The 121,896-nt window shown below is 44.5% G+C and overlaps 1 protein-coding gene across 1 annotated transcript; it reads left to right on the top strand.

The window, feature by feature from the left end:
• Nucleotides 1-1,029: 1,029 nt before the first annotated feature.
• Nucleotides 1,030-66,054, top strand: LOC126425185 (luciferin sulfotransferase-like). The gene is made up of 7 exons (XM_050088139.1): nucleotides 1,030-1,093; nucleotides 8,789-9,002; nucleotides 17,467-17,566; nucleotides 17,653-17,797; nucleotides 26,516-26,636; nucleotides 46,417-46,511; nucleotides 65,680-66,054. The coding sequence occupies exons 2-7, from the start codon at nucleotides 8,801-8,803 to the stop codon at nucleotides 65,986-65,988; spliced, it is 972 nt and encodes a 323-aa protein (XP_049944096.1). The 5' UTR covers nucleotides 1,030-1,093; nucleotides 8,789-8,800; the 3' UTR covers nucleotides 65,989-66,054.
• The last annotated feature ends 55,842 nt before the right edge of the window (nucleotides 66,055-121,896 follow it).

The raw sequence follows: 121,896 nt of genomic DNA, 5'->3' as shown, positions 1-121,896 counted from the left end.
ACGTGCAGATTAGTATATAATATACCCGAGCTATAAGTTGTAAAATTGTAATATCTCTAAACTGAAACAATTGCTGCAATCGCTGTAAAGTCGAGTGATAATGTTTAAAATAAATAATCAACTGTCACCTTAAAAAGGAATTCATTTAAAATAAAAGCTATAGAATGCAGGGACCCACACATCAGTGTGTGAGCCCTCCAGCCCCTTGCCTAGTATCGTACAGAAAGGGCACGCTCTCGTGGTAGCGCTCTCAAGCTCCCCTCCCCAGTTATCCGTTGCGCAATTTTCATTCAGGGCTTGACGACATCAACTTTCATCTGGCGTCCCTAGGCAAGGAGGTCTGACGGTAATCTTTCAACATAAATACAGATATTGCGATATTTGATCATATTCACATCAAGAGTTACCGGATACAAAACAAACATTAATAACGCAATTCAGAAATATATTTCTCTATTTTACGAAGCTACCGATGTTCCCTGTAAGAAGAAGTATTTATTAGACTCTACTTCATTTACTTCTACAAGCATGAAAGAGATTTCGCTGTTAGTGCAGATGTAGAGTAACTGCTTGAAGTAGGTGATTGCACAAAAAACGTATCTGTACGATCGGGAGGCCGTGACGCTACAAGATCGGCTGGGATTGCCCCTGCAGCCAGCGCCGCTCTCGCATGTAATTATGGCGCAGCAGCGGGTGCTATCTGCCGCTGTGTTTGATGTGCTGGTAATTATCGCGCAGCCGTTCACACAGCTGCACCGCCTGCCCGCCTGGGAACAATTGGCGCGCAACGAGACTCCGCGCCTGGCAGTCCGTCCGTCCCGCACTGCAGCGGCGGATGCGTTAATCTGGCGTGCCGCGGCAGCCGTGGCAGCCGCTTACGAAACGAGGGTAAAGTCCCTCCCCTCGACAGGCTTTGCTCTCTCCTCGTGTGGGGCGGGACTGGTTCCCGGCGGAGTGTGGGCGGTTCCCTCTCCCACGTACGTACGTATATAAGCGGCCGTACACTGCTCGTCGCGTAAACCGAGCGACGCCGACGCCCTGCGCTCTGTCTGCCCCGCATTTCAGCGCAAGACGTACGCACTAGCAGTAAGGCGTAAGTATTGCCTCGTTCCAGTCGCACGGAACCGGTTTCCTGCAAATGGGACTGTCACTGGACGTAGATGCTACGCAGGACATTCGATTCTGCCGCAGCACATTCAGAGTGAGCAATATCGTTACAGGTGGGTGTATCACAAGGAATGATGTCCGGCCTACTCTTATTGCTGGTCTTATACAGGGTGGTCCATTGATCGTGACCGGGCCAAATATCTCACGAAATAAGCGTCAAACGAATAAACTACAAAGAACGAAACTTGTCTAGCTTGAAGGGGGAAACCATATGGCGCTATGGTTGGCCCGCTAGATGGCGCTGCCATAGGTCAAACGGATATCAACTGCGTTTTTTTAAATAGGAACCCCCATTTTTTATTCCATATTCGTGCCCTACGTAAATAAATATGAATGTTTTAGTTGGACCACTTTTTTCGCTTTTGTGATAGATGGCGCTGTAATAGTCACAAACATATGGCTCACAATTTTAGACGTACAGTTGGTAACAGGTAGGTTTTTTAAATTAAAATACGGAACGTAGGTACGTTTGAACATTTTATTTCGGTTGTTCCAATGTGATACATGTACCTTTGTGAACTTATCATTTCTGAGAACGCATGCTGTTACAGCGTGATTACCTGTAAATACCACATTAATGCAAAAATGCTCAAAATGGTGTCCGTCAACCTCAATGCGTTTGGCAATACGTGTAACGACATTCCTCTCAACAGCGAGTAGTTCGCCTTCCGTAATGTTCGCACATGCATTGACAGTGCGCTGACACATGTTGTCAGGCGTTGTCGGTGGATCACGATAGCAAATATCCTTCAAATTTCCCCACAGAAAGAAATCCGGGGACGTCAGATCCGGTGAATGTGCGGGCCATGGTATGGTGCTTCGCCGACCAATCAACCTGTCATGAAATATGCTATTCAATACCGCTCCAACCGCACGCGAGCTATGTGCCGGACATCCATCATGCTGGAAGTACATCACCGTTCTGTCATGCAGTGAAACATCTTGTAGTAACATCGGTAGAACATTACTTAGGAAATCACCATACATTGCACCATTTATGTTGCCATCGATAAAATGGGAGACAATTATCCTTCCTGCCATAATGCCGCACCATACATTAACCCGCCAAGGTCACTGATGTTCCACTTGTCGCAGCCATCGTGGATTTCCGTTGCCCAATAGTGCATATTATGCCGTTTTACGTTACCGTTGTTGGTGAATGACGCTTCGTCGCTAAATAAAACTCGTGCAAAAAATTGTCATCGTCCCGTAATTTCTATTGCGCCCAGTGGCATAACTGTACACGACGTTCAAAGTCGTCGCCATGCAATTCCTGGTGCATAGACATATTGTACGGGTGCAATCGTTGTTGATGTAGCATTCTCAACACTGACGTTTTTGAGATTCCCGATTCGCGCAATTTGTCTGCTACTGATGCGCGGATTAGTCGCGACAGCAGCTAAAACAGCTACTTGGGCATCATCATTTGTTGCAGGTCGTGGCTGACGTTTCACATGTGGCTGAACACTTCCTGTTTCCTTAAATAACGTAACTATCCGGCGAACGGTCCGGACACTTGGATGATGTCGTCCAGAATACCGAGCAGCATACATAGCACACGCCGGTTGGGCATTTTGATCACAATAGCCATACATCAACGCGATATCGACCTTTTCTGCAGTTGGTAAACGGTCCATTTTAACATGGGTAATGCATCACGAAGCAAATACCGTCCGATCTGGCGGAGTGTTACGTGATACCACGTACTTATACGTTTGTGACTATTACAGCGCCATCTATCACAAAGCGAAAAAAGTGGTCCAACTAAAGCATTCATATTTCTTTACGTACTACACGAATAAGTAATTAAAAATGGGGGTTGGTATATAAAAAAACGCAGTTGCCATCCGTTTAAGCTATGGCAGCGCCGTCCAGCGGGCCAACCCTCGCGCCATCTGGTTTCCCCCTTCAAGCTAGACGAGTTTCGTTCTTTGTAGTTTTTTCGTTTGATGGTTATTTCGTGAGATATTTGGCCCCGTCACTATCAATGGACCACCCTGTATACAGGGGAGTTAACAGACGCATTATCTGTGTTGTATCGGCGTATATTTTCAGTTGTGTTTTTACAACGTGTATCTGCTGTCACATCAAACAAATTCTGCTCATCGAGTCCTCCATGCGGCGCTGAGGGTCTACGGAAAGCGTCAGTTTGTTTCCCGTTACAAACTAAAAGATTTTAAAAGTGGAATTTTACGTGCCCATTCGACAGAGCGGTCCCAGATTACTCTAGCGCGATATTCCTTTTAACAGGGACGGTAAGACACGAAGGATCGCTAACAGTACTGCAGCAGCGACTAAGCAGCGCCGGGGCCCCGTGCTGGCCGCTACCGCGCTGCCCACTCACTGCTGCAGTACTGTTAGCGATCCTTCGTGTTCACTATCTCTGTCAGTACACATCGGTAAAACGAATCGCACTAGACCAATGTGTGTCGAATGGGCACGTAAAATTCCGATTTAAAATTTTTTTGTTTTGGGATGGGAAACGAACTGACGCGTTCCGCCGACGCTGGGAACCGAATGAAAGACGTGAGTGATGAGCAGAATTTGTTCGAGCTGACACCACCAACACCCTATAAAATCTAAGTTGCAAATATTTGCTGAAACACCAGTCAAAATGCACTTGACGACCCGTGCGAGAGACATCCTGTATATAAAGCACTATTCCCTGCTGCCCTCCCCCCCCCCCCCCCCCTCCCTCCTTCACCCCATAAAAGCTTAGAAAATGTTTGAAATTTTGTTTTAAATTTCGGTCTCTATTGTCGACCTTCAGATCTCTTTTATAGAAACATGTCCTAATATACTGGAGCCATAGTGGCATCGTCGAATGCTCAACACAAAATCGGTGTCAGTTTTTAGCATTTGACGATGCCACAACGGCTGCAGTATATTAGGACATGTTTTTATAAAACAGATCTGAAGATGGTCATTATACGCCGAAACCGGTAGTCTGATGATATTAAAATTTGTGACCGTAGACGTGAAGTAAAGGAAATTTATTGTTTTCGGGTCGCTGTTCAATTCGCGGCCATGTCGCCGCTTGTAGACATTCACAAGTCCAGTGGCTGTTTGCGCAAAAGGAGACAGTCTAGTTATCTGTCGTCACAATGCCTTAAAATGTCGGAAGAGAGAGATGATTATATTCAGTTCGCATAAGGGACAGGTAGTGCTTATTTGTTATGAAGCGACATTACAGTAACACGCAGAGATAATTTAAACACTTAGATGACAATGCAAGGGCAGAAAATTACGACAATCGATAGGCGGGATTCATTGTCCTGTACATCAAGAAGCGCTCGTGCTAAATTAGCAGACGTCGAGCACTTGGAGAAATTGGCAGTACGAACAGTAAAATTCCTGAAGTCGCACCCATTATTCCATAGTCAGTTCCAACAGTTTTCAATAGAAATCAACGAAGAGTGGGAGACTTCGTATATTACTGCAAAGTAAGTTGGTTAAGTCGAGGCGCATGCCCGAAATGATTTTTCGTTTTAAAACTCGCTATTGTTCCATCTATGAAGGAAAAAAGAGTGCAGGAACGAAAATTGGAACATCGGGAATGCATTGCAGACTTTGCATTTTAAGTGGACTCCACCGCACACTGACCACAGTGAAACACTCCAAGGTAACCTCTTTCTGATCTGATGAGGATGCATTTAAAAAGAAAATCGCATTGTAGAAGGGACATATCCTGACAAAGACAGTCCAGCTCCATAAGCTCACTGGCGTTAAGGGAAGCGCGCCGTGTGAAGAGTTCATTGTGGTCTTGCGAGAATTTGCCGGTCTGAGTGGCCGTGCGGTTCTAGGCGCTACAGTCTGGAGCCGAGCGACCGCTAGGGTCGCAGGTTCGTATCCTGCCTCGGGGATGGATGTGTGTGATGTCCTTAGGTTAGTTAAGTTTAATTAGTTCTAAGTTCTAGGCGACTGATGATCTCAGAAGTTAAGTCGCATAGTGCTCAGAGCCAATCTTGCGAGAATTAGAAAGATAGTTTTATAATGGTTTTGAGGACACTGTCAGTCTAACACCTTTTTTCGATCTGTTTTCGGGACCGTTTGCCATTTTAGCTGAAAGCGGCCCTGTGCAAATACAGGCGTAATTGATGGACCTGGAAGCTAATTCCAGTTTCAGTTACAAATCTCTTTATGTTAAAAGTCCAGGATGTATATACATTGCTTTCTTCAGGTAGATTTTCCGAGTCTCTATAATGAGGCTGCGAAACTGCTACAATACCAATTTCGATCGAAGTATTCGTATGAAAGACGTACAAAATGCAAGACGATGGCGGACATCGCGTACACACGATCTCTATCTACATTTCTTGGAAATGAGCTTCTAGCAGTATTATAAGAGGTTCCTTTGACTACAAGAATGGCTGGCTTATCTTAGCAATGAAGGCCCCTGACATTCCGCGGAAAAAGGGTCGGCACGAATGGTCACGTTCCTCGCCCACCGGACCTCTGCCCCTTCAGTCCTTTTGCCTGTGGGGATGGTTGAAGTGGGAAGTCTATGAAGAGAAAGTAAACTCAGGAGACCAGTCGATTGATCACATTATGAACAGCGCTGCCTCCCCCCCCCCCTCCCAAAAAAAAGAATGGCAAGACGGTCTCAGAAGATCTTCTCGTGGTGTTGTCAAGAGATTTCTAAAGTGCACTGAAGTCGTAGGTGGAATTTATGGCAGTCGACTTTGAGCTTCATCATATGCCTTTGCTTAACACCCTGTGTGTTTATTTCTTTGGGTTACATTGCAGTAGCGGTATCTCTGTAAGCAATAAAAATTGAACGCATCTTATATGGAATGTTTTATTCCAATTAGACATGTTAGTTAGTTCGTCAGAGGTTCCATAGACATTAAAACGAATATTTTATCGAAGTGATGTGGAACGAGTCAGTTTGCAGGATATGTTACACGTGATTAGCGTCGGCAACAATGAACAGAGTATTACTTTTAGGGTTCTGAGGCTCAGTAGGCAAAACGGAAACCTCATACGATTGCTTTGTTGTCCATCCTTCTGTCTGTCTGTACGAGTGTTTAAATTTACCTCACACACTGAGGTCTGTGGTCCATTGGTGGTACAAAATTGAAGCTTATAAGGCAATGCAATCAAAAGATATGCCATTTATGTTCTTTCTTTAAAACTCGCAAACTCAGTGATCAATACCTATAAGGTACCTCCCGTTGGCCTAGAATCATGTAATAGGCAAAAAGGAAGGTTTCACGGTACAACCAAAGTAAAAATCTAAAAAATGTAAATCGTCCCCCAGAAAACTATTCCATAACTTATTACTGTGTAGAAAGATGCAAAAATACGAAGAGTGATAGTAGCTGAGCTTAACTGTTTGAGCAAGTCATTAATATGCTTCTTCCAGAGTTCCAGTTTTCATTTGCATTCTGTTTAAGTACGAGTCAAACCAATTGTGTGCTATATATTTCATAAACTTAAGTTTTTGTAAGAGATTAACATGATCGTAATCAGATGCCTCGGAAAGATCACAAAAAGTATCGACTGACGATATTTTATTATTTAAGGCGTATAATATTTGTTTAGTGAATGTATAAATAGCATTCTCAGTCGAGGAAAGGTACTAGAATTGAAACTGTGATGTGCTAAGCGAATTGTTTCTACTTAAATGTGAGACTACTGTTCAGAACATTACTTAAAAATATTTGGGAAAAAGACATCAGTAAGGAAACTAGATGAGAATTATTTAAATATTACCATAGTTACCCTATCTAGAGAGTTTTGATATACTGCAAGACAAAAAAGAGCGTACTGCGAAGGAATTATCCCATGTAAATACAGGCAAATTATTACATTTTCAGAAATATTGTGCGATTAATTCAAGAGAAAAAATTTCACAAATTGAGCAAGTCAGTAATGTGTTGGTCCACCTCTGTACCTTATGAAAGCAGTTTTTCGGTTTGGCATTGACTGTGAGAGCTCCCGCATATCCTCCTGAGGATACCGTGCCAAAAATACTGTCCAATTGGCAAATTAAATCGCCAAAATCCCTATCTGGTTGGAGGGCACTGTCCATAATGCTCCAAACGTTCTCAATTGGGGAGAGGTCCGGCGACATTGTTAGCCAAGATAGGATTTGGGAAGTACGACGATAAGAAGTAGATACTTTCGCCGTGTGCGGCTGGGTATTATCTTGCTGAAATGTAAGCCCAGAGTGGCTTGGCGTGGAGAGCGACAAAACGGGACGTGGGATATCGTCGACGTACCGCTTTGCAGTCAGTGTGACGCAGATAACAACCGAGAGGGTCCTACTACGAACAGACCATCACTGGTGGTTGTTGGACCGTATGGCGGGCGACACCCAAGCTGGTACCCCGCCGCTGTCTGGGTCGTCTTCAGACACGTCTTCACTGGTCATCGGAGCTCGGTTCGAAGCGGGACTCATCACTAAAGACAATAGTACTCTGACCAATGAGAGCGCAGGCCAAAGACAAGTCTGGAGACGCCGCAGACGCTGGTGAGGTATCAACTCGGCTCCCGCTCGCCCTACGGCCCGACACCCAGCGGTGGTGGGCCAGTCCTATTGATGGCACGACCACTTTCATTGTTATCTGGGGCACCGTTACAGCACAGCTGTACGTCGACCATTTACGACTGCCCGTTTTGTAGCCATTTATGACAAGCCATCATTTGAAACTTCCTGGCAGATTAAAACTGTGTGCCCGACCGAGACTCGAACTCGGGACCTTTGCCTTTCGCGGGCAAGTGCTCTACCAACTGAGCTACCGAAGCACGACTCACGCCCGGTACTCACAGCTGTACTTCTGCCAGTATTTCGTCTCCTACCTGCGGAGTGAAAATCTCATTCTGGAAACATCCCCCAGGCTGTGGCTAAGCCATGTCTCCGCAGTATCCTTTCTTTCAGGAGTGCTAGTTCTGCAAGGTTCACAGAAGAACTTCTGTAAAGTTTGGAGGGTAGGAGACGAGATACTGACAGAAGTAAAGCTGTGAGTACCGGGCGTGAGTCGTGCTTCAGTACCTCAGTTGGTAGAGCACTTGCCCGCGAAAGGCAAAGGTCCCTAGTTCGAGTCTCGGTCGGGCACACAGTTTTAATCCGCCAGGAAGTTTCATATCAGCGCACACTCCGCTGCAGAGTAAAATATCATTCTGGAAGCCATCATTTGTTTACATTTCAGCAAGACAATGCCCGCTCGCACACGGCGAGAGTTTCTACTGTTGCTTGCCGAACCCTGCCCTGGCCAGCAAGTCGGCCGGATCTCTCTGCAATTGAGAACCTTTGGAGCATTATGGGCAGGGCCCTCCAGCCAGCTCGGGGATTTGACGATGTAACGCGCCGATTGGACAGAATTTGGGTACGATTTCCCTCAGATGGGCATCCAACAACTCTGTCAACCGCTGTCAAGCCGAAGAAGTGCTTCAGCAAGGGCCAGAGGTGGGCCAACGCGCTGTTGGCTTTATTAGTTTGTGGTGCTCTTTCTCTCGAATAAATCGCCCAGTTTTTCTGTATCTACCGATTTCGGCCCCATTCGTATGATTCCTTCGCGGTGCATCGTTTCTTTTTCGGTCTTATTACGGTGTATGTAGGAAGTGTTGGCGCCATTGTCTGACGCAACGTCAGAGGCGCTCTGCTGTTTGTGTGCAGTGAGAAGGCACGATGTCGGTGAGTGGGGAGCGGCTGCGGCATCCGCTGGCGGAGCGCCTGAGTGCCGGGTTCGAGCACCGCTACGGGGACGGCTTCGTGGTGACGCGGCCCGGCGGCCTCGTCATGCCCGCAGAGTTCCTGCTGGACGCTCAGCGCATCCACGACTTCCCCGTCAGGCAGGACGACGTCTGGCTCGTCACCTTCCCCAAGTCAGGTCAGTCTCGAAAGGAAAAGGTCCTTGTTGAGCTGACGCTTTAGACTCGCGGGGAACGGGCAGTTCCCCATCGCACGACTTTTGTGACGTCACTTCCTGCTGTTTCGCGTCGAGGAGACATTTCGAGGCTGAGAATCCTTCATCGTACAAGTCCCAGCTTTCTACATAATCCTGTTCTTGAAGGTTCGGCTTTCTGCAGCATACAAGGCTTCAGGGCAGATCGCCGATAATGTTTTAATTTTGTATTCATCCGTAAGTTGTTATTGTCGCACACCTTCATAATGAGTTTGAGTGCAACATTCACCTTCTTTCTTCTTGGTCCCATAACACTTTTTTTCTGTTACACCAGTTTGTGTCCATTGTCCTAGGTTTTTAAATCTCTCCACGTTCTACATTTTCCCTCCTTCTAATGTCACCAATGTAGGACATTCTTGATGTTCGTCATATACTGTGCTTCCTCGATAGAGAGTTGTAAACCTGTTTATTTCTGTGTCGGATGGTTGAATTCCCCGTGTCTTCTAATGATTGCGACAAAATCGCAACATTGTCTGCAAATAACTATTTCTGAATTTTATCCATAGTGGATGCTGTCGAACTCCGTGACTGTTCCTTTATGGGGTTGTAGAAAAATACCCGCTACCAGTCACAATAAAAGGTTGTTTATTCGTCACACGACCGGTTTCTTTGACCACAGCCCACATGTTTGTATGTAAACATAGCGTATTTCACGAGTGCACATCATAATAGTGTAATATGGTACTTGGTAAAACTGATATATGGACGTGAAAACGACTGTAAGTGTGTAACCAAGTGGCAAAACTATCACCACAGCACAAGCGTAATAATGGTGCTTCATCTTTTTTGATCTCCAACTGTACAAACATGTACATGAATTTATAAACACCTGAAGATGGGCGCAAGCCCGAAACCGGTCGTGTGACGAATAAACAACCTTTTATTGTGACTGGTAGCGGATATTTTTCTACAACCCCAACAGTATTTCTGTATTCCTCTTCTTGCACCCCAATCGTATTCCATCCACTTGTTTCATTTCCCGTCACCTTTACCTGATCACCTTTATGAGGACACAACGAAAGAGGCGACTCTGGTTGTCTTAAATGACTCTGAAATTGACTTTCGATGTCGTATTACATCAGGGCTGCTCAGTCAGTTCACTCGATTTTCTAACCAAAATCACTCGTGTATATAAGAAGTGTAGGAGCACGGACCTGCCAAATTATAGACCAATATCCTTAACATGAGCTCGCACCCAAATTCTTTAACATATTGTCGGATCGAATGTAACAAATTTCCTTTAGATGGGAAAGCTTCTGTCCAGAAATCTTCACGGTTTTAGAAGGCATCGATCGAGTGAAACACAGCTTCGTCTTTTCTCACACGATAATGTGCTAACCACGGATGAACGGCAATGGAAGATTCTATATGCCTAGATCTACGGAAAGCGCTTGACACCGTGCTCCACTGCAGACTGTTAAAGGAGGTACGAACGGTACGTATGGGAAAGGTTCACAGATATGCCAGTGGCTCGAAGACTTTTGACGTAACAGAATCCGGTAGATTGTCCTCGACAGCCAGTGTTCATCAGAGACAAGGGTATCGTCAGGAGTGCCGCGGGGAAGTGTGACAGGAGCGGTGTTGTTGTCTGCATACGTAAATGATGTGATAGCGTGAGCAGGAATCTGCGGCTGTTTGCTGATGACGCCGTGGTGTACGGGAGGTCGTCGTCCTTGAGTGACTGTAGAACGACACAAGGTGAGTTGGGCGAAATTTCTGGCTGCTGTCATGAATGACAGCTGTCTCTAAATGTAGAAAAATGTAAGTTAATGCGGATGAGTAGGAGAAACAAACGCGTAATTTCCGGATGCAGCATTACTAATGTCCTGCTTGACACAGTCATGTCGTTTAAATATCTGGATACAACGTTGCAAAACGAAATGGAACGAGCACATAAGAATGGTTGTAGGAAAAGTGGATGGCCGACTTCGGTTTGTTGGCAGAATTTTGGGATGGTGTGGTTGCGATTCGCTTTTGAGTGCTGCTCGAGTGTCTGGGATGCCCTTCCGGTCGGACTGAAGGGAGACATCGAAGCAATTCAGAGGCGGGCTACTTGAACTGTTACCGGCAGGATCGATGAACAAGCAGGTGTTACGGAGACGCTTCAGGAACTCAGATGGGAATCCCGAAAGAGGGAAGGCGAACACTACTGAGAACATTTAGAGAACCGGCATTTGAAGCTACCTTCAGGACGACTCTACTGCAACCAAAGTACATTTCGCGTAAGGACCACGAAGGTAGGGTAAGTCTGGGAAAGTCGGGCCACTTTTCTTCTTCAGCATAAACTTTGTGTGTTTCTCAACTTTTCAACTTCAGGCAGCATGTTCGTATATAGTGTCATATAAACTTAAGCACAACGCCTTATTGAGGCACTGCCGCTTAGAATACAAGAGGTATGGTAAAAGGAAAACATACGTGAGAGCTCCGTCTCACCCATAGGTGCAGCAGTGAGATGGACCAGCGTACTCTGAGAGATGGACCGTAAGAAAAGGCTGTACATGAAGAAAAGAGTCAACAATATTCATGTGGCCTCCGTAAACAGGAAATGCACTGAATTCAATCGTCAATTTTATTAGTTTCGTAATAGATTTCGCCACACCCAACAGATTCATCTTCACCCCATTCATCAACGTTATTTTCGTAATCTCCTACAATATCTACATCTGATGAATACGATGAGCTATTTACACTATTTTTCTGTTTTAGCTTCTTCACTTTATTTTTCTCTTCACTAGTATTTCTCCTTGGTTAGCTTTTTGTGCCTTTTTTATGTTTCCTTTCTGCTGTTATCCGCCTATTTCTTTACCGTTTCAATATTTTCAGCATAGTTTAGCCCTTTGGGCGCAGTGACTGCCTTCTTCTTAAAATTCATGGTTTTATTAATGCATGGAACAGATGATATTTCTTCCAAAAGTTTTCTCTGTGTTGGTTTAGGAGTAGCCAGTTTTGAGATGGTAAACTTAGATGTTTTACGTTTAGCAGGAGTGGAGTCCGCAGTTGTGTAAGTGGAAGAAATTGCCTTGTATAGATAACACTTCTGACGAGCTTTGGATCAGCAGGTCTTTTGATGACCTTTGAAGTGGTTCGTTGGCCTGTGTGTGAGATTCTGTTCTTCCATTTGTTGGCACAGACATATCTTGCGGCAAATAAGCATAGTCCGGGACTTCGGCCCTCTTCAGTGGGGTTGTTCCACATCCCTTGTAACTAAATGTAGCTGTATTCCACCTCTCACACATTAAGGCAAGTGGTCCATCTCTCTCAAATAAGTACTGGTCCATCTCTCCCGACTGTCTGGGGGAGACGAACCACCCTCACTCATACCTGCAGATAGCGGAATCGTGTTAATTGTATTTGTAAAGCTCGCATGTAGGAAAAAAAAACTGCATCAATATTGCGCAAACTAAGCGTTAATACTATACTTGTATGGCTACACAATAAAACTTTTCGTCTCACCAGAACTAAGATGAAAATGTCAGCAACACTTTTGCACCACGTTTGTTCTTGAAAGAGGGCCTCGCAGGTAGCTTGAGCTGCTCTCCAGCGGCGCATTTGTGAACTACACCACTACTACGTCTCATCCTGGACTTACCCTAAGATAAGAGAGATTGGGGCTCGTACGGTGCCATAAGTACAGTTGTTTTTCCCTCGCTCTGTTGGTGAGTGGACCGTGCAAGGAAATCGCTAGTGATGGCTTGTTGAGTATGTACGTACACGTAGGTGTAGCTCAGTGATCAGAGTGTCTGGCTGCCTTCCGGAGGACCCGCATTCGTTTTCCGATACTGGCCGGGTTTTGTCCTCGGCGGGAGGACTGGAACAGGGTACCCTCTGTCTCGTGAGTTCAGCTGGGGAAACTACTTGACTGAGAAGCAGAAAGTCTAACGTCACGAAAACCGACAACGGCCGAGAGGGTGGTGGGCTGACCACACGGCCCTCCACAGTGCATCCGGTGGACTCCGTTGTCAGAGGATGACACGGTGGTCGGTCGGTTCCCCCTGGTCCTCAATACGTTGCAGATATCAGTCGTGGTGAAAACACTATTAGTGCCTTATGTCGGAGCAAAGTAAATTCCAGCGTGGCCAAATTGTTGGTGCTAGTATGCTGGATGCTTTCGTAACCGAGGCAGCCAAAGTGTTTGCTGTTTTCTCTGCGGCGCGCTGCGGTCATCTAGAACATGTTTTATCGCCTTTTAATACAAGTATGATTATTGTGTTCAACTGGTGTTATTGGCCATTTACCGGATCGGATGGTCAGCAACTGTAATGGCGAACGGACTCTACATCTACGTGATTACTCTGCAATTCACAATAAAGTGCCTGGCAGAATTCGTGCTTCTGACACAGCACAACCTGTATTTATTATTTCCGACAGCACTCGAAGTTTGTTTGAATACCAACGGGTTCCCTAAACGGAATTAGGAATGGTAATACGTTTTTCGTGTTTCCATATTTTTGTAGTTTTTTATTCTAAGAGTGTGTTACTGCTACGCACTTATTATGTGATCACCTCGAAACAGTTGCTGGAAAAAGTTTTAGTTTTTAATTCAGTCGTTTCATTCAGCAACTCTCTTTCGTTATTGATGTTATTAGCGGCTACTTCTAGCTCCTGTATGCTGGGCATGGGCGAACTTTTGGGTAATGTATGAAGCAAATGATTTTTGAATCTGCGGCCTGTTTCTGGGACACGGGCAACTAGAGGATATTTATAAGTCTCACCTGCTCTGAAAGAGTCGAGATGTTCTTGGAATCGGAATTTTTAGTTTATTGTATGTTTTGTCCAATGCAGCATGTGTAAGTTCTCTTCGGTACGCCACATCTAACTCAAAACGTCTGTTGTCTTATCTATTCATAAGTTGAAAATGAGGTGGTGAAAATCCGAATGAGTAACGACTCCGTTTTACTGATTAAGATTCAAAATGTTAAACTTTGAACGTTAACATATATCGTCCCATCATGAGGCTAAACTCTGACAAAATGGGATTAATTGTTTTTTTTTTCCTTTAGTGAACAGTTTCTTGTCATTCTCAACAAATTAAAAAAATCATTACAACTGTAACTATAAGTTTAAACTTGCGCATTCCTCTTTGAACGAATTGTTATGACAGGTGCCAGCTAGAGATAGATTTCTTTTCTCGTCTTTCTACACTATATAAACACATAGCCGTTTAACTCGCTTAAGAAGTGAATTAGACATTATTACTTCGATGTTAATCGCATTCCTACAACAAACAACTAATGTCGAGTTTTGACCATTGGCAATTGGCGTGTAATGTGTACCCGCTAATTACCGTTGGGCCGGAGCTGCATCTAGTATTGGCTGTATTAATTACAGCATCGTTCATTTGTTGTTATAACTTTTCAGACTTCAAAGTATTAGCAACAGACAGATTAAATTAGGCAAACTCTAACTTAAATGCATTGTCTAGTAACAGAAAAGTATTGTGATTCCAATAGACGTGTTGAAAGACAAATTCACACTTTTGTGTTTTGATTAGCGACGTACAGTAATTTATCTTCGACAAATGAGTTACACGTATAAGATAAATATGAGATTTTAGCACCGTTTAGGAGGCCCATAAGGGATAACTATTGTAACCTCCAAGTACGAGAAATCCCTTACTGTATGGGACGGTTGGCAACCCTGCCTTCTTTACACCTTAAGACGCCACCTGTCTGCTTTCATCTTGGTCTCATGGTACAAGCTACTGAAAATGCGGTCCAGCTTCCAATTAATTTGTTGTGGTTATTATGAACGGACGTGAACGACGGTTCTAATTAAAAGTTACTCACAGGATTATCGAACTCTAGCATTTATGAATACTTGGGTTAGCAGCAAAACACAGCACAACATATTTACACATCTATACATATAATAAAACTGTAACTGGCCAATGTTTCTACATAGGAGACATTTAACTTATAACTGCAATACAAGCCTAAAGAACTAGTTTTAAAATTTTTGTTTATTTGTTTGTTTGTCTGTTTGACCGTTAGTTTGTAGGAGCATCACGCAGAAACTACTTATCGTTGATAAGTTTCATCGAGTTGGCACTACTATTATCATTGACAAGTTTGTCGAGTTGACACTAAAAAATCTATTATCGGTCTTAAGTTTGTCGATTTAACACTAAAAATCAATTTAATACGTTTCTTCAGAGGTCTCCATCGTGTCTTATCGATATAAGTGAGTAATACACTTTTTGTGATTTCGTATTAGTGTCTTCGTTCGTTTAACTTCTTTCATTCGTCAACTCTTTCATCAACTGGTGTAACAATTATAGTTGATAAGATTGTCGAGTAGTAATAATGCCTTGCCAGAGATTTCGTCCATGTGGATCTCGACCCCTCAAGAATTTTGAAAAACCTTGGAGCTTATTATCGGTGAGAAAAACAGATATAAAAAAATTAAGGTTAAACTGTCAAAATGGCCAATGGTAAAGAATTGCAGTGTGTGTAAGCACAGATCCTATAATTTTCGTAATTTCTTTAAGTACAACACTAGGCTGTTCTGCTATCGAGGTCTACTGGTATTTCATACTTCAAATATCGGTATCTTTGCTTACAAACACAGCAATTCTTCACTGTTTTGGACTCGAGATCCACGCGGACGAAGTCGTGGGCCAAAGTTACTTTTTAGTAACACTCGTCCACTACCTCACTAACCACCGTTGCTCCGGTACACACTGACGCCATTACTCCATTCCATACTGCACAACACGACTTCAGCTGACTGGACACCACTGTACTGATTCGACTCGACCCGATCTATCAGCCCCGTGCAAACAGTACGTAACACTAGTCTAAACACCACCAGAAGCCACAACGGGACCGACCGGCCGCCGTGTCATCCTCCGCCCACAGGCAGATACGGAGGAGCGCGCGGTCAGCACACCGCTCTCCCGGCCCTTTTGTCAGTTTACGAGACCGGAGCCGCTACTTCTGAATCAAGTCGATCCTCAGTTTGCCTCACAAGGGCTCAGAGTACCTAACACTGCCGACGCACAATTCAGCTACATCATTCGAAGATTACTTTTACTCTAAGCTTCAGCCAGCAGATGTGCCGTAGGCTCAGAAACGATTGCATCGATTGTTGGTGATAATTCTTCCGGGTTATATGGCCGTGGTCCACGGAATTATTCTATTCCTAACGTTTCGTCGAATACTACGTCGGACATCTTCAGAGGTATGGCTGGTCCTGCTGAGTCCCGCCTAGCGATGGCAGTCTAAAACATAAAGTGTTTCGGAAGAGCACACATACTGATAGATACTTACATAAGAACTCCAATCATCACCCACAGCAAAAAAGAGGTGTAATCAAAAGTTTAGTGGACAGGGCAAAACGGATTTGTACGCCGGAAGATCAGGATACGGAACTGAATCATCTGAAACAGGCCTTCGAAAAGAATGGTTACTCAAACAAAGAAATTAATAGAGTTTTAAGACCTAATTACAGCAGGCTAAAGGAAAAGGATGGTACACAGCAATGGAAGAACACGGTGTCTTTACCTTTCATTAGTAAGGTTACAGATCGAATCGGCAAAATTTTGTTGAAACTTAGAGTGAAACCGGTAATCAAACTTACCAGAAAAATAGGACAAGTACTCCGTTCTGTTAAAGATAGAAGGCCACCATTATCATCTAGCGGTGTGTATAAAATTCCGTGTACTTGTGGCAAGATGGTACTACGAAAAGAAGTGTGAATACGAGGCTAAAAGAGCATAAAAGTCTTTGCCGACTGGGAAAAATAGATAAATCGGCCGTTGCGGAACATGCACTTCAGTCAGGTGACCATGTAGTTAAGTTTTCTGAACCTACAGTTTTAAGTGCTACCACGAACTATTATCCACGACTGTACAGAGAGGCTATTGAAATTTATAAACATGAAGATAATTTTAATAGAAAAGAAGAGGCCTTGAAATTAAGCGAGATATGGACAGTGCCGTTACAAAATCGATAAGTGATTTTTATCTATGACGGACTATTATCGATAGTTACATTTTATCCTTGACTAGTTTTCTCTCTGCTACTATGTGCGAGCTAGGCCACGCCCACTTTGCTCGGTATTTAGGCCGCTCTCCGACGCCCGACTCGTCAGTCGGCAGGACTCAGCAGGACCAGTCATACCTCTGAAGATGTCCAACGTAGTATTGGACGAAACGTTAGGAATAAAAGAATTCCATGGACCACGGCCATATAACCCGGAAGAATTATCAACAACAGTACCGTCCGGTCGTGAAAGCCTTCATTGTATGATTGCATCGATTACACCGCTCTCTAGATACGAAAATAATATTAAAATTTCCGTGAAAACTTGGCACGTGAGGAATCTTAAACCTCACCGTTTCCTCACCGATGTGGCAAATGGTGACTATTTGAGCACGCTCATTCGACAGGTACGACCTGGACGCAGGAGCTGGTGTGGCTTCTGATGAACGACCTGGACTTCGAGGCCGCTAAGGAGATGTGCATCACCAAACGGTTCCCGTACCTCGAGTGAGTACCCGCAGAGTGAAGTGTCGGAACGGCGGCTCCTTTGTAAGACTGCTGACCGCAGGCCCCGTGTTTACTGTTGCCGGCAGACACGTGAGCCTGGTGCCCGCGGCGGCCAGGCAGGGGGCGCCGGACACCATCAGGCAGGCAGCGGACCAGCCGCCGCCCAGACTCGTCAAGAGCCACCTGCCGCCGGCGCTCCTCCCCAGCCAGCTGTGGACCGTCAAGCCCAAGGTAAAGGGGGCTCTGCTGCAGTAGTGTCGTGGATTCCATCAGCATGTTTCAGGTGCCGAGTCCCACCGCCAATTACACTGTTGTTGTTATTGTGGTCTTCAGTCCTGAGACTGGTTTGATGCAGCTCTCCATGCTACTCTATCCTGTGCAAGCTTCTTCATCTCCCAGTACCTACTGCAGCCTACATCCTTCTAAATATGCTTAGTGTATTCATCTCTTGGTCTCCCTCTAAAACTTTTACCCTTCACGCTGCCCTCCAGTACGAAATTGGTGATACCTTGATGCCTCAGAACATGTCCTGCCAACCGATCCCCTCTTCTAGTCAAGTTGTGCCACAAACTCCTCTTCTCCCCAATTCTATTCAATACCTCCTCATTAGTTATGTGATCTACCCATCTAATCTTCAGCATTCTTCTGTAGCACCACATTTCGAAAGCTTCTATTCTCTTCTTGTCCAAACTAGTTATCGTCCATGTTTCACTTCCATACATGGCTACACTCCATAGAAACACTTTCAGAAACGACTTCCTGACACTTAAATCAATACTCGATGTTAACAAATTTCTCTTCTTCAGAAACGCTTTCCTTGCCATTGCCAGTCTACATTTTATATTCTCTCTACTTCGACTATCATCAGTTATTTTGCTCTCCAAAAAGCAAAACTCTTTTAGTTCTTTAAGTGTCTCATTTTCTAATCTAATTCCCTCAGCATCACCCGACTTAATTCGACTACATTCCATTGTCCTAGTTTTGCTTTTGTTGATGTTCATCTTATATCCTCCTTTCAAGACACTGTCCATTCCGTTCAATTGCTCTTCCAAGTCCTTTGCTGTCTCTGACATAATTACAAATTCATCGGCGAATCTCAAAGTTTTTATTTCTTCTCCATGGATTTTAATACCTACTCCGAACTTTTCTTTTGTTTCCTTTACTGCTTGCTCAATATACAGATTGAATAACATCGGGGAGAGGCTACAACCTTGTCTCACTCCCTTCCCAACCGCTGCTTCCCTTTCATGTCCCTCGACTCTTATAACTGCTATCTGGTTTCTGTACAAATTGTGAATAGCCTTTCGTTCCCTATATTTTACCCCTACCACCATTAGAATTTGAAAGAGAGTACTCCAGTCAACACTGTCAAAAGCTTCATCTAAGTCTACAAATGCTAGAAACGTAGGTTTGCCTTTCCTTAATCTTTCTTCTAAGATAAGTCGTAGGGTCAGTGTTGCCACACGTGTTCCAACATTTCTACTGAATCCAAACTGATCTTCCCCGAGGTCGGCTTCTATCAGCTTTTCCATTCATCTGTAAAGAATTCGCGTTAGTATTTTGCAGCTGTGACGTATTAAACTGATAGTTCGGTAATTTTCACATCTGTCAACACCTGCTTTCTTTGGGATTGGAATTATTATATTCATCTTGAAGTCTGAGGGAATTTCGCCTGTCTCATACATGTTGCTCACCAGATGGTAGAGTTTTGTCAGGACTGGCTCTCCCAAGGCCGTCAGTAGTTCCAATGGAATGTTGTCTACTTCCGCGGCCTTGTTTCGACTTAAGTCTTTCAGTGCTCTGTCAAACTCTTCACGCAGTATCATATCTCCCATTTCATCTTCATCTGCCTCCTCTTCCATTTCCATAATACTGTCCTCAAGAACATCGCCCCTGTATAGATTCTCTATATACTTCTTCCACCTTTCTGCTTTCCCTTCTTCGCTTACAACTGGGTTTCCATCAAAGCTCTTGATATTCATGCAAGTGGTTCCCCTGTCTCCAAAGGTCTCTTTAATTTCCCTGTAGGCAGTATCTATCTTACCCTTAGTGAGATAAGCCTCTACATCCTTACATTTGTCCTCTAGCCATCCCTGCTTAGCCATTTTGCACTTCCTGTCGATCTCACTTTTGAGACGTTTGTATTGCTTTTTGCCTGCTTCATTTACTGCATTTTTGTATTTTCTCCTTTCATCAGTTAAATTCAGTATCTCTTCTGTTACCCAAGGATTTCTACTAGTCCTCGTCTTTTTACCTACTTGATCTTCTGCTGTCTTTGCTATTTCATTCCTCAAAGCTACCCATTCTTCTTCTACTGTTATTCTTTCCCCCATTCCTGTCAATTGTTCCCTTATGATCACCCGGAAACTCTGTACAACCTGTGGTTCAGTCAGTTTATTCAGGTCCCATCTCCTTAAATTCTCACCTTTTTGCAGTTTCTTCAGTTTTAATCTACAGTTCATATTCAATAGATTGTTGTCGGAGGCCACATATGGCCCTGGAAATGTCTTACAATTTAAAACCTGGTTCCTAAATCTCTGTCTTACCATTATATAATCTATCTGAAACCTTCTAGTATCTCCAGGGTTCTTCCATGTATACAACCTTCTTTCATGATTCTTGAACCAAGTGTTAGCTATTAGATGCGATATTCCGCTCGCAGTGAACAGTACCTAACATGGTATCGTCACCTTTGTAGCTGTAGTCATCGTAAACAGGGTTCCTGTACCGGCCAATTTCACTGACATCGATTTGCTGTAGAATCGTGGAACATACTTTGTGTGCAGACATAAAGACCTTTCTAGACTCTGAGAAGCTCATCTGCAGAAACCAGCATGGTTTTAGGAAACAGCGCCCATGCGAGACACAGCTGGCCCTCTTTGTGCATGATATACAACAGGCTGTAGCTACCGGCTCCCATGTTGATGCCATATTTCTCGACTTTCCAAAGGCGTTCGACTCACTGCCGCACTGTCGCTCGCTACAAAAAGTGCGCGCTTACGGTCTATGCGATGACGTATGCGGTTGGATAGAAAGTTTTCTAACAGACAGGGAGCAGTATGTCGTCCTGAACGGGGTAACTTCAACAGGAACAAGAGTAACTTCAGGTGTGCCCCAGGGCAGCCTAATAGGTCCGCTACTTTTTAAGATTTACATAAACGATCTGGTTGATGGTATTGACAGCGGCCTTAGACTGTTTGCCGATGATGCTGTAGTCTACAGGGAAGTAGTATCACACGAAAGTTGTGTACAAATCAATCAGGATTTGCAGAAAATAAATGCGTCGTGTAATGACTGGCAGTTATCTCTCAATATTAGTAAGTGTAGCCTACTGCGTATAACAAGGCGAAAATCCCCATTAATGTATGAGTACAAAATAAATGCCCAGTCTTTCGAAGCGGTAACATCAGTCAAGTATCTGGGTGTGACTATTCGAAATGATCTCAAACGGAATGATCAGATTACACAAGCAACGGGTAAGGCGAACTCTAGATTGCGGTTTGAATTCTTGTGATAGCTCATTGAAAATGGATGCAGCTTAAAACTGAGCGCCTTCCGCAGAAAGGTGAAAGACGTGCGGTAAAAATGCACATTGGATTTCTGCTTAATATTAACTGAGTGAAAGCTCTTAATTCTTGGGAATAAGTTGATACTGTTAACAAGATACGATATACAGGGTGACTCACTAACTATTGCCATCTAGAATAACTCCGAAAGTATGATAGTAGCTGAAAAGTTTGTAGGATAAATGCAGCATGTGACAACTGGGGCCTAATATGGTGTAGGGCCCCCGCGTACAGGCAGAAGTGCCGCAACACGACGTGGCGTGCACTCGACTAATGTCTGAAGTAGTTCTGGAGGGAAATGACACCATGAATCCTGCAGGCCTGCCCATAAATCCGTAAGAATACGAGGGGGTGTAGATCTCTTTTTGCAAGGCATCCTAAATACGCTCAATAATATTCACGTCTGGGAAATTTGGTGGCCAGTGGAAGTGTTTAAACTCAGAAGAGTGTTCCTCGAGCCACTGTGTAGCAATTCTGTACGTGTGGGGTGTCCTGCTGGAATTGCCCGTCGGAATGCACAATGGACATGAATGGATGCAGGTGATCAGACAGTATGCTTACGTACGTGTCACCTGTCAGAGTCTAGACGTATCAGGGGTCCCATATCCCTCCAACTGGATACGCTCAACACCATTACAGGCCTTTCACCGGCTTGAACAGTCCTCTCCCGACATGCAGGGTCCATGGATTCATAAAGTTGTCACCATACCCGTACACGTCCATCCGTCCGATGCAAACTGAAACGAGACTCGTCCGACCACGCAACATGTTTCCAGGCATCAACAGTCCAATGTCGGGCCCAGGCAAGGCGTAAGGCTTTGTGTCGTGTAGTCATGAAGGGTACTCGAGTGGGCCTTCGGCTCCGAAAGCCCATATCGATGGTGTTTCGTTAAATGGTTCGGACGCTGACACTTGCTGATGGCCCAGCACTGAAATCTGCAGTAATTTGTGGAAGCGTTGTACTTCTGTCACGTTGAACGATTCTCTTGCAGGATCTTTTTCCGACCGCAGCGATGTCGGAGATTTGATGTTTTACGGGATTTCTGATATTCAGGGTACAATTGTGAAATTGCCGTACGGGAAAATTCCCACTTCATGGCTACCTCGGAGATGCTGTGTCCCATCCCTCGTGCGCAGACTATAGCAGCACGTTTAAACCCAGTCAAATCTTGATAAATTGCCATTGTAGCATCAATAACCGATCTAACAACTGCGCCACACACTCGTCTTATATAGGCGTTGCCGACCGCAGCGCCGTATTCTGCCTGTTTACATGTCTCTGTATTTGAATACGCATGTCTATACCAGTTTCTTTCGCGCTTCAGTGTAGTTAGTGTACTCGATACTGCCGCCCTCTATATACGTGCATGTTGCTAACCCATGAGTTTTGTCACATACTTGTATGTATGTAGATGCAGGTAATGTACGTGTATAAGGGGCAGTCCAATGAAAACGAAACAGACGGAAAGAACCATTTATCATTTCAAAAGTAATCGCCGTATGTGTTAATAGTTGTAACCCACTGTGAAGTATGGTCAATACCTTCATGGAGATATGTTTGCCATTGCCTGTTGAACCGTGACTGTACCCAGGCATGCACGTTTTCGTCCGAAGCAAATTGAGGGCCACGAATGTCTTCTTTCAGGACTCCAGAAATATGGAAATCGCATGGGGAGTGATCCGGATCGTATGGAGGATGTGTACTGACTTCCCAGCGATTCTTCTGCGGCGTACACGAACCAACCTTGTCAACTTAGTGTCACGATTTCTCCCCATACGATTTCCGTACTTCTGGAGCGCTGAGAAGAGACATTCGTGGCCGTGTATTTGCTTCGGGCGAAGAGGTGTACGCCTCGGTACAATCATGCTTCCGTAGACAACCGCAAACATTTCTCTAAAAAGGCACTGACCGTCTTGTCTGAGAGTGGGATAGATGTACTAACAGTTATTACGATTGCTTTTGAAAGAGTAAACAGCCTACTTACTTTTTTCCATGTGTCTCGTTTTCGTTTGACTGCCACTTTAGAGAGTCCCAGCACGAGTGCTATATACGCCACTCCCAGGCGCCAGAGTGAAGTGTGTGACGACTTCAACCCACAGGAAAAATAATTATCAAAATCTGAACTGTGAAGTAATCCAAAATTCTAGTTGGAAAATCACACTCTTTGTTACACTTCTCAATTGGTTACGATCCAACTTTGTTTATGAACTGAAAATTCTAATATTCACGAGAAACTGCTCTGAAATTAACCTGAACCGACAAAATTGTATATATATTCTCTGAAACTTCAAAGACATCTAAGACAATATCTGAAAGGATTTAGAAAAAGTGACAAAATTTCGTGAATCACACACAATACTGTTAATAATCGCATGAACACTGGGGGGGGGGGGGGGGGGGAGGGGGGGTTCACCATACATCTACCCACTTTTGAGTATAACCAGTGTCTCTTAATACTACGACTCGTAGCGATACAATATCAAAAACTTTTATTACTGGGTAAACAGTCCCTACGTGATTTGACAATTGACATTCATAATTCACGCTCGTGTCAGGAAATGCACCAATACCGGAATAGCAGCTTTTACGTTATTGGTCAGAACGCAAGCAATTATGGCGGTCGCCGTAATTTTCGCGCGAAGCCATATTTCGCGACAAAATACTCTTATTAGTCACTGTCATATATCTAGTTTCATAACAATACATAAAACGGCATAAAATAACTACAATAATTTTGACATGCAAGGAGAATTAGTTCTAATGAGAGGAAGAAGTTTATACAGGGCTATTACAAATGATTGAAGCGATTTCATAAATTCACTGTAGCTCCATTCATTGACATATGGTCACGACACACTACAGATACGTAGAAAAACTCATAAAGTTTTGTTCGGCTGAAGCCGCACTTCATGTTTCTGCTGCCAGAGCGCTCGAGAGCGCAGTGAGACAAAATGGCGACAGGAGCCGAGAAAGCGTATGTCGTGCTTGAAATGCACTCGCATTAGTCAGTCATAACAGTGCAACGACACTTCAGGACGAAGTTCAACAAAGATCCACCAACTGCTAACTCCATTCGACGACGGTATGCGCAGTTTAAAGCTTCTGGATGCCTCTGTAAGGGGAAATCAACGGGTCGGCCTGCAGTGAGCGAAGAAACGGTTGAACGCGTGCGGGCAAGTTTCACGCGTAGCCCTCGGAAGTCGACGAATAAAGCAAACAGGGAGCTAAACGTACCACAGCCGACGGTTTGGAAAATCTTACGGAAAAGGTTAAAGCAGAAGCCTTACCGTTTACAATTGCTAAAAGCCCTGACACCCGATGACAAAGTCAAACGCTTTGAATTTTCGGCGCGGTTGCAACAGCTCATGGAAGAGGATGCGTTCAGTGCGAAACTTGTTTTCAGTGATGAAGCAACATTTTTTCTTAATGGTGAAGTGAACAGACACAATGTGCGAATCTGGGCGGTAGAGAATCCTCACGCATTCGTGCAGCAAATTCGCAATTCACCAAAAGTTAACGTGTTTTGTGCGATCTCACGGTTTAAAGTTTACGGCCCCTTTTTCTTCTGCGAAAAAAACGTTACAGGACACGTGTATCTGGACATGCTGGAAAATTGACTCATGCCACAACTGGAGACCGACAGCGCCGACTTCATCTTTCAACAGGATGGTGCTCCACCGCACTTCCATCATGATGTTCGGCATTTCTTAAACAGGAGATTGGAAAACCGATGGATCGGTCGTGGTTAAGATCATGATCAGCAATTCATGTCATGGCCTCCACGCTTTCCCGACTTAACCCCATGCGATTTCTTTCTGTAGGGTTATGTGAAAGATTCAGTGTTTAAACCTCCTCTACCAAGAAACGTGCCAGAACTGCGAGCTCGCATCAACGATGCTTTCGAACTCATTGATGGGGAGATGCTGCGCCGAGTGTGGGAGGAACTTGATTATCGGCTTGATGTCTGCCGAATCACTACAGGGGCAAATGTCGAACATTTGTGAATGCCTGTATGTGTGTGCAAAGCATTGTGAAAATATCTCAAATAATAATGTTATTGTAGAGCTGCGAAATCGCTTCAATCATTTGTAATAACCCTGTATTTACTGGTGTTTCAACAATGACTACCACGCAAATTTTAATTCACTGATTGTAATTTTAGTTTCGTTAGCAGAAAGCAATCATAAACCAAACAAAGAATTTATTTGAATACAGTCTGTAATTCTTATACTTTTAATAGAGAAAGAAAGTTTCTAGGTCAGGGGATAGCGTTCGGCGAAATCCATTAACTTTTTGTTGCATACGAAGCTTTGCGTTGGGCAGCACGATGTCGGCGGGTTACGATGATGAGAGCAGGATACAGGCAGTTCCGCTGGTTAATCTTCTCCGGCGAAACGCAAATAAAGTTCCGGCACAGCTGTATCATTAACCCCGTGGTGATTAACAAACCACAAGACGCCAGTATACGACCGTTGTTGACATGTCCTCTCTTTCAAAGTACATTACGTAGACATCGCTCATTTTTACACTTTATGCACTGTCCGTGACGCTATCGTCCATAATTACACAGTTCGTCACATTCATATAGTCTTAGCCACAAATACACAGTTCATTGAATTGTTCTTGTGTGTGAAGCACACCGTAAACAATGTCCACTCTGTTCTTGCATTTCAGACTTCGACGACGTGACTGAATGTCATTTGTGTTGCACAGTTAAAGTCTTCACTTTCACGGCTTGATAGAATGTGATAGACAACAGTTTCACCACCCAAAACCAATACCAGCAAAGTTCATTCGCATAAAAGCACTGTTCGTGTCGGCCACAACAAAGTGACCGGTTTATCTGCTCTTAAAGTTCGGTGGCGATGGCATTACATATCGCAGTGGTAAAGAGAATAAACAATCTGATAGTTCGGTATCACTGTCCATACAATTACGTATGCTTTTCATAAAACACAGTACCATTTTTCCGCGCACGCTTAGCAGACACACGATCCACCATCCCATCTACTACACAACAACCTTTCGACTATCGATATCACTATCGCTGTCCCCTGTCTATAGATGTTATATCGTTATCGTAAATTACATAAATCTTTATAAATGTTATTGACTGCATTTTTCATATTTAATAATATTCCAAAAGAGAACTTTACAAACTTTACGACAGATACAAAACAAGAAATATATTTATCCGTTGGCAAACGAAATAATCACAATTACATCTTTACATTTAAAAACCACAGGAGAATGTTACATAATCACAAGTAGAAATGCCCATATGAACAAAAGAAAAAGAATAGAAATCTAAAGAAATTCACAAAAAAATTATATGCGTAATTAGCAATGCCTTCACAAGTGGCGGTCTCGTCTGTTTTGCAGATCATATACGTCGCCAGAAGTCCGAAAGACGCCGCCACCTCGTTCTACTACCACAACTGCCTCATCCACGGGCTCAAACTCTCACTGGATGAGTTCCTCGAGTGTTTCCTCGCTGACTGTGGTGAGTGAAGTAGAATCCCGGATATGTCCTGTTAAACAGCAGCGATGAAATTAAGTACTGTGGAGGGTGATTCAAATAGTATGGGACAAAAAGAGAGTGTTCCTGTGACTGCAGTAATGGCTTTATATCGGGAATACCCAGATACACTGGAAGGTTAGCTCTTACAGCTTAGGTTGGCAACAATGAGGCAATGGAAAGTCGCCGTTGTTGTTTATCGCTGGCGTTAGTATTCGAAATGGTGGCATCCGCCATAGAAGAGGAGTACGATGTCATAGAATACGTAAAAAATATCATCAGTAATCCTTGTTGAAATATATTTTCGGGCCTTTTTCTATAAAGTGGCACCACACCGTCAAGATGCGTAAGCAAGAAGAATAACCGTAGGATGGCCACCAGTCGAGAATGAAGTGGTGGAAAACATTCGCACGATCTGAGAAAGAAACCCCAGAAAGTTCACGAGTCGTGCCAGCAGGGAAGTGGACGTGTCGCAGTCGACATTGTGGCGTGTGTTGCGCAAGCGTCTGCAGTTCGAGGCTTACAGAACTTAAATGGTGCAGCCGCTAAAAGCAGCCGATAAACTGAAACGGAGAAAACTATGCACAGACTTTCAAGCACGTTTGGAGGCGGACGGTTTCGCAGACAGTCTTGTGTTTCCTGCCGAAGCCACATTTCACTGAAGTGACAAAGTGAAAGAGCATAATTTGTAATGCCGCATCCCTCTCTGGAAGCTGAACGTGAGTCTCTGAAGCTTAACGTTTTCTACGCGCTAATAAACCACAGAGTCTTTGGTTCTTCCTCCTTCGCGGAACCTACCGTTACAAGCATAGCCTTTCTCGGTATGCTTTCTGTCTCGTCGATGCTTCAGCTGACAGAAAAGGTACTTAGTTTTGCAGCAGGACGGACCCTCGTCACGTTGGCCTAACCTCGTACACTACACCAGTGGTTCTTTTGTTTTGAGAATGTGTAGCATATGGTTTCCGTACCCCCATTTCCGCAGGACTGAACAACAGTTAAAGCACCGTACAGTCGGCGGGGTTAAGGCCGTTGATCGGACTACGTTCAAACGGACCTGGTAGGAAATGCAGCGCCAGAGAGACGTCTGCCGTGCCACAAATGGAGCACATACCGAACATCTGTGAATGTCCATAGCAGCAGTGGCAGTTAACCTTTCAGTCTATATATATATTTCTGAAATAAACTCATTACTTCTGTCACAGGAATACTTTCTTTCTGTCACGTTCATTTTCCATTACTCTGTATCATATTTCAAATCGTTGTTAGTTAGTTACGTGTTCTAGTGATCAACAGCACGGAAAACCGTTATGATGTGGAACGTGTCAAATGCACAAGAAATGCGCACAGGAAACAAGATATTTTTTTTCCCCTCCAGATTTATTTACTCATATTCAAATGGTTCAAATGGCTCTGAGCACTATGAGACTCAACTGCTGGGGTCATTAGTCCCCTAGAACTTAGAACTAGTTAAACCTAACTAACCTAAGGACATCACAAACATCCATGCCCGAGGCAGGATTCGAACCTGCGACCGTAGCGGTCTTGCGGTTCCAGACTGCAGCGCCTTTAACCGCACGGCCACTTCGGCCGGCTACTCATATTCAAGAATTCATCTATGGTATAGAAAGAGTTGTCGAGAAGGTATGATTTCAATTTGTTTTTGAAACTATTACTGCTGTCTGTCCGACATTTTATTTCATCTGGTAATTTATCAAAAAGTTTTATAGCAGCATATTTTACCCCTTTCTGTGGCAAAGATAGGTTAAGTAAAGGATAGTGTAGGTCTTTCTTTTTTCTAGCATTGTAATCATGAATATTGCTGTTGATTTTAAACTGGTCCATGTTGTTGAGAAAAAATTTCATTACTGAGTAAATGTACTGTGCAGCAGTTGTAAGAATTCCTAACCTTTTAAACAGATGCATTCAAGATGAGCGGGGTGGCCAAGCGGTTAAAGGCGCTACAGTCTGGAAACACGTGACCGCTACGGTCGCACGTTCGAATCCTGCTTCGGGCATGGATGTGTGTGATTTCCTTAGGTTGGTTAGGTTTAAGTAGTTCTAAGGGACTGATGACCTTAGAAGTTAAGTCCCATAGTGCTCAGAGCCATTTGAGCCATACAAGATGAGCGGCTACGAACCTCACACATTATTCTAACTACTTTCTTTTTAGCAGTGAACACCTTTTGCCTAAGTGTTGAGTTGCCTCAGAATATTATTCCGTATGACATCAAAGAGTGGAAGTATGCAAAGTATGTTAGCTTACTAATTTCTACATCCTCAAAATTGGCAATTATCCTGATTGCAAAAGTTGCTGAACCTAGTCGCTTTAGGAGATCCAAAATATGAATTTTCCAATTAAGATTCTCATCTATGTGTACACCCAAAACCTTAGTATGCTCTACCCTAGCTACTGACTTCTTTTGATGTGTTATGTTTATTGAAGGAATTACACTTTTTGCAGCACTTGTTGTGATCTTCAGTCCGAAGACCGGTTTGGTGCTGCTGTCCACACCACTCTATCCTGTGCAAGCCTCTTCACCTCTGAGTAGCTACGCATCCCACATTCACTTGACCCTGCCTATACAGGCTGTTTCCGTGACAGCGTGCAATGTCAGGCAGGGAACATGCCAGCTTCGAGGGTTAATAGGAATAAAATCGCATTACTGTGTGCTTTCTTATTTACATTAGTTACAGTTAACTTCAAATACCATCATTGGCACAATGAATGTACCATTTGTACTGTACCTTACAAAATGTGCCGAAACTGACGACCATCAACCTCAATGCAAGCACGACATCTGCGAATGAGGTTCTGACGCACCCTGACAAATATCCCTGGTCTGTTTCCAATTACATCAGACGCAGCTACAATTCTGGCAACTAATTCCATCTCCGTATCCACAGGGGTCCCATACACGAGTGACTTTAGATATCCCCATAGGAAGTAATGGAAGGGATTCAGGTCAGGAGTCCTCGCAAGCCGTGGAATAGCACCTCCTTTCCAATCCAGCGACCAGGAAATACAGCAATGAGATGGTTGCGGACATCCACACTGAAGTGAGGCGGTGCTCCGTCATGTTATATCCACATCGTCTCACGAACGGCCAAGGGTTCGCTCTCCAACAATTGAGGTAGACCTCTTTGCACGAACGTCAAGTACAAGCGGCCATTAGCACGGCCAGGCAGAAGATATGGCGCAGTGAGTCTGTCGCGTACAGTGCCAGCCCAGATATTAACTGCAGCACATGTTCAGATGTGTGTGAAATCTTATGGGACTTAACTGCTAAGGTTATCAGTCCCTAAGCTTACACACTACTTAGCCTAAATTATCCTGAGGACAAACACACACACCCACGGCCGAGGGAGGACTCGAACCTCCGCCGGGACCAGCCGAACAGTCCATGGCTGCAGCGCCGAGACCGCTCGGCTAATCCCGCGCGGCGCAAAACGTACCTGATGGTGTGACTCTGCTAGAGCGTGAGGGTTTTCCTCATCCCACGCATTGCTATTCGTGCTGTTCGAAATACCATTACGATCAAATGAGGCCTTGTCAGTAAACAGCACGGTTTGGAGGAAATCTCTTCGGTGAGCCCGTTGTTGCAGCAACCTGACACAACGCCGTCCTTGGTGAAAAGTCAGTCACAGTCACTGCATGGACTCGTTGTGGGTGATACGGGTGTAACTGTTGTTCGTGGAGTACTCGGCATGCCCTAGTACGTGCAGCGCCCATTTTACCCGCAATACGACGAGACCTTGTAGTGGGGTCCGCTACAACATGTTCCGGCACCTCCTCTTCAAGATCGGGTGAGCGAGTGGTGCTCATGTTGCCAGCTACCTCGTTTCTTCTATCGAATCACCAACTTTCTCCTCCAAATGCGAAAATATTTTGTTGACACCGACTTACATAGGGAAGAACGATCATCACGATAAAATAAGGGAAATTAGTGTGTAACGTCCCCTTAGAAAAATTAATGAATTACTGTGCTGATAAACCTCTCCCATTATTTGATTTTCAAACAGCTGAGCAGAACTGAACGTACTCAGACATTTCGCTCTTTACCTATTCTGATCGACACTAAACTGACACACAATATTTTTAGCGCAACGCAATCTCACTTTCAATAATCCTTACAAAAGAATGGCCCTGACTAACATTAACCTATACGTTTCACAAATCACTTACCTCACAAAAATCTTCGTTACTCGAACTACTGCAATACAGCGAGCGCCACTACAGCCAGCTAAATAAAAGATTCAAACTACTGAAGGCACTAACTACTGATAGGCATAGTTAGCAAATGAAAGGTTTTCATAGAGAACAAGCAATGTATTTACCTTAATAGTGTTCAAAAGTCATAATATATATATATCAATCCATGATATCCAATATCAATCGTCCGCTCATCTTAATATCTCAAAATTCTGCCATCTCTCTCCCCACATCCACCACTGCTGGCGGCTCACCTCCAACTGCGCAACGCTACGAGCTGTTAACATCTAACTGTCAAACACTACAATAGCCAACAACAATGCAAACCAGCCACAGACTGCACACAGCACAGTCAGTGATTTTCACACAGAGTGCTACGTGGCGTTACCAATAAAAAACCTATACAGCCTACTTACAAGACCTCGTACGGAAAGATATAGGTGATCATTGTTTCCGCGCGCTACACGACATTGGAATAACAGAGAATTGTGAAGGTGGTTCGATGAACCCTCTGTCAGGCACTTAAATGTGATTTGCAGAGTATCGATGTAGATGTAGATGTAGAATCAGTCTGCCGCATTTGTGAATCGAGAGAAATAAACACTCGTCGTGACGGATGATGCCTGCTAGGAAATCGTTCCCTGTACAGCCTTTCAGCAGCGAGGGCATTGCAACGTACCTCCCCACACACAAGGAGCATGTCAGTGAGTGCTGCGAGACAGTACCGGTACTGCTCCATCGTATTGGGCTGTACGTATCTGAATCCCACAGAGTAATGAAAGGGTCTGTCGTTGATTTGTAGCGCGTTCTGCCATGATCGTTGTTGTTGTTGTGGTCTTCAGTCCAGAGACTGGTTTGATGCAGCTCTCCATGCTACTCTATCCTGTGCAAGCTTCTTTATATCCAAATACCTACTGCAACCTACATCCTTCTGCTTAGTGTACTCATCTCTTTGTCTCCCTCTACGATTTTTACCCTCCACACTGCCCTCCAATACTAAATTAGTGATCCTTTGATGTGTCAGAACATGCCCTACCAACCGATCCCTTTTTCTAGTCAAATTGTGCCACAAATTTCTTTTCTTCCCAATTCTATCCAATACCTCCTCATTAGCTATGTGATCTACCCATCTAATCTTCAGCATTCCTCTGTAGCACGACATTTCTGACATGGAACAATGTAAATACGATTCAACAGAGCCATCCTATGGGGAAGTAAAGTAAACAACACCTGCATCATGACTTCCTAGTAATAGGGCACGTCTCCTTGTTTCCTGGCAGGAGATAAAAAAATACATGTAAATAAACAGCGCAGTACATGTAAACCTGTGCGCATGTTAGTTGTAAGTAAGGTGGACAGTAGCAACGTTAGACAAAGCGGTAGACAAGTTTACATACGTATCTCCTCAAGCTGGTCTCTCCGACTCCAGGTTGGCTACCTCAAACTGTCCAGTGGAGAATTCTGTACGTCCTCTTACAGTTTTGCACGCTCTGACGAAAACACCCCGCACACCCAACCTTGGACTCTGCCTACACTTCCTAACCGCCTCATTTCCTTCCATTAGCAAAATGAAAATTTCTTGCTCTATCTGTTCATTTGGTCGAGTTTTGCCACAAATTTCGTTTCTTCCCGATTCGATCCAATACCTGTTGGTTCGTAATCCGATCCACGCACTGAACCCTCTGCGTTCGTGTGTAGCAGCAGATATCAAAAGGTTCTGTCCTGTTCTTGTCCAGTCTGTTTATCGTCCACGTGTCACTTCTGTAGAAGGCTACACCTCAGAAAAGAGTTCCTAACACTAAAATTTGTAGTAAATCGTGATATATTTCCTTTTTTCAGAAAAGCTTCTTTCATTGTTGTCAGTCTTCCCAAAACAGAAGTTAGTGCGTTGTTGTAAGGTCACCCCATATTTGTCACGGACGCCGAAATGCGGACTTTCGACGAAGTGGTTATCGCCGCTGGACGGAGCTGCGCGTGCACACTGCACGAGAGCGACGTGTGGAGCGACGTGTGGAGACGCTGCACCGTGTCCAGTGCACCCGCAGTCCAGTGGTCCGCTACCAACAGACACAGCAGTGACCGCACTGTGCGCGTCTCTGCAAGCAGATTCACCATTCCGCAACTTCTGTTTTGGGGACTCTGACCCTGTAGGTACAGCATGTGTGGACATACACCGTCCGAAAAATACGAGTGTAAAGCCAAAAGTAAGGTCTCCTATTTTTTTATAAGCACATAGACCTGTTTATTTCTACAATGGTTTGCATCAATTTACAGCTTGAACATTAGCTATTTTTCGACATAATTACCATTTCCGTCGATGAATTTTTGTAGACGCTGTGGCAGTTTTTGTATGCCCATGTCATACCAGCTCGCCGCCGTGCTGTTCAGAAAGTTATGAAGCTCTTCTTTCTCCTCGTCGTCGGAGCTGAATCGCTTTCCGGCGAAATGTTCTTCTAACCAGTCCAGAAAGTTGTCCTGTTCGGCTGCAAGGCGGCGAAGAAATGCGCGGGAAGCATCAGCTCGTTGCCGCGTGTGGTCCTCAGTCAGCATGCGTGGCTCCCACCTTGTGCACACATCCCGGTAGTTCAATGTTTCCGTTAAAATTCTGTGAGCGGTGCTTCGGGAAACCTCAGGAACCAACGTGCAGAGATAATTCAGGGTGATCCGCCGATCTTCACGCATGCTTTGCTCAACCTTGAGCACTGTCTCCTCAGAAATTGACGGTCTCCCGCACCTTTGTTCGTCGTGAATTTCGGTCCGACCAGCTGCAAACTCTTTACACCACTTACGGACATTTTTGACATCCGTGCACGACTCAGCACGCACTTCCGTCAATTGGCGATGGATCTGAATCGGCGCAGTGCCCTTTGCGTTCAAAAACCGGATAACTGCGCGCAATTCGCACTTGGCGGTAACATCCAACGGGAGCTCCATTCTCAACGGCTGCCGAGTCAAGACTGAGCGCCTCAGCGCGGCGTGCGCATGTTTACACACAGCGCGTGAAGCACTCTTCATGTGTGACCAACTGCCGCACAAATAGGTTTCTGTACTTATAAAAAAATAGGAGACCTTACTTTTGGGATTACCTTCGTAAAAATGAAGCACCCGGAAGCGGAGGAGGGAAGTGAAGCTTCGCGCGTTGGGAAGGTACGCTATGTTATTTCCGCGATTAGAAAATCGAGTCAAATTTAGAAAGAACTTGAGAGTGTGAGTTCACTTCTTCGGTGTGACGTCGCACCCTCTCAGGACCGGATTCAAGGACTGATTCTGTTGGGTAGAGTGTGACGAAGCCGTCGTATCCTGTCCAGAGGTGAGCTCGCCCACAACAGCATCCTGGATACTCACACTAGGGCGGAGTCTGAGCCGGCCCCGTACAGGTTCTACTGCGGACGGAATTAGGGGCTTTGCTGGCTCAACATCGCGCACTAAGTTCGTAGAGGCACGTGCCACGGGGCTGGACGACCGTTGTCCTGTTGAAAAATGGCACCACAACACTGTCGCACGAGGGGTAGCACACGAGGACGCATGGTGTCCTCGACGTACTGCCCTCAGTCAGTACCAGGCGTGAGATGAGGACGTACCTCGAGGTTTCCGCACCATCACATCAGGAGTAACACCGCCGCTCTTCTTGAAAACATTGCTAGAGTGGAGCCTCTCCCGAGGCTTCCTCCATTCTCGCTGAACCACTGTTGACTGCTGAACACACTGCGACACCGTTCTTCGGCAGTCCACGGCACCACGCCAGACGCAGCCGTCTGTGCTGTGGCGTCAGCGGCAGTCCACGCTCCTGCCAGTCTCCGACCAACGCTAAAGCCGTCGGCACACGGACCGTGCATCCGAACGCTGAGCTTTAAACGTGCCGAGTTTCTTGTGGAACAGCACGTTCGGGAGTCGCTACGAACGTGCAGAGCAATATCCAGCATGTCAGTCATTCTGAGCGTTGACCAATGAGATGGCACAACGCCACCTACGTCACATGCACGTCATCTCCCTTCGCCATTGAGCTGTGAGGCACCATATTGGCATTCAGTTCAAGCCTATACGTATGTATGTCGTTTCTGAGCACCAGCAAATTGAGAATCACTCGAAAACCCGTTGTTAACTGTGTGATTTTTTGCAGTTAGATAATGAGAAACATCATATTAGTGGGAAAAGAATTATTGTAACTTGCGTATTATGAGAGTATGTCATTTGAATGTAGCGACACACTGAAAATCCACCAAAAGCACATTGTTTTTGGTACAATTGGTTATAATTAAATTTCAGTTAGTAACATAGCTACGGTTAAAGCATTTATCAAGTGGGGACATGTTAGAATATGCCATAAATAAATTCTTGTCACGTAGCGAAGTTAGCCGGCACGGTAGCTCAGCGTGTTCGGTCAGAGGGTTGGCAGCCCTCTGTAACAAAAATAACTGGGTGAATGGATCAATAACGAACTTCAGTGGACGTCAGGGGAAGTCCGCCACGAACAATTGCAACGAACTATAACGAACAAAATAAATTAGGAGCCGGCACGGTAGCTCAGCGTGTTCGGTCAGAGAGCCGGTTGGCCTCTGTAATAAAAAAGCTGAGTGGAAGGACCAACCACCGAACTTGAACAGGATGTCTTGCGACGTCCGCAACGACCAAGCACAACGATTAATAACGAACAAAATGAAAAAAAAAGTGAGTAGCGTTGATGATTCGTGGTCAGTTACGTGATCTGATGATGGTTCGCGTCTCGCGTACTCTAAATATTTTTTTCCTAACATTCGTGTTTATAATAGGTTCTGATGCTTTATTATTAGTGTAATGTAAGTATATACTACAATATTTGATGCTATGTAAGTATAAGTTCACCTCTTTTTGAGGAGTGAGTTTGTTCGATTGGGTTAATCTACAGGACAACTTGCGCTACTTGTATAAATATATTTTGATCCTCTTTCTTTTGAGTCCGTGATTTATATGTTCTAAAGATTCTGCTACTGGGTAGGAACAGTGATCAAGTAAGAATGACCTTAGGGCTTTACTAAAACATGAGAAAGATAAAATAGTGTTTATCTTAAGTGGAGAAGTATCGCAAAATTCTGTCGCACTGTTTGTAATGGAACTTCTATAAGGCTGTGTCCTTATTGATTGGATATGGTACTCTCCTTTTCGTCTTAAAACATGTATATCGATACTGAAGTTTCTATATTACATATAGAACAACGTGACTACGATATGAACAATGGAGGAAATGGGCGTTTTAATAGAGATAACGGAATTTTAGGCGCGCCTTTTGAGTAAACAGTGTGATTTACGAACTAGAAACATCCCACAACTGCCGCTGGAGTGCGTTGCCATCGCGTATACCGCATTGGAGCCCACCTACCGTATGCACAAGTCGCATCGTTCCTGAGCATTCAAAAGCACATTAAACTTGGCACGCTCAACGTTAACGTTCGACAGCACGACCCGTGTGCCGACGGCTTAAGGGACGGCACAGAACGTTGCGGAAAATCCATTACTTTTTCTCGAATCACAGGTGTATATGTGGAGGGGTCACCTGCTTTGTGCTCGGTGCATAACACGGCGCGGCAGGCCTTCCCAGTCGCGGTCAGACTCGGTCGGCCGGGATGCCGACAGTGAGCCAGCCTGCCCCCAGGTTCTCACGCGCTGCAACACGGGGCGCCCCACAGATCTGGATGTTTGCTCATTTCGACCGGTCGGCCCAGTGGAGACCTACAACGAGGACCCTTCCAGAGCCTGTCACCGCTGGTAACGCCGCCTCGCACGAGTACGCGGCATCTGCGTGTCATTCACAACGACCACTCGACGCCGATGCTGTCCGTATGCCTCACACGCCCCACCAGGTCTGAGGAGAGCGCTAGGCACGAACGACACTCGGGCAGTCTGTTGTCCGCCCTACCTGTCACAGAGATTTGCAACTCTGGTCACTCACTTCACTCATTTTGAGCCGCAACGGGCGATCAGTGATAATACATTAGAGGAGAAAAACTTCTTTCCCAAGATCGCTAAAATAATCTTAGTCCTCGATGGCCGGTTTCGGTAATCAGAGTTACCATCATCAGATTTCGACAGACGCGTTACCGCATACGTCTTAAAATAGCAGTAAAAGTACTAGTCTAGCGGTGCCGTCGATGCCACGGTATACTCTGTTGTGACTGATGTAAGATAGATGTATGTCGTCAATAAATGTGTATTAGTTCTTTTAAGTTTGTCATCGACAGGAAGTCCAAAATGGCTAAGCATGGATGGCTAGAGGACAAATGTAAGGATGTAGAGGCCTATCTCACTGGGGGTAAGATAGAAACTGCCTACAGGAAAATTAGACCTTTGGAGAAAAGAGAACCACTTGTATGAATATCAGGAGCTCAGATGGAAACCCAGTTCTAAGCAAAGAAGGGAAAGTAGAAAGGTGGAAGGAGTATATAGAGGGTCTATACAGGGGCGATGTTCTTGAGGACAATATTATGGGAATGGAAGAGGATGTAGACGAAGATGATATGGGAGATATGATACTTCGTAAAGAGTTTGACAGAGCACTGAAAGACCTGAGTCGAAACAAGGCCCCGGGAGTAGACAACATTCCATTGGAACTACTGACGGCCTTGGGAGAGCCAGTCCTGACAAAACTCTACCATCTGGTGAGCAAAATGTATTAGACAGGCGAAATACCCTCAGACTTCAAGAAGAATATAATAATTCCAATCCCAAAGAAAGCATGTGTTGACAGATGTGAAAATTACCGAGGTATTAGTTTAATAAGTCACAGCTGCAAAATACTAACGCGAATTCTTTACAGACGAATGGAAAAACTGGTAGAAGCCGACCTCGGGGAAGATCAGTTTGGATTCCGTAGAAATGTTGGAACACGTGAGGCAATACTGACCCTACGACTAGGAAATGAGACACTTAATGTAGTAAAGGAGTTTTGCTATTTGGAGAGCAAAATAACTGATGATAGTCGAAGTAGAGAGAATACAAAATGTAAACTGGCAATGGCAAGGAAAACATTTCTGAAGAAAAGAAATTTGTTAACATCGAGTATTGATTTAAGTGTCAGGAAGTCGTTTCTGAAAGTATTTGTATGGAGAGTAGCCATGTATGGAGGTGAAACATGGACGATAATTAGTTTAGACAAGAAGAGAATAGAAGCTTTCGAAATGTGGTGCTACAGAAGAATGCTGGAGATTAAATGGGTAGATCACATAACTAATGAGGAGGTATTGAATAGAATTGGGGAGACGAGGAGTTTGTGGCTCAACCTGACAAGAAGGGATCGGTTGGTAGGACATATTCTGAGGCATCAAGGGATCAACAATTTAGTACTGGAGGGCAGCGCGGAGGGTAAAAATCGTAGAGGGAGACCAAGAGATGAATACACTAAGCAGATTCAGAAGGATGTTTGCTGCAGTAGGTACTGGGAGATGAAGAAGCTTGCACAGCATGGAGTAGCATGCATCAAACCAGTCTCAGGACTGAAGATCACAACAACAACAACAACAACAAGTTTGTCATGCCTATTCCTGAGAAAGAGTACGTTCACTTTTATTTCAAAACACATGCAATAACCTGTCTGTCGAGATCTGAGGATGATAACATTGATTACCGAAACCGGTCATCGACTATAGATATTATTGTTAGCGACCTTATCTTCCGCAATGTCCAGTCATTTACATACGTCCCTATAGTGTTTACGCTTATGAAGCTGCATCGACAACCGACCGTGTCTTCCAGGTGCTTCGCTCTTTTTACCGTGCTGTGCGCCCTGTTACAAGCAAAAGTTTAACTTTTTGCCGAGTAATACGTCCTTTAGTAGCCTTGTGAATCTCCTGCTCATAACTGACTGTTACACGGTCCAGCTTACGCAGTATCTTGCGCTTCTGCGGTCGTTAGGTTTGTTAACCTTCAGACACCGACTGTACACAAATGCAGTGTTTTACAGATACACGGCTTTGATGGGTGGTAGAACACGCACATTTCTGTATTTTAACGTTATTTTGCTTCAATTGTAACCCTACGAGCTGGGGTGCTTCCCGTGTGAGGACTGCGACAGTGTAGTAGGACTGCATGGCTTCTTGGACGTAGGGCACAAATGTAGGGCTGTATGATGTCTAAGAAGCAGCACAGTGAAACTGGACGTATTTTGTGGATGACGAACGATACATGTGATTTAAAATGGTGATTTTCTGCGTGAGTAAATTTATGAGATGATTGATGACGTTTATTATACAATAAAACGTATCAAAAATTTAAAAAAAGGCTGGTTGCATATTTATACATAAATAAATGAGACTACTTGGTATCTAACAAGTAGCCCACTACGGTATTTCAACATGGTGTCTAGCTGCAGAGCCCCGTAGTGGGACTGGGTCGTCCCTGAGAAATGGAGCACTGATGTGGTAGTGTGTGCCGTGGGACAGCAACGCTGCGATACTACTGTGCAGCACAAGGCAAGTAGCTGGTGACGTTTGCTAACAGCGGAGTTTTGCATGTTAAAAGGAGTGACGCCGGATGAGGTATAGAGTGAAAGAGATGGTAATGTAAAATTCAGTTTATTCCATAGTAAATTCGTGTCAGTATTTGAGAGTTCCTTTCCTAAAAAATTATCCAGAAGTAAATCGTGAATAACTAAGGGAACCGAAATCTCATGTAAGAGGAAGAGTGTAATTATATGGATGCCAGAATAAATTTAGGTCTGACGTTACTTTCATAGTGCAAAAAATAGTGTAGTATTTTAAGGTAAGTCTTTAAGGCGTCTAGAAGTGTGCACATCGTGACAGAAATAAATTATGCGGATAGTAAGATTACAGCTATGTGGGATATTGTCAAACAGGAGATAGGACAGCCAGCCAGTGTACAAGATTCCATAACAATTAAACTAAATGACAATGTTCCGACTGATAATCAGCAGCTTGCGAATACCTTTAACAATCACTTTCTAAATGTAGCACCAAAAATACTATTCATTGGTTCAGTTGAAGAAGCAAGAGTATTAAAAATGTCATTCCATCCACAAAACTTTAAGCCACTAGAAGTAGCACGAATGCCGTTCAGTGAATTTAATGGAGTGATAAAAGTTAAAAAAAAAACAAAAGGTCATTTGATGTTGATGGAACATCAAACAGAATTCTGAAATGTTATTCCAAATTAATAAGTAATGTCCTTAGAATCACGCATCACCGGGACAGGGAGTTTTTCCAGACAGGTTAAAATATGCAACTGTTAAACCTGTTCATGATAAAGGTCATAAGACAAACTTAAACAGTTGTCATCAAGTTTCCTTACTGACATCGTTCTCCACAATATTCGGAAAAGTAATGTACTCAAGAGTCGTTTAACACTTAAGTAGAAATAGTTTATTTAGCACTTCACAGTTTGAATTCCAGAAGGTTATCTTGATTGAGAATGCTATTTATATATTCACTCATAAAATATTACAATCCTTAAATAATAAAATACCGTCAGTTGGTATTTTTTTATCTTTCGAAGGCGTTTGATTGTATAAATCATGTTACTCTCTCAGAAAACTTCAAGTTTTTATGGAACTTAACAGAGAGAATGCAAAAAGTTGCGATGAATAATTCAAACAACGTGGGATAGGTAGAAATTTTAGTGACTGGGGAGAAATCACAAATGGAGTCCCACAGTGTTGAATTTTGGTTCCACACCTATTTCATATACATTTCAATGACACTGCACTTAACATTCAACAAGCATAACTGATACTGTTCGGAGAAGATACTAGTGTTATAATAAATATCATTAGAGAGGAAAGAACAGAAGATATGGTAAATAATATTTATCAGAAAAAATGTAAAGTGGTTCTTAGAAAATGGAATCTTTCTAAATTTAGAGAAAAGACGCTATATTCAGTTCCTTACAACAGTTATACTCAGAACTGCTGTAGCACATGAGCAGGAGTCAGTAAATAGGTAGAATATCCGGAATTTTTGGGTGTTTATGTTGATGAAAACTTGAATTGTAAGAGGCACGTTACTTAGCTTCTCAAAAAGTTAAGATCAGATACTTCTTATAATTCTGATATATATATATATATATATATATATATATATATATATATATATATAATATATATATATATCTCAAAGAATCAACCTCCTGACATATTTAGCATATTTCCACTGTATAATGTTTTACGTAATAATTTTCTGGAGTAAGTCATCATTTATGAAGATGGCACTGATTGCATAAAACCGAGCAGTAAGAATAATGTATGGTGTTCACTGATGGGTGTCATGTAGGTACCTGTACAAGGAGCTAGGCATTTTAACTGCCCCATCACAGTACACATTTTCTCTAATGAAATCCATGATAAACGACCCATCATAGTTTGACAGCATCAGTTATGTACATACCTACAACACTAGAGGGGGAAAACGACTCGTTATCAAAGCTGTCAGTAGCTCAGGGAGGAGTTCGATATGCAGCAACAAAAATGTTTGGCCATTTGCCCGATAATATCTGACAGGTAGCAAAGCAAGTTTTTAAGTTAAAATAATTTCTCCAGGGTAAAAGAAATGTTCAAATGGTTTATGGAACATGTAACAAGCTAATTACGTCCTCTGCTCCGGTGTAGGGATGTTGGTTATCCCTGAAGAAACTGCTTTTCGGTTATATTGGCTTTTTTTTCCACGCCAATTCAACCTGACTTTCAAAATCGCTCGAAATAAGCTGTTTCTGAAATAAACGATTTTTTTTTATTCCTAATATTTCCTGTAAAAATGTTAGAAATCGAAATAAGACGGAAATAATGTTGACTCCCACAGTTTCAAGAGACATAAAATGAACATATCAAATTAAATAGGCAAATCAAAGAAACATTACTCCATCTACCGTTCACTGCTGTCCTCGAAAGGTGATAAGTGGTTGAAAACTACAACAAAATCATCAGTACTCTCCTATTGATTATAATTTTTTGAAACTCTGCTCGAAAATCATGTTCTAATCGGGTATCATAGCACTGTTTGAGCAATACGAATAGTCAGTGCCAAGGGCGAGAACTCAGATTAAAGAACTCTGTGTTTCGTGTTAATTTGTGCGCTTTCAAGGGCTTCAAGGAGATAGAGGCTGTTATGCAGACAGAGCCAGCAAATGAGCTACTGTTTCTATTAAATACTATAAATGAATTTTTGTTAAATTTTTGATTTATCACTGTTACCATAGTTTCCTTCCTCTTTCATTATTTCATAGAAATGGCTGACAAACCTTTAATTTTTTAAAGCAAATGAGACTTCGTAGCTCACTGCTTCGTCACTTCGGGAAAATATTTCCAGACTAAGATTGGTGCCACTCAGCAATACAATGGGTATAAGAACGAAGGCTTCCACGGCCGGTGTCATAGTGATCAAAATTCTTGTGGGTATTGTGCCACGTCATTGCTAAAAACTAACAACAATAATAAACTGAAACCGACGTTTCGGCCGAATTGCAGCGGTCTTCCTCAGGGCACGAGGAAGGTCGTTGCAATTCGGCCGATACGTCGGTTTTAGTTTATTATTGTTGTTAGTTTTTAGCAATGACGCGGCACAATACGCAGAAGAATTTTGATCACCAATACAACGGGTGTCCGACGAACTGCCGTATAGACGAGGTGGGTGGGGGGGGGAGGGGGGGGGGAAAGTCTCCAACAGTGGACGCACGCGCGTACCTTAAGCCGCGACGCACGGCAACGGCTACATTATTGTCTGAGCTATGCAATACCGATCATCTTATGTATCTATTGCCAGTTTCTGTCGCCATTGCTGTTGAAATAACACTGGTTGCTTTTCCCATTTTCCATCAGAACGCAATATATCAAACCAATTCAAATTTCACGAATAAAAATTACTCCTTTTGTCAAAAAGTTTATTAAAACGAAAACTTTTAAAACTGCTCCTGTGGCTAATCCATATTGATATTGTTACAAACATGTAGGAAAGGGTGTCGGTTATTGAGAACTAAAACACCGCTGTCGGTTTTAAGCGGTCGGTTTTTCCCACTTCTACTGCGGCGCCCAGTTACGTGGGAACACGGGAAGTCGCCAAGTCGCTTTGTTGACTGTGGAGCACGTGCCTTGCGATACGGGGAAGCGAGTGGTCATGGTCCACCTTCCCACGAACGGCGCTGGCCAGGGCACAAACAAACAGTGTGTGACCACCGTGGCAGGGGAGGGGGGGGGGGGGGACAGGGGGCACCCATTACATCTACATCTAGATCTACATTTATACTCCGCAAGCCACGCGACGGTGTGTGGCGGAGGGCACTTTACGTGCCACTGTCATTACCTCCCTTTCCTGTCCCAGTTACGTATGGTTCGCGGGAGGAACGACTGCCGGAAAGCCTCCGTGCGCGCTCGAATCTCTCTAATTTTACATTCGTGATCTCCTCGGGACGTATAAGTAGGGGGAAGCAATATATTCGATATCTCAACCAGAAACGCACCCTCTCGAAACCTGGCGAGCAAGCTACACCGCGATGCAGAGCGCCTCTCTTGCAGAGTCTGCCACTTGAGTTTGCTGAACATCTTCGTAACGCTATCACGCTTACCAAATAACCCTATGACGAAACGCGCCGCTCTTCTTTGGATCTCCTCTACCTCCTCCGTCAACCCGACCTGGTACGGATCCCACACTGATGAGCAATACTCAAGTATAGGTCGAACGAGTGTTTTGTAAGCCATCTCCTTTGTTGATGGACTACATTTTCTAAGGACTCTCCCCGAGTGGTTCTGCAGCGGGTCCGCCAGCTGCTCGGATAACGGTCTGCGTGGGACCTGTGTTGGGCTCACTACAGGGCAGGACTCAGAGTGTTTAGTGAGCTGCAGTCTACATCTACACCTGTACCCCGCAAGCCACGTTACGATGTGTGGCGGAGGGTACTTGTGGTAGCATCGTCGTGTCCCCCGTTTCCTTGTTGCATTTGCGAGTGGTGTGTGGGAACAATGACTGTCGGTGAGGGTCCGAATGTGGTCCGATTTCTCTGATTTTCATGTGGTGCTCGTTTTGTGGAACAAATCAGGGAGGAAGAAGTATGTGGCCCGATTCTTTGCACAACACAGTCTTTCGGAATTTCCCTCCGTGATGCACAGCGCTCTCTTGTAGCGTAGCCAGACTGATAACTCCAGAAAGGTTCAGCCGTCCTCTCGCTGGCCTGTGTGCGGCGCCGGCTCCACTGTGGCAGGGCCTCGGCAGCAGTAGCTTGTCTCTCACCCGAAGATGACGGCCAGCCGGGCTGTCGAAATATTGCGTCGACTTGAAGATCCGGCTGCAAATCCGAGAAGAGTTTTACAGGTCTCAGTATTAACTACAGTAAGACCAACAAAGTGTACAGTTAGTATGCTGGCACCGAGATACTAATAAACAAATTATACAAATACTTGATGAACTGCTAAACTTTGAGACATATGAAAACAATCTTAGGAAAGAAACAACAGGGTAAAAGTGACTTGCAGTTCATTTGGGAAACCGAATGCTGTGTTCAGAACTAAATTGCCTCTGTAGCTTAGGCGGAAAGTCTACAGCCAGTGCATACTGCCAGTACTGGCCTACGGATATGAAACACGGAGTTTAAATGCAGCAAAAGTCCAAAAATTTAATGTCGCCAACTAGAAATGGAAAGATGTAGGAAGGGCATCTATGCTAGATAGCGGTGCTGGTACAGGGTGAACAGTTTACCCTCGACTAGCAGGAGCCGTCGCACATGGAGGTGCATCAGTAGATCTACCTATTTTTTCATTACGCTTGGCAGGGGTCTCATCAATTCTTGGTGCAGTAAACTTTATTTCAATAGCAATTAATATGCGATCAGAAAGTATAACTGTAGACCAAACTCCTCCATTTGTTTGGTCTGTTGCCCTTCTCGTTCTTCTTTCACTTCCAGTTTTAGCAGACAAACTAACTGATCAGAGAAGAATCACGGTGTAAGTGTATATTTTTATTTTTTTATAATGATATATTTTATGATTTTGGTTGGGGTGGCTTTAAATATTATGGGCTAGCATGAGACTTTTAATTAACTTATACCGCGATAACACTCGTACGGACATCGGTTGCCCCGAAGTACGTACGATATAATATTTTTTAAACACTGCGCGCGACTCACCGCCTTCTAATAAATAGTTTGCGTGAGCGCTGCTATTTAGAAAAGAAAATATGCGTATTCTTACCCAAACTGTAATTATTAATATGGGTCTCAGGGGCTACTGGTTATTTATGTACCAAATTACATAAAGATTAACTGAGATATTGCGGAATGTAATGATTTTGAATATTTCTTATTCATTATTTGCAAGGCAAAACTGGAGAGAATCGCGTCTGCCGTTAGGCGGCCAAAATGAAACATACTGAACTCAATCAGTATTCTAAATATTAATAAACTAAATCTATTTTGACTCTTTTCAACTTTGAAATTAATGAAAGATCAAAACTGAGAAGTCTCTCGCGTTTACATTTAATATTATGACATGATATTTTAATGAAATATTACAATCAGCGTAAGTTCTGTAAAAACTTTGTTAATTATAATTAATAGTTGCAATCATGAGAGGTGACAACTACGTCAATAATACACACTTTCTAATGACAATTTCTACTATACTTTTCAAAATACAGATAAAACTTACGTCAATTATCAGACAGCACTACAATGGCCGCCTAACGCTAGACGAAACAAAACAGGAGAGCTAGTTCAATCAAAGCATTGTCTCTGATCTTCATGGCCTATGTTACACAGAGATTATACCAAAATAACTGTGTTTTGTTAATTACATCGATATTTGTGTTTTGATAATAATAACATACATTCTTTACTATTTGTTATACATCGCGCGCCGGCCGCGGTGTGCCGAGCGGTTCTAGGCGCTTCAGTCCGGAACCACGCGACTGCTACGGTCGCAGGTTCGAATCCTGCCTGGGGCATGGATGTGTGTGATGTCCTTAGGTTAGTTAGGTTTAAGTAGTTCTAAGTTCTAGGGGACTGATGACCTCAGCTGTTAAGTCCCATAGTGCTCAGAGCCATTTGAACCATTTGAACCATACATCGCGCACACGTACAAAGTTTTGAAGTAATTTATAATTCACACGTGTCATAACAAAAACTTCCTTTTCCTTTCTCAAAATGTCCATTTATGTGACGTACCGTCACAGAGGACAGCAGAAGATATGACGCGATAGTGACTGAAACCGCAGCGGTCTTGTTCACGTCGAGTTGCAGCGGGGGACCACCACTTACAGACAATATCACGCTGTCAGTGTTGTTACGTCAGGGTCAGTTAAAACAGGCGGTTCCAGTCGAGGTGACGGGGCCGAGCGCCGCACGCCCTGCCGGTCGCCCCGCCCACCCACGCACGCACTGGCACCCCCCCCCCCCCCCCTCCATCTAGCACCACGTTCATCTCGGCCTCTCCAAAACTCTGCGCGTCACCCCACTGATGCGTTTAACACACGCCTCTCTCCTCACTGCAGAACTACTGATGACTTAATTTATGTGTTCCAAACCCCTTCTGTTTGTCGCTTAGACAAACAAAAATCATAGAGTTTATGGTAAAACGTACTGTCTTTCTTGCAGTTCAATTCACTCCCTACTGGACAAGCATCCTGGAATTTTGGAAACTGCGGAATGAGCCGAATATCCTGTGGAACACCTATGAAGAAATGAAACAGGTGAGTTCTGTGTAGCAATAATATATATATAATATAGCAATATTTATTAGCTCTATTGAATGAAACTATTAAGCCAGCGCCATCAACAAGTATTGAAGCAGTAGACATAAAATGTAACTGTGGCTGAGTACCAGACTCTTGCTAAAGTGTAGGAATACGCTGTCTGACGACGAGTATTCTCACACGCCTGTGTAAAGCGAAGCTGACCGCCAGCTGTCAGCAGGGGTGGACCGCCAGTATAAAAGGACGTGGGGAACGCCGCAGAGGAGCGGCGGCAGCAGAAGCGGTCAGCGGCCAGCAGGGCTCACTGGCTGGTCAGTGGGTGTCATCTGAGTGACGAACCCGTCAGTGACACGTCAGTAGTTCTACAGCTGTCCACGTCTGCTCTTAGTGATGCGATTCTGGAGTCTCTCCGCAAAGCAACGACGACACACTCAGGTTCTCTCAGACAAGGACGTTGGAGCATTGCGGTGGGTGGTTGTAAAAAATCGCCTGAAATCACCGCAGGGAATAGCTCGTGTGTTCCAGATTTCTAGAAGTAGTCTAGCTGGCACAGTCACCATCTGAACCCAACGGAACACCTTCTGGGGTGAATTAGAAAGTCGGCTTCGCTCCACCTCCCAGCATCCAACATCACTCCGTACTCTGGTTCCGGCTCTTGAGGAAGAATGGCCAGTCAGCGTCCCCAGCAGAGGTGAAGCCATCGTAGAGGGCCATGTTAAAGTCCTCTGTTCTCTAATTGGTATCCAGAGACTTTTAATCGCATGGTGTATAGGTATTACTGTCAGTGACGCTGAGCAAACGCTGAAATCGCTAGACGTGAGCAAGGCTGGAGAACCCGGTGGAATACCTGAGAGGCGGTATTGAACTCCTACAAAAAAGGGAAGCACGAATGGTCACTGGTTTGTCTGACCCCGGAGAGAAGTTCAACTGGCAGACGCTTCGAGAAGACGCCGGCTGTCCGGCAAAATCGTATTTACATAGTTTACACATAAAGCGTCGTCCGAAACCGTACTAAATGCCTTCGCCGAAAATTATTTTGAACAATTAGTTGAGGACTCCGTTAGAAGTGTAGATGGTTGCGGAGACACACTTGACCTCTTGGCAACAAGTAATCCCCAGCAAATAGAGAGCACCATGAGGGGTACAACTATTACTGACCACAAGGTCTTGTAACGAAACTGGTTACCACAACACCTAAATCCACTGACTGTAAACGCAAAATTTATCATTCGGCAGAGATGCCTCAGATCACCGTCTATCCTACTTCACAGAGCGACGAGCCTCCGAACCCGACCTTCTGTGCAGAGCCGTCGACGTCCAAACATTCGGCGCCTGGTCGTAGTTTCAATGTCGTCCTACCTCTTTCCTTAGGTGCTCAAGACAGTAGTACGTGAACATCCGACCAGCTTCGCCATTTTCTAGATACTCGTTCGCAGGCTCTGCGTAACAATGATACGCGCTTCGTGAACGTCGCTTGTCTGAATGGATTTCACCATCTGAAGCACATATCTTGGCTAGGCTGATCCCCCCGTCCGTGTCTGCTCCCCATATACACTCCTGGAAATTGAAATAAGAACACCGTGAATTCATTGTCCCAGGAAGGGGAAACTTTATTGACACATTCCTGGGGTCAGATACATCACATGATCACACTGACAGAACCACAGGCACATAGACACAGGCAACAGAGCATGCACAATGTCGGCACTAGTACAGTGTATATCCACCTTTCGCAGCAATGCAGGCTGCTATTCTCCCATGGAGACGATCGTAGAGATGCTGGATGTAGTCCTGTGGAACGGCTTGCCATGCCATTTCCACCTGGCGCCTCAGTTGGACCAGCGTTCGTGCTGGACGTGCAGACCGCGTGAGAAGACGCTTCATCCAGTCCCAAACATGCTCAATGGGGGACAGATCCGGAGATCTTGCTGGCCAGAGTAGTTGACTTACACCTTCTAGAGCACGTTGGGTGGCACGGGATACATGCGGACGTGCATTGTCCTGTTGGAACAGCAAGTTCCCTTGCCGGTCTAGGAATGGTAGAACGATGGGTTCGATGACGGTTTGGATGTACCGTGCACTATTCAGTGTCCCCTCGACGATCACCAGTGGTGTACGGCCTGTGTAGGAGATCGCTCCCCACACCATGATGCCGGGTGTTGGCCCTGTGTGCCTCGGTCGTATGCAGTCCTGATTGTGGCGCTCACCTGCACGGCGCCAAACACGCATACGACCATCATTGGCACCAAGGCAGAAGCGACTCTCATCGCTGAAGACGACACGTCTCCATTCGTCCCTCCATTCACGCCTGTCGCGACACCACTGGAGGCGGGCTGCACGATGTTGGGGCGTGAGCGGAAGACGGCCTAACGGTGTGCGGGACCGTAGCCCAGCTTCATGGAGACAGTTGCGAATGGTCCTCGCCGATACCCAAGGAGCAACAGTGTCCCTAATTTGCTGGGAAGTGGCGGTGCGGTCCCCTACGGCACTGCGTAGGATCCTACGGTCTTGGCGTGCATCCGTGCGTCGCTGCGGTCCGGTCCCAGGTCGACGGGCAAGTGCACTTTCCGCCGACTACTGGCGACAACATCGATGTACTGTGGAGACCTCACGCCCCACGTATTGAGCAATTCGGCGGTACGTCCACCCGGCCTCCCGCATGCCCACTATACGCCCTCGCTCAAAGTCCGTCAACTGCACATACGGTTCACGTCCACGCTGTCGCGGCATGCTACCAGTGTTAAAGACTGCGATGGAGCTCCGTATGCCACGGCAAACTGGCTGACACTGACGGCGGCGGTGCACAAATGCTGCGCAGCTAGCGCCATTCGACAGCCAACACCGCGGTTCCTGGTGTGTCCGCTATGCCGTGCGTGTGATCATTGCTTGTACAGCCCTCTCGCAGTGTCCGGAGCAAGTATGGTGGGTCTGACACACCGGTGTCAATGTGTTCTTTTTTCCATTTCCAGGAGTGTATATTTTTGTTAGCGCCTCACGTGCCGGCAACGCCACCACGAGGTATCCATCGTCGCTGTGAGCAGTGCTCGTAATGCTTCGGCTGATCAGTGCATGTAGCCTGGTGCATCATAACGGATAGCGTATATACACGTGTGCAGCAGTGAAAGGGACAACGGCCCTGTGTCTGGTACTCCGACCAGCCTGGGTGCAGTTTTTAGGTGGTTTTCCACATTGGTTGCAAATGCTGGGACAGTCTCTAATTACCATCTCAGAGTAGGCGATTCAGAAACATTTCACATACGTCAACACGTGGAACAAAGTTTACACGATCCACAGACGAGCGACGCACGCTTCTTCTGTCGCACAAGTTTTCTGCCGGCTGCGGCGACCGGATGACCATGCGGGGAAGAAAGAAAAAATGCTGCGAGCAGGGCTCACGCATTGAGGGTTCAGTGCAAACTTTATTACGTGTATACAGACACTTCACCCATTCCGAGAATGGATACTGATGAACCAAGACTGTTCACAGTTCACCGAGCCAACCCACACAGTATTTGTTTCCGCGATGTTTACCTCGTCTGTCACCGAGGCGGACACGTCCACAAGCAGGCTTTAGCCACTGTGCGCAAGTCTGCAGATCTCAGAAAGTATTAGTTTCTGGACCCATGTTTATTGGAATATGTTTCTTTTTTTCACCACCTCTCAAAATATTCGACGCTTCTCTTTTAACATCCAGCACAGTCATCTGGGAAAATCGGATTTTCCGCCGGTAATCCGCGTCGTACTTACACGATATTTCTATCTCGTAACTCGCAATCTTCGTGCTCCCTGAGGCTGAATCCAGCGGTTTTTTCTGGAGGGTGGCGAGCTGTTTCAGTGTTTCACTACGCTAGTCAGACACTGCTTGTAACTAATTTGTTCTGTTGCGGCTCTGTTTATTTCACTCTTTTGTCAGCAAGGGGGAAAAAGACGGGTGATATGTCTCCCTGTTCGGAATTTGTTTGTACTACATTTGGGGGGGAAGCTCCGGTATTCACCATAACGACCAAGAAGGAAAACCTGCGAAACCAGGCCACAGCTGCGTGAAACGGGTCCGGTACATATTTATGCCTGGGGGTAGGGGCCGGCTGTCGCGTTATTTTCTGGCCGCCGACATTCAATCTGCCGTTCGTTCTCGAAATGACGCTCCTCAGATACTTGACTTGCCACCTGGAATACAACCGTCTTCCCTGTGCTGGTTGTGCCAGGTCATTTACGACCTTTTCCAAAGTTATTTGCCATAAGTTTGGGTGTTGCCTCCATTGAATCTTCAGGGAACAGCGAGGCGGGTTTCAGGCGGAGCTAAGCTGTTATCCCGTGTTCCGGATGATAAGATTCTGCGTGACCTTTATTTCGATGGATTTTTTAATAACGTTGTCCCAGTACTTGGGTGTTTGTGTCAGAATCTTGACATCATCCTAATTCATCGAATGAATTAGTTCCGATCAATGTTCCGCTATAGTTGACTCGGAAGCCTGTTTGAGCATGGTGCGCCGTTGGTGGTCCATACAGCTGTTGTCGACGGTCCTACAGAACCCACCACGCAGGCGTAAATACGGGACCCGCTCCACGCAGGATTCAGCCTCAGGGAGCACCTGATGGAGACTCCGAGCTTTCCGATAGAAATATCGTGAAAGTACGACGCGGATTAACGGCAGAAAACCCGGTTTTCCAAGACGACAACGCCTTGCCTCGAAAGCCTGAAGATGTACCCCGTATGTTGTTTGGACGTGACGAGGACTGTCCAGCATGTTGAGGCGTAGCGCCGTATACCGATCCCGCCTTGGAGGCGGTTAAGCGGGAGATGTGTCTCAGAGCTGGATAGTGACAGATGGTGACGCGAGACTGGACGCGCATGTAGTTTATGTATCAGCCGATAGAGGTCAATATTGGATAGGGGACTGTGATTTAGTTTCGACTGTGCCCACTAGAGTGCACTAAAGTAATAGAATGTTTTTCATAAACTGTTCAGTATTTTCATAAAGCGTTATTATGTCTTTTTGTGTATGTAAAATGTTATAAATGGCTTTTAGTAGCATGAATGATGCGTGAGTGTGGTTTAAGGTTAATATGAAGATAATAGTTTAACGAGTTATGTAGTGGGATTTAGTGTGGGAACATTTCGAAGAAGTATGGATGTGGACAAAGGGGATTTTTGTAGAATAGATTTGTAAAGTAAGTTGATGGTAAAGGGGAAGTGAATTCAGGTATAAATAACAATAGTAAATAACTTTATGCATAAACAAAACTTCAGCATATTAGATAATTACGTCGGTAAAAAGTGCAGTCGTTAGGTTTACTATTTTGCGATTGGTTATTGATGAAAAGCGTGGACTGACGCGGGAGAATGTTGTTTTGCTATTGGCTGTTGAGCAAACTGACCAATGGTAAAGCAATATTCTTTGCGCGCCTTTCTCTGCTGGTAGAGAAGACTTAGAGTATTCTAGAGTCTAGAGAGAAGTCGGAACCTAGCCATGAAACAGTTCGGACGTGTGTAGTAGTAGCAGCTCCAGTTGAAATGATAAGTTGTCGGATCTAGCAGTGTTTCATACATCAAAAGTGCTGTAAAGTGACGGCATCATTATTCCGATGGGTGTGTAGAAATTTCGGAATTTTTAAGTGAATTTTGTGACAAGAAAAGACAGAAATTCCGCGTGGCGTACTGAGCAGGTCGATGGCTAAAAAACTGACTGCATTAGGTACCGACAGATTTAATATTTGGCGAGCATTCTCAACCAAAAACAATACGTATTTTTTTAGCTATTACGTTTTCGGGAAATGCAACACCATAAACTTGCTAACGTGAGTGAAAGGGATTGTGAGTGACTGTGTTAAGACTAGCACGGGCTTGGCAGTGATACTTGTTCACCTAAAGTTTCAGAATATATTAATTAAGGACATAATTTCCAACCTTTCATTTCGTGTGAAAACTTTCTCCCGGAACGTAGATTAGTGGCTTTAATTGCAGCCTGGTTCACGTCGAAGTACAGAAGGTTTTGCTCGGCTTCCCTACAGGGACGGGAGGAACCGCGCCGCCGCAGTGTCTACACGGAATGGTGTACCACTTGCAGTCACGTAACACGGCGTGAAAGCACTGGTCGCACTTTAGTGGGTTAAACGACACAGAAAGCTGACAGTGGCTGACAGGTGGGGGGGGGGGGGGGGGGGCTGTGTAGTGTGATCCGACCAGTCCAAGGTTCGCCTGTTTTCTTCAGACGATGTGACATGCCGAGTGCGCAGGCGGCTGAGTAAGATGCTTAACCCGCAATGAGGCCGCAAGCGCCGGCCGTGGTGGCCGAGCGGTTCTAGGCGCTTCAGTCTGGAACCGCGAGACCGCTACGGTCGCAGGTTCGAATCCTGCCTCGGGCATGGATGTGTGTGATGTCCTTAGGTTAGTTGGGTTTTAGTAGTTCTAAGTCTAGGGGACTGATGACCTCTGATGTTAAGTCCCATAGTGCTCAGAGCCATTTGAACCATTTTTTTAGGCCGCAATCGCGTATCACACGTTTGGTGAGGCGGGAAGGGGGGGGGGGGGGCGGGTTGAGGGTTAGTTCCGCACTAAGGCTCGGGGTCAGCTCATCCAGGTTACTGTCTACAGAGACCAGGGTGTTAGTTTCAACGTCCTCGGTGACAAAGTGTTGCCCTTTCTTCTTAGGCTCACGGTGTATGTATGTATGTGTATGTGTGTGTGTGTGTGTGTGTGTGTGTGTGTGTGTGTGTGTGTGTGTTACGTTTCTGTCTCGATTAACACACGAGTACGCTGTCGCGACTGCACTGGCCGGCGAAGTTGGCTTCTCTTAATTTCATAGAAAATGTCTGGGACTATAAGGAATGGCGGAAGAGGTGTAGCAGTAATCGTACCCGCAGTTTGGTAGCTCTGCAGGAACCAGCCATCAGTCAGTGGCTCCAGTAGGGTGCGGTGTACCTGAACAGACATTTAGACTCCCTGCCCCGCCGTATACATGCGGTGTTATGCGGTATTCGCGTGTTATTGCTGTTGTGGACTGGCAAGACAGCCAATCCACAGTGACGCGTAACCGAAAGGCACGCACTTAAACTCACGCAGGCTGGCGTGAGGTATGCTTCATTAGATACATAGCAAAGGATAAATGGCGCCTTGCTAGGTCGTAGCAATTGACTTAGCTGAAGGCTATGCTAACTATAGTCTCGGCAAATGAGAGCGTAATTGTCAGTGAACCTTTCCTAGCAAAGTCGGCTGTACAACTGGGGCGAGTGGTAGTAAGTCTCTCTAGACCTGCCGTGTGGCGGCGATCGGTCTGCAATTACTGACAGTGGTGACACGCGGGTCTGACGTATACTAACGGACCGCGGCCGATTTAAAGGCTACCAACTAGCAAGTGTGGTGTCTGGCGGTGACACCACAATTGCCTTGCACAGCCCACATTACGAGTGACAGCTTCTGAGGTACCCCTTCTGTTCGAGCCACATTTTATTTCTTTATTTTCCAGCATTACGTTTCGCGTCTGTAGGTATCATGTAGCAGTCAGAACGCAGAACGCACACAGTCTGGAGTAAGATTTCAGTGCCCACGCCGGCTGAAGGAGCCGGTGGACCGGATGGCGTTGCGGGTGAACGGCGGTGGTGTGAGGCGCAGTGGCTGGACACGACAACAGCCTTTACGAGAGTAGGGAGAGCACAGTGGTTCTGGAGCGAAGCAAGAAGGGCTTCATAAATATTTCCTAATAAAAGTAGATTCTTCCAAGGTATTGGGAGACGGTTACGGATAGTAAGTATTTTCTTACAACAGTATTACTACGCCAGAGATCGATCATCTTAATAAATAAATGAATAATGTTGAAGCTAACGAAAATGCACCGACGGCTACGAAGTACCACGAGTGTGTGTACGAGGTACAGGCTGCGCTCCACAGCCGCTGCTCCCGATCTACATGGCTCTGTCGTAAGACGGTGCTCTCAGCAAATCATTAATTTTCAGTTAAATCACTATCACCTGGTGTTTAGTAAATAAGTACGTCATAATAGTATCCCTTTTGAACGTTACTCCAAATAATATAGCTTCCCACTTCACCACTTAGAATCACAGGAAGAAGAATTGCACTTTACTGAGAACCCCACGGCGCTGATACTGCTTTTGCGACCGACATAAACTTTGAGAGCTTCTCGGCAAAACAGGCAGAAATGATACTACCAGTACAAGACGGCGCTCTGAGATACTCCAAGGACGGATTGCCTCAGTCTCCGCAAAACACAGATGGAAAAGCACGGCCAGTCATACTTTATATCTCTTACACCATCCTCTACATACTCACTGGCTAAACTGCGGGTTTGGTACAAGTGTGTGTCTGTGTGTGTGTGTGTGTATGTGTGTGTGTGTGTGTGTGGAGGGCGGGGGGTGTTCTTGCAAGCTTCGTAATGACAGCTTTAGCGTTCATGTAAGGACCTTCGTTGGGCCACCGGCAGGGCAGAAACGCGTGTCTGTGAGTTCTGTTGCCTCCTTTTGAACGTGGCGTCACAGTAAACGTCTTTCCCACGTGTTGTTTACACTTCTACATCGATATGCACAGCTTTTGAACACGGACACACCTTAATGACACCGTCCCAGATAAGACCCGCGCTCATTACGCGATATCGCTGTGCAGCGCTGGCCGCCATATCGCTTGTTTATCCGACTGCAACGGCCATTAGGCAGCCATCGCGGATTAGCGTGAGAACTGCTTCGCTATCTCTAAATTTTTCCCACGTAAACTTCCCGATACCAAAGCGTCAGATTTCTTTTCCTGATACGATAAATTACGCAAAAAGAATATTTCGAAGTAATAAAAGCAAATGTGATTAATTTTATGAGTGAAAGCATATGAGCTAACTGAAGAGAAAGGATAAATATCTCGTTGGCTGAGGCCGTGGTCGGTCGTCTTGTAAATTGTTGCGAAGTTAGCACACGGGACCTGTTATGACGAAGTGACTGCGTGTTTCTGCGCCGCGCATTAAAGTGAGAACTAAGATTATTAGTGTCTTCTTAATTAATCAGTCCCTCCTCCAATACATCCTGCAACCAAAGCTAAGTATTTCAGATTTATTTTAAACATTCCCGCCTCGAACACTGCCAGGTGGTAGTAAATTCTATTGTTTTTCATCGCGAATCTCAGCTCTCTGTTCTCATTTTCACAAATGCATGGTCCCATTATTGGTACTTCCCTGCGATTTCGTGGCTTCTTGCGTCCTTTGCTAAGGGAGCTGCTGGGAAAAGGTTGCCAGCTGTGGTGGCCGGGAAGAGACAGAGGAAGAAATGGTGTTGCAGTAATAATAGTTAAAGAACTGGCGAACAAAGTAGTGAATGTGGAAAACGTGGCAGAATAATTAAACTTAAGATAATAATGGGAGGAAAATATTCTTGATGTATTCCAGGTCTATGCTCATCAAATAGAATGCGAAACATGCGAGAATAAGAGTTTATCACTAAAGTGGAAGATGCTGTGACATCTAACAAGACTGTGTTGTACGTGACTTCAGTGGCAGAGCTGCGAATGATTGAAGAGGATATTAAACGTAGGAAGCCACGGAGAAGATCGCGGAAATGAGGAAGGTGAGGAATTACTATAATGAGGTATAAATGAATAATTAGTAATGGATGGTATAAGAAAAGAGACAGTCACAAGTTAACAAGATACATTTGGAATTTCGAACAGAAATCCACAATAGATATATAATCAGAAATAAAGGAATCAGAAGATGCCTGACAGGAGTGAAACTGATACCAAGCATTAATCTCGATGGAGACGACAGTCTATTTGTAGGGATAGTGAAGACATTCAGAAGAGTTACATAGGGACAAAAAGACAGGCAAAAATCAAGTGATGGAAACGTAGAGAAACCCAAGAGTTATATAGGGACAAGATTAAGAGAAGAGAGAGGATTTAGAGGAAGAATGGAAGAAGTAAATCAACAAAATTCAGACACAGAATTACTCCATGGTGGAATGAGAGAATTGCAGAAGCTGTCAAGAAAAAGAATAACACATGCAAAGAATGGTTCAAAATCAGAACGGAGCGTAACAGAGAGAAATGGAAACGACTAAGCAGAGCAGCAAGGAAAATGATAGCATCGGCTAAGTGGATGTCTTGCCAAATCTCACAAAAGAAATAAAAGAGAATTTTAAGGATGTCAAGAATCTCTGCCTCGTGATGACTGGGTGTTGTGTGATGTCCTTAGGTTAGTTAGGTTTAAGTAGTTCTAAGTTGCAGGGGACTGATGACCATAGATGTTAAGTCCCATAGTGCTCAGAGTCATTTGAACCATTTTTGATGTCAAGCAGATATTGTACCGCCTTTTAGGTAACAGAAGGGAGCAAAAAGAAAATAGAAAGATTACTTGCCCGCGAAAGGCAAAGGTCCCGAGTTCGAGTCTCGGTCGGGCACACAGTTTTAATCTGCCAGGAAGTTTCATATCAACGCACACTCCGCTGCAGAGTGAAAATCTTATTCTGGAAACATCCCCCAGGCTGTGGCTAAGCCATGTCTCCGCAATATCCTTTCTTTCAGGAGTGCTAGTTCTGCAAGGTTCGCAGGAGAGCTTCTGTAAAGTTAGGAAGGTAGGAGACGAGGTACTGGCAGAAGTAAAGCTGTGAGTACCGGGCGTTAGTCGTGCTTCTGTAGCTCAGATGGTAGAGCACTTGCCCGCGAAAGTCAAAGGTCCCGAGTTCGAGTCTCGGTCGGGCACACAGTTTTAATCTGCCAGGAAGTTTCAAAAAGAAAATATTTCAAAAGTCATAAACATCGAAGGAAAACCGTGTGGCAAGAGGAAGAATTGTTGGCAGTATGGGAATCATACCTTCAAAAACTGTATCAAGGACAGGAGAAACAAGTACACATGATGAAATAGAGGGAAACGAAAGAAATAACACCAGGTGCGAATATGAACAGTGATACAATACTGTCAAATGTTTTTTATTCCAGTCTTTGATCACAATATCAATTCCTTTGACGGTGACCGGTTTCCGTCAGTAATGACCATCTTCAGATCTACAATATAAAAATATATACACCTAGTGGGCAGTACAGCATTACGTATCACAATACACTATCATACAACCAGGGAGATGTACAGATAAAAAACGGTAAAGCGTACGTGTTCTACACCATGTCCTAATGCGATAAAGCCGTAATGGCGTCGTCAAAACATAGAAATATACTCAGCACAGAATTGTCACATAGATCTAAAATAAGGTGTACAACAGGCCACATCGTCCACACAGTCATTTTTCCAACTGGCTACCAGAAATCTGTTTGCCTACATCCTACATAGATGTAGCTACTGTGGGATGAGATGTAGTCATCATTTACGAAAGAAACATAATCTGATGAAAACACATTAGGTAAAATACATGTAGCAGACTTTGAAATATTGATAACTATTATAGAAAACAATCGTGATACAGTAAAAGACCATATACAGTAACCCATATAAAATTATTAAAAGGGAATATATAAAGATAACAGGTCTAACACTTTTATGGTGAATTTACGGTCAAAAATAAATATTCATAATACATTGCCTGTAGCAACCTATAAATGATCTAAGAAAGATAAGATGTCTATATGACAACTGAAGCCAAGACAGATCAATTATCAGTGCCTTCTGTTGGGTCGGCCGCCAGGATGATACGTAGGCGCGCGGCGATCGTAAGAACTTAACCACTAGAGGGCTTTCCATACATCGTGATATGTCTTCCACAGAAACGTTTATACAACATATATAAAAGTGTCAGACTTGTTATCTGCAGCTGAGAATCAGAAACATGTACAGAAAATGCCTGAATTGCGTTATAATAGACTGCAGAAAATCCGAATTTATGGCGGACAGAGAGGTTCGGAATGGAAGTGTGCTCTCACCAGCGCATCTTAATATAGTCGTGGACAACTTCATAATGAAAGTTCAGCAAGGGTCAAAAGCAGATGATATGAAAATCATAGCCTGTGCAGATCATGTGATGATTTGGGAAGAAAATGGGCAGAAATTGGAAGAACAAATAAATACCTAACAGAGAGTAATTGAAGAAGCAGGCATCGATATAAGCTTAACAAAAAGTGAAATAATGAAAATGAAAAGTAAAAATGAAGGATCAATTTACTGTGGAAAAATTATTAAAGAAGTAAATGCTTTCAGGTATGTAGGAAGTAAATTATCTAAGAAAGGAAACATCAGGGACGAAACTTCTGAGTAAACAGAAAACTCTTCCATATTTTGTTATTGTGTCTCGGACGTAATTAGAAATTGTAAAATACAAGACTACGATTTACAAGTCATATTATTTGTTATTTTTGATCTATGGGTCAGAATGTTGTATTTGGACAAAAAAAGGCCTGAGTGGAATACGGGGAACAGAAATACTCTCTCTACAAGGCATCCTGGGTAATACGAGAAGGGACAGGATAAGGAACGAAACAACCTGCACATGGAGATGGAGCCCCTAAAACGAACTGTGGAGAGTAACAGGTTTAAGTGGTTGGCCACACTGAAGTAAGACTTCCGAAGAGAGCCCTAGAATGGATAGAATCTGGCCGAAGACTAATTGGAAGACTGCGAACAAGATGGAGAGGTGGGAACCGAAGAGGACTGTAATGGCGGGAAATGATAAGTGCTAGATCGTGGGAGAAAAGAGGAGCTTGGAAGAGGCCCTGTGAACGACCTGCATAAGCAGAAACGTCTTGAGGGAGAGGAAATTTGTAAATTTATCTTATGTAAACAAATAAGTATCTGATATTTCCGTACTATTGTCAGATATTAATGTGGTGTCACCGCCAGACACCACACTTGCTAGGTGGTAGCCTTTAAATCGGCCGCGGTCCGCTAGTATACGACGGACCCGCGTGTCGCCACTGTCAGTAATTGCAGACCGAGCGCCACCACACGGCAGGTCTAGAGAGACGTCCTGGCACTCGCCCCAGTTGTACAGCCGACGTTGCTAGCGATGCTACACTGACGAAGACTCTCTCATTTGCCGAGAAGATAGTTAGCATAGCCTTCAGCTAAGTCAATTGCTACGACCTAGCAAGGCGCCGTATTCAATTGATATTATTATATGAAGCACGTATCATCAAGAGCGATGTTCTACAATAATGGATTAAAGTTAAGTATTCCAGAAGCTACGTACTTTTCTTTATAGCATTCATTACGTATCCTGTTTCAGACCTCACGCCAGCCTGCGTGAGTTTAAGCGCGTGCCTTTCGGCTTCCTCTCATTGTGTCTAGGCTGTCTTGTCTAGACACAACAATTAATAACTCTTGCATCGACAAAAAGTAATTTTAAAGGAAACTGGAAGCCTTATAACAGCATCCATGAGGGCAAATATTCACTCAGACGCATTCTCTAAAAGACAAGCTTTATAAAGAAAAATGCGCATGTACCAGGAGTATCATCACTAATTCTCTGTGTCACGAAAATGTGAGTAGTGGATCCGCATTGATGCAAAACACATTTTTTTATTTATTTAGTCCCAAAGTAGTTTCAGCGACAATAAGCCGCCATCAGTAGATTCTTTAATTTTGAAACAAGCAGAAATAGCACACTTATAAACATTGTAAAACATTAATACATGTTTACTGTTTGATTCCAAATTATTGTGTTTCAGTGAATAAGTTCTAGTCTCTACAATAGCGTTTGTCTGGCAGGTACATTTCGTGGTAAAAAGTACGTAAAATTGGAAGACACTGATTGAGTAGCAGCAGTAGCACTGAATAGTCAAGGAAGAGTATAAATACAAATCCAGGAAATATTATTCAGTAACTTGAGAAAAAGAGGTTCACAGATAAATATTGAAATATTGATGTACAAAGCATTCTAGGACTTGTTGCTGCGTCCGCTCAGGGTGAATTCTCGAGCTTTGGTCGTTTACTTCAATCTTCTTCGTCAGAAACAACTGACTGTAAAAAAATGGCTCAAATGGCTCTGAACACTATGGGACTGAACATCTATGGTCATCAGTCCCCTAGAACTTAGAACTACTTAAACCTAACTAACCTAAGGACATCACACAACACCCAGTCATCAGGAGGCGGAGAAAATCCCTGACCCCGCCGGGAATCGAACCCGGGAACCCGGGCGCGGGAAGCGAGGACGCTACCGCACGACCACGAGCTGCGGCCACTGACTGTTAAAACAGCTGCTGTGATGCCCTCATACACCCGTAAACGGTCTGCAGTTGGTCGGTAATGCCGCCACAAGTGTGTCAACTTGTGCGCTGGTGGCAACACCGCCCCCGTCATAATGTAAACATAGCGGCGAATGTCTCTGCGCCTTCTCTGCATCGAGAGCTCGCTCCCACGTACTGCTGAGATTGTGTCCGCCGTCACAGTTGAAGTTCGTCTCACACATTCTTCTTTCTACAGAGGCTCGAACGGAGACACCTGTGCGTGAAGTCAGCACAGATGTTGGGAACCTGTGATGTGTCGACGTCACCAGTGAGACATGATTAAGAGCTCAGTTATTTATTGACAGTGCCTAGAAGCCTCGGCTGTCGCTAGTCCAGGTGCGTGTTGTCGTCCAGCTCAGCGTCTGCACTCCCTGGACGTGGTAACGTCAGCGACCCCGGAGGCGCGGCGGCTGCCGCGACTCGAGTGGTTCTCGCGCTGGCTGTGGAATGTACTCTCTCACACTCGGGATTCTACGATGACCCTCGATGACCCATCTGCGATGTACAGAGTGTCGGTAGCCGTGCCGTCGGTTGACATCCTCCCTGCCACTGGTAGGTTTCAGCACCCGAAGGCGCCTAAGCATAGAACAGGCATCTGGACCCCAAGAGCCCCTGTCGCTGCCTTCTGCATTCAACTCCGGTACTGGTAGCACCCTGCGGTGTGATGTTGTCGGAGGACAGTTAGTTCCTCCATCAGCAGAGTGTAGGCGGCGATGAGTGAAGGGCATCATTTCGAGTACATAATCGGCCAGTTCGCAGACTGTGCTGGAGCACCTACGACATACGTAGATCCACTACCTTGTCATAATCGCAGAATTGAGTGCTGTTACTGTCAGTGCCTTCGATACCAGTGATCAACTCATGACGAGAGCTGGGGTATTTAAAGGGAGCCGGCGTGTGGCTTTGACGCAATGTGTCCTTACTCTCCTACATTCACTTAACAGGCTGTTAACTGCTGTACCGGTCCCTCGCTATGTGCTGTTATGAAATAGATACAGTTTCTTCCTGTTTTCAGCTTAATATTTATTCCTCATTCGGCAGACAGTGTCGTCGACCTGATCCATTTGGGACATAATAGCTCGGTTCCTGCTTCTGCCTCTGCCTCTCGCATGACTCGTATTTCTGCTGCAAGATGAGCGAGTTCTAATAAAAAGTTTTCCTAATTTCTAGCCCTTACTATTGTGTGCCGTGACAAGCCTCTTTAATTACAGAATCTCAGTACGTAGGAGCCTGGAACAAAACTTTTGTTCCGTCAGACAGTATTTTGTATTTCTTTGTGATGCTCTGCTCAGAAACTGCAGATTTCTCCAGTTGTCTTCAGTATGCCGCTGATGTTCTGCACAGCGGTCGGCAACGGTGCGGATGGAGTGACGGATGTAACTGCTTCCGCACTCGCAAATCCCAGGAATCCTGAGGTCGAGACTGTCCTTAATAGGGCGTGGCATCGCCTTTATCTTCTTAGGAGGTCGGAAAATACCTCTTATACCACGTGCCTAAGGCGTTCAGCCTGACCAGGTTGCTTCCAAACACGTCTCCGACGATTGTCTGGTTGGAGGCATATGCGACACTCATCGGTGAAGAGAACGTGATGCCAAACCTGAGCGCTCCATTCGGCATGCTGTTGGACCCACCTGTACCGCGATGCATGGTGTCGTCGTTGCGAAGATGGACCTCGCCATGGACGTCTGGAGTGAAGTTCCGCATCATGCAGCCTACTGCGCACAGTTTGAGTCGTAGCACGACGTCCTGTGGCTGCACGAAAAGCATTATTCAACATGGTGGCGTCGCTGTCATGGTTCGTCCGAGCCATAATCCGTGGGTAGCGGTCATCCACTGCAATAGCTAGCCCTTGGGCGGCCTGCGCGAGCCATGTCATCGACAGTTCCTCTCTCTGTATCTCCTCCATGTCAAAAAAACATCTCTTTGGTTCACTCTGTGACGCCTAGACACTTTCCATGTTGAGAGCCCTTCCTGGCACAAAGTAACAATGCGGGCGCGATCGAACCGCAGTATTGACCGTCTAGCCATGGTTGAACTACAGACAACACGGGCCGTGTACCTCCTACCTGGTGGAATGACTGGAACTGATCGGCTGTCGGACCCCTCCGTCTAATGGGTGCTGCTCATGCATGTTTATTTAAATCTTTGGGCCGGTTTAGTGACATCTCTGAAGAGTCAAAGGGACTGTGTTTGTGATACAAAACTCTCCCTCTCTCCCCAGAGGGAGGGGTTTGAGAGAGAAGAATTACAATTTCACAAATGTTGATCCAAATACTGTATTAATTCGGATAAGATTTGTTAGTTTCGTGTTCATGAAGCCACGTATCTTTTAATTATCAAACAAATCATCTGACTAGCTGGTTCAAGCGAATCAAAATTTACGAAATAAATAAGTATTTTTTATTTATCCGTAACCATTTTCCACGCATAAAAGAGAACATGGATTTTCTTGAATTACAACGCCAACTATCAAAAATCAAAACAAATGTTTAGCACAAAATGTACGTAGCATTTTTAAGTAGAATCTGATTCTGCGATAAAAAACGGGGGTTCCCATTTGAAAATTTAAAGATGCCTCCCGCCCCACCTCCAGGGTGTTGGGGTGGCGGGCTAATTTTAGCAGCACCAGATGTCCCCCTAAAAAATAATCAACTTTGGATTCTACACATTTTTTCGTGTGAAGCTTATTTTTCGAGTTATTCTGGTTTGTCAAGTAGTACAAGATATAGGAAGACATCAACGACTCAGATGGCTGAGAGTGGAACTCGGCATAAAGGCCTTCAGTTCTGTGCTATGTTAGTGTGTGCGTATGTGCCTTTACTGCAGTTGGGAAACAGACACCGTTAGTGACAGAGCGTGTTACATGGATAAGCCATGATTCTTGCACTGGCACAGGGGAAACAGTTCTCGTGTGATAAAATAGGAAAAATCGGCACATGCAAGGAAATGGGCCTCTCTGATTGTCAAATTCTCGAGAAGTTGAACTGTTGAAATACACTGATTGATAATTTCGTTAGATTCGGAGTACAATATGGACAGAACACAAAATATGGGCAAAGTAGGAAATTATCTGAGGCACAGAAAGGGTTACTCCGGGCAGAGTAACTTGTTGCTGATTTGCAGTTGCCAGTAACTGCCAGACGTGCACTGCAAATTTTGTCAAATAACAAACGTCTTATATTCAAGAAGTGACTGCAGAATCTGCTCTTACAACCAGACATAAACAGGCTAGACTGGATTTTGCTGAATCGCATAAAGTGATCACCAGTGATGGGAAGAAGCTTGCTGTAGATGCACAGGATGGAGTTCAGCGTTACTCACATCGACTGAGAACAGAGCAGCAGCTAAGAACGAGCAGAAACTTTGGTGGTGATGTGTGATGATTTGGACAGATTTCTGCGTTGGAGCCGAATCACGCACTGCTTGGCTGAACGCTAGAATGAACTTCAACATGTACACCGAGATGCTAGAGACACTACTGATCAGAATATTTGTGGACCTAGGGGACAAAAGTCTAATGTTTCAACAAGATAGTGCCTCTGTGTATGTTTCTGCTGCAATCAAAAAGTGGTCTGAAGATAAAGATATCGATGTCTTGCCGTGGCCTGCACATAGCCCGAATTTGAACCCCATGAGGCAGTTAGTGAGTTGACGAGAGCGATACGAGAAAAGTGGGAGACAATTTCGTTGCAAGAAGTACAAAACTCCTACAAAATCAATCCCGAAGATTTCTGAGGTAATTAGGAAGTACTGGCAATGCAAGAGCATCTACATCTACATACATACTCCGCAATCCACCATACGGTGCGTGGCGGAGGGTATCTCGTACCACAACTAGCATCTACTCTCCCTGTTCCACTCCCAAACAGAACGAGGGATAAATGGACTGCCTATATGCCACTGTACGAGCCCTAATCTTTCTTATCTAGTGGTCTTTCCGCGAAATTTAAGTTGGCGGCAGTAAAATTGTACTGCAGTCAGCCTCAAATGCTGGTTCTATAAATTTCCTCAGTAGCGATTCACGAAAAGAACGCCTCCTTTCCTCCAGAGACTCCCACCCGAGTTCCTGAAGCATTTCCGTAACACTCGCGTGATGATCAAACCTACCAGTAACAAATCTAGCAGCCCGCCTCTGAATTGCTTCTATGTCCTGCCTCAATCCGACCTGATAGGGATCCCAAACGCTCGAGCAGTACTCAAGAATAGGTCGTATTAGTGTTTTATAAGCGGTCTCCTTTACAGATGAACCACATCTTCCCAAAATTCTACCAATGAGCCGAAGACGACTATCCGCCTTCTCAACAACTGCCATTACATGCTTGTCCCACTTCATATCGCTCTGCAATGTTACACCCAAATATTTAATCGACGTGACTCTGTCAAGCGCTACACTACTAATGGAGAATTCAAACATAACGGGATTCTTTTTCCTATTCATCTGCATTAATTTACATTTATCTATATTTAGAGTTAGCTGCCATTCTTTACACCAATCACAAATCCTGTCCAAGTCATCTCGTATCCTCTTACAGTCATTCAACGACGACACCTTCCCGTACACCACAGCATCATTGCTATCCACCCTATCCAAAAGATCATTTATGTAGAGAGAAAACAACAGCGGACCTACCACACTTCCCTGGGGCACTCCAGGTGATACCCTCACCTCCTATGAACACTCACCATCGAGGACAACGTACTGGGCACATCAGAACAGTGAGTTCTCTTATACTAATTTCCATCCAGAAAATGCAAAGGTTTTGTTACTTGTGCTATGAAAGTAACTATGTAATTCCGTCTCGATGATTCTTTATGTGTTATATGTATCTACTAATTTCATAATAAGTTCGATACATACATGTTTCAGATATTGTACTAATACTTTCGTGGAAGCCTGTCTTTATACTGATTTCCTCTACTGGAAATGGACCTACAATGGAGCCTTGAGGTGCACACGGTGAAGCTAGAGTCAACAGCAGTTGTTGTCTGTCTGCGCAGGACCTGGGCGCCGTGATCCGGAAGACGGCCGCCTTCTTGGACAAGGAGGTGACGGAGGAGCAGGTGCGGCAGCTGGAGCAGCACCTGAGCTTCAGCAGCATGAGGGACAACCCGGCCACCAACTACGGCGGCGTCGTCGAGGCGTCGCGGCAGCGGCTGCGCCTGCCGCCGGCGCCGGCCGGCCTCAGCTTCATGCGCGAGGGGCAGGTGGGCGCCTCCAGGAGGCGCATGTCGCCGGAGATGGACCGCCGCTTCGACCAGTGGATCCGCGACCACGTGCGCGGCACCGACTACTCGGGGCCCCTCTGAGTCCCAGGGCACCCCAGCCCCTCTGGTCCTCCAGTGGGGGCAATGCGTCTAAAATATCCTCGGTATTCTTGGTGCATCGGATTACATTAAGAACTCAATCTTTAGTTAGTAACCTGCTCAGTCCCAGTATGGAACAAACGACAGTCACCATGCTGACAGATGTGGTGTCGATGTGTGGAATGTTGCTGGTCCCCTGATGGAACATAAACAACTCGGTCAACTTTCGAATGTCCATTATAATTGTCTGGGTTGTTATGCGCTGGTCGGTTCATGAATTCTGTGTCAATTCCCAACTTTCGAATGTCGAGACACCGCTTGTGTGCACCACCGAGTCTCTGGTCACAATGGCTACCACATGGGGGGCATTTTCAAATCATGACGCCAATACACGTGCAGTCTCGGCGCAACCGATCTCAGTGGCCAAATGTAAAGACTTCGGACGACGGTCAGCAGAATTCAGATAAGTTTAGTTTCTTCGGTCGAATCAGGCGACGTTTACGTAAGCAAAATATGGATTGTGAGAAATTTATTTAGTACTTGAAAGAAGGAATTTGTGGACTCCTGAGTACGATAAATATAATAACAGGGATATATCCCGGAATTTATTGTCTGAAACCAACAGTTTTGAGCAAGTTAAAAATGTTATAATAATTACTTGAACGTTACCTTACATTACGTTATGCATTTTCTGTGTTTCACAAGACGTTTCACCCTCATGTCTACACTTTATGCAGCGTGTCATCTGCAACACAGCCAAACTTGTACCGGTAATTTTAGGCTTAGTTTATCACCTCAAATAAATTATGTGGCTAACAAAGAAAGGTGGCATATGTCAATTTTGCCGTTTAAAGTTAATGTACCGGATTTTTTTCGGCTGTGGTATGTGGGAATTAGCTTGTAACTTAACCACTTCTTAGCTTCTCTCTATCTGAGTGAATCTTCCTGAATCCGTCAACCAAAGCTTCCCAAAACTGATTACCGGACAAACTAATTCCTAACTTAAACTGTACTGTGCAAACCTCGGACTACACTGAGTCATACTAAGGACCAATGTGATTTGTTCAACACTGTCTACAAACTAACGCTGGCTGTTTCTATACAAATGCAGTGTTACCCTGAATGTAACCTAATTTTCGAAATAAATGTGCGACTGAAATTACAAAGAAATTCGTGGCCCTAAACTGTATTTTCACGTACCTTGTGTCTTGACAAACATTTTTGCAGATTTCTGAAAGCAGCGCACAGTATGCAGCAGCAAAGCAACATTAAAAAACTACAACTGAAAATTACGTACTACGAAATGAATTGTGCACACGTACATAATAAACTGAATGAAGGATGGAAATTTTAACTGGTATGAAATGAATTCTGACAAAAATTCGCATTCAAAAGTTCATATTCAAAAATCATGCTTCAAAAATCAAGTGAATGTTCAGAATAATATTTACATAAAATGACTTTAAGTAAGGGAAATCCCGTCGCCCTATCAGAGCAGTTCTTATAACAATCCTGCTATCTGAGCTTCGTTACTCCAGTCTCAATAACACAAAACAGTGACACACGATGCATACTTACATTAATCTCTCAACATTCCAGAAAAACACAAAAATAATCTATGAAAATATTCGTACGCCAATTCCATCAATCTTATACCACACTTATAAAGAAAATTTCCTGGCCATTCTTGAAAACACGTCTGCTGCTCAACACGGCTAAGAGCGCGTGCAGCTTCCCTAGCGTTCTCAGGCGGAGGCGGTGTAGCAACACAGAGATATTGTAGCAATAGTCAAAGATTACTCAGTTACGTGGTTTACCTCTGTGTGATCTATGCACATCGATATCTACGTAAGAAACAGAATTTACCAAAATAACATGCACACCTCACATGCTGTCTAGGTATTATTATTGCTGTGACTACATAGGATTTCCCGGCGTATTAAGTCTTGAAAGTCTCTTCGGGTTTGCTATCGGATCCTAAAATCAGCTTGACTCGATATTTCGGCCAGTTGGATCCCCGAAATATCGAGTCAAGTATTATTATTGCTGCTTACTGGTGTTCTTAGGCCAGCAGGATGGTGATTCTGCAGTAAGAGGTGGTTTGCAAATGTGGCGTGTGTGTTGCGACAGTTCAATGGCTTAGGTGTTCAGAGTATATTGTTCTACAGACCTTTCTTCCTGTACAGCAACTCCTCGCATAGTTTAAATAAAGGGTTTCGAGTTTCTTCATTGGTTGTATGTGTACACTATCTAAAAATACTTGTTTTCTTTTACTTACCTGAATTCTGTGATTTATGCATGTAGTGACTCCGTTCAGCTGAAATGAACATCCTCAGCCTAACTAAATAAATAAATAAATCGTCACTTCCCATAAACGTGCGCCTATTCTTATTTATGTCTATGGATGTGTAACCCATGATGTCCTCGTGCAAAACCTAAAACATTATGGAATAGAAGACACAGTAGATTCCTGGATTTTATCTTATTTGCAAGGCACGGAGCAGAATCTAACATTTCCACATCGACCACATAGCAGTAGAGACGTAGAATCTGAAACAACCACACGTGGTACTCTAATTTGGGTCCTCTGTTGTATATACACTGAAGCGCTAAAGAAGCTGTTATAGTCATGGGTATTCGAATACAGACATACGTAAACATGCAGAATACGGCGCTGCGGTCGGCAACGCCTATATAAGACAACAAGTGTCTGGCGCAGTTGGTAGATCGGTTACTGCTGCTACGATGGCAGGTTATCAAGATTTAAGTGAGTTTGAACGTGGTCTTATAGTCGGCGCATGACCGTTGGGACACAGCATATCCAAGGCAGTGATGACGTGGGGATTTTCCCATACGCCCATTTCTAGAGTGTACCGTCAATATCAGCAATCCGATAAAACATCAAATCTCCGACAACACTGGCACCAGAAAAAGATCCTGCAAGAACAGGACCAACGACGACTGAACAGAATCGTTCAGCGTGATAGAAGTGTAACCATTCCGCAAATTGCTGCAACTTTCAGTGCTGGGCCATCAACGAGTGTCAGCGTGTGAACGATTCAACGGAACATCAACGACGTGGGCTTTCGGAGCCGAAGGCCCACCCGTGTACCCTTGATGACTGGACGACACAAAGCTTTACGCCTCGCTTGGGCCCGTCAACACCGACATTGGGCTGTTGACAGGAAACATGTTGCCTTGTCGGTGAGTCTCGTTTCAAATTGTATCGAGCGGATCGACGTGTGCGGGTATGGAGACAACCACATGAATCCATGAATCCTGCATGTCAGCAGGGAACTGTTCAAGCTGGTGGAGGCTCTGTAATGGTGTGGGGCGTGTGCAGTCGGAGTGATGTGGGACCCCTGATACGTCTAGATAGGACTCTGACAGCTGACACGTACGTAAGCGTCTTGTCTGATCACCTACATCCACTCATTCATGTCGATTGTGCATTCCGACGGACTTGGGCAATCGCAGCAGGACAATGCCACATCCGACGCGTCCAGAACTGCTACACAGTGGCTCCAGCAACACTCTTCTGAGTTTAAAAACTTCCGCTGGCCACCATGAACATTATTAAGCACATCTGGGATGCCTCCCAACGTGCTGTTCAGAATAGATCGCCACCCCCTCCTACTCTTACGGATTTATGGACAGCCCTGCAGGATTCATGGTGTTTATTCCCTCCAGCACTACTCCAGACATTAGTCGAGTCCACGCCACGTCGTGTTGCGGCACTCTTGCGTGCTCGCGGGGAACATACACGGTATTAGGCAGGTGTACCAGTTTCTTTGGCTCTTCAGTGTATATATTAGGACAATTGTCAGAAGATAAAAATTGTGTTCTTTTCGCTAATGATGGAAGAACAGGAGCAAAATGTAGTGCCACTCTTTCTTCTGAGAAGACAGCTAATGAAATATATGAAAACGTCATAACATGCTTCAAGGCTAATGAAAGAACTTCTAATAGGACTCTACGGACCATAAAATTAATATTCTTAAACAATGAAGTAGATAGTTTTACGTTTTTGGTACTACAGATGGATCGCTACCTTAACTTGAAAACGCATACCCGGGTATTAATGGAGTACTTTAGTTCTGCTATATTTATAGTACGCACGATTGCTGCTATGAAGGTGGAAAAAGCAACTAGTTTTTATTTTTTTCGTACAAACAAGGTCTGTTCGAAAAATTCCGGAACATTCGTAATTAGGGGCCGAAAAGCGGTTGGCACCCCAGTACACGCCAGTGTTTAATGTATAACTGACGGAAGTTCCACTGCTGTATGTCTGTTAGATACTGTTCTGTGGTGTATGAAGTAGAACGTTGTGTCACTCAATTCGAGAATTGGCAGAGTTAGAGGAGCAGCGCGTCTGCACCAAATTTTACGAGAAACTCAAAGGTAACTTCTGCAGAGAAACACCAAATGATGCAGGAAGCCTACGGTGATGAGTGCTTAAGGCGTACCCGATGATACGAATGGTTCACACGGCTTCAAAATGGCTGGACGGAAGTTGAAGGTGGCCCTCGTACAGGACGCACTTCGACGTCTTCGGACGTCGCTCGTATCACGAACGCCGTCGAAAGTGTGCGTGCCAATGGAAGACTGACTGTCCGAGAGAATGCAGAAGAACGTAACATTTCAGCTCAACATGCCATGAAATTCGTACACAACATCTTCGAATGCATCGTGTTGCCGCCAAGTTCGTCCTATACCTCATGAGTCGAGACCAGGAAGACTTTCGCCTCGCAGTATGTGAAGAGCTTTTGGACCGCGCAAATGAGATGTTCCTTAAGAGAATCACAACTGGTGACGAGACGTGGGTCTACGGCTATGATTTTTCAGACCAAGTGTCGGTAAAGGGTCTTCGAGACCAAAAAAAGCTCGTCGGGTCAGGTCAAATGTCAAAGCCATGCTGACAGTTTTGTTTGACTTTGGAGGATTAGTTCATTGCGAATGCGTGCCACAGGCACAATCTGTTAATCGACGGTACTATGAGGACGTGTTGCGACGCCTGCGAGGAAATGTCAGAAGGAAACGGCCTGCAACGTGGCGAGACAATTCGTGGCTCTTGCAGCATGATAACGCTCCAGCACATTCATCCCTGTTGGTGCGTGACTGCTGCACAAAAAACGAGATCACTGCGCTGCCCCATCCTCCGTACTCTGCAGACCAGGCCCCTGGGGATTTTATTATTTCCATAGTTGAAAATGCTGCTGAAAGGACGAAATTTGCAACAACAGACGAGATACAAGAAAATTTGCAGATGGCGCTTCGCGCGATCCAGCAAGAGGCGTAGCAAGACTGCATCCGGAAGTGGAAACGGCGTTAGGAGCTGTGTATCAATCGTGGAGGAGAGTGTTTCAGAGGAAACCACGCACGTGAGTAAAAGGTAAACGTAGAAAAATTTTGTGGACAGAGTTCCGGAATTTTCTGAACAGACCTCGCATTTTCATTCACTAATGAGCTATGGAATCAATTTTTGGAGAAACTCAACGTACGGGGATACTAATTTTAGAATAAAGAAGCGTGTTAAAATAGATATACCTGTTGTCAATTCTAGAACGTCCTGCCGAAATCTCTTCAAAAAACGTGATATTTTGACGCCTATTTCACAACGCGTGTTTTCATGTATGTCCACTGTCATTGGTTTTCTTAAAGTACAAAGTATGAAAAGAACACGAAGAACGAAAATGGCTTCTGAAAATTTGGCCACGTTTCGCCTATGGTGGTCAACTCACATTCGTCGCAGACTACCCAGTCCTCCACAAAAGCGTTTAGTATAAATGCAGCAGGATTTCATATGCAAAATTATGTACAGACTCACGTAATTTTTAAAGTTCCGCAAATTCGACTTTATTTCCAATAATAACATAAACAAATTGAAAGTCACAGTGCACAATAAATTAATTTCAGAACTTGACCGAGTTTCTTAAGATCTTGAAGATGGTTGAATTAACCACAATTAATTGCGTGAATTATCTTTAGAGCACCGTTAAAGTTCCACAGTACGACAAACTATAAATTCCACAATGGCTTCACACTGAGACCTTCTAAGTGCGGCTTGTATCACACGCAACCCGAAAAATAACGAGTCCATAAAATGCCGAAAAATTTCGATGGTCGAAAGTAGGAACTCTTGGATAATTCACACACGCTATCAGCTATTTCACCGCTAATGAGATAAAATTATTTCGAAACACAAACTAATACAGCCTGACCGCCTCTAACAGCGTCCGAACTGTAACACTTCTGCCACTAAATGTAACTGGGTTTTCTCTTTTGATGCTAGTCAATTGTCAGGATGAGCATTACTGCAATGGGCATTTAAGTCTAAAGCATTATGTCAGGGTGAAAATACTAAATAAATTAATTTTTCTCTCTTAACAACATGTGGGCAGGGTGGGTTCTTCCTTGGCTCGGGTATGAGGTAGAATGAAACAGCATTTTTACATAAGACAACTTTTATTGAAAGTTTTGTACAACTGTTTCCTTACTGGATGTTCTGGCTCGGAGAGCGGCAGCTGTGTCGTTTGCGAAGCCTTCTGCTGCGGCAGCGGCGGCGTCTGATTACGCCTGGCGGTGTGTATATCGTGTCGCCGTCTCGCCCAGTTGACTGGAGACGCGCCTCGTGCGGTGGCCCGTTTAATTATTGAGAGCGAAGTCGTGCATCGGATGGTGATACCTTGGATGTGGCGTCCAGTGTTTCTCTTTCTATGCGGCAGCGTGTGTTGTGCGTCGGCCAGCGGAGCGGCGCGTCGGGGCAAGGCCAGCGTCCCGGACTCGAACAACGGACTCCCGCTTGCCAGTCTTCGGCTGTCAGATCTTCATCCCAGCTCACAGGTGACTGCTGATGTGAGGCCGTCTCCTTCCCGTCCTCACGAGTCACCCGGGTACGTAAAAACCAGACTTCAAATACCTTTTAACTTCTGTCTTCTGGCGCCGAGGCTGCTGCTTGCTATTCCATTACAGCGGCGGACTTGGTGTGTCAAATCAAATGGCTCTGAGCACTATGGGACTCAACTGCTGTGGGCATAAGTCCCCTAGAACTTAGAACTACTTAAACCTAACTAACCTAAGGACATCACACACATCCATGCCCGAGGCAGGATTCGAACCTGCGACCGTAGCGGTCGTGCGGTTCCAGACCGTAGCGCCTTTAACCGCTCGGCCACTTCGGCCGGCCTTGGTGTGTCTCTGTATGATGTAGTCTCTTCTTGCATCACGGTCTTCAGTATCGAAACTGACTGAAAACTACTGCTACTCCTGTCGGGCCCACTGTGTCTCGCGTATTTTTCACTTCAGTCAACTGGAGGTGAACGACTTCACGGTCATTGCCTCTTCTGTCACGTTGAAAAGCTTCTCGAAGAATCTTCTTAACGTCGGTCATTGGCTCTTGGAATGTAGGCGAGGGCCTTTGATCACATGTGACGACTGAGAAACATATGAGCCGATCAGGCGATGCCCTGACGTCTGAATCGACAGCAGCGTCCGCTTATGTGGAGAGGGCGAGGGCTTCTCCTGAAAGAAAGGAGTGCTAGTTCTGCAAGATTCGCAGGAGAGCTTCTGTAAAGTTTGGAAGGTAGGAGACGAGATACTGGCAGAAGTAAAGCTGTGAGGACCGGGCGTGAGTTGTGCTTCGGTAGCTCAGATGGTAGAGCACTTGCCCGCGAAAGGCAAAGGTCCCGAGTTCGAGTCTCGGTCGGGCACACAGTTTTAATCTGCCAGGAAGTTTCCATTTAAATTATACCTTAAATGATTTCCTTATTTGGTAAGAAAGCTGTTTTTAATTGCACTAGATCGATTTTGCAGCCCCTCATATAAATATGTCAATAATTTCCGTAAATCTACTATAAGAGTCCGTTACAGTTCTTCGAAACGAATCCGTAGACACCTTGTTTGTTGCAATCGCATAATGAATCGCCTAGGTATTCACTTTTACAGTTCAGGAATTATTCATAACATTTAACTTAGAGACTTATGAACTAACGCGGACATCGAAGGCGCGTCTTCACACGCACAATCGTCTATCTTTTCTGCTTCAAATGAGACTACTGGCTCTTCAGCGACACTTGTGGTTCAGTGTTTATTAATTTTGGGGTAAACTATAATTTTTCACTGGACACGAGAAGCGGCCATGTGAAACGAGGAGCCATTGTGCTGCCCAACGGGCGGGTTTTGCCGGTCACGTGGTCACCTTAGCGGCCGGTGGAAGTCCGGAGACAACGCCATCTGCGGAGCGGAGTGTGAAACTGGCCGTCCTCGTGCTCCTGTCAAGCTGGTTTCAGCTGTCAACTCGAATATGTCCCGGTCTTATAATAGCCGCCGCCTGTGCGTCCGCGGTCGCGTGATTGTGACAGAACAAAGTGTCTCCTCCCCTTACGGTAGACTGCCGTGTTACAAAACTCAGCGGCGTGAACGGAGGCAGCGACTCCTCTCTCATTGAGAAACCTCTGGCAGCGGTATATTCCATTGAGAACTCCGGGCTCTTGCGTAACGGACTTTTGTCGCGTTCACTGCCTCGTGAGTGCCGGTGTAAATCTGGATTGCCGCCTCCGTAACCACGCGCGACGTACACGGCGGTGAGAACAATGGCAGACAAACACTGGGGGACCACACGGAACTTTGCCTTTCTGTCTGCAAGGTCGAACACTGTCTCCCTGTAGCGACCTGCCCGCCAGCTCAAAACAGCGCGTCGGACCGAGACCTGACCCTGGTGCTCTCTGGGTTCTGCATCTACAGCTGCATTCTGAAACGTGGACGTATTCCCGTTTTCTCAATTATGTACCGTTTACGAAACACAGACAGCCTCTTCAGAAGATATATCTTTTGTAAAAGTCATGATAACCCGTTTTAGCAAGTTAACACGTCTCTCCTTGACATCCCACATGTGTCCGTGTATGTGAAAGACACCTAGATGGAGCGCTTACCATGCGCGAACGTCGAAGGATTTTCAAACAGTGCGATACAGCAGTTTCTTGTTTACCCCCTAATCTACTAGTCTCCTGCTTGTAGCTTGAGAGGAAGCGGTTCTCTAGGAGTGTACTACCAATTTTGAGGGAGACCAGAGCGTTGCCAAGGATGGTTACTACTGTGTACGTTTCAGAAAGATAATTTTCCTCACCTGTGGCTTAAGATATCTGACCTGTCTTCCTACAGTTAGGAAGTAAATACTCCAGAATGCCAGTCGATAACAGCTGCCAACATTTGTAATTCAAAAGTATACTAAAAAAAAAATGGTTCAAATGGCTCTGAGCACTATGGGACTTAACATCTGAGGTCATCAGTCCCCTAGAACTTAGAACTACTTAAACCTAACTAACCTAAGGACATCACACAACACCCAGTCCTCACGACTATAAAAAAAAAAGAAAAAAAAGACGCGCCACGAAGGAATTATCCGAATGGGACGGAAATAGGTTGATGTGATGCACATTTACACACAAACGAACTATTGTAATTTCAGAAAAATTGAATGATTTATTCAAGAAAAAAGCTTCACAACTTCAGCAACGCAATAAGATTTGATCCACCACTGGCCCTTATGCAAGCAGTTATTTGGCTTGCCATTGATTGCCAAAGTTATTAGATGTCGTTTTGAGACATATCGTCCCAAATTCTGTCCAGTTGGCCTGCTAGCTTGCCGAAATCACGAGTTGGCCCTGCGCATAATGCTGCAAACATTCTCACTTCGGGGTGGATCTCGGAACCTCGCTGGCCAAGGCAGGCAGGGTTCAGCAAGCACGATGACGAGTAGTAGAAACTGTCGCCTTGTGAGGGCAGGCGTTATCATGCTGAAATGTGAGCCCTGGATAGCATGGCACGAAGAGCAACAAAGCGGACAGTAGAGTATATACCGGTGTTCTACAAGGGTGCCGCGGATGACAACCAAAGGAGTCCTGCTATGAAATGAAGTGGCACCCCAAACCATCGCTCCCGGCTGTTGGCCCTTATGGTGGTCAACAGTCACGTTCGTATCCCAGAGCTGTCTAGGACGCCTCACTGGTCATCGGACCTAACCTCGAAGTGGGACCAATCGCTGAGGCAACTGTACTCCAGTCAATGAGATCCCATGCGGGACGTACATATCATCCAGTTTTTTTTGGATTGTAACCATTTGTTTGTCTGTACATGTATATCACATCTACAGACTTACGTTCAATTCGGGTAACACCTTCGTGGTTGTCTTTTTCTGTGTTAGAGTGCAGATATCCACGGTTTAGCGTTCATCTTCATTCAATTAATACATGCAAGTCTTCCTGTCCAGATTGTATACCAATTCGGTTAATTTCAGAATATGCTGATACAATAGCCCAATACTTACCATTCATATACAATCTTTCGCTCGACTAAGATCCATAGCTCAAGACAGAATTGTGTGGGTCACACCAATACCAAAGAAAGGAAATGGGAATAATCTGCTGAATTCTGTAATTCACTGTATCACTGAGGTCGATTTGCATTCCATTCGAGCATTATGAATTTCCTTGAAGGTAATGGTCAATTGACGCATAGTCAGCACGGATATATCGTTCTTGTGAAACTTAACTAGCTCTTTATACTCACGACGTAAAGAGTGCGCCGGCCGGTGTGGCCGTGCGGTTCTAGGCGCTTCAGTCTGGAACCGCGTGACCGCTACGGTCGCAGGTTCGAGTCCTGTCTCGGGCATGGATGTGTGTGATGTCCTTAGGTAAGTTAGGTTTAAGTACTTGTAAGTTCTAGGGGACTGATGACCACAGATGTTAAGTCCCATAGTGCTCAGAGCCATTTGAACCATTTTTTCGTAAAGAGTGCTATCGGCAGGGGATGTCAAATTGAGTCCATTATTTCTAGATTTGCAGACGGCTTTTGACACTGTTCCTCAAGAGCGATCTATCATCAAACTGCGTGCCGATGGAGTATCGTCTCAGCTATACGAGTCGTGATTGACTGTCGGAAATGTCACAGTTCGCACCAACTGACGGAAAGTCATCGAGTAAAACAGAAATGATACCTGGCGTCTCCCAAGGAACTGTTAGAATATCTCTGCTGTTCCTAATTCACATAAAGCATTTAGGAAACATTCTGAGCAGCCCTCTTAGATTGTTTGCAGATGATGCTGTAATTTACCGTTTAGTAAAAGTATCAGAAGATCAAAACAAAATAACAAAATGATTTAGAAAAGATATGTGTCAGATGGAAAAAGTAGGTATTCAGTGTAATTAGTCAAAACTGTGAGATCATTCACATGAGCCCATTTACGTTAACACGCTCACAGCGCTATCCACTGCTAAAATTTTCGTTAATTTTTTTTGTCCGCGACGTTACCTCCTGCATCGGTAATACGCTGTTCAAATGTGACGTCATTCTGAGCAGTGGTCCTCTTTCTGCAGGGTCTTGCTACTGGAACATTAATTATGGACACCCTGTACGTAAAGAGCGGCAGCGTCTTTCCATCACTGTTTGATGACATCAATGAATGGTATTTAACGAATGTTACCTTCTAATTATTAGAAAATCTAGAAACTTTCCAAGTTTGCGTTTCCAGTTCGGTGCTAAAAGAAATTTTGAAACTTTGCATGTGAGTACAAATAAAGGATTTTATGTAGGAACACACATATAATTACCAAAAGTGATCGGAAAGAAAAATGCCGCCATATTGCCTGAAGTGACCAGTTGCATGCTGTTCGTACCCAGCAAATGACGGTGTGTGCTACATCTCTGATTATCTTCCTCGTGCAAATGGATTAAATTTGTCTAGCCTTTCAGTTCCTGGCAATGTGAAGCGTATGGAAGTATTTAAGAAAAAGAATGAAAACGTATCTGTTAATCCGTACGGATTCGCTATGAAAGTGCCCGAGTAGGGCAGTAGGTTGGTGTTATTTATAGTGTTACACTTGTGTCACTTTTTTACTGTCGCGCCTCATCCTTCCTTTCCCCACCTAATATGTGAACCTTATCTGCCACTAAGTTCGACACACATCATCATTAATAGAAACAATAGCTATCCAGACGGTGTTTTTCACTCGTTAAGAGAAGCAGTCACGGTGGTGCTGATGAGTGCTAGGGAGGAGAACGATGACTGGGGACGACACAGTAGTGGCAGAAGGCTATGCAGCGCGGCAGAAGTGAGGCGTCGGAAGTAAACACGTAAAGGCGAATGAAAGCTGTATTCGAAAAAAAAAAAAGAGCGCTGTTGGTATCGGGAACACAGCAATGTACGGAAATGAGACGTGGAGTGCGGGGAATGCAGAGAAGAAGGAAGGAAGATAAAGGTTTAACGTCCCGTCGGCAGCGTGGCCATTAGAGGAGCAGGAGGAGATTAGTGTTTAACGTCCCGTCGACAACGAGGTCATTGGAGCGCAAGCTCGGGTGAGGAAAGGATGGGGAAGGAAATCGGCCGTGCCCTTTCACAGGAACCATCCCGGCATTTGCCTGAAGCGATTTAGGGAAATCACGGAAAACCTAAATCAGGAGGGCCGGAGACGGGATTGAACCGCCCTCCTCCCGAATGCGAGTCCAGTGTGCTAACCACTGCGCCACCTCGCTCGGTGCCATTAGAGACGGGACGGACCAAGAGCTCTGGTTCCGAAAGGATGAAGAAAGAAATCAGCCGCTCTCTTTTCAAAGCAACTATCCCGCCAATTTACAGGAGCGATTTAGGGAAATCACGGAAAACCTAAATGTGGATGGTCGAATGGGGGTTTGAACCGCCGTCCTCCCGAATGCGAGTCCAGTGTGCTGACCACTGCCCCCACCACCTCTCCCGGTAGAGAAGGTGAAGTTGCAGACGAGTGGAGACGTAGCAATGACGAAGAATTTTATAAATAACTGGACGGATTACAAACTGAACAACTTTACAAATTGCGTGGAGAGACAGAACACGAAATAAAGAACTTTGTAAAGAAAGGGGGCAGACAGCATACGAAATTAAGTGGACGGGTACAGTATGAAATGAAGAAATTTCTAAATTAAGTGGACAGACAGCGCATGAAATGAAGGACCACCGCAAGTAATAGCAAATTGTGGTGTCACCGCCAGACACCACACTTGCTAGGTGGTAGCTTTAAATCGGCCGCGGTCCATTACTACATGTCGGACCCGCGTGTCGCCACTGTGTGATCGCAGACCGAGCGCCACCACAAGGCAGGTCTCGAGAGACTGACCAGCACTCGCCCCAGTTGTACGGACGACTTTGCTAGCGACTACATGGACGAAGCATTGCTCATTAGCCGAGCCAATTGTTAGAATAGCCTTCAGCTAAGTCAATGGCTACGACCTAGCAAGGCGCCAATAGTAACATTGCATGTATCTATAGAGTCTCATTTGTATCGCCACAATCTCCAGATGTACCAAAAGGATGGATTAAAGTTAAGTATTCCAGAAGCTACGTACTTTTCTTTATAGCATTCATTACGTATCCTGTTTCAGACCTCACGCCATCCTGCTTTAGCTTAGCGCGTGCCTTTCGGCTTCCTCTCATTGTGTCTAGGCTGTCTTGTCTAGACACAACACAAATAATTTTATCGGAGACAGGATAGCGTGTCATGTGGTACGGAATTCAGCAGCAGTTGATCTGCAGCGGGAAGCAGCAGTAGAGGGGGAAAATATGGTAAGGGCAGTGAAGCACTGGAATATGGAGAACAGATAATAGAGCACGTTGGCAGTAGAAGTCAGTGAGACACGAAACGATAGCACAAGACAGAAACACAAGGAGGACTGTGTTAGACCATTAGAACATCTGACGACTTTAAAAAGAAAGTCTGAACAGGTGGGACTGGTAGCCAGAAAGGATGTATGGTTAGCGCTGAGTCGTTTCGGTAGTTGGAAGTGGGACTTTGTCATTGACCCGAATGGATCAAACTGTGCTTAGCAAACACAGTTGTAGGGAACTGAACTGGAACGACCGTGAGGTCTCAGCCGCAGATAAGGAGAGTGGCAGACTTTGGTTCGTTGGGAAACGCAATCGATCTACTACGGAGACAGCATACTAAACACTCGTCCGACGCATCCTAGAATACTGCTCAAGTGTGTGGAACCACTGCCATATAAGACTTATAGGGTATACAGAGAAGGGCAGCACGAACGGTGACAGGTTTGCTTGAGTGCCGGCCAGGGTGGGTGCTGACTGGTGGAAACCGGCAGACGCTCGCACACAGACGCCGACTGTCCCTACCTACAAGGTTGCGAACAGTACAGTTTTGGTGTGGAGCCTAGTGATACACTTGAGGCCTGTTCCCATCGCTCCCGTGGCGACCACGAAGACAGAACAGGATTGGCTGTCGTCTCGGTACGCACACACGACGCCATTAACGCAGTAATTCTTCCCGCGGTCCACACGCGAACCGAGCGGAAGCAAACCATAATATGTGGTACAGCTGAACTGCCCTCTGCCACGCACTTCACAGTACGTTGCAGAAAACTGATGAAGACGAAGTTTGTGACGTATTCAAGCGTAATGCACAATATGAAATCTGCAGTACAGGTAGGTGGCTATCGATCACTTTATGTAAAAAAAAAAAAAAAAAAAAGAATAGCCTTTGCATAATTATTTGCCAAAAATTATAAAATTTCCATAACAGTTTATGTAGGGTCTTTTAAACACTTTTGTTGGCTATCTCTCTAAATGGTTAAACTCTTTGGTCTACATGTAGGACCTAGATTATTATCTGTGCTGTTCTTTCCCTCTTTAGGTGAGAAGAAGCATGGCAGCTACGTGTTAGTTGTTGTGAGACGAAGCCATGTTTCAGTTGTGGGAGAAGGACATATTTGAGTTGTTGCAAGTGAAATACACAGAGTCTTGGATGGCAGTCGAAATGAAGAGATAGGGGTGACAAATATTCAACTTGTCAACAGTTTGCGTTAGATCGTTCAAACTGCATCGTTGGCTGCAGGGCATGATGGGAGTTAGTCCACACATGCATGGTTTGCTTTAGCGGCGAAGACCACTCGGATGCGTTCGTCAGTAAGTAAAATTGTCACATCTGGGGGACTGAGAATCTCTTCAGCCTCAACAGGTGACTGTGTGGTGTGCAGTGTCCAGTCACGGAATAATCGGTGCGATATTCTTTGATGGCACGGCGACTACCGAACGGTACGTGAAGGTTTTGGAAGATGATTTCCTCCCCATTATGCAAAATGACCCTGATTTGGACAAAAAGCGGTTCATGCAAGACAGAGGTCGACCGTATCGAAGCAGAAGAGTGTTTGGTGTCCTGGAGGAGAACTTTGAGGACCGCATTCTGGCTCTAGGATACCCAGAGGCCACTGGCCGCCATGTTCTTCAGATCTGAACACATACGACTCCTTTTTGTTGGGTATGGCCGGCCGCGGTGGCCGTGCGGTTCTAGGCGCTTCAGTCCGGAACCGCGAGACTGCTACGGTTCGAATCCTGCCTCGGGCATGGATGTGTGTGATGTCCGTAGGTTAGTTAGGTTTAAGTAGTTCTAAGTTCTAGGGGACTGATGACCTCAGATGTTAAGTCCCATAGTGCTCAGAGCCATTTCAACCATTTTGTTGGGTATGTTAAAGACAATGTGTACACCAATAACCTCAAAACCATCGCTCAGCTCAAAACAGCCGTTCAGGAGGTCACCCACAGGATCGGTATGCCGACAATTCAGCGGGTCATGCAGAATTGCGTCACATCATCGTCAATGATGGCAGGCATATCGAACGCGTCATAAGCTAAATCCAAATAACATTTACATGTTGAATAAAGTGTATGCAGGCCGTAGTTTGTAACTAGTCAACCTTTTCTTTCATGTAGTTCAGTGATTGTCGCCCTGTATGATTAGATGTGGCTGTAAAACAATGTTTTGGAAGTACATGGGAGTTATCAGTTCGTACTTAGGGTCTCCCTGTGGAAATAGTAAATTCTATGGTACAGGTAAAAACTCATGAAGAAAAAGATGCAAAGGAGGCCAGCAAAAGAATGAGCTAATTCACAATTTCTCAAAGTGGACACGCGTTTCAGTTCTGCTCAAACACCCGTGCAGTGGGTACTTTGTAACAGACAGAATTCATTAATGAAAGTGCATGATACAGGAACATAGGTAGGGAAAAAAGTGAAAAATGTCATTTTCCTTCCGTTATGCTAGGTTTTGCGTGATTTATACTATATTTTCCAAGTTAATTCGAACTACAATCATTGTTTACTAAGGAGATGTGTACACGTTAAGTAATGTAATACCGTAAGTCTGGTTCCTTTCATTCACTGACATGCGACAAGTCTGCGAACGTTGCCACTGTTGTCGCGGGGGGCGACCGTTAAAACGGGTTGCATAAAGAAAAGCATCCTTCTAAAGTTCCCGGTGAAAAGCCGTAGTGTGACGTCACTTTCCCAAGGTCTGATAAGCGAAGCAGTTACGCGTGCTGAACAATCGTGAATTAATTTCGCGCTTGTATCTAGGGGCGCTATCACGGCGAGCGGAAAGGTACTAACTCATTAACTGCCAGAGACCGAGCTTTTGAGTTGAGTGTCTGGGAGTCAAGTCATGATTAAGGTGTAAACACGGCTCGGCGTAAACACAGCTCATGCCTCGTGTGCGTGTGTGTGTGTGTGTGTGTGTGTGTGTGTGTGTGTGTGTGTGCTGTTCTTTTCTCAGGAAACCTTTGTACTGCGCAGCTGTGAGACAACACCACTTTTTGCACGGCATATCTTTCGAACAAGTAGACCTTTGTGCCACGGTTTGCCTGTTGTCATCTGCCTCTATATCTACATGGTGTTTCAGTATTTCTGTGGGGGCACTTTTTTCCGGAAACGGTGCGTCTGACTTTTTCTTTGGGGTATATTGCGTTTTAAGCAAACTGACGAGGGCAGATAGAAGGTTTAACGTTGCATCGCCCGTGAGGTGCTGCGAAATGGAGGAACTGACTTCCAAACAGAAACATGCAGAAACATTAGTAAATTTGAAAACAGCTCTCAGAACTGAACATTTTGGTGGAAAAAGCTGTTTTCCTGTAATTTGCACTGCTTCGACGATACCATCAAAAAAGGAAACGTGGGTGTGCATGGAGATCGACACCACGCTGGCAGAGTCTTCGAGGGCGATCCGACATGCGGGACACTGCCGCCTTGGACACAACAGCCGAGAACAGAGAACAGCTCGCGACGGTCGCCAGCGGCGCTCTAGAGAGAAAGGCGACGTACAGTCGGTCACTCCATTGCACGCGATCGTCAGCAAGTGGCCGGAACTGAGTCACACGCAGACCGGCGTGTTCACACCTCGCTACAACCAGACCTCTCACTTCACTCGACGGCCGGAGACACCATCCGCTTTGCAACCAACAGGCTAACTGTACAACACGCGCTCCTCACAAAGCACACGCAGTCTGCCCAAGGCGCCGGTTCTCTCTCCCGTATTACAGTACAAGGCGGACGGACACCTGCCTACGACGCGATCATCCGCCACCCCGCCCCACGACTCATACGCGGCACAACCTGCTGTGACTGCGGCGAATACATTTCATGTTTACTGGTTCACTATTCGTTTAGCACATTAGGGTCCTAGAAGGAATGCCTTACACTGAACCAGGAGCAACACGTACCAAAAAATATTACAAAAAATTGTCAATTTCTGTGCGGACTTCTGACTCAGTCATGTTTATCTGACAAATTGTTCTCAGAGAAATTACAATTACCAACACAAAAGTAATAGTGAGTTATAATAATTGGCATTAATAATAATATTGATAAAGGGCATTAAGAATAAAAATAAAATTGTGTGTAAACAAGTTATACAGAACTGCAACCGGTCACTTTTTTGAATAATTATGTTTTATTCCATGAACCGGTTTTCGGACGTTTTCAGGTTCATCTTCAGGTGGTCTCAAGAAGTTACATCATTATTTCTAGCATAATGCTGGGTGCTAGCTCTATGACAAAAAGATGGAACACACTTTAATGTCTCGTCATGACTATAGCTTATCTGTCGATAGGGATGTAAATTTAGTTTTTTACTTACTGCGACAGTATAGGCGGCTTTTTCGGTTAGTGTCCATCTGTCTGTCTCCATTTTGTTGTCCAGTTGTTATATCACTACACACACTTCCACACAAACTATATTAATTTACACTCTGACAGCGAGACTTTTCCAGCATCCAGCATGCGCTTTAGAACTGTTGCTTGTAACAAAGATCTTGGCAGAAAGATGTGGCATAGGCCTGCTTTGCACAGAGATGTAATTTGTTGTTCTTTACATGCATTAAAGTCGATATAAGAGCAAATATTTTAATCAGACTGGCGTTAACATTAGGGCACAAAATAAAACAAATAAATAAATCAGTACAAGAACAAACTTCAGGTGATCTGATATCTTATTTCTATTTGTATATTACGTATATTACAGGCAGTTATCGCAATTTTTATCATAATTGGCAAAAACATGAATACCCAGGAATCAATGAAGATTTCTTATTAATTTAAATATATAAGTCCTAGTAATACAGACAGCTGCATCTCACTGCAGATAAAATAAGTCTGTATCATTGATTCCTGGGTATTCATGTTATTGCCAATCACGATAAAAATTGCGATAACTGCCTGTAATATACGTAATATACAAACAGAAATAAGATCTCAGATCACCTGAAGTTTGTTCTTGTAGTAATTTATTTATTTGTTTTATTTTGTGCCCTAATGTTATAGCCAGTCTGATTAAAATATTTGCTCTTATATCGACTTTAATACATGTAAAGAACAGCAAAGCAGGCCTATGCCACATCTTTCTGCCAAGATCTTTGTTACAAGCAACAGTTCTAAAGCGCACGCTGGATGCTGGAAAAGTCTCGCTGTCAGAGTGTAAATTAATATAGTTTGTGTGGAAGTGTGTGTAGTTATTTAACAACTGGACATCAAAATGGAGGCAGACAGATGGACACTAACCGAAAAAAGCCGCCTATACTGTCGCAGTAAGTAAAAAACTAAATTTACATCCATATAGACAGATAAGCTGTAGTCATGGCGATACATTAAAGTGTGTTTCATCTTTTTGTCATAGAGCCAGCACCCAGCATTATGCTAGAAATAATGATGTAACTTCTTGAGACCATAATCTAAAATATCCGTAATGGATGAGCATAAAAATAATATTGATTAGTCTAACAAATTTGTAGCCTAGTTTACTATCGTGGGATAATGAAAGAAGAGAAGACTGGAGACACAGTGACAAGAGCTGTTAAAAAAAGAACAAAGTTTGAGTAGAGGACTCTGAGACAAGGGGGTAGGGAGAGCGGTGTGGGAGAGGGAGCTGCGGACACGTATATGGGGGGAGGGGAGAAGGCTGCTCCGACAGATGGTGGACTCTTACCTGTGTTTTGAAATTTCAAAGGGATTTAATGTCTCTAACATTTTGAGGAAGATTATTCCAAATTGGGGAGGGGGGGGGGGGAGAGGTCCTGATCGAGGAGTTTACTTTGCCGAGAACGAATATTTCTGCTGCACTGTTCAGATGGTAGTGTAATCACTGAAGATGAACAAGAGGGCTTGCAGTGGTTAGTAAGACGGTAGAGCAGACGCAAGGTATGACAGACTCTTCGCCTATCAATACATAACTATTAGTCTGCAGGAGTGATGTGGTGGAGGCGACCGACACCGCAAACGTATCGCCCACGTCAGCTCTCGCACGAAAGTCCTCGGAGAACAGGATCACCCTAATCCATTAAGGAGAGTGTTGGTGACTCTAAGAGTGTATTTTAAGCTTAGGTGAGTACTTTTTTTATATTTCTGTAGTGAATGAAGTTACGCTGACCCCTTTTTACAGTTGTTTTCAGATCGGCTTAAGTGATGGTCGACAATTATGCCCAAGTTCTTCGCAAGAAAAGTAAAATTTATTTTGTGCCATTTAAGATTAACGGTGGAAGAAATTCCCCGAAGTGAGAGGTAATAAGTCTTTTGTGAGCGACTAAATTGCTTGCTTTTCAGATGGGTTAAATTTAAAATCTGCGTTCTGCGCCCACTCTGATAAGGCAAGCAAGTCAGCGTTTACACACTGGATGGATGTGTGCAGCTTTGTTGGACTCGCACTTTGTACACTTGAAGGTTGCAAGTGCATAAGTAATAGTTGCAATGGGACAGAATAGTAGACACATCATTAACAAGTAACACAGGTCTGCAAAAAAATATTTTTTTAAAGTTGTTTGAAATTTGATGACTGACTTTAATCTACTTTCCAGCGCTGGTTTCAAAAATGTAATCATTTTTTTTCTATCACGTCAGGTTTTCTCACAAAAAGGGAGTATTTTTGGGTGTGATAACAAAATTTAACCAATTTATCACATTTTTTTCCAACGTTATAAAATTTTATTTTATTTACAAATCATGTTCTAAACTACATTTACAGTACATTTCCATTTCTCTTTAAGCTCGTAACTCCTTATAATAACGCTTTCGCTTTCTGTCGAAGCTTCTTTTATTGCTGTTCCGGTTGTGGACTCGTTGAGGATCATCTCTTTTTATCATCCAGCATTAGTTCGTTATCGTGTTGACGTTCCATCTTCCTTAATATCTTCTTTCCATTTCTTTGATGTCTTAGTGGAATCTTTCACCCTGCTCTTCACTTACATCACCAAGGTTTGCAGGGAAGTAGTCAAGATGTGTGTGGAGAAATTGAACTTAAATGCTCGTGTTACAGCCCAGCTCCTTAAAGTTGTCGAACATCTCTGCGACGATTGTCTTGTACTTTGGATCTCTTTTATTTCCTAGGAAACCGGTAACAACTAATTTAAAAGATGTCCATGCTACCTTTTCTTTTGTTTCCATTTTGTCTACAAAGTTGGGATCAGTCATTAGTTTTCTAATGTCTATTTGAACTGAATTAAATTCTCTATAATGAAATGAAAGCATCAGTATGAATGAAATCAGAACTTGGGTACTGCTTCAACATCAAAACATCCTTATTTAAACCACTACACTGATACTGCCGGCCGGAGTGGCCGTGCGGTTCTAGGCGCTACAGTCTGGAACCGCGAGACCGCTGCGGCCGCAGGTTCGAATCCTGCCTCGGGCATGGATGTGTGTGGTGTCCTTAGGTTAGTTAGGTTTAAGTAGTTCTAAGTTCTAGGGGACTGATGACCCCAGAAGATAAGTCCCATTGCGCTCAGAGCCATTTGAACCATTTTGAACCATTTGATACTATTTACGTCATAGCTCGTTCACTCCCAATGATCCAGTTGTGGATTCCTAGTAGTAACATCATGCATAAATCCCTGAGAGTATGTCAGTCAGAGGGTATTATTCTGTCCCAGTACCGAGCGAGGTGGCGCAGTGGTCAGCACACTCGACTCGCATTCAGGAGACCGACGGTTCAAACCCGCTTCCAGCCAGCCTGATTCAGGTTTTCCGCGATTCCCCTAAATCACCTCACGCAAATGCCGTGATGGTTCCTTTGAAAGGGCACGGCCGACTTCCTTCGCCATGATCTCCCCAAATCAATCAATCTGCGCCAGTGCTGTGAATTTATAGGAAACTGAGACGAATGGTATGCAGTCTCGCTTGATGAGAAGTCATTTAGAGTCACGATTCATTTATTTCAGTTTAAGTGTCAATTAGTAGCAGCCTGTTAACTCGTGTCGGGCTTGGTTGTATCGGCGTTGATCGCTCGCACCTCCTGGCCTCAAGTCGGAAGTGCGAGGTCGGCCGGGCCGTCTTCGGAAGCGGTGCGCGCCCACAAAATGTTGGCGCAGCCGGTCTGGTGCGAGGTGAGGCTCGCTTCCCCAGTTCACTGTAAGGAAATGTCCACGCCGGAAGACTGTCAGACGTACGCACGTGACGTCTCCTGAGACGCCCTCCCAAAATATAGGACTCTTTCACCTTTTGCCTGTGAAAAAAGGAACCAGAATCCGCGGAGTTTTTCCACTTTAAATGCAGGCTTCCCATTCGTTAACGGCAACAATCTGTCTTGTAGTGAGCCACGGAGAGAGAGAGAGAGAGAGAGAGAGAGAGAGAGGTAGAGGGGGGGGGTGGGGGAACTGTTGTAACCAAGAGTACTGGTGATTGGGAGGAAAGTAAGTGTTAGAACTTGAAATCAACCCCACCACTGGATGGAGACAGCGAAAAAGGATTCGAGAGGACGTTCCCACTCCATGAAAAAATACTGGAGGTTGACCACAGTAAACAAAAGTACAGCAAGGAGAGATTTATCAAAGTCACAAAAAGTGCACCCCACCTAACTTGAGAGAAAGGCAGCTCGCTCCCATAAACCGAACCGGAAAGGTAAAATTGACAACTTGAAAAAAGGTCCTTCTCGTAGGTAGAAACCTACGAGAAGGAAGGTCGCAGTTCGTAGTAATAGACGGTAAACCATCGAGTGAAACTGAAGTGATATCAGGTGTTCCCCAGGGAAGCGTCCTGGGACCTCTGCTGTTCCTGACCTATATAAATGACCTGGGCGACAATCTGCGCAGTTCTCATAGGTTGTTCGCAGATGATGCTGTAATTTACCGTCTAGTAAGGTCATCCGAAGACCAGTATCAGTTGCAAAGCGATTTAGAAAAGATTGCTGTATGGTGTGGCAGGTATCAGTTGACGCTAAATAACGAAAAGTATGAGGTGATCCACACGAGTTCCAAAAGAAATCCGTTGGAATTCGATTACTCGATAAATAGTACAATTCTCAAGGCTGTCATTTCAACTAAGCACCTGGGTGTTGAAATTACGAACAACTTCAGTTGGAAAGACCACATAGATAATATTGTGGGGAAGGCGAGCCGAAGGTTGCGTTTCATTGGCAGGACACTTAGAAGATGCAACAAGTCCACTAAAGAGACAGCTTACACTACACTCGTTCGTCCTCTGTTAGAATATTGCTGCGCGGTGTGGGATCCTTACCAGGTGGGATTGACGGAGGACATCGAAAGGGTGCAAAAAAGGGCAGCTCGTTTTGTATTATCACGTAATAGGGGAGAGAGTGTGGCAGATATGATACGCGAGTTGGGATGGAAATCGTTAAAGCAAAGACGTTTTTCGACGCGGCGAGATCTATTTACGAAATTTCAGTCACCAAATTTCTCTTCCGAATGCGAAAATATTTTGTTGAGCCCAACCTACATAGGTAGGAATGATCATCAAAATAAAATAAGAGAAATCAGAGCTCGAACGGAAAGGTTTAGGTGTTCGTTTTTCCCGCGCGCTGTTCGGGAGTGGAATGGTAGAGAGATAGTATGATTGGGGTTCGATGAACCCTCTGCCAAGCACTTAAATGTGAATTGCAGAGTAATCATGTAGATGTAGATGTAGACGAGAAAGACAGCGGTTCCTGACGTCGTCGGAGAAGCGCCTGGTGCAGAGCCGTCTGCCGCCGTGGTCCCCAGGGCAGCCCTCGAGGGATTGGAAGCTCACACCAGGGCGCCTAATGCTCGACAACTCGCAGCCGTCTCACGCTTCGGCATCTCATCCGACGACAGGAGGAGACCGAGCCGGCAGTAGTTAGAGCGTCCCACTGGACGGGCACTGCTCAGTAAGCTTCACTTATCCCAGTTTAGAATCCAGATTCAGGCTTACATTTGCTAATGACCTGATTTCGACCTCAATTTGTTCGATGCATTTTCATCAGATTCGTGTCTGAGTTGCGCAACAGATTCAATCAGTCGCTCTCCACTGCCTTCACAGCCGGTCACAGGTGCCCATTTAACTTTATAGTAAGATGGCGTTTATGAACTGTCGATTTACTTTTACGTCAGACTGCACTTCGAGAATCTTTACCTTCCCAATGTTAGACTGCATATCAGGAGCCACTAACTCTAATTTAAAGTCAGATTGCGTATTAGGCGCTCCGATCCTTATTCCGCTCCATCTGAGTACTTAGTAACATTTAATGCAGTTATGTTCTTGAATGCAATTAATGAAGAATTATATTATACAGTCAGTTCGACAAGGAAGTGTACGCCATAATGTTAAATGCAAAGTCCACAATGACATCCCTGGTAGCTGCCTCGAATCTGCAGTCAGTGCGCTTTTGCACAGTGTATAGATGAACGGTGTGAGAGTTTTGTTTTGTCGGTTGCAGTTTTGGCTATTAGCACTTATTTACAGCCAATTTAAACGCTGAAAAAATGTACAGTATTTCCATTCAGAAGCTATTTGGTTCGAACGAGGCAAACTGGGTGCTTCAAGAGGATAACGATCCGACACATCGCAGCCGTCTCTGTGCTGCGTTAAAACAATGAACTGGCGTCCAATGTCCTCCGGATGTAAATCCCATCGTAAATGTATGGTCGTATATTAACGTGAAGCTTAAAGGAAAGCCAATGTGTACTCTGAAGCAGCTGTCACATAAAATCAGGACGACACGGAGATCGTTGCCGAGAAAATAGCAGAAAATCTCGTGAAAAGCATGCCAAAAAGATGCCAAGCTATAATCGATAATAACGCCGACTGTATTAACTATTAGGTAACTGTGCAATTAGTAATAACATGTATTTTCATGCCGGCCGTTGTGACCGAGCGGTTCTAGGCGCTACAGTCTGGAACCGCGTGACCGCTACGGTCGCAGGTTCGAATCCTGCCTCGGGCATGGATGTGTGTGATGTCCTTAGGTTAGTTAGGTTTAAGTAGTTCTAAGTGTAGGGCACTGATGACCACAGGTGTTAAGTTCCATACTGCTCAGAGCAATTTTTTGTATTTTCATGTAAACATACATTTATAATAGTATCTTTCATTTCATAGAGATAACGACGTACACTTTATTGTGGAACTGACTGTATAACAATTTAAAATTATTGCCTCTATTCATTTCAAATCGCTTTGCAACGTCACGCCCAGGTAGTTAACCGACGTGACGGTAAATGTGGCACACCAGTGAAACTGAATTTCAACATTACACCATCACTTTTCCCACTCGTCTTCATTAACTTACATTATTCTACACCCGGAGCAAACTGCCATTCGTCACTTCGAATATAAATTCCGTCTAAGTCATCCCGTAGCCTGCTGCAGTAACTCAACGACAACATTTTCCGACGCACTACAGCACCATCAGCAAACGGCGGAGATGAAAAGCGGTCCAGTCGCACTGTTGACAATACCCTTGCCCCTGACGGGTTGTCTTCGTCAAGACCCACGCACTGCGTTCTTTCGCTTAACACGTATTCCAGCCACTCACATATCTGGCAGACTATTCTGAACCCACCCTTAAAATTACGGTTTGTACTCTCCCCATTACAACTGAGGACAGTCACCAGAGAACCTGATATCAGAATTCAACCCGAGTACAACCTAATTTCTGAAATGCGAAAGAGATGCACATTTTAAATAAAAACTCTAAACGCTGTGAGCAAAATACGAGGGTAAAAATAGTTACAATGATGACGAAATAACATGAAATTATTGCCAGTGTCGAAAACTGAAGCTATGATGGAAGAGACTCTCGCAGTTGCATATTACACCCATATTAGTTTCTCGAATTTCTTCGAGGAAACTGTTACAGAAGCTAACTTTCATAAAAGCTATGAAAGTACCCCAGCACACTGCCAATGATTTTATAAAACGTCTTTTATAAACGGCATTTGACAAAGATATCTAGCCGTGTGGTAGAGTCCTTGGCGTGCTTCCTTTGCGCGTATCCCAGCAGAGGGCGTTGCCGAAGGCCGTTGTTTTCCGCGGCTGGGGAACGCAGTGTTCTGGTAGGTGGCTACAGCGGCACTCTGGGTAAACATCGCGGTCGTTTGTCGGTACGTGTCAATAACTTGTTTTACTCAAAGAAAAGGGGGGAAAAAAAAGCTAGGCATCTGAAAATGCTTTTGTTCAGTGAACAGTTTGTTCGGCTGATTCTAATGACGCGCGAAAATTTCGACGTCCTCTGCTGGATTACAGAAACGACTGTATGGGGCTGTTCCGTATTTTGTCTCTTATCCCTCGCTCGGGTCGACTACATACAAAAGGCAGTTGTACTATTTCTGCCTGCGTGCTCCTTGCATCGAGAATGGGAATTCCACCCTGTCCGTGCTTTGTACAAGTTACCGTATACTCTGCACATTTTATCTTACATACCGGTGCTCCTGGTCTAGTGAACTCCCCCCGTAGTCTGCTTGTAATAGCACCTTGTGCATAAAATACCTTGGCTGACAGCCTTAGCTGAACATCTAGCCACCTTTTTCTGATAAGTATCCTCTAATTGTAAGCCGTGTGTACGGTTTTGTATCGGGACAGCGCTGCATCTTACTTTTAATACTTTTACGTATTTCGGTTAAGTCATGGACTGTAAAGCCATTTGCCACTAACATTACCTTCACGATGTCTGACGCTTTCGGAGCTCGATTAAGGGCAGTTTTGAAAGTACAATCAATCTTGCTGATAAGGTGCTTGTGGCAGGAATTCTTGGTCATGTTATCCGAACACGTCGGTTTTCTGTGTTTTATTAATGTCATGCATTATTTTGTAAATGTTTAGTGCAACCCTCCCTCTTTGCATTTTTCGTTTATTTCGTTTATATTTGTACTCAACGTGTGTCAAAGTACTCGTCGGAGACTTGTCGATTATCTGATGTACGTTTCCTCAGTTTACCTTTTTATTACTTTTTAAATGCAGTTTGAACACACTGCGAACATAAAACTCTGGCTACGCTACGGTAAAACCTTTAATTTAAATCATTTGGCTTAGTCTCAACCAGAATGTCGTCCTTGCACTTAACCTAGGCCTGGGACTACGGTACAAGTTAGTCACGCACCGCACTCAATGCATTGCATCACGTGTGTGTGTGTGTGTGTGTGTGTGTGTGTGTGTGTGTGTGTGTGTGTGTGTGTGTGGGGGGGGGGGGGGGGGTATTTAAAGCATCACACTGCTGCACATTATTTTTAGAAGTGTCTAGCTTCATTTTCTTAATGTTCAACTGTGCAGTTAATTTTCCTTCGTTAAATCACGCTGCTATATACTCTTACTTCCCCTCTTCAAGTAGTGTGATAGTCTTCGATGTACATTTTACATGACTCTACATGTTGTATGCGAGTATTTAGAGGAGAATTGGATTTTATCTGTGACAAGAATTGAAGGTAAGAACTGTGAAACAGTTTCCCACCACTTCTGTTCTCAAAATCTGTGACGTAGCTGAGCTACGGTGCAATGTGTTGTGAAGCCATCGAGCCGCGGCGTTTGTTTTGGAGTGGAAATGAAATTTTGTATGGGGAGCAGTGCATGAGGATTGCTGTGGCCTGGTGGTTCGTGTGTTTATGAGGTGTTACTGTCATTTAGTGTGCTACACACGTCTTGTTGCGGAGTGTACGAAATTACATGGTGGAACAAAGGAATATATTGTGCAGACTGTAGTCATGTAAAATAGAATACGTAGTAAAATTTAAGCTGTTCTCTTAGCTGACTGCGTAGCCACTGAGTAAATGGATGAGTGTTTAATTAAAATTGCGTTAGTAGGTAGATGGATCAATGTTTGATGTATCGATGTCTTATTAACATCGATCCGCATAACTCCATGATTTAATTGGAAAAATGATCCGCTTCCGGTGTTTATCGAAAACTGAGTATTTTCTCGTGGGTTCCGCCGTATTGGGCTATCACTCACTTATCATGGTAGCTTCCCATCGTTCGCTATGCACACAGTTACCAACTGAAAAACGGAACAGAAAAGCAGTAGACACCGCCAGTGCACTTTCTTGTGTATGGTTGAGCCATACAGGTTAACTGGCGTTGAGGATACAATGATCGTATGGTGTTTTTTGGTATGGTTTTGACGTATTTCGGCGTTTTCGGATGTTTCAGTGTATTGCGCTTTGAACGGTGTTCTTTTGGTTTGTCCCAGCAAAAGACCCCCTTTTGCCGAGGTTATCCCACTAATTTAATCCGGTTTAGTCAGTGTATTGGTTCGCGTGATATTTGTATTTTCGCGGGTGTTGTGATATTTAATGTTTGATACGTTCTAAATAGGGGTTTTCAGCATGATGTCATTGGTCAAAGCAGACGGGTGGTATCCCAGTGTCCACTAATCCCAAAACGTGTGACTGAACGCAAAAACTTACAGTTCTAACAATTTAATGTCCTATTCAAAGAGTGACCGGTTTGTTTTTTGAGATTTTGCTTTGACATCGTGTTTCTTTAATGGGTATATTACTATAGATTTAAAACTTCCAAATGTGAAATTATAATGGAGTCCTTCACTTCAGTAGAAAATTGGATGTTTGTTGTGTACGTATTCTGAAACGTGTCCGCTTGTATCACTCGCTTCGTGTACATTGCCAATTACCTGCAAATTTTTGAACATTTTTTTGAGCTCTTGCTGTGTGTCATAAAATTTATAAAGCAGCTCCTATCGGTTTCGGTAAATAAATATTGTATCTCGTGCAGTTTGTCAAGTTTTGGAACCTTCTATGGACTCAGCACACACAAGTAGTGCCTTGCTGTGCTGCTAAAACTGCTATGGAACACACATTCACGTTCGATGCCGAAAGTGGAGTTGTGGCCGAACCCCAACCAAGCTGTTGTGATAAAATGGCACTGGTAAGATCCTAGAGTGAGAGATTGGGATCTGTAGGTTTTATTTTGCTGTTAATGGGATCGAAAATCTTAAGACCCACGTTTTGCAAAATTGTCATTTAATGTAACGTCTTCCTCGAAATACTTGCTTTATGCTGTACCGAGGCACGGCTTTTTGTACGAAAGCCATTATATATTCACAAAGTCAACTTGGGAAGCGAAGTTTTGTTGTGGTTTCGATTAAATCTCACTGTTAACAAAGAGGAAGCAGTTGAACTTCAGCAGCATAGTGGACGGTGTCACGAGACCTCGTCAGCAGTGGAAACAACGCTTTGAGCTCAGAGTGTGTGACTCTTGAGGGGAGTGGCAGCAACATGCACTGTTTAGTGGACTGGACACGTTGGTTTTGCACCTGCCGATCAGCATTTGCTGGAAGTGCTTCTCTTCTTTCATCTCAATAACTCTACTGTGGAAAGCCGTCGTTTGCAAGTGGCGGCGTACGCAGAAAGTGCTATATAGGAAACAATGTGCAGAGATTGGTTTCGATTATGGGGTGGCTCAATGCGTCGTGGTCGTATTAGTGTGTCAAGAGTTGCCGCAGATGGTGAACGAACGTTGAACGCTACTAACTACAATTACTCAATCTGACTAGCGCATTTAAAGACATTCTTGTGCACGACAATGCCAAACCACATGGCGCAAAGCGACTGAAGGAAACCATGAAGGGACTTGGATACTATGTCTTTGCCCACGATCGCCCCCCTTCCGAATAACGTTTGTTTCGGCCATGCACCATGGCCTCTCCGAAACTTGGTCTACGAGAGGATAAGTTCAAAAGAATCTGATTTTTATCGCGGGCTTCATTTGCTAACCGAAAAGGGGGAAGCGTTGTAGCTGTCGAAAAACACAAGTGAATTACCTTATACCATTTTACTGAAATAATCTGGTTTTCTGTCCAACAGCGGGAATTAATTAAAATAAGTTGCGTTATTCTCTAAAGAGGGCACTGAAAGCATTCTTTGTTATCGTTGTGATGCTAATCCCCCGCCCCTTCTTTCAGTAGTAACAATACAGCCAATCGGAAGAAACGTAATTGTTAGCATGAAACTACTTGGTTTTCGTAGGACAGCTAAGCCGCAATGACGGATGTTCAACTGACTAGGAGCTTAGGACTGATTCTTTTTTTAGTACAGTGTCTGGTTGAGCAACTGCAAATTGAGACAGCAAGGTTAGTTCTGTTTCTGGATTTTGAGCACAACACTGATCAGAATACGTAGACTGTTTTGACACTTCCCTTAATACTGTGGTGGTATATATTTAAAAAAATTTTATTTGGTGGTGGGTGATAACATTAAGTAAAATCGTAATTTCTTATTTCTGTTGCAGTACTTGATTTAAAGAGAAATGGTCATCGGTAGCATTGGGTTCTGATTGTGACTGGCACGAGACTGTTAAGCAAACTCAATACCACCACAAGCATTTGCGTAGACCCTGGATTTTCTGCGGTGCGTACGTAACAGTTTTTGAAACACAGCACGCGACTCGATGCCTTCTACGGTTAGGTTTGCGTGGGTGGCTAAAATATAATAAAATATAACTACAAATAAAATATAAATAAAAATCTGCGTACATTACGCGGAATGTTGTAATAAAAATTAGTTCTCAGGTGGCCTGATGACAACTGGTTTAATTATGTACCAATTTTAAAACAACTAATACCTGAGATTTTAATTTTCATTAAAAGTAATAAATTGATTTGATTACTTTTCATTACAAAGGCAAAGCTGAGATTCTCATGTGCCGTTAACGGACAATAGAAAATTTACTTCAACCAATGCAACGAAAGTAATGATTGAAGCTTTAATTTAATTTTATTGGCTTTAGAATACTGAATGAGAAAAACAGAACTGTCCTGCATTTACATGTAATAAAAGATTTAATAAGAATAATCGTTTTGCCGGCGTAATGGCCGACCCATGCTGCAAGAGAATTGGTCACCCCCCCTGAGCACACGCTAAAACAATAAATTTGCACAAAATATTAATTCACTCATACGAGAGGTGCGAGCCGTACAAAAAGTAAATGTAAGTGGAAATATTATTTATATTCTGAATAGTTTTACGGAACTTACAATTATATACAGCGTACAATGGCGCCTATCATCCATGTAAGAATGGAAGACAAGAGTGAGCCACATGATACAATGTGTCTGGTTTCTTTTCATTGACCGACACAGATAAAGGTTTGAGATCATTACACTTAGTTCTCAGAATTTTTTCTTCCAAATGTTAATGTCCGTTGCACGAAACACATCGCACTTTAACACTTCTAGCATCGCATGACGAATTAATCAGAATACAAAAACTCAATTTGTTTTTAATAAATATGTGGCTTTCCGCCACATCGCCAGTAAAAGCACAATCTTTAAATAGTCGAACTCCTATGTACAACAGCGAGTTAATGTGTTAAATGTATGGCATATGAGCATGTAAGCTGTACTGATATCGTAGTCATAGGATACTACGATTTTTAATTTGAGATGTGCACTGCTTTAAATTTCTGAACATATAAAGCAAGCTGCCAATCACTATATTACTTTGAAAACTTATCCAGATTCTACTGAATGTTTGTAGTTTCTTTGTAAACAGCTCATTGTAGATAAATGCGTCCACGAAATGTCTGAGCTTATTAATATACAACCCGAATAGCAGGGCTGCCAACACGCACCACCGTGTCCACGCCCACGCCCACACCCACACTTCCTCTTGATCTGACGAGGAACCCCCCCCCCCCCCCCCTCCCCCGATATGCTGTAACACGCCGCGCCCTCCATACCATCAATCCGCAGTCCAGTCAGAAATTCTGCGTGACACCCAAATCGATCGTACTTCTGACAGCTTACTTATACGGACTAAAATGCATTCCTATAAGAATGAAATAGTGCATCTCCGATTGTCCTGGTCCGTGAATATCGGGATGTCATGTGTAATGAAAGCGCTTGTTGCGTTTCCGGAAAATATGCTGCCTGGCAACGAGGTCATTCTGTTGCAGATATCTCGTTACGCTTGAGCTGAGAATAAGTTAAAATTCTGCAGAGGATGGAGGTTCAAGATACGAGAGGGTAGTTTTGTGGATCACTTGCTCCACCCTTCTTGTAGACGAATGTGACCTGTACTTTCATCCAGCTATTGGGCACAGTTTTTTGTTAAAAAGATCTTCGGTATAGAATCTGATAGGGATATCATCAGGTTCTGGAACTCTGTTTTTAGCAATTTCAGCTGTTTTTCAACAATAGCGACACTAAATTTCCTTTAGTTCGTCTGGGGTCACAAAGTTTTGTTGTCAGAGTATCGGTTTCGGTCTATAGTGACTATCTTCAGATGTCTTTCATAAAAACATGTCCTAAAACAAATCTGAAGACGGTCATTGTAGACCGAAACTGGTAGTTTGATGACACAAAATTTGTGACAGACGTCAACTAAAGGAAACTTGTTCTATTTCGGGTGACTGTTGAATTCGCGACCATGTCGCAGCCTGTGAATAGCGACACTAATACCTGCGTCATTCGTCTTAGCAACAGCGCGACGATTAAATAGGGCAGTACACCTGGATTTTCAGTTGTAAAGCAACGTTTGACAGAGGAGTTAAATTTCTGTTTTCGCTTTGCTACGCTCACCATCTCGTACATAAGTATATGGACACTCGATTTGGCGACACTAACGGCCTTTACGTATGAACTTAAATCTTCTCGACTTTGAGAGAGAGATCTGTCGATAATACTCTGCTACGCTAGTCTTTGAAGGCGTCAAGCAGTGCCTTCTTGACAGCCAAGCGGGTTTCATTCAGCGTCTCGATCTACAGGGACGTTCCTTTGACGCCTATTATGTCACTGTTTGCTTAGAACTTTCTCCACAGTGACCCCATCGTGATCTGTTCTGATATACATACCTACTAACGTGGTTGATCATTTCTCTAAACATTACTCACTATTCCATATTCTCCTCTCCATAGCTAAATATTTCCAGTTCGTTACTGCCTCATCTAGTCTTTGGCGAACATACAAATCATCCTACTTGTTTCAGTTAGCGTTTGTACTTCGATAGTTGTTCCTACAATTACTTCATGTCGCAGGCATTTTGCGTGGGCATCCTCAGAGAGAACAGGTCGGTTTATTGCATTCATAAGTGGGCTTCCAAACAGTCTGGTCCAGGTAGTTCTCACAGAACGCACTTAGCAGTCTTTATCAGGACGTACCGTCGCCCCCACTACTTGAACTGTAATTTTCCTAACGGATTGTATGGAGGAATATTAGTCGTCAGTGATAACACTATGACTGAAGTACTTAGGTACTGGAGATCTTGGGTTTCTCTGAAATTTTGTTACATTTGGACGTGGGTCTTGGCGGTCGTAAGGTTCAGTTAACAGCTCACACCCACTCTTGACACTGAGTCTTGTCAAAACAATCTCGCATGCAGCTTAAATTTCTGTGTTGGTGGAACAGCGTTTCCCGTCTACTGAAAAAAATTCTCCCTTCATATCCCGTTTTCCATTCCCGTTAAATCTTCCGGAAAAATGTTGTCAATTTCCGGTTTTAACCAGCTTTCTGTACAATGTGGGCTCCACTGAGTTTGAGTAGTACTTCAAACTCGGCCACTTTGTTGCGAATGCTGCGGCATTGACGACTACCTAGGAGTTTACAAGGGGCGATTAACCGCCTGACATCGCCGCTACAGCGTGTGCGCAAAGTAGCGCGGTTCCGGAGCGGGTATACAAGCACCGACGTGTAGGCGAGGGGAGAGTGTGACGTCCGTTAGGGAAATGCAGGAACCGGATTAACAAATGCGTCCAAACTTGGTCAACTTGCTGTTACTCTTTTCCTGGCTGCTGAAGGACAAACACTGCAGAAGAAGGAACGTGTGTGAGGCAGTATGTATGTCGAAAACCTCCTTTGTGGAATGGTGCGTGAACTCCTGTTCTGGTCGCGATTCTTCACAAGACGACAGTCGATCTGGTAGGTAAACCCCATCCACTGCGGACAAGAAGCAGGTGTTGGATAATATTAGGGCGGACTGTCACGTAGTCATTCGTTCGCCAGCAGAGGATCTCGACATCAGCTGGGGTAACGTGCAACATTTTCGGCGGGAGTTAAGTATCGTGAGGTCTGCAGCTGATGGATACAAAAAGGAAACCAGATGGCTGCCTGAAGTGTACCTGATAAGTTTCAATCTTGGAGGGAACACGTCCCTTGAGCGCACTGCTACAGGCCCTTAAAAAAGCCCTTGGAGGGTCACCGATTCTTATGTCTAGTTTACCGGGCACGCAGTTACGCAACGCTTCACGCAGCAGCCCGCCGTCTCTTACGGAACGGACTTTGCCAACCTGGTGCAGCGGTGGGGTAATTGTCTCAATGTCCACGGCGGTTTTGCCTCATTGGCATACCGATTCTGGAGCGTACGCGTACATACTTCGAACGGAAACGTTTTGATGGCCTCTCACAATATTCTCATATGTGGGGTGCGCTTATTTGCGTCTTACGTTGATACTTCTGGGTCCTCTAGCGCTACTGTTACCTAGGCGGGATGGATGGTCACCTTAACGTAGGACGCGCTTATGTGCAACCCCGCACACATTCAGCTACCTGGGAAGCAGCCTCTGACATGGGGTGCGCACGTCACGCGTTTTAGCGGACCCTACTGTTCCCAGTCCTATGACGTAAGCCTACGAAGTCGCAGCCTAGTTTGTCACAGAACCTACCAAGTCCACTCCGATCCTTATACTCGATTCAGAACGAACAATGCTGCTGGTGAGTTTCGTATAAACTGCTAACTTTGTAGAAAGCAGATTTGCCTCCCTAATTCCAGGTGGGACTGTTAAGTAATTTTGTGCAGGAACTCTTCAAATCAGTGCATGCAACACTTTAGAACTGTTTTTAAAGAATACACTTGACTTCAAATCCTGCTTCGTTGTGAAACTGAGATTGGCTGGGGTTTAAACGTCGTGAGTCCACTGTAGCAGGTGCGTGAGAGCACCATTTACGAACAAACACAGCTACAGAAAAAAACATATTGTGACTGCATGATATATTTCGCTAAATTGTCGAGTGAGTTGTTGAAACAGCCTTGACCGCGCCGCCGCAGTAGAACCTCAAAGCATACACCTCGTATTAGCGGCCTGCACTGCTTGCGCTGGTCCTGCGCCCTGTAACTTAGCAGACCTGGCCACTGCATCACCCAGGGACACACGTAAGAGTTTTGAGCCGATGGGACTCAGAGTAGTCTCACATACGATGTGTGTGGCTCAGATTTATAATGTACGGTCAAACTTGGCTTGTCTTTTAATTGCACCAATTTAAGAATATTCAGTCATTTCGTAACAGCAGCGTATGTGTCTTAAGTGCATCTATATTCTATACTTTTTTGTCTATGCTGCGACTAAAGACAAACCTTGACTGCATTTATAGGTAGTGAGAAATGTGCCCTGGTATTCTGAAGATACGCAGAAAGAAATCTATAATTCCCGTACAGAATGAGGTTAGTAGCGTGATACGACTCTAGTCACACAGCACTCACTTGTATATATTCACTGCACTAGAAAGATCTGAGGTCCTACGTATCCTAATATTGCATGTACTTTATGAACGAACTGGTAAATAAAATTAAAGCAATAACTGAATTCGGTTCAAAAAAAGTATTTTGACCGAGGTTTCAGCACTCCGAATAATTTTTGTTAAAGTGTAAGTACTGACTAACAGTACAAGAAAGAACCAGTACTTACGTGTCACGTATAAAATAAATATCAAGCGATGAAGCTTTCGTCGTGAAATTTTTGAAACAGAATACATGGGAGGCAAGCCACCGAGGGCTGCCCACGCATGTCGAGCTACAGGCAGCACATCACATTGAGGCGCTCGCGTTAGCAGTTGCCTAAAATAAGTTTTTTGTATTTCTTTCTTGGGGCCCATCTATCAGATTCAACGCATCTTCGTAATAAAAATAACTGTAATGTCACCTTTTCAACAAATAATAGTTCGAAAAGATTTTTATTCACAATTTAAAATCCACCCGTTCCCTTTTGCAAAGCCCTGGTGTCTATAATACTTTTTGCCACACCCGTTCTTCTTACTACGTAGGACAAACAGAACGTGCCTTTAATCAGATGCAAAGAACATCTTTTAAGAAAAAATGGCCCTAGCACTCAAAACTGGTCTTCTGCCGACCACCTTCTGATTACAGGTCACACTTCTGAAGTTGTTTACGATATCAACATTTTACACACTGAGAAGAAAGGGCGTAGATTAGATGTTCTCGAAGAACTAGAAATTTTTAAACGTCATTCTCATAAAGATGGCCTCATTTTTAATGAGTAGCTACAATTACGTAATAAAAGCCGTTACTTTATATTTGACATGATGTTCCCTCGTGCAGTTGCCGAAATAATTTTTCTATCTAAGTCTACTGATAGTTTTTTTGTTTATTAAATGGTTTATATTGGCTGCATTTCATGGTATACCGTTTCCTACTCGCTGAATTATTTAGCTCTCTTCTTAATTGTATAATGTCGTATTCATCCTTTAAACCGTACTTCTAAGCTCTTACGTATACAAAATGTTACCATGTCTGTTGCTGTCAGATAAAATATTCCCTTTTACTTCATGTACTAAATAATGTTCATAATATTCATGTGCCTATATTTTGAATGTTAAGCAGCATGTTTGTATTTGCGGACACTAGACGGCACTCTCGGTATAACGTTCAGCTGCCCGCAGTTGCTAAACGCGGTCGCCTCAGTCCTGAGCTACCTGTTGTTCGACGTGTGTGAACAGCCCGCAGTGGCTTGCCTTCCATGTATTCTATTTAAAAAATTTCGCGACTAAAGCTTCGTCGCTTAATATTTATTTTATACGTGACATGTAAGTACTGTTTCTTTCTTGTATTGTTAGTCGGTACTTAAACTCTAAAAAAAAATTTTTCTTCGTATAATTTTGTACTAATGTTATAGGCCAGTTTGAGTGTGTCACTTCTGATGACGACACACACACTAGTGCCAAAACCTAGGTCAAAAGACTTATTTTTTCAATCGAGGACAGATATTGCTTTAATTTTACTTTGTAAACGGTCGCTGATCATTCAGCCATGTTCAAAACTTTAAGAACTGGTAAATAATATTGAGTGCTTTGAACAAATTTTAGCTTTCCTTTTGCAGCTTCCAGCAATGTAACTGGGCAGTGTCCCTATCTCTGTGCACATAGACTGCAAGACAGAAAATTGTTAACTAACAGAATGATTAACATAACTCCAACTTTCAGTCGAACATTTTGAAACGTCCCCTTAGAAAAATTATACATGACTGTGCTTAAACTGACACACAATATTTTTAGCGCAACGCAATCTGACTTTCAGTAATCGCTACAAAGAATGGCCCTGACTAACATTAACGTATACCTTTCACAAATCACTTACCTCACAAAAATCTTCGTTACTCGAACTACTGCAATTCAGCGAGCGCCACTACTGCCAGCTAAATAAGATTCAAACTACTGAAGGCACTAACTACTGATAGGCATAGTTAGCAAATGAAAGATTTTGATAGAGAACAAACAATGTATTTACCTTGATATCATCATATATAAATATAGCAGTTCATGACAAATTACAAATCTCCGCCATCTCTCTGCCCACATCCACCACTGCTGGCGGCTCACCTCCAACTGCGCAACGCTACGCGCTGTTAACAGCCAACTGCCCAACACTACAATGGCGAATATTACAACAATGCTAACCAGCCACAGACTGCACACAGCACAGCCAATGATTTTCATACAGAGCGCTACGTGGCGTTACCAATAAGAAATCCTAAACAGCCTACTTACATAGCCCCCGTGCTCCCCACAAAAATTTTACAAATTGTTTTGGGCAGTGGCCAATAGAGATTTGAAAAATTTTTTCATAATCATAATTACAATAACAAAGAAATCAAATGTACACACTTATTGATACAATGTTGGTCGAAAGGTAAAATTTTCTCACTGTCCCTAAAGACAGTCCTGATCGTTCATCATAGTAAAATTGCAGTGTTTTTCTCAAAGTCTTAGCAGTAAAAGAGAATGCACATGGAAGTAGTGGATTTCCATGCAGTCTTGAAGTAGTGTTGTCCTTCCAACGGAAAGACAGTGCTGACTCTTGACATACAGACAGGTAATGGTCCACAACAGAGCAAACCCACCACAGTCAGTCGAAGTTTTGAAGAATGTTGGTAGGTAGGTCGTCACAGAGTAGACCCACTGTAGTCCTGGTAGAGATTACGGTATTGGTGGGCCACCAGGAGTGTAGACCCACTGTAGTCCTTGTAGAAATGGCTAGCAGCCATCCGTTGCTACTGTGCAGGTGCACAATCACCATCGAAGAGTCTTGCGGAGAATATAGCAAGTCCATAATCCACTACTTGTGCACTCACAAAGTTTTTGGAATTGTCCTTAGAACCAGCAATACTATCAACCAGTCCCTTGCTGAATTACCAACACACGTGGGAGCACTAACAGTCCTCTTTTTTTCACATATTGTGCATATACTATGACCAACAGAAATATGTGCAGTGAAATGAATGCTTAAAAGTTATGTAATTTGATGAACTGGTGTCAATTACAATTTTATAACATAAGAATACAATAACAAAGGTACAAAATACATCATTAAAAACATAATAATACAGATAACATTTGTAGTAATACAGGCTTTACAAAACAATAGCAATAAACATATACATCAGTGTTATTGGAATTATGACATAAGTAAATACATAAAAGATCAGAATAACTTTTGAAACATGAACTTCACACATGAGCATTAAAACGAAACGGAATAAATGTCTAAGCATCTTTACAAAGAAAATAACATATTCTTAGAAAAATTTCACAACATAACTCATATCAGCTTAACACACAGACAGGAAAAACACAAATATACAAGAGTACACAAACACATAGCAGAATAACACAGGAGGAAAGGACAGGGTTTGTTTTCAGTGTAACATTTGGTACTGCAGTCCAACCCAAAACTTCATTCCATAGATCTTTCGTCTTGTTTCAACATTTGTTTCCACCAAAAAAACCCTATCCAAGCATGCTTTCTGTATTTATATGTTCACATATTTCTTACCTCATTTATTTTCCATTATCTTACCACCTCATTTATTTCCAAGAAAATCCTACCTAAACCTGTTGTCTCTAAACCCTACTTTTTTGTTCATATCCTCTTTCAAAATACTTTTTTGGCCAAACCATTTTCTTATAGCTTCTCAATGCATTTCTTCCAATTTATCACAACTCGTTCTCTCATATAGCCTACCCCATCTTAAGCAAACTTAAATCTACTGAGCTCAGATGCTAAACTAAGGGACGAGGCAATGCAGCAGCACAAAACAATGAACGCAAACAGCAATGACAAAAAATGCAAATTGGCAAAGCAAGCAGCAAAAGATATAAATTAGTAAAGCAATTGCAATATTACAACTAATGTAAGGCAATATGCAGAAAATAAGAAAATTAAATCAGTAGTAAAACTGGCTTAACAGAGTAATACAAAGCGAAATTCTGTAGCACTATGCCTGGCACACAGCAGTGGCAAATGCAATAACTTATATCTAAACGTTACATAGCTCCAGCAGAAAAAATATTACAGTAAAAATGGCCATGTTTAAAACCTATGTTACATCTTAACACTAGAGTGATGCATCACGGTAACTTACTCTACCAAAAAAATTACCAAGTAGTTGAAAAGAAAATTATGTATGCAGTTACTGTTACTAATCCCTTCTTATTGTTCTTTCCATTCCAAGTGCTCCTTTTTCGAAGAATGTGGGTCATAAAATTATTATTTAATAGATCTGTTGGCAGAAAGTGTTCACATTAGCAAATGCACTTAATTTTATTTTATAAAACCAATGCTGCAACACAGCTGGAAACCAGATATTAAACAAAATGAGCAATCTCTGAACTAGAAAGACAATAGATGTAAAATGTTTCTCATCATTTCATTAGGCATTTTAGTAAATATCATAAATTAAGAGCTCCACAGTGTAATCGTATGTTTTCAAGTTTGAGCGTGTCGTATTTGTGATGCTTTCTACAAAGAAATATCAATAGCGGGGATAATGGCCTCTTTTATTCTCCACCAAATGGCTTTCTTTTGTCGGACGACTATCTCTCAGCTGGGCGCCCAAAACGCATTATGTCAAGGTGACCTACCTTCCTTACCGAAATATTTACATCAGTTTCCGCTACAGTGACAGTCTCATATAAAAAAATTTCACAGGTTGAGAATTTGCGTTACAAATGTGTAGAAACAAAATCCTATGAATATAACAGTGTCCAAAAAATTTTCGCTGGTATTGTGATACATTCACGCATATACACACATTTCATAACTCTTAAAGTACGATTCTTGGTTTCCAACATCCTTTTTCACAAGTCAGAGTCCCTAAAGACTACTCATTATTCCTACCTTATTACATATATACATATTCGTCGACACTTCAATATTTCATCATAACAGACACGTAGCATAGTCAAATTCTTCATATAGCATCAGCTTGTTGATCATAAACATACCCCAACAGCATAATACACATTGTCATCGTAATATCATAAAAACTTAGCCAAATCTCAAAAACGTTGTAGCTTTCTGCAATAATTTCAAAACCTAAAAAAAATTCTCTGCTCATTTCAGTAGTGTCATCTACCTCAATCGTACTTTAAAAATCGTGATCCTATACCAAATATATCATTCAAAGCTCTCATAGTATCACAATGCTTCCGAAAATATATGAACGGTTCACAAAGTACAGACAAAATACAATTTCATAAGTGTGAAGTTATCCAACTGTGTAATTACGTAAACATCTGTCACTGATGTAGTAAAATAAATATTTGTCTCTCTCAGTTAAATGATCAGATAGCTGTGTAATTCTGTGTTAGAGAAATATGGTACCGATGTGTAAAGTTGTATAAGCAAATACCATATTAGCTAGGGCTCCTTGTGCTTGCCACACACATGGTACACAAAGTAAGCGTGTACCCCCCTGAGGATTAATGTAATTATACCCTCAGGTGTTACAGATTACAGCAATGGAATGAAATGTATCGTCGAAAACTTTCTTTGTAATTCAAAAATCTTTAAAAATAAATGTTTTAAGTACAACATTAATCGCTCAAATGCGTGTCCTGTAGCGCTAAATGTGCGTCTTGCTGTAAGATAATTCTGTGGAAGTGTCGTAGTTATTGTCCTCTGTAAGCAAAGTTCTACTGAAGCCAATGTACTCACCTCCTCATAAACAAAAGTGAAATGCTTTGCGTATAGATATCGTAGTTATTACGCTTATTGCCGTGGAAGAAAGTACTGTGCTGTAACGTATTGTTATGCTACGAAAAAGGCTGTACCACAAAAGTTACTACTAAAACATGTTTTACTTTGCAGAAGAATTCAGAAAAACTGTGCAGATATAAAACAGAATCACCGCAAAAGCAACATTGTAAATTGTCACTCATTAGTAGCGTCGTGATGAAATCGTGTAGCTGTCACATAAACTAACCACTGTGTCATCTAGTATCTCGCAGAAAGTACTTTAAATCCAGAATGTATTTTCAAGTAAACCAAAATGTTGCATTAAAATCTCATTAGCAGTACTGGTAAATGTTCTAAGTATGTGAGCCTTATAGTCGTTACGTAATCGTGCAACTAACAAGCAAGAATGTACACACACAATAACACTGTGTCGTCTGCTCACTATATCAATGCATTCGTAATTACTGTCGAAATATGTTCCCTAGGTTCTAGACTGGATAGTTAATTTTAAAACATAGTTCCATGTTAAGTTTCTAAGTGTGACAAAGATTACTAGTGATGTGAAGTGAAAAATTTTATATCAAAGACTAAGTTAAAAAGCTTTTACATGTGAAATGTGGTGCAATCCTTTACCCTTTCTAGTGCGCAGAGTTTCAACTTCAAAGCAATTATCATGTTGTATACGTCAGTAAACAATACTGGAATTTTTCTCAAGGTTAGCTTATGTTATTTCTCTCTGGGCCAGACGGTGCACGTGGCTGCCTGCGGTGCGAGTCATTGTCTGTTACCTTTGTTGTCGCGCGTCGTTATTGGGATTAGGAGACCTAACTTCTACAGATTCGCCTTGCCGAGAGGGCCCAGCCCTGTTAGAATCCTGCCAGTTCTGATGAAATTCAGGTCTGTCGTTATGATTATATCATCTGTCATGATGTCGGTAGTTCGTGTAGTTTTTCTTGTCGGTTAAGTGGTGGAGAATTTCTCCCTGAATTGTAACTGCGTGCTGGACCGTTGCGTCTAAAGTTATTCTGTGTCCCTTGATAATAATTATTTTGGTTCCCATATTGTTTGTTTCTCTGATTGTCTCTGTGATAGTCACTACCACAGAGAGGTGATCTTTCCCTGTAATTATTACTACTCTGCCAACGGTTATCATACGGGTGGTGTCTGTTTTGGTCACGATTTGTGTTGTGAGAATTGCCTTGTCGTATCCAGTTATTATTTCTTTCATCACAGAATTGCGATGGATGTGACCTGTAATTGTTGTGTTCCTGTTTTCGCATTCCGTGATTGTCAGCGTCAATTTCTAATTTTTGTAAGAGTCCCTGAAAAGCTTCAATGTCATCTTTGCAACGTCCTGCCAAAATGTCATAAATGTTCGGGTAATTTGATTAAGCAAATGTGGATGAGTTCCGAGGGGCTGTATGGGTTTGACAGGTACTGATTCTTGTGCAACATGTCTTCAAAATATTTCACAAGACTGGAAAATTCAGATTGTTCGAAATGTTTCATCATTATGATGCTATGTTTTACTCGGTCTTGTGTAGCTTGAGACCAATAAGCTGAGAGGAAGGCATGATGAAATTCTCCTTCACTGTGGCAATCGTGAATGACTGATCGCATTCTTACAGCTGGTTCATTCTCTAAATAGCCACACATAAATTCTAATCTGTGCTCTAATGACCAGTTGGGAGGAAAACAATGAGAGAATTGATGAAGCCACACTTGTGGATGAATGTCGTTGCCAGAATTCTTAAATGTTTTGAATTTACATGTAGTAATAGAGAGCTTATAGTCAAAATCATCATGTCGGCGAGTCGCATATTGGTCATTGTTACTTCGTTTCGGCGGTTCCATCTCAAAATTCGGTGTACCTTGCAAATTTCTTGCATAATTTCCGAAGTACCCCGTGTTATTATTTTGTGGCTGTTCCGTATTTCTATGTCCCTCTTCCCGTAATGGAGTGCGAGTGTCCTCTGAAATAAGTAATTCTTGTATTACCTGTGTCAGCTGATCTTGTACTTCCCGGATTTCTCTTTGGTGTTGTGTATTAATTTGATTCTGATTTTGTTTGAATTTCCTAATTTGTTCACTCTTCTGTGTCATTAAAGACTACCGGTTTTGTGTCATTCAGATTATCATCTACCTTCGTAGATAAATTATTTAGTTGATCTGGAAGTTCAACTACTTTCTCTGATAATGGAGTAATTTCCTCCGTGTGTCTTTCTGAACTAATTTTCAGAGTATCTACTGTGTCATTTAAGTTTTCCTGAGTTTTTTCAAGTTGTGTAACTGAGTCGGTAGATGCAACTGAGTCAATTTTAGCTTGCAATGTCAATTTTAGCTTGTCATTTTCATGAACAATAGTTTGCTGTTCTTTTATCTGCTTCGTGATTCTGTAATGCATTTTCATGCCGCGAAAAAATAGTTTGAAAATGCTCACAAATATGTGTTTCTACATCATTTCGGACTTTTGACATTTCGATTCAATGTTATGTAACTCAGTAGTTAAATCTTCACATGTTTGTTCAAGCATGTTGTCTAACTTTTGAAGCTTCTGCTGTGTTTCTCTGATTTTGTTCCATTTGTTGCATTAATTGCAATAATAATGTATTGGTGTCTGGAATCTGTTTCTCTATGCTTTTTGGCAGTGCATTTTCACCAGCAACGTTCACATTTTGACAAGCAGAAAATGTGTCTTGACTCATTTGAGAAAACGGTGAGGACCCAAAACCTAAGTCTACAGTATTTGCAATATTGTGTTCTGCCATTTCGGATTCCTGAGGCGATCTGTTACCGATCGATCGATAATGCTTCCCTGTTCACTACTTGTTTCATTGTGTACACCATTATTTGCTGCCCACTCCATTTCCCTATGCACAGTTACCAAATTACTACTTCGAATGTCTGTTAATTCATTACACAGTGGTGCTGATAAGCTACGCTCATTGTCACTATTATTTCTCAGTTTACTTTGGAGTCTAGTTTTACGTTTTTCACACGCCAGTGTCACAATATTTCACACGATAACACAGAAAAGCACAATTTGAAGAGCAAAAATAAGAACACATTAACATAGCACTGAAAATAATATCTAGTTAATTGCAAGCGCAGCTGCGAAATACTTGGTGCAAACCTACATGCATGCCACAACTGTTTTACTGTACAACAATGAAAGACTGCAACTACAAAGGAGATTCTCTCTACAATTACATGCTAGCAATAAACAATAGCTACACTAATTACACAAACTACAAGTAAAAATCAGAAGATTCCAGTGAGGTATCCTGGCAGGGTCGCCATATGAAACGTCCCCTTAGAAAAATTATACATGACTGTGCTTAAACTGACACACAATATTTTTAGCGCAACGCAATCTGACATTCAGTAATCTCTACAAAGAATGGCCCCGACTAATATTAACGTATACCTTTCACAAATCACTTACCTCACAAAAATCTTCGTTACTCGAACTACTGCAATTCAGCGAGCGCCACTACTGCCAACTAAATAAAAAGATTCAAACTACTGAAGGCACTAACTACTGATAGGCATAGTTAGCAAATGAAAGATTTTGATAGAGAACAAACAATGTATTTACCTTAATAGTGTCGAAAAGTCATAATATACATAGAAGTTCGTGACATACAGTCTTACAAATTTCAAAACTCCACCATTTCTCTCCCCGCATCCACCACTGCTGGCGGCTCACCTCCAACTGCGCAACACTATGCGCTGTTAACAGCCAACTGCCCAACACTACAATGGCGAATATTACAACAATGCTAACCAGCCACAGACTGCACACAGCACAGCCAGTGATTTTCATACAGAGCGCTACGTGGCGTTGCCAATAAGAAAACCTAAACAGCCTACTTACAATTTCACCATAATGGTTCAGCGTGGCAGGGTCTTAAAACAGCTGTCGCCAGCACAGCATATGTAACCATATCATCAGTTCGTGTAAACAAATGGTTCAAATGGCTCTGAGCACTATGGGACTTAACTTCTGAGGTCATCAGTCCCCTTGAACGTAGAACTACTTACACCTAACTAACCTAAGGACATCATACACATCAATGCCCGAGGCAGGATTCGAACCTGTGACCGTAGCGGTCGCTCGGTGCCAGACTGGAGCGCCTAGAGCGGCTCGGCCACCACTGCCGGTCTTCCTGTAAACAGCTAGCACGCATAGTGTTTCTGTTTACGACTCTCGCTCCTCAGCCATGGCTCGGTAGCCGTAGATCGTCATGACAGTGAGTATGACTACAGCAGCTCCTGTACGTGAGACGAAACAAGATGGGTGCCAGCCAGCATGATATACACAAATGGATTCTGTACTAACAATTATGTGAATTTAGGTAAAATAATCATGAACTGACATCAAAGAGCGCCATATTCTCAAAAGCATACCGCAAACAAACTTTACAATTCTGTGAAGACACTTCAAAGATACAAAGTACTAGATTCAAAAGCAGCTGTAACATTGTTCTTGAAATGCTGAACTAGAAAAGTGATAAATTTTATCAGTATACTTCAAGAGAGGTAGAAACTTGAATTTACCATACCGAATGCGAATAAAGTAATGTATGATGCTGTAGCCGGTTTCTAAGCACTACTGACTTACCAACCTACTTGCAATACGCGACCGCAACCAATAGACATTGCCGGCTAACCTAACATTCAAAACCAAACTTCGTCACTGAATGTAAATGTGAGTGCTGTTTCTGGATTCCTTGCACGTGGTGATGTCTGCTCAACAACATAGATAGCAGATTCCTTCTCCACACTGCATAGCCTCGAATGTAACTCTCCAACGGAGAACACTAGCATGTCAGTGGCAGTAGTAATGGCTGACTTTCTTCCAACAAAGAAGCCACGAGGCCTGCAACCTACGAACAATTGCTACTCGACGAGAGGGTCACAACCCAGCAGTGCCAGTACAAACTCATTATAATAACCGTACTTCACGACTGCAGGTAAAATGAAATAGTGGAACGCATGGACGTCCATTAGACACAGGCTGCCTTTTCTCAGAAAACAGTTCCACCAAGAAGAGTCCAACCGACCTGTAAGGGCACACAGGTTCGAACGTTAAGTGATAGTGGTCAATATTCTTTCAAACCAGAAGGGCTGGAACCAGTGAAAGATTGCCATTTGTCGAAAGCAAAATTGACTCAATGGAGACGTACATTTGAGTCAGTAAAAAGACAGGGTGTTACAGTGCTTGTGCAGATTAGCTGAAACTAATAATAGACAGGCGTAAAGTTGAGCAAAAATAAATCTCTATCTTCTAGAAAAACAGTATGAGATGAAACGAAAGTGCAGACTGAACGCACATATAGTGACAAAACTATGCAAACCATATATGGAACGAAGAACTCGCATGAGATTGTCAAATTACGAGGAGTTAGCCAGAACTTGCATGTCAAAGCTACACTCCAGTACTGCCAATAGACGGATTAAAGTAGGAAAAGTGTTCATTGCTTCCAAACTTACTAGTCCTAAGTGGTGTGAGGGAGGGAGGGGGCAGAGTGACACAGCTACAGGGTCCCTATCACATCACCTTAAACCTATTCCTGTTTTCTATCTGATGAGGGTACAAACGGTTACGAAGGCTAGGGATCTTTTTGTTGCTTTACTGTGTCCATTATGCTTCCACTTTGTTTTCTGAAGTGAATAACCATTTTAAAATAGTCAAAAATGACTGAGCACTATGGGATTTAACATCTTAGGTCATCAGTCCCCTAGAACTTAAAACTACTTGAAAGTAACCAACCTAAGGACATCACACACATCCATGCCCGAGGCAGGATTCGAACCTGCGACCGTAGCGGTCACGCGGTTTCAGACTGAAGCTTCTTTGGTAGAATACCGCAACGCCAGCCATCCTCCCCTCCCCCGCCAAGGCACCCTCCCCAATCCTTCCTCCCTGCCTGGTTCTTTTTAAGCCTAAAACCCTTAACTGCAGCCTCAAAGTGACACACCATGCTTCAAGGCACTCGCTGCGTAGTTAAGGTTGGGACCAGCTTCCATGTTCCGCGTCCCTGGATACCGTTTGGCACAAAGCCCATCTCCTCTCTCCTTGCTATGCTTCTCCTCTTCTGACTCGTGTTCATTCACAAAATGATAAATGTAGTTTAGGCATTCAATTCTGTTGGAACACTTACTGATAGCACATCAGTTGTTGAGCCAACAGAAGTGCGAAAAGGAACAATAAAACTTCCTCTAGAGATGTTTCGAAATATGACGTACGGTAGAGGAAGATTATGAATGAAAAGCACCATGAAATCTGGTTTCGCAGGACAGAGCAGATTGGGATATGGTTGTGGAAAGGGCCAAGATCAGTTACTGTTAGTTGCAGAAAACACACAAACTTTATTTGCTAAAAACCGGTTATCACAAAGTAATAGCGTAGAGCAAAAGGAAACCGGTGCTTTTCATTTATTATAATGTTGTTCTGCCAAGAACCGACGGAAGATTCTTTTAACATAAAGATTATGAAGTTCGGTAGTCACACCATCGTCACACCGTTACAAATAACAATAGAAAGTAAAAAGTAAAAATGAAATAAGATAGGCAAGAGGAAACTGATCGAGAAGTAATACAAAAGCAGATTGTAGGTAAATTAAAGGAGAAAACAAAGTATGCCCATCGATGTTATTTACGGGAATAAATTTCGAAAATACCTGGCTGGGTGGAGTATCTAAGTACGCTGGTTCCAACAATGGTAGTTGCGCTGATTGCTTGTAGGGTTGCTGTCACGTGACCTCTTGGTTGAATTGTTTGAAGATCAGTATGTCGCAGAGTGTCGAGTGTGCAATCAACGTGCTGAAATCCAGAACGAACGTTGGCAGAGAGCTTGACATTGTTGAACAGTATACTAGCGGCATTGTTCGAGGAGTGTAGTAAAGAGTCGTTAAGCAGCAGGTGGGTGCGCTAAGCAAGCCACGCGTAATGAAAGAAACCACAACACGGCAGGGCCTGCCAGTACAGAGAGACGCAGGCTTGTTGGCGAGTTTCAGACGCCGGCACTTCAGTACTTACTATGAATCCAGCGGCCTGCACTCACTGAGCTGTCTGTACGTACACGGCCTTCTTGTAGTAGCCCGTGGTACGTTGCTGCGTGTTCGCCAGTACTGCCGCGGCTCCAGACACCCAACCAGAGGCCGCCGAGCGTGGAATGAGCACCAGTCGTCTGCAGCAGTAAGCCAGACGCCCTGGCGAGCAAATTCCAGTTACACTGTCGTGCGCTGGCTCCGGACAGTCAGGAAACCGTAAGGGATGGTCTGTGTGCTGTCACTATATGACCAAATAAATAGTCGTTGGTTAATCATAACTGTTTCTTATTGTGTTAGAACACAACTTGTGACGAGAAGAGCTTTCGTGTGATCAGTATCGGTGATTTTTTTTAACTTCTCCACGGAGGCGGTACTGGAATCACTCGTTCACGACCACGACCACCTGATTACTATGGCTGAGCAAACCTCCCCAACGTCAGTAGTACTTGTTTGGAGTACGTGTTTGTGCTACGCTGGCTGTACACACGCGGTTGCTGTTGGAAGTGTGCAAGTGCGTTAGACTTGGCGTAAAGTGTCTATATAAGCCCCTACGTGGAATCTTGTGTACGTGGTTGTCCCACCGTTGGAGTAGGTGGCCTATAGCATGCCACTGCATGACGACGGCGACGGAGGGTGGAGGTTGTGGAATCGTATCAAGAGTGTGGCAAGGAATGGACTATTAGCTATAAAATGTCACAATTCAGATTAGGCATGCCACGCGTTCATTGCAGGGTACTGTATATACATGGTGCAGCATTTGGCACAACCCAACACACAGATACATAGAGATCGTACAATCATTAACACGTACTCGTGACCGATTCTTTAGACTTCATCGCGATTCGATTGCATGTTACCGCTTTGTCTTTTAATTTTCAACAAACTGTTCTTTAGACGCCTGTGACGGCCGCTTTCGGCATACGTACGCCAGCATCGGACGCCCCAGCTTGACTCACTGTCGCCACCCAACAGGGTTCTTGGGCTGCCGGTCACCAAGCCCACCCGACATTTGCTCCGCTTTCGCATATGGTAGAGCTTAGCCTTAGCCGATGGGACGCGGACACTCAATTCCACGTCGCCTGGCTGTCATACGAACATTGCCACCTCATTCAGCATTGGGTCAGTCCCTTCTGTAGTACTCCTAGTTGGCTATCACCATAATCTTATGCGTCGAATATTCTGTGCTGCATGTGTTTGGATAAACCCGTGGCTACGCTGACTGCGTCACAGATGCGGCCGCCGCCGTTCCGCCGAACTAAGAGTCTGCTGAACATCGGCGGTGCTTCTGAAAATCGGCTTCGCCAGCACTCCGTTGCATTTCGAGTGGCGAACCGAGACATTTGTAAGGCTTTGTTTTATTGTGGAGTTTTCCCCGTGCGTTCCAGTTGTCAGTTGGCACCCCTCGCGCGAGCTAGAAATGGGAAAAAACTGACCGGTTAAGAGAGATACCGGCAAAATAACTGGTACAGGATTACCGAGAGATTAATGTTCCCGCTTCCGTGTGTCGTGGCTCGAGGTACGTGTGTGCGCGCAGTGTGCAAAAACTTGGACCCACCTGGGCCGTGCGGCAGTTTTTCGCTGTCGCTGCGACATCCAGTGTATTGCTGGATGGCACCGACCCTAGTCTGGAAATACTTTTCCGAGGTGACGATGCAGTGAAGTGCTGTGTTTCATTTTCCTTAAGAGTCTGAAGATTTGTCTGCAATTTCTATGAAATAATAAAGCAGGAAGGAAACTGTAGTGAAAATAATAAAATAAAAATTTTACGATAGTTCATTCACAATATACAGCAAAAATAGAAAGTAGCTCATCTGCCGCCTGTGTATACTTAATATGCCTTTATCTGCGTGTTGAACTTGAAAACGGACAAATCAACACAAAAAGCAATTGTTCAGGCTCAGCTATCAGCCTCTAGCACTGACTACTCGTAATACCCAAAGAGCAATACGATCCCCGATTGCGACACGATTTTTCAGCACAGATTTGAAAGCTCAATAGGAGAATACTGGTCATTTTTCTACTATTCGACAACTTGTAAGTTTTCGAGAAAAGCAGCGAACTGTGGATGGTCCAAGTTTCTTTTTTCCTATTAAATTATTTCGGTTCTGTGTATAGGTATTGAAAGTGACTGTGCGAAAATTTTTCAGTCTTAGATTTTTACGTTCACTATAGCAGATACTAGCAATAAAGAAACTGAAAACTTCAGAAACCGCTTAGTTTTAGCAGATTCAGGCACCAGCTTAAACAGGAGTGGAAATCAGATATAACCGAAAATAGTTTCAGCGATAACGGCCATCCGTGTCACGAACCTGTATGGCTCTCCTTTGATGAAACGTGCAGCTGGTGTCGTCCTGTCATCACAGAGTGCAACCGCGCCGCTGCCACTCGGGTAGAGTTCTGCCAGTCCCGTAAGCAGCCACGTCAATCCTCTTGGGCTCGACTGGCGCAGCTTCCAGTGTTCGAACCGAAAGTGTCGCTTTATTATAGAAACTTGCAAATAATCCTGTGCCATCTCGATTGTTCACGACACCTTCATCCGCTTCTACGCTGACTAGGAAATTAGTCAGGGGGCCAGTCAGTGTGAGGACCCGTCCTTCGAAGAGTTTTAAGCATCGCTCAGTCTCCAGAGGTCTCCCGCGCGGCGGAGCACGGGATCGAAGACTGGGGGACACACACACACACACACTGCCATTGTGAGCCACAGCCTCAGAGTGCAGGGCATACAGACAGTGAAACGTGGCTGCATCTGGCAACCTCGTCGTCCGCAGCAACAGCAGCACAGCGGCCGCACTTCCGCCGCGATGGACGCACAGGGTTTGCTTTCATCCACGGCGGCTACGTTGAGCAGGATTCCCTGCCTTGTGGGAGCAGTGTTTTCACTGCGGAGCTGGTTGCTGCTTATCGTGCACTCGCTCACCTTTCCCCCCTGCCCTGGGGAGTCATTTGTCGCGTGCAGTGACTCCATGGGTGAATTGCAAACACCCGACGAGTGTTTTTCTCGGGACCCTTTGGTGCGCGGTATTCACAATGCTGTTTTTGCTCTCGCAGAGTGTGGTCGTTCAGCGACGTTTGTGTGGACCCCGGGCAACATCGGCATTCCAGGAAACGAACGTGTCGATCGGTTGGCCAAGCAGGCCACCACTTTGCTACCCCTGGAGCTCGGTCTCGTGGAAAGAGACCTCCGGTCAGCCCTACATCGCAAGGTCCGCGATGTCTGGAGCTCTGAATGGTCTGTCTTGAACACGGCAAATAAGCTCCGCACGGTCAAGTCGTCCACGGCCGTATGGAACTCCTCCTTGAGGAGCAGGTGTGCGGACTCAGTTGTTCTCTGCCGTCTCCGAATTGGACACACGCGGTTGACCCACAGCTATCTCCTTCGCCATGAGAACCCGCCCAAATGTCGCTGTGATGCAGGGCTGACAGTGGTCCATCTTCTTATGCACCGCCCCCTTTTAGCCCTCTTGCGGCAGTCCTTTAATTTACCAGCTGCACTTCCTTTAATTCTAGGTGACGATGCCTCTATAGCTGACTCAGTTTTACGTTTTATCACTTGCTCTAGTGTGGGCGCTCTCGCATGATTTCTCAGGCTACACCCACGTGGGTACCAAAATAGTGTCTTTTATGATAACAAGTTGTGTTGGTACCTCTATCAACGCTTTCCAGCTGGAGGTTCTTCGTTTGTACTAGTGGTTGACCTTTCACCTGATCCATCAACCATTGTAGTCTGTTTTACTCTAGTCAACTATTTGCTCTGCTCATTTTAAGTGTCCTCTATTTAGTGTTATTGCGGTGTTCATTTTAGCTCTGTACCCCTTGGTGTTCCCTCCCCCTGGGTGCAGAGGTTACGCTTTTACGGTATAGGCCATTTACAAGTGTCTGTCTGTTTGCGACAGGGGACTAATGACCTCGATGTTTAGCCCCCATCAAACCCCAAAACCAACCAACTTCCGCTGCGTCGCGTCCCACTCGCTTTTCTGCAGCTGGAGCTGGCGGATCTGCGTGCCCCAGGCGGTGGGGGTCGTGTCGCAAGAAAGCCCACACTGTGTCGCTTCGCCGTTCTCAGCCTTCCTCCGACCAAATGGACGTGGACGTTCGTTCTGTTTCGGCGCTGTCTGCAGGTCGGAATAAGCTTTTCATCGAAGTGTCTGTGCTGAACAAACAGTTATGACCATAAGCGAACGCTGGAACAGCTGTTCCTCTCCACAGCTCCCAAACGTACACGTGGCTGGTCTCGCCACCGTTCCCTCCCGTCGACGGCCGTCTGGTGCGCTACCATCGACACGCATTCGCGTTCTTGGTCAGTCTGCTGCCGCCACGGCGTACAGATGTGTTGTCAACCCTGTCACGTATTTGGCTGTTAACGATCCCCACACTGAGAGTTTGTTTGGGCCAGACGCTTTCGTTGCCTTCGAATTTTGTCACTGGCTCTGTACGTCTTGCCGGCTCAGGTTCCACATCAAGCAAGGCTTAGATACCTTGTGCTCTGAATTTGGATTTGTTGAAGAGCGGTTAGGAAGTGCGAATAACTTCATGCTCAAACCTTCGGCTCGGCTGCATTTTTTGCGGGCGCAGCCCATACCTCTGTGCTAACGCGAACACATTAAGCCTGCACTGGACAGGCTGACGCCACCAGGTGTCGTTCGACCTATATAAATGTGTGGGCTACGCCTCTAGTCACTTTTTTACAAACAGCTGTGTGGGTCGTCCCCAACTTTGTGGAGACTTCAGTCACTGTAAACGCACTCTCTCTTGCTCGCTTGCTCGCTCGCTCGCTCGATCACTCTCTCAACCGTGCTAAGCAGCTGGAACTTTCTCAGAAGTCACAGAACTTGAGTGAGGAAGGCATCATTGTTGAGCTGCATAACTCCTTTAACTCCAGAAAAGGTGTGGTATAGACTTGGCTGTATTCAAACAAGAATAGACACCGCAGGAGATCATAGATGTGGAACAAAGGACTCGCAAGAACAATGGAGGGATTGAGAAGACTGCCACTTTTATTGTGACCTTCAATTCTCCAACGCTACATGCACACCATGGAAGGCTTCCTCCGACTTAGGGTTGGGTCATACGTTCCCAACACTATGCGACGCTTCAAATGCCAGCGTTTTGGCCATACAACACAGTCGCAGAGGCGAAGCGACTTGTGCGAATTGTGGAAAAGCAATGTGTCCTCGGAGTCTTTCGCGGAGGCATACATGAATGAAACGTTCTCGGTTTTCCAGCCGCGTCAGTTCGAATAAAATCCTCGAGCTATCGATGGCCATCTCCGCCACCGTCGTCAGAAGTTCACTGACTACTGGTGCTGCTCCGGTTTCTCGCTTGTATAGGCATGATGTCATCGGCAGCCAATCGGATCGATCCAATGTGGCGCGAGCGCGTGAGTCGACCCGGGCAGCTAGCGGAGCTATTGCCGTGGCAGCACCGGTGGCGCCAGGGGCAGGCGCCACGTTTGAAACTGCCGCTCCCGCGTCGCGCATCTGTCTCTGCTTTCTTTCTATGTCCAACGCCTGACCCCATGCCCTGCTGAGTGTGTATCCCTGGTCCCTGTTGAAATTATTGTTGTTTAAACGAATCTCGGCCGCTTCCTTTGTAACGGAGTCCCAATATGTAGACGCATAGGTGCCCCATAGCTGCTGTAATGACTAACGGCACTCTCCACACGGATCCGCGAGACATTGCCCAGACTATGGCAGCGTATTTTGCCACAGTTACTGCAAGAACCAGTCAGGATCCAGGTTTCCAGCGCCATAGAGCGGTTGCTGAGAGATGTAGTCTGAACTTCCAGTCCACCTGTCATGAAGTTTACAACTGCCTATTCTCTACGTGGGAGCTGGATTCTGCATTGTCTGGAGCTCGTGACACATCCCCTGGTCCCCCCTCCCCCCCCCCCCCCCAGGGGATCCAAAACTCTTTTGTGGATACGTGCGTAGCGAGCACGGGACCCCGAGCTAAAGTGGCCTTCCTTCCTTTCCGGGCTGCATACCTTCCCCTTCCCCATCCCCATCCCCCATTTTCGACCCCCCCCCCCCACCTCTGGCGCTTTCCTTCCCTTTCTCCCCCTCTGGGAGTATGGTTTGTGCCTATGTCCGGAGACAGACGCTTGTAAATGTACCGCATTCTTCGCCTTCCTTGCTTGTATGTCTTCATCTTTCTTTGTCCTTCTCTTTTCCTTACCTCTTCTCTTTACCTCTTCTCTTTACCTCTTCTCTTTACCTCTTCCCCCTTTACCTCTTCCCCCTTTACCTCTTCCCCCTTTACCTCTTCCCCCTTTACCTCTTCCCCCTTTACCTCTTCCCCCTTTACCTCTTCCCCCTTTACCTCTTCCCCCTTTACCTCTTCCCCCTTTACCTCTTCCCCCTTTACCTCTTCCCCCTTTACCTCTTCCCCCTTTACCTCTTCCCCCTTTACCTCTTCCCCCTTTACCTCTTCCCCCTTTACCTCTTCCCCCTTTACCTCTTCCCCCTTTACCTCTTCCCCCTTTACCTCTTCCCCCTTTACCTCTTCCCCCTTTACCTCTTCCCCCTTTACCTCTTCCCCCTTTACCTCTTCCCCCTTTACCTCTTCCCCCTTTACCTCTTCCCCCTTTACCTCTTCCCCCTTTACCTCTTCCCCCTTTACCTCTTCCCCCTTTACCCGTTCCCCCTTTACCCGTTCCCCCTTTACCCGTTCCCCCTTTACCCGTTCCCCCTTTACCCGTTCCCCCTTTACCCGTTCCCCCTTTACCCGTTCCCCCTTTACCCGTTCCCCCTTTACCCGTTCCCCCTTTACCCGTTCCCCCTTTACCCGTTCCCCCTTTACCCGTTCCCCCTTTACCCGTTCCCCCTTTACCCGTTCCCCCTTTACCCGTTCCCCCTTTACCCGTTCCCCCTTTACCCGTTCCCCCTTTACCCGTTCCCCCTTTACCCGTTCCCCCTTTACCCGTTCCCCCTTTACCCGTTCCCCCTTTACCCGTTCCCCCTTTACCCGTTCCCCCTTTACCCGTTCCCCCTTTACCCGTTCCCCCTTTACCCGTTCCCCCTTTACCCGTTCCCCCTTTACCCGTTCCCCCTTTACCCGTTCCCCCTTTACCCGTTCCCCCTTTACCCGTTCCCCCTTTACCCGTTCCCCCTTTACCCGTTCCCCCTTTACCCGTTCCCCCTTTACCCGTTCCCCCTTTACCCGTTCCCCCTTTACCCGTTCCCCCTTTACCCGTTCCCCCTTTACCCGTTCCCCCTTTACCCGTTCCCCCTTTACCCGTTCCCCCTTTACCCGTTCCCCCTTTACCCGTTCCCCCTTTACCCGTTCCCCCTTTACCCGTTCCCCCTTTACCCGTTCCCCCTTTACCCGTTCCCCCTTTACCCGTTCCCCCTTTACCCGTTCCCCCTTTACCCGTTCCCCCTTTACCCGTTCCCCCTTTACCCGTTCCCCCTTTACCCGTTCCCCCTTTACCCGTTCCCCCTTTACCCGTTCCCCCTTTACCCGTTCCCCCTTTACCCGTTCCCCCTTTACCCGTTCCCCCTTTACCCGTTCCCCCTTTACCCGTTCCCCCTTTACCCGTTCCCCCTTTACCCGTTCCCCCTTTACCCGTTCCCCCTTTACCCGTTCCCCCTTTACCCGTTCCCCCTTTACCCGTTCCCCCTTTACCCGTTCCCCCTTTACCCGTTCCCCCTTTACCCGTTCCCCCTTTACCCGTTCCCCCTTTACCCGTTCCCCCTTTACCCGTTCCCCCTTTACCCGTTCCCCCTTTACCCGTTCCCCCTTTACCCGTTCCCCCTTTACCCGTTCCCCCTTTACCCGTTCCCCCTTTACCCGTTCCCCCTTTACCCGTTCCCCCTTTACCCGTTCCCCCTTTACCCGTTCCCCCTTTACCCGTTCCCCCTTTACCCGTTCCCCCTTTACCCGTTCCCCCTTTACCCGTTCCCCCTTTACCCGTTCCCCCTTTACCCGTTCCCCCTTTACCCGTTCCCCCTTTACCCGTTCCCCCTTTACCCGTTCCCCCTTTACCCGTTCCCCCTTTACCCGTTCCCCCTTTACCCGTTCCCCCTTTACCCGTTCCCCCTTTACCCGTTCCCCCTTTACCCGTTCCCCCTTTACCCGTTCCCCCTTTACCCGTTCCCCCTTTACCCGTTCCCCCTTTACC

Source organism: Schistocerca serialis, chromosome 10 (assembly GCF_023864345.2).
Source record: "Schistocerca serialis cubense isolate TAMUIC-IGC-003099 chromosome 10, iqSchSeri2.2, whole genome shotgun sequence".
Taxonomy (NCBI): Eukaryota; Metazoa; Arthropoda; class Insecta; order Orthoptera; family Acrididae; genus Schistocerca; species Schistocerca serialis.
The sequence above is the reverse complement of the archived record's forward strand: the minus strand, read 5'-3'. Positions and strand labels throughout refer to the sequence as shown.

Coding starts and splice junctions, on each gene's coding strand:
- LOC126425185 (XM_050088139.1), top strand. CDS start 8,801: ATGTCGGTGAGTGGGGAGCGGCTGCGGCATCCGCTGGCGGAGCGCCTG. Junction 26,637..46,416: donor GTGTTTCCTCGCTGACTGTG/GTGAGTGAAGTA, acceptor TCTTTCTTGCAG/TTCAATTCACTCCCTACTGG. Junction 46,512..65,679: donor CCTATGAAGAAATGAAACAG/GTGAGTTCTGTG, acceptor CTGTCTGCGCAG/GACCTGGGCGCCGTGATCCG.